Raw genomic sequence first — 144,179 nt, forward strand, 5'->3', positions numbered from 1 at the left:
AAGGCTGTGGGGTAACCAAAACCACCCTGATGGACTTTTAAGAGCTTTTTGAAATAGCAGCACACAAGCTTAGTAGAATCCTTCAGTAGCTTTTCCTTCCACACCTAAGATACTCCCCAGAAGAGAATCTCTCAGTAGTTTCCTGAAAAACCTCTATCTACTTCTGATGGGTTTTGTTTGTGGGGGGCTTGGTGGTGGTGGTGGTGATGGTGTGTTTTTTTCTTCCCAAGTGTTCCAAAACAACCTGGATGTCCCTAAGTACTGCTTACCGGCCCAGACCTTTAAAACAAACAGCCTAATACAGATGCACAAAAATAAACAGTGCTATAAGCTCAGCAGGATTCCTTATAGCCCAGCAATCACACAAACTTTAAAATAATAGTGAAAAACAGGGGTGAAGGCTGTTGTGCAAGTCCAGAAAGGCGAAAGAGGTGCCACTTACAACGATCAGGCTGTACTTTTATAAATGCAGATGGGCAGTAAACATTTAGTAACTTCGGCTGAAGAAATTTGAAACAGCTGTACATGGGAAGAGAATTCAGCCTGCAAAATTTTTGCTTGGTATAACATTACAAAACACTAATTAAAAACCAGCACAATCAAAAGAACTGACACTGTTTCCTAATGACTGAGTTCAATTAGTCCCAAACACTTCACTGTTCAATAGGCAGAGGGGAAAAAAAGTCCACTTTCTGACCAAAATTATATTGATCTGCAAGTTAACATAATTTTTTTCCAGTTTTAATATTAGAAAGTAGCTTGTAAGACCCTGAAAAGAGCATGTAGATTAAAAAAAACTGAACTGAAAAATGAAATTAACCCAAACCAAACATGCTGTGCATTGGAAAACTAGTCATTACTATTTAAAAACTACACATATCCTTACAAAAGATGGTCACTAAGAACAGCATATTTCACATATTCAACAAAAAAGTTTTGGAAGAAAAATTACCTTATAATTTTCTTCCCAAATATGGGATTAACTAGGGACATGACCAAAATCTTTCCATCAAGACTGGTTTTGTTGAAAATGTTAATGATGTAACTGTTTAGGGCGAAATCCTTCTTTTCCACACAAGCTTGAATGAGCAGATTTTGTGTGTGTGATCAAAGAAAAGAGAACGAACATCTGTCCCATCCTGCAGAGCAGCACTGCCTGTGCTCCCTGCCCTTCACTGCTTTGTTGTGCCCCACAAAAACAGGATGAGGACATCCTAAAGCAGCTCAGCTCCCAATTTCTGCCACTCGCATCCAAAAGCCAAGGACTCACAGCCTCAAACACTCACCCTCAAGTTCGTGCAGTCAACACTAAGCCACAAAAACAATTTTAATTGTTTTTTTTCAGAAGAATTCAACTTCTCCAGTGCTCTCCCATCAACTTTGGTGTCTTTTGAGGGAACTGCTGGAAAGTCAAAGGCTGCCAGTGAGCTGGAACTCTGCCAGTGCCCACCATCTTCCCCTCAGCCAACACCTCACTCTTGCTATTCTAGAATAAAGACAGATTTCATCAATTGCTTAGAAATCATTTCCAAACAAAAATAATCAACTAATATAATAATAATAACCATCAAAATGTAAAATTGGTGTAGAGAGAGCCTGATTCAAATCCCAGTAAAATAAAGGCAAAACTGGGGAACTTCAATGGGATTTGAAACAAAGAGCACCAAGATATCACAAAAGCACAAATGACTCTGGATTTCCAACTAGCTGGACACTGATAAGAGAGCAGACAAGACACAGGCAATAGGAGGCAGTTATGTTAATATTTTAATCTGTACATATACCATTTTCCAAACAGTTACATTTTATTTAAATTAATGTTTTCTTGCAAAATATTCATTTATGCTTTCAAAACTTTTTCATAAAGGCAAAAATAAATCATTATTTTGGCAAAAGGTTTTAAAGTTGATACTGGCAGTATTGAGGTAAAATAGATTGCATTAGCTAAATATATACTTTTAAGAATATTTCTGAGCATAGTGTTAATATATGATGATTTGTCTTAGAGTCTGAAACACAAAGGTCAATTCCAAGGGGGTTTTAGCTACTACTTGAATACAGGGAATAAACAAGTTAGTGGTTTCACAAAATACTGCAGAAGTATTTCTCAGTTATTCCTCATCCAGAGCTGAACTCAGCTACTAATTACATAACATTGGGAAGTTTTTGCATGTCTTGCATTCAATGCATACACAGGGTTTTCTAAAATATAGTTGCAGCAATACATTTAGTCATATTTTCTCCTTATTTTAACCAGCTCACCCTTTGCCCTATGTGTAAGAACAGCACAGAATTTCAAAGTTTGGCAAAGATAAGCACCAGGTGAACATATACAGGAAATTAGCAGGTGCCACATTCCATTAGTTTTGCTGTTTCTAGGATAAATACTAGTCAGAACATCATATTGTAATGTCTATTGAAAAAAATATAAGAAAAATATGTATTTACTAGCCAAATGACACATTGTCATTGTTTATTGCTTACTTCATATATTTTAATTAAAAATCAACTTCTTTCACATCTCAACTTGGAAAAAAAAATTTGTTAGCTGTTTGTTATAGAGGGGGCAGCACTACTTTCAAGGGCAACCTAAAAAACTGTGGATTGATACCAGCAAGTTAATCATCTGGGATCATAAAAACGGGAGTTAAAACTGGCTTTTGTTATGGCTTTCTTGGGAAATTAGTGGTTACTAATATTTAGAAATTCAAGCTAACAGTTCTTGCAATGGATTATTTAATGGGCAAAAGGGTGGATGATTAACTCTACAAAAATATTCAATCTTTCACCAAACCTGTCACCCATGTTAGCTCTATCCATACCCTATCAATGTGCTTCTAGGTTTGTTCAAATTTGCAGGGTTTTTTTCACAAAACTTTACGATGGGCATCTGAGCCTGAGGGGGAAGTAACAGCATCTTTTAGTATCTATGCAAGAAGTGTCTTTTAAAATGAATTCAGCCCTTGATTAAAAAAAAAAAAAAAACTAAAATACATCGTTCTAAAAATACATTGTCAGTATTTTACAGAGTTTATTAAAAGTGCCATTTATTTGTATAAAAGGTGTGAACTAAACTGAAGTAAATAAAAAATGATCTGCAGTTCTCTTCATTTTCATAGAAAATTCCCCTATCATTCTCTGCATGTCTTTCCGGAAGAAGGTGTCACCATCCAAGGAGAATCTCCACAGAAAGCTGGAAAAGAATCTCCTCTGTCCGCCGTGCGGTGTCACAAAGTGGGATTTGCCTCCAGTCTCACGTCAGTGTTCACTCACTGCTTTGGCTGGTGTGAAGGAAAATAAAACATGGTTAAATATTGAAGAGAATCACCCAATGCCAAGCAGTAGGAAATTGCAGGGAACATTTTTTTTTTAAGCCTTTAGCAGTTTGACAGATTCATACAATTCATACAGACACATTAAGCCAACAATTGTCTCATGATGCCACTGATGCTCAAGCTCCTGTGTGCCCAGCACATCACAACTACTTTCTTTCTCTGAAGAAAATGTAACTTTATATAAATATATATTGTAACTGTGTATCTGTGTGCATATACTTGTACAGACACGTGCTAGTCATGTTTTTAAGTCAGTCTGCAGTCACAGAATGGCTGAGGTAGGAAGGGATCTCTGAAGGTCAGCCCCAGCCCCCTGCTCGAGTCTCTGGCACTGTACAATTATTTGAGTTACTCAAGCAACCCCCCCTTTACTACTTCATCTCTGCTTTATCTTCTTGTTCAAATTTCAGGCAATGAAATTAAGCCAGAGAAAATCAGAAAACTAAGAATAATATAAAAGGAAAATATGGATGCATAGCTAGTGTCTTAACTAGGGGCACACTCAGCAGTTGCATACAACATTTACACCTTTTCCTACTTCCAATTTCAAACAGGGAAATCTCCTGAGAAGAGATACAAATACAGATGTTTCTTTGTAAGGACAACAAAATTACCACAATTTTAATACCTGAAGTGGCAAAATAACCTAACCAGAGACAAACCCAATCTTCTGTTAACACGATCCAATGAAAGGCATGATCAAAGTCAAACACAACATTGCAGAATTAGTCACAAAGGGCCAAATTTTCAGCTCACCTCAGCTAGGACTCCGATACCAGCTCATGTGTAGGACACCAACCCACAAAGGAAGCCCCTGCTTGTACAGGGGTGCACTTTGGAGTCTCTCTTTGCATGCCCTGAGCAGCCACCAGAGTACAGAGGGCTGCTGAAAACCTGGCCCCCTGTCACCCAGAGCACAGATGTCTCCTCCCTTCACCACAGCAGGACTGAGGAAGCACCTCACCCGCAGAGCAACTGCACTGAAGACTCCACCAGCCCACGTGTTAGCTCATTAGAAGCAATATTTACAAGGACAAAAGGTTCCTGAAAAAGTAGCTGCATGCTTTCATTCGGATGGAATCTTGGTTTAGTAAAGGAGTTAAAATTTAGCAAGCCACAGCACAGGCACGATGGGATCAGACATGCTGACAGCAGTTAGTTCTTACTTGGAAGGTGTTTAAACAAATGTGTAGTGAAATCCATTGCTTAAAGGGGAGTGAGGTGGCTGCGGTACAGAAGGTGAGGGTGCTTTGGGTGGATAGGTCAACTGCTGAGCTAGAAGTGATCACACACAGGAATTAGGCTGCACAATCAAACATTCACATCATAAACGGAGTCACCACCTGATGAGCAATGAATGAGGTGCTACACTATTGTAGTCACATGGAATACAAGGTAAACAGCATTTCTACCTGCTGCTTTTTTCCACTCCTTGCATAAATTAAATAAAGATCCCTATTTGCATGAGAATATGGACAACCAATCTTCAGATGAAATTTCACTGGAACATTATGAAGGGACACAACACTGACATACTCTCATCAGCCTTGCTTTTAAAGCTTCTGAAGCTCTGGACCAGCAGCTATATTTGCTAATTCAATTTCCAGACTTCACTGAGGCTGTACAGGTTTTCAGCATTTCCTTTGTTATAGGCCAGTGAGCAAAAACCAAAATAATATACATAAATATAATGTTTACAAAATTACACACATGTATAACATTTTGCTTAGTGCAGCACATGATAAAATAAACACATCTTCATATTTCAGCTTGAAAATACAGGATAAAGAATACAATGATTAAAACTATTCTTATTTATGAATCTGAGTAATGGTATAGTATTGAAGACAATAATGATAAAACTGAAGAAATTGAAACCTGATCTAAAATTCTACTTTTATGTTTTGGAGGGCCAAAGCACACAACATAGGAAATGACTTCTTAACACTCTTGTATTTGACTTTAATCTTCCAGATTCTTGGCATGATTTCTACTCAAAAGGTTGATTTCTTATTAGGAACAGAGTAAACTCTAAAATGCTACAGTTAGATAAATTTACAACTTATCTTAAAAGATTTATATTAGCATAGTATCCTAAGATAACTGCTCATCCCTGAAAAATGGGCAAAGTTAAGCTTCACAGTCTTTTTCATAAACAAATCTTTGTAAAACAATTTACATAATTAGTTTGGGATTTCAGATGTGGTCTGCTTCATCATCAAGGAGCAAATGATAAGCCATACTTAAAAAATCAAACTACAAAAAATAAGAATGTGAAGGAATCTGTAATATGAGACTAAATAAGAATGTAAAATCAGCTGTGCAAAGTGTCACTTTCCTTTTTAATCATCTTAGTTCATCAGAAAATAGGCCATAACTAAAACACCTGAACTCTTTTCTGGTTTGTAGATTTTCTATTAAAACCAAACCACTCTGGCTTTTTTTGGTTTGTGGTTTTTGTTTTTTTTTTTTTTTTTTTTTTAAGAATACCATGGAAGGTGTTTGCTTTTAAAGGAGTAAGAAACAACTGAAATCAAAGCAAGACATGTTTCAAGAAGTGAGTTTTTGAGGTACAAGGGTGGCAACAAAAGGCTGTACATAAATACAAAAGTTTGGAATTCCTTAAAAACTTTAGTCTTTGGCTACTGTGTTAGGGTTTCTTTAAGTGTCTGAAAGACAAAAGAGGCAGCTGCTATGCTTCACAAAGAAAATTAAACTAAAACTTATCTCACAACTGACTGCAAATTTTCTGAAGCAGCATTTAAACATTTCAATGCCAATACACACTTTAATTCCCTCTCTGAGGAAACTAAAGAATTAAGAAGATTTTTGTGGCTACATATATCTAGAAAAATTTGAGGGATCACACTTTTGAGATAATTAAATATTAAAAAATTAAAAAGTATAAATAAAAAGCCTATAGTAATGAAATGTATACTAAATTCACTACACAACATTTAAAAAAATCAAATCTATTTCAGCAGCGTAGAGTTGCTACAAGTTCAGGCACACCCAGAAGTAACTTAATTGGCCCAACAAAGACCTTTGAGTAGGGCAGGCACTCTGCTCTTGTACTGACACAGAAGAATAATTTCAGGTACTAGCTGTGTTCATCTGGCTTGATCTTAGCCCAGATGTGTGACCTTTTCCCAGCAGAAGCTGGAACTCAAGTGGCAAAATGCTCCACTGGCTCATACATTGTGAAAAAAATTCCCAATCCATAACCAAAAGATTGGAGTACCTGTTACAAGGCTCTGGTCACTGGAACTGGAACCAAAGCACCTGTGGAAAAGCCCTGTTGATACACCCATGGCCTGAAGAGCCATAAGGTTATTCCTGAACTGCTCCCATGATTTTACAGTTCTGTTTTTCTGTTTGTTTGGTTTAGCTTTATAATGTCTGACCTCCTCAGCAAATCATTCTCTCCCTGCCAGTCAGTTAAATTACCCACAGAAACTCTCTGAAGTCTCAAGATTCCTATCTTGGAAACATATTCCATCCCCTCAAAATGCCATTCCCCTCAGGTTCAGCTGGCACTGCACCCCTGAGTGTACAGCCACATTCAATCAACGCTGTTACTGCAGATGCACGTCACGCATCTCGATACTGCAATAATCTGTCTTTAATGGGAAGGTCTTAAGGGCTGCTGTGGCAAGAGCCATAAGTTTAAACTGACAACTTTGAATGAGAAATGTGCGTATTTTTTCTCCATCATAGTTGAAGTTTCCATTATTTCCATTCTCCACTGGAACAGTGAATGGTGCCAGTTATAAATGGCCAGTCAGACACTTGGGGAAATCGCTGCTGCATGGATTACTGTGTGATACAAATGTCTTGACATTTCTTACTTATTTCAACTATAAAGCAATCAAGAGTGAAATTATCACTTTTTAGCAACATACTGCAAAGGATCCATTAATTTCCAGGCATCCAAGGAGAATTCCTGCACAGCTGTCTTGCTCTGACCTCTCATCCTGGTCACCAGACAGAAACATGCCCATCCCCATTTTACAAGGTCTTTTTCAGCCTGTTCTCAATACAGCTCAAGCTGCAAATGATTCTAACCTCATCTCAATCACCAGACCAGGGAACTTTTCTCTTTAAAAAAATATTTTAAATCCTCTTTTCTTGATTGTTTTTTGAAGTCACAGATCCATTTACTTTCAAAAAATGAACATAGAAGTATTTGGTTTAATGTAATTATACAGGATTAAAATGCTATTTTTTTTAGCACTATTATTTAGAGCAAGTTTCCAAGTTCTGAACTTATTGATTGTAGTGTTTTCCCCCGCTTTATCCTGTCCACTGGAGGCCAAATACTCAATGTAAATCATTAGCCCCTCTCCATTTCTTACCTACACACTCTTTTCCCTATTTTGAATATGAATGACTAAAACTTTCTCTTATGCCAGGAGTTCAGCAACAACCCCACACAACTTGAGAAGCTGGTAAGGAATATCTGTTATTTTGTAAATAACTAAGCATTACCTGCTACCTCCTTGCTCCTCTGAGAGGCTTCAGAAGCCAGAGCATATGAAATGGTAATGATGCGCTCCTGCTCCTGCAGCTGTGAATCTAAATCAATCGAGTTGTGTTTGTCCTGGGCAACAGTAGGCTGCAGATTGTGCATACTGGGGGGAAAGTGAAAAACAACATTAACATTTGCAAACATAAAGAATCCACCATGCAGATAAGAACGAGCTTGGATTCAGACAGCAGTTTTCAGATCTCATCTATCAAGCTCCGTATTTTATTGCGCTTCTTTAAAACAGGGTTGATGTTGTATGCAAATGCCTACAGCACACAAGGAAAAATGACAGTCGCCACACGTTCAATCACAATTTCTGCATAGCCTTAAGAGCATCTGAAAGTCCTTTTTTAGAAATATCCTTAATGTGCTTAAATGAAAGCACTACAAAAGCGCTATTTATTTGAAGTTGTTAGTAAAATTCCTTGCTAGTGCTCAAGAGAAAAGGAAAAACCTGGTGGTCCTCAGGTTGTACCCCTTCCTAAGACAGAGCAGGTACCTGACAAATCAAATTCTGGAAATGGAATGTTTCAGCTGACTATGTTAGCTGTAAGTAGCCGAAAGTGTTGTTTCACAACTCCAGCTCTCTGGCCACAACAAACTTGCTCTCATGCTGACTTTTCTTCTGCTTTTGGCCAGCTTTGTGCCATTTCTTCCTCCTCACTCTCATCTAGAATTGTTTGGTAAGGACTTAGCACTGTTTTTGGACTCTCTAAACAAGAAAATGGACATATACAAAATTCATCAGTATGCCTTCTACCTTGTTTTAAACAGCAGCTCTAGGTATGCCACATAAATTCTGAGTGCATTTTCTCAAAGCTACAAGTTGCATTCAGGTAACAGAAATAAAGATTGTTGTACAATGTTAGTTCTCAATGTTCAACATGAGCCCCTGTGTAAGATTTGGAAAAAACCCCTAAAACCTAACCTGGATTTAGTAAGAATATTCTTTATCTTTTCTGCTTTACGCTGCCTTGCTGCCAGTTCTTCTGTAGAAAGAGGCTCCTCTGGCTCCAGTTCAACATAACGTTCTGGAATTACAACCTTCTCAGGTTTTGACAACTGTAGAAAGAAAGCAAGCATCGAGTTTTCAATAACAAAGACTTGAAAGAAATTGAGATAAATCCTCCTCAATGAGAGAACACAGTGAAAAGAATAAAGCATGGATTTTCACAGTCAGTACATGTACCTGACGTTTGACACTTCTTCTGGATATCTAGCTGATGCCCTTTCAACAGTGTTCCCCTCTGATTCTTTTTACTTCAGAAGATAGATTGAACAAACATTTAAAGGGATTACAGAAGAAGTCAGAATCAACAGAAAACCTTTCTTCAGCTCAGGCTTAGAGCCCAAAATAGGACACTGCCTAAAGCTCTTACAGCAGAAAGAAGCAACCACTCTGAAACTGACTGGACAACCTGAGATATCAGTGTCATGATAGTTGTGTCATGCCGGCCAGAACTTCCTACATCTGAAAGGAAATATCACTGAAAGTTTTAACCCAGGGTGTCATTCTTTTGAGACTGGATAATCTGTGAACAGCAGATTAAAAGGCAAACAGAAATACACTACACTGTGCAATTGTAAAAACACATTGCATAAATTCTGTAGACTGAAAATTTTAATATGACTGCACGAAAGCTAGAAACAATTTTTTACTAGGATAAATTACTTTGTGGGAACTTTTGACTCCTCCCAATGAAAATACAGTTTACAAACTTTGAAAATCAATTCTCATCATACAGAACAGACTGCTTTTGAAAACAAAAATAGAGGATGCATGAATAAATGGAAATCAAGCAAAGGAGAACTATTTTTTTCTTCTTCTTATCAGAATTTTGTTAAAACACTCATGAGGCAATGAGTTTTCAAAATTTGAAGTTTTCAATGAAAATAACCCTGAATTTTTTCACCACTGACCTTGGTTCACGCTAATTCAATGGATTATGTAAAGTGGCCTGACCTAACCCCCAGTGCTTAGGCTCAGTAATTCACAGGAAATCTCATGACAAGAGCACACACTGGCACACTCAACCATATTAAAAATCACAGCCTCAAGTTTTTAGACTTTCTTATCGGGAAACCCAAAGCCAATACTTCCAGAAAAATCCTCATTTTTCCAATACGCTTGCCTACTTTTGAATCCAACTCCTCTCTGAAGGTCTAGATATAAACATATATACACTTTTTTTTAAAATGTGTATCTCTATCTCCATACTGTATCAAACCTACATTAGCTCATCCCATCACCTTCAGAATAACAAACCCCTTAATCATTGCATGAGTTGATGGATTTTCTTAAAGACAGAACTGCGTGTGCTTCCTTCTGAGGCACAGAGGTACCTCAAACACAGAAGTGCCTGCCAGGTGAAGAGAAGGGCCACATGAAATGGAAAAGGACAACAAGGCCAGGTTGGATGGAGCTCTGGTGCAGTGGAAGGTGTCCCAGCCCATGGCAGGAGGCTGGAATTAGATAATCTTTAAAGTCCCTTCCAACACAAATGTATGATTCTAACCTGGGTAAACTGAGAAAGAAGCATTCCACTCAGAGCTTCAGACCTACTTCAGTTACTCTGAAGCAGGACAGAAATACCTATGAGCAAAAATGTCTCCCATTCAAGGCTCAAAGGAAGTACAAAGTGATACCCATAGCCCCAGAGGCCTTCTGGAAAAGAAAAATTAATACCAGAATGCAACAAGGAAAGGCAGAAGAACAGAAGTTATTTTCTGTTTCTGAAGTTGACAGAAGCACTGTATTTTCTGTAAAAATTATACAAAGATTAACTGAAAGATAAATTCATTCATAGAGTTCAACGACTCACAGAGTAAACCATTCACAAATATCTCCGTCTGTACAATGATACTCTGCCAACAGCTTTCAGAAGAGTACAGGTGCTTACCAGTCTAATTACCATTAATAGTTGTACTGGTTTGCCATCTCCCATGGCATTTAACACAGCACAAGGTAGCCCCTTCAGCCTTTCCTCTTGCTGTGTTCTCTCCTTCCCACCAGATGGCTCAATCGCATTTCAAACTGGCATTTCCTCCCTTACTGGAGCTGAGCAAAGACCTCTTGTTTGCCCAGAACATCGACCAAGTCATTCTAAAAGCTGACAGAAATATGTTTTCTGCTCAAACCCAAATAAAGCAGAGCTTCCTCTCTCTATCATCATTTGCCAGTCAACATGAAAAGTAGTGAGGTAACTCTGGGGAACTAACTCGTCCTTTCCTGCTTCTCATTATGTTGTCTTCTTGTCTATTTTTCCCAATTTACAGAACTTACCCTAACTTAATCGCTCTTCCCTTTAAAGCCTGAGATATATATTTAAAAGACTAGAGCCAACTTATCAATTTCTTCTTTCTACAAAAACACAACATGAACACAAACCTTACAAAGGTGCCAGGTCATACATTTTCAGTACCCAAAAGAGTCCTTTTAGTTCAAACTTCCAGCAAATTTTCGAAAGAAAAGATGAGAATTCGCTGCCTAAAACTTAGAAAAGTTAAGGTTTTGGGACAGAGGATAGGAGGCAAAAGATTGTGAGTGTTACCTCTCTGCTGATATCTAAATCATAGTCTTGAGGCTCCAGGTCTGTCTCTGTCACTGTTACTGGCTGAACTTTTAACCATTCATTTTCATCCTTGTCTTCTCCACGAATTGCCCTCTCAAGTAACTGCAAATCAAATTCTTGCTCTCGTTTCCACTGGTAATAGATACAAAACAATTAACAGCATTCAACCATACTGCCAAACTCACCATACAGCAATGCACAATACTACTGCAGCAAAAGCTACCCTGCTGAAAGAATCAGCAGGGCAAACCCCTGAAGTGACAACAGAAAGAAAATAAAACTGCATTTCTTGGTACATAAGGGTGGGAGTTTTGATCTCTAGCTGTGCTGTGAGGAATTCAGAGTATTGTTTAATTTTACATGTTCAGCAGTATTAGATTCTAAGAAATTTATTAATCTCAATTTTATACTTGCTGATTAACACAGGCACATGGAAAAACACCTTTGGAATCACAGGCGTCACTACCAGTGAGCCTACAGGCTGGCAGAGTAGTCCTTGGCATTGTAAAGAGGCAGTGCTGTGTGGTTCTGCATGATTACACAGAAAGGCTATTTACAGTGCTGGTTGAGAATCACAACTTGAAAATTTTATGTATCTTTTTTAGAATAATACCTACTGCTTAAAGCTGATAATATATTATGTATTACCAGTAACTTGTCTTGAATTTTAAAAAATTTACTTTTAAGCTCTTCAGACTTTACTAAAAGCAGAGTCTAGCTACCTGCAAAAGTCTTCCACACAGTCTTTAAAACGTAAATATTTAGCAATATAAATCAGAACTATTTAATATTTATTGATATTTAAATTTAGTATATTTAAACTAAGCTTTTAGGTACTCTAATATTATAGAGTACCTGAAAGCTCTGCATAGTAGTCCCTACACAGCTACACACAATACAGTTACATATAAACTCACACTTAAGGACACTACCAATAACTTTTTGTTCAAAAAATTAAGTTCAGTTGTAGCATCATTCCATCCGGTAGATCTGAGCAACTTTACCATACATGATATTAAAAGCAGTAGAAAAAAAGAAGGGACAAATCCAACAACAACAACAACATTATCTCCTCAAGGTTCTGAGGGAATCAACAGGAGAATGTGCCAATTTATGTTTCAGAAAAATACCTCCAGTATTTCTGGTACAAAACTTTGACTTGTTTTGGAAGAAGTTTGAACTCCACATGAAGTCCTTAGACTTCATTATGTCACTTGCATTAATAAATCTAATTGAAACCTATTCATGCACAAGCTCTCAGTATTCACTCAGAAGATAAGTATCTTCCATGTATATTAAAAAGTTAAGTAGGTAAGAGGCAATTATATCTCAAAAATTAATACATTACAGAATTCAACAGAGAAAAGATGATTTTTCTCATATGAGTACTCCAAACTCATCCTTCTACTCATATTAGAACCAGGCCTGATTGAGATAGTATATTTTAAATACACAGTATCATTTCCAAGTTGTTATATAACAGGTAAGAAAAACATCAAACCATTCTTATGAAGCAGTTCTTTTATTGGCTTTGATGTTGCAACTTTTACATTAAAAAGGCATTGTATATAACAAATGAATTCATGAACTGTGATCAATACTTAAAATGTCATCCTACACTTGAGAGCTGACCAATTAAAATTTAGAATTACACATACAATGTATGTTTAAAGCAAATGTTACACACTGAGCAGCACTTCAATTATACATTTAACTGTTTGCCATTGTGGCTGCTAAATAATTGTAATGCTGTAAGTAATTGTGCTATCAAACATGCTTTTGTGTATCAAAGCCCCATAGGTACAAGAGATGACCTCTACAAAACACTACTAGGGCTGAAAAACTCTATTTTAATTCTTTACAGCAAGAAAAAGACCAAGATGGCACCCAAATTTATAAATAAAGTGTTTGCCACAAATGTTAATAATAAGTGTTATGAAAGCGTTTCAATTCAACTTGTGCATGTTATGTGAGTCAGAAAACATAAGAAGTTCAGATTTATTTCTTCCAATTAAAGTATGAAAGTAACAGTGGTACTATAGTACTACAATTCCCAAACATTATGCACTGTCTTTAAAAAATTTGTGATTGCAAAACAGAAGACAAAACAGATGAATGTCTCCAAGCAGTGCAGTTGTATTTACTGGGGAAGTAAATACAAATAACTGGCTGCAAATTAGTGCTACAGAACAGTGGGAATGAAAAGCTGATTATAAAGTTTTTTCAATGCCAGCAATTGACACACATGTACTAAATGCAATTAAGCCTGGTAAAAATTGAGTAGTCCAGTTAGAAATTTTAAAGTAGCTACAAAATTCTGCAAATTAAAAACAAGCAAACAAAAAAAAAAAAAAGAGGCATTAGGTATGATGAGTGACAAATTTAAAAGCAAGAGATCTTGTGCAATGAATTAGGTAAAACAATATGATCATTCTAAAGCTCTAGTGGACCAAATAAAAAAATAAATTAAAAGACCACAGCATAAGTGCAATTACAGTACAATCCTGGTTTAGCACCAAGTGAGCAACTGGGTAACTTCACCAATCAGAATTGCTTTGGTTAGTATCCAAAATGTATCATTATAAACTTCTCATCTGCACAGCATTTACTCTCAGAAAGCAACAAAAATACTTTTCGTTAGCAGCCTAAATTTCAGCCTTATTATAGAATATTCTACATTTTGAGCTTTAAAGAAGAATTTGTATCAATTAGAATACATTAGCTCTCACATAAATTCCTAATCAGCACGATTAGGTTTTAAAACTGATTATCCATTTATCATCTTTTTTAAAAAGAACAGACAAACACCACCTTGGTCTGATATTACCACCAACTATCTTGCAGGATAATTTATGAATTAAAAGGAAAAACACCCATGGTGAGAAACAACATTCTAAAAGGCCCATTCCATTATGAAGCAGTTTTAAAACTGTACAAGCTTCTGTCACTTTCTAAATACAATTCCAAGGGAAAACAAAAATCATGGCCCTGAAATCAATACACTGGCATCTCCACTCATCACTAACCTCTGACCAACTTACCTGCTGAACCTGCTACATTTACCATAACTATGAGTAAAAAATATCATCTGTTCCTCACACTCTCGAACTCATTTGATACCACAGAACACTAATTTAATCGGACTAGAAGCATCACACACGCTCGCTCAAGTGAAAGTGCTTGCCAGGAGGGGAATCTGTATTAAGTGCTTTGTCAAAGGCTGATTGTCTGCAACACCACCATTAAAATGCACAAAATTTCTAAACTTCCACTGAATAATTAATTTTAAAAAAGTGATCTGGTGATTAAGATCATCTCGAGGAAACCCTACAAGAGAAAAGCTCCTATCCAGACAGTACTGTTAGGGATCAATTCCATAGATTCCTGGCTTACCACGGGTAGGCAATGTCTGGTATCCACTGTCAGGACTTATTAAAGCACTGGAAGGGTGGCTGAGGTCACCCCCTACCATTGCCAGTTCTGGTTCACTCATGTATGAGCGCAGCTCCACCTATACGGAAAAATACTCATCAGCTCAAGTGGAATCGCAGACAGCAAGTTTTAATAATCCTAAAGCTTTGTTTCTGGGTTGCTACATCTCTCTCTGCCATTATTATATAGCATGCATCATTAGTATTGTGATGCCATTATTATCTCCTTGCCATTCTATACCATGCTTACTTTATTAAAGGTCCATGTATTTTACAGACAAGAATAACATATTTTATTCAAGGTTCCCATATCTTTGAAGAGCAGGGGTAGAGGAGTGTGAGAGCTCACCCTGTAATCTCCATTTACATACTGGCCGAGCTCTCTGTCTCTCTTTCTCTCGTCTGACTGGCGCTTCAGGCCCCGCACCGAGGTGTGTCTGATGACAGTGGCTTCTCTGGGGAGGGGTGGGACAGCTGGTGGCTGATCCTCAGGGCTGTACAGCTGAGGGAGAGGAGGTCTGGGAGGTGCTTCATCTTCCTGGAACAGGAAAGCACAGGGATTTGGCAAAGAGCATGAAAACAGTCTGGCAGAAACTGCAAAATAAAGGTCAGCGCATTATATGAAGTATTTGTGACTGCTTCAGTGTGCTCTCCTCTGTCCACATCAGAAGCTTGAGGCTTTAAAGCCCAAGCAAGACCCAAGAAATCAACCACAAAGCATTTCCAAGGAAGGCTCTGAATATTAACAGGTTCTAGACCAGTCTATGGCCACTGCACAATAGGCTCCACATGTATTGTGCTGGAAGTGCTGCTGCTGAGCTCCAACACAAACACCACTGCTGTACCTCCACGGCGTGCACTTCCCACCCACGACACTCCCACTGCTCCTGACAGAAGGGAAATGGAAACACTGCTGAAGGAATCCCACAAGAGCAGTACTTCCAACCTTTGGCTTGAGCTTGACTGGTGACTGAAGAGGTGGCTCGATTTTTTTCAGCTGCTGTGCTTGGTGCTGTGTCCTGGTCTGGAAATAAGGCTGTGGGTACAGCCTGACCTCCAGAGGGGATTTCACCGGGCTGCGTGGAGGGCTCTGTGGGATGGACAGTTTGCTCTCCACAGCAGCAAGGGAAGCTGGTAAGGAAGGCACTGAAGACTGAGAAAATGAAGGCACTGTTTTTCTCTCTAGGGGAGAAATAGACAAAAACGTTTCTTGATGACGATCCAGCGAGTCTTTCAGGCCAAAAATGAAACCACACAGTTCGGTATCATCCCGTAAAATATTCCCGGTGGAGGGCAGTGGGAGCAAAGGAAGGAGAAGCCTGGGAGTTACATGAAATCAGTCCATAAACTGCATCTGGCCCCATGCCACAGATCCTTAAGTTGCCTACAGATCTAGACCATCTCAGAACTATTTTATCTCTGTATGTGAGAGGTGAGTTCTGCAGTAGGCGTTAACAGTCTCCTGCTACCCCACCACATCAGGTCCTGTCTTTGAAATGCAATAAAGCCACTGCAGCACAGACCACACACACTTTGCTTTCCTCCCTTCCAGAGCTGATGTTGCTCTGCCCACCAAACACCTGCCTGAACAGGGAGGGGAAAGGCAACTGCAGCAGGAGCAGCTGGGCTGCATCCAAGGGAAAAAAAACCCCAACAATAAACCCAGAGAACAAACAGAGAAAAGCTCCTGGACAGGATGCAGAACAGATACTACACTGGCAAGGGCCTGGCACCTGACAGAAACCCCTTCGCCAACTTGAAGAATGTAGCCCATTATGGTTATTGTTTTCCCTTCTTTTTATGGCTTGTTACATTTTAGAACCATTGGTATGTGAAACAAATCAGAAAAAACCTGTCACCTCAGACAAGAAACACCAAGTTTATGCACTCAATCAACAGAGATTTCTGACACATCCAGTAGCAGAATTAACTGGATTTTCTGCAGCAGAACAAACTCCCAGATTATTTGCACAGACCCAAAGACTCAGCTGCATTGGTATTTTTTTTTTCACTATATTCCCCTTACCTGGATTCTTTATAGAGTCTACTATGGTTTTGTAGTTTGCTTTATTTGCACTCAAGCCAGCTGTAACATCTTCAATTCTCCACAAGTCTTTTTGTATTTGTGTTTTCTCCTGTTGTTTGTAGTGAAAGAAAAAAAAAATCAATTATGCCTTGGTTTTAATTTATTATGGGCCTTTCCTTCTTTTGATGTCACCAAACTACAACTAAAGAACTTACAAGAAATCTTAGCAGTTTAGAAATTAGTTAAATAATTATTTTAAAATAAAAATTAATAAATACAAAGCACCAACAAACATATATTGCCCATAAAATTTATTAGAGCATTTTCTGACTCTTGGAAGACTTCCTATAGAAGACAGGGGAAAAGAGACAAGTTTTTATTTTTCTACAATATTGTTCAGACTACAAAAATATAGTTTAATGTTCTACCTAAAATGAGTTTCCAGAACCTTTTAATTTGAACTTTGTTCTTAAATCCTATACCTATCAAATTTAAGACTGCTAAAGCAACCATAAAAACATCTCAATACTTTTAGGGGAAATATCCAGTATTTAAAAAGCAGAAAATCAAACTCAGAATTGCTGACAATTTTAATTTCTGCTTATATTTGAGTTGTTAGGCCTACTGGCCATGATGTATTACAGGTTAAAACAATATACTGCTGCTGCTCCAGGACTTGGTCTCATCTTGCATCCTATTTGCTTTACCAAGGCTTTTTTTCCAGGAGGAAAGAAAGAAAGGGAAGCATTGTCTACAGACTGAACTGCATCACAGCCTGGCTCCTGAAGCCACCATTTCAGTCACTCCAATCATCTTAAATAGCTGCTGTCATCTAATTCATTAAAGCCTGGTAACACAGATTTCAAAAATTTGCATCAAGAATAAACTTAGTAAAACCAATACCATTAAAGAAAGTGAAGGCAGTGAAACACTTAAGAATTGCTCACAAACTGCTCAAGAACTCCAGAAATTCATCACTTGCCATGAGCTGCAAAATAGCTACTAATTAATCCTATAAGGCTGAGGGTGGAAAAAAACTTCAGTAAAAGCTGTTACACCTCATAGAGCTAAGGAAGGCATATAAATTGCTTTCCACTTTCTGTCTTAAATCAGGAAATATGTTCAGCCAGGTTACAGATCAGCAAACAGGGTGCCAAGAACACAAACATTTAAATGATGGAGAATGTTATTTGCCTGTAGTAAACTCACTCGATAGATAGGACATATTTTGAAAGATTGTCAGGACACAAACTATAAATTTGCACATTTCATTTCATTTTTCTGAGATTAATCATACTACAAGGAACCAAATGATGGATTTACAACAATCAAGCCTCAGAACTGGTGAAAAAACCCACTCTGTTGCACTGAAAATCCTGCTTCTGAAACCACTCAGAAAATGTTTGATTAGTCAATGTAAAAAAGCCAGATCTTTTAATATTATTTCTTCCCATTACTTAAATATTGATATGAAGAGAATATTTTAGATCTAAAATGGACCCAGGCTGAACGATAAGCAGATTAATTAATTTTAAAATTATGAAAGCCAAGATTGCTGTTTACAGAGGGGTATAAATAAACTGTATTGGCAAGCAGGAAGAGGTAACTTGGAGAGAAAATTTTATTTTTCTAACTTCCTTCAAACAGAAACATAATTTAGACTGACAAAGCCAGAGGATAAAGATGTACCAACTAAGAAGTTATCACTGAAAAAGTAACCCATCTCAGTTAAATTCAGCATGCCCAGATCCTCCCCCAACCCTTCAGCAAAAGACAATTGAAGCTGCATTCTAAAAAGCAAGATTTACTCTGACCAAGCTGCTTAAACATTTAGGTTTTAACCTCTTAATTAATGCTACACAGAAACAACATCAGCAGTCTCCTACAGCAATTTGAGCCTGCAAATTTACTGAATTTTTAATAATATTCCATGAAGACTGCATTTTTTTAAAATACAGTGTATATTAATTTAGTGCTATTGGAAAGTGCTAGATAAACAATCTTGAATCTACACGCCCTTGGGCAGAGATCAAAAAAATTCTAACTATTATGGGTACTTCAATTGAGACTTCTTTGAAGGAATATAGTTTTTTAGAATATTCAGTACTTTCTGAAAAAATCAGTTCCCCTTAGAATCTCCAAAATAGGTATTCAGAAACATTTTTTTTAAAACTTAGCCAAACATATCTGTGCATACTATATGTATGGATATATAAAAGTATAAACACATACAACTGATAATGTGCTTATGGCTGTGTGTGTATTTATAATTAATCACTTATGTGATATGAGATGATAATCAAACTGAATTAACATTTTTTTCTGTGCAAACCACACTCCCTTCCATATGTGTTGGTGAATCCCATGCCACACACCCAGTATTTTAAGCATGTTTAACACCTAACTGGAAATTTTATCTCAAAGTAGTCTTAAAAGGTGTATTTTGTTTAAAGGTGTAATTTGCCTCTGTTAAACTAAGTAATTTCATACAAGGACCACTTTATTCTACTATTCCCTTGGGATTTTTTTTAAAATATATTCTACAGCTGAGCTCAATTACATATTCTGACTCCAGAAACTGAATCACTTTCCCACATCCCAAAATGAAAAGTAAATTAAAATGTACTTTCAAGACTGATGCAATCAAAAAAGGTTTTACAACTCTTGCTTTGATACTAACATTCGTTCATTAAAAGTGAAAATAAACAGGCTTCAAATTATATCTGATCAGATACTTAATGCAAGCAAGCTAAAAAACTTAACTAGTGAGTTCTTTTGGTCCAGGATATTTGGAACAGTAGACTAAGAGTTGAGAAAAATGTATACATTAACAGTGTTCCTTGTGTTCAGCTCACACTAAGGAAAAATGATCCAGTATTCCCTGAGAATAAAGTCACCAGCTGTAAGCAGGTATGTAGAAATAATCTGGTATTCCACATCCATTTCAGCAAAGAAAATAACTGAGCTTCAAACAAAGCTTCTTTTTAAAATTTGAAACTGAATAATTGATTTAAAACTGGGATGCCTTTCAATTACTGATGGCTGTTAAACACTTATTCCACTTCACAAAACAATCTGCAGAGATAAATCTTCCATAACTAGAAGAACATGACAAAGAACAAGTAATGACAATAACAACCAGTGACTGATGCTCTTAAAAATGGATAAAGAAGCCAACAATGTCAGATCAAATAAATGGAAGGCTAAGAAGTCCTGCACAGTCTTATAAATTTAATAGGTTATCAATGTCAAGATGTCAGCATGTAATAAAAAAATAAAATAATGACAAATTTGCATAGACAACTTCTGGGAAACTGTGGCACTACTGCATGTGTGCTGCAAGACAATGCAGTGGTTTTCTCACTGCACAGCCATGCTGCCACACAGTGCCTGAACTCTGCAAACCAAATTACACGACAGCTGAACACACTGCAAAAACGGCAGAGAAAATTTCTCTTATGAAATGGTAACTTGAAGTTCAGACTAAACCATCCCCTAAGTGTTTACAGTGTCTGGAAATGGACTCACCTGAGATAACAATGAACTGTTCATCTGCTCCTGTAAGGCTTTTTTCAGCTGGCTCACATCCTTCTCTAATTTCAGATACTCATTCCAGGCATTTTCCATCTCCTGTTAACAGAAGGAATACTCTAACACTGTGCTAACTTCAAAACCACTTTCTCCATCCTCTAATTGAGCACCAAAGAGTTTTGAAGTTACTGTTCTATTATAAAAAGAAGTAAAGAATCCATTTTAGTCTACATTGTTGCTTAGACTTGATTATACACCTGAAAACCCCTCATAGCTTGCACAATCAAGTCAAGAACCTGTAGTTAAAAACCTCTGGCCAGCTTCCTGACACAACACCAAACTGGCATGTAACACAATCTCTGCACCAGCACAACCCTTTTTCCAGTGACTTCCTATTTATGCCCACAAATACATTTTACATGCTGAGTGTGGAAGTCACACATTTTCTACAGACACAAACTGACTAGATACATTTAAATAATACTGTCATTTTAGTGATCACACCTTACTACAGGGAAGGTGTTCATGCAATTCTGGAAACAGTCTTACAAAGAGCTAGTCTCATATCCATGAAAAGGCAGTAATAACAGAGTGAAACCAACACTAAATTACATTTGAATTTATTAAGTTATAATATGAACGGTAAATTTTTACTGAAATATCAACAGATTTTCCCAACTCCTTTTTACCTGGAAAAACATCCTGGAATCACATTTGTATTTCCAAAGGACTAGCTGAAAGACTTGCAATTTAAGACCCCTTAATATATAAAGACATTGGAAAGGTTAGGGGTTTTTTTTTGGGGGCATGGGAGGCAGGCATTGAAAAAGAGAGCTGGAGAGATTGTTTAATTTTTTTGGTCTGCTTTAGTATCCTGTACCTTAACCAAAACTGTTTAGAACAGGTCTTAATTTACCTATCCAATGATCAACACAGTTTTAGTCTAACTGGGATTTTAATTCTGGTTTTCTGGAAGCAACCAAACACACGTACCGTTGAGACTTTGGATATTTCAGCCCGAATATGTATAAGGTCCTCTTGCAAAAGTCTCTGCTGGTAAGATATTTTTTCTGCATGTTGTGGTTGGTCTTTGTACTGATCCATCTGCCTGTGCAAAACCTCCAGAACAGACTCCAGCTGATCCTAACAAAGAAGACAGCAGTAAGTTTACAACATTAACATGGAAATTTATGCATCTACTGGCAGGAATATGAAAGGTGTTTTCCATGCCCCAAGTCTTCCCTACAAACCAACAGAGGTTAGGATTGGCCTCCTGTTTTGGAGGCTCACACGCAAACAAAAACTGCAAGAGCCTTAATTACCTATTGTATCCAAAATTATCTGATATTTTCTATTAAATCTTCCCGTTAAGCAGCCAAAACCGTTGAAAACACAAAGCAGTGAGAGGGGAATTTTTCTGTTTACCCTCTGTACGAAAGTGTAATTTACAGTTTCAGAAGAATTCCCTTAAGCAGTAAGAACTGTGACAGCCCTACCACAGCCCAGCATGAGCTGTTTGTTTAAGGCAGGTTCTCCTTCACTGCTGTGGCTCAAAAAGTCATGTGAGGGTTTAAAATATTGTCTAAAACATGAAACAGACCCAATTCATTTAGTCAGGAGTAAATAATATGCAATTAATTTTGCACAGTAGCTCTTCCACAGGATCCACCTGAACAGTACTTTCATTTTAGGATATATACATTTTTTAAATTATTATTTTTATAATCACCTCAGTCTATTGACAGCTATAGCTCATAGGAAGTGAAGTAGATGAGTTTAAAATATTCCCTTTCAAAAACATGTTTTCTCAGAATGGGTACTCAATCCTGAAATAAAACCCAATTTTTGTTATCATAGAAGTATATACACAATACACTGCAATCAGCATCCATTAATTCAATTTATTGTTTATAATTTCCTATTTTATACTTCATGATTAGACAAAAGTTTCTGTTTTGTTTTACTAACCCTTTTTAACCTACTTACTTTATTTTCCTTAAGGGCTCTTATTTTGTCCTCCAAGTCCTGCAGAATTCTGTCCTGCTCACACAAAACACTCAGTTTCACCTGGAAATGAAATCACACACATGCGTATGGTTAGATTCTAAAAGCCAAGCAGAAAAGTATCCCCTTGTAATATTTCACCCCAATGAGCATAATAATGACCACGTGACTGTACAAAAGAAAAAGACAGATCAGTGCAAGAGGTGCTGCAGTGGTGTTTGATACTTACATCAATATCACTTTCTGCAACCTTGACAGGCTTTGCACTTCTTTCTTTCAACGTGTCACGTCCCGTCATCTAAGAGGAACAGATTTTCAAAATGTAAGAAATTCGTAGCAAACTAAGACCTAATGATGCTTCAGCAGTGAAAAGAAAACTTTTGTTAAATATTCACTTTTATTAAGGAAAAAAAATTGGATACAAGTACTTTCAAAACTGGCTTTAGTTTTTGAGAAGTTCAACAAAAGGGATTACGAGTTACATTAGGCTATTTAGTAACTCTTCCAGCAGCTTGGAATTCTGTACAAAACAGCATAATCCCACCTGTCTCTGGTTACAAAAGTCCTTTTCCTGCAAGATCTAGTAGTTTTAACTGTTCTGCTCTAATAGATTTCTTGAAGACAAAGGAATGGAATTGTTCATTTAAATGCATGGTTGCAACAATAGCAGCATTCACGAATGACTAAAAATACAACTTTTGGCAAGTGTTTCACCCTACAAAGGACAGTATCTTCCTCAGCACAGGGTGGATTTTACTAAAGACAGACTGCTATAAAAATGCTATAGTGGAATTAAATGTAATTAATCTATTTTGATGTGGCTGCCAGGTACCAAATCTCTCATTCCATAAATCACTGGTTTCATATTCTGTTTCTGGTGAGATTATCTTCTCACATAACACAGTTTTAGAATCAGTCCAAAACAATACTCAATTGTACTTCCAACCTTCACATAAACATTAAGAATTAAGGCATGTCTGTATCTGTAGAAATGTTTATTTCCACTGCCTACACGGGACCCTCTTTGTGAATAAATGAGGCAAAGAAAAGAGCAATAAAATAAAGCTCATAATAATACATTTCTTAAAAGCCTTAAAATCTAATTATTTAATATCACCTCTTTGGAACACTTTTAAAGATTCATTAGAGCAAATATTATCTTACCACAGGACCACTTGGTGATTAGTAGTATTCATATACAGCATATGCTTTTTCATATACAGGCAAAAGTCTATGAAGAAAAATTCAGCTCAATATTGTCTTCAGTAATAAAGCAGGAGAGATTTTGATACAAAAGCTGAAGTTGTTTGCTTTTTTTAGTGAGGTAAGAGGGGTATAAACAGGCAGGGTTTTTTTACCAACTGGCAATCTCCAGACTTGAAGCTACATATTTTACTTATTAACCTCAGAGTCACATACAGCATCATGTTAGCTTTTTAAAAGTAATTAAATTTTACCCACAGTGAGGTAAATATCATCATATCTTCTCTCCTCCAGTGGTAGGCTCCATTTAAAGACTTCTCATGTACTTTTGAGTGGTGAAATAGTACTTCTGCACCACCAAAATCAATAGTATTTATTGCTTCTAGAACTTTTCAATTTTTTTTTCAACAATTACATACTATATAGAAGAAAAAATTGTCTTTCAAAATTATGAATGAAATTATTTAAATGCTAAATCCTATAGATAATTTTAACAATTAATTAAATATAAACATAAAATACCAGCATATCAAAAGTAATAATTCTGCATATTTAATTACCTGCAAGCTAAGACAATGAAAAAGCCTTTTTCAAAGCAATGGAATTAACACAAAAACAAGCCTACAGAATTTGGGGATACTTTAAATTACATAATCAGAACTGTAAGGAATTTGTCAACTATCAAGCAGTGAACATGACAACATAATGAGGATTAAGCATGCTTTCACATTTTCCAAATTCCACACAGGAGTCACTACTTGACACATTCATTTTCAAAACATGATAAAATGAAACCAAACACTGAGGGGTCAGCCATAATTTTGCATACAGACTCCAAAAGAGGGGGAAAAAAAAGGGAATTAAAAATAAAATCTTACAGAAAGCACTACTGTGCACCAAAAGACACCTGTAAAAGCCAGAACACTGACTGCTACTTGAAAAAGCGATGGGATGAGCACATTTCAATGCAAGCAGTCTTACATGTATACTGGATAGTAACCCTTGTGCTGAGTTCTTTAGCACTTTGTAAATCATGTTGATCAGAGGTCCATTATTTTCTATCTGTTTCAAACAAAAGTTTAGTCATAGCTTGTTACAGACGTCAAGATTTAAACCCCCAAACCTCACAACTCAAAACTCCGCGAGCAGCAGCGATCACACACTCCCAGGGCACACCTAAGCACTCTGCAGTTAATTGCTCAGTCACAATTCCACACTGAAAAGTTCTATTTTGAAACCTCTAAGCAAGATCTATGCAGAAATAATGGATTTAGTGAAAAGAAAAAAGTAGAACTCCAATTCCAAAATGTCCTAATTGGAGTTGTTTAATCAGGGTGGGCCTAATTCAAAGCCCAGTGTAGTCAAAAGAGATACTGAAACTAATTGGCTTTTTTTAAGTGTCTTAAATGGAAGATTACATACATGACCTGGGAATTTGCTGTTACTAAAATCTGTATCATTTGCTTCCTTTCATGCAGCGTACTCTTCTTTTTCCTTGTATCACAAATCAAAGCATTGCTACATTTAGTGGCACAGCACAAACGTAACCAATACAGGGACACCTTCTCCAGTTTCACATGAGCTCCTTAATCTCCCAGCAACCCGACTTGAAATTTTACATTTCTGGACCATGACTGAAAGAAGGTGATTAAGAAATGCCCATTTTGAAAATTTACATTTCATTCCTTTGGAAATACATTTGACATTTTGAGTGTCAAGTTTTTCAAAAGGGAACCAGCTGGCATTAAGCTTCTTTACACAGAAGTACCAGGCGCCCCCGTACATTTCTCTTTCTGGCTGCTTTTGTTAGGTGCTACAGGTAGTAGGAAGGCACAAGGGGAGCTCTAAGAGACCAAATATCTCCTCGTGCTCCAGACTGCAACAAATTAATCTGGACAGAATCCACCAAAAAGTTAAGAAACTCCTCTCCCCCTTCCCCCAAGAATTTTGCTAAGTATATCACATTTTCAGAAGCTTGACCTGTGGTGACTTCAACTGTGAAAATTGTGTTTTATAATGAAAAAAAATTCAGATTATTAATAATTTCTCACCTAGTAGGACTTTTTAAATTGTATTTTGTTGTAAAATTGACCTGATGGCTTGGGCTGCAGTCACATTTGGCAAAGCCATAAATAAAAAGGACAAGGCTTAAAATGACATGTGTCCAACCAATTTTAAATTTCTATATTAATGATTCCAACAGTTTACATATTTGATCATTCAGACTACACACATGTCACCTGTATTATATGCTAAATACATATATGGTTCTATAGCAATATTTTCCATTTATATATTTGGTCATATATTCAGGAATTCAAAGATCAGATAGAATTGAAATACACATCGCCACAGGTGCAATCAGCTCACAGGCAACACCCCATGGCATCAGTGAGCTCTGTACATGCAACACAGACAGACAACAAGGTGTCAAAGTTCCCTTCACCTTGACTTTCAGGAACATCACGTGATTTATACATGGCGAGGCATCCTACATCCCACAGAAAGTGGCAAACTACTTTGCTAAGCAGAGCAATTATATCTTTCTACTGGATTTTTTTTCCTTCAAAACCTGATATTAAGAACTCTAGATTTGCTTACAATTATATCTTTCTACTGGTTTTTTTTTTTCCTTCAAAACCTGATATTAAGAACTCTAGATTTGCTTTCAAATTGCCAACCATCAAGTGTACCAGACACAGAAATCATTTAGACAGATGATAGGACCCTCAGTGTCATATTTAATTCTTTTTTTAAAAGAACTACCTCCTAACATTACTTGATCAGATTCTCTCTACCGATGGATGGATGAATGGGTGCATTTGAAATCTTTTAACCGTAATAACATGAAAACAATGACAGTGCTAATTAATCACATTTCCACAAGAACATATGGCACATTATACAAATAATGGAAAAGTCAGTCTAAGAAGATTTAAAGGGGAAAAGCTAGATTAAAAGAACACAAGTTTTAACTCAGAGGTGTTGACTTCATATTGCTACTAATGCTACAGCAGAGAAATATTTTCCATCTGTTTGTTATCTGATTTCCCTATACCCCATATATCATCCATCTCAGTACCAGTAACACAAATTGTTCTTAAAAACTAAAGCAACCATATTTTCTGAGTTTTCACTTTAATTGAAAGTAGTAGTTTTCACTACTAAGCAGATACTCAATATTCTAAGCACAACACAGGCAAAAGACAGTTTCCATCTCAGACTAGAAAGGTATTTTAAAATTTTCAGGTACAAACATGATACAAAAAAGACAACTGTGTTGAAAAAAAAAAAAAAAAAAAAGAAGTAGACTTATCTAAAATCTTACCTTTAGATCCAAATACTCCAGATCCTTTTTCAACTGGATGTAAGTGTCATCCGCCTTCAGGCAGGTACATAGGGAAAAAACAGTGCAATATATTTGAATGTTTGGAACCATTTCAGAATAGTTGAATTTGCTATATACAAGAAAACATGGAAGAGAGACCAAAATAACACAGTAGGAGCACATAAAAAAACCACATTTGCTCCACCAGCATCTTGGTATTTACAGCTAAAAAATGGGCAAAATACTACCCAAGAGTATTACTGCCTCATTACCCCCTGCTCCAAACACCTAGATTTTTGTTTCCACCCCTAATAGGACACAGAATTACCTGAAAAAATACATGTCCAAAACTATTTTTTCCAAGATCAATTTCCACTGACTAGCCCTCCACTGAAAAAGTTACAGTGGTGTGACTGAATGTCAGAACTAGAAGACATCATATAATATATCACTAGAATGCTTTTCATCACAATTCATATGCATTTTAAGATATTAATTCCTTTACTTAGGGAAACTATGAAATAAGTGTTGGGAATAAGATTCTGAAGAAGATCTCACTTATATGATTAGACAATCCATTTTGTCTTTTAAGTAACAGCATTCAAGTTGATTCTTATTTTTCATTGCCTCACCTGTAATTGCTATCAGCTTAATTTTATAGTTACACTCATCTAGCAACATCTTTATTACAGTCCCTTCAAGGAAAACATGCACAGAAGTCATAACAAAGTTATTTCTCCCCTCTTGAAAGGGGATATTTGCAATACAAAATAAAGTTTAACTGTTGCAAATGTGCTACTTGTAGTTAGCCAAAATGCCCAGAACTTCCTAGAATTTTAACTGCTATTTTGTCAGCATTTCATATCCTGGGTGCAATTAACTTCAGAATAAAAGAAAAACACAACTATACCTTTTCTCAAGTTTTGAGCCAATGAGAATGTGTAGTTAGAAAAAGAAAAGAAAAACCCTTTATGCCATAAAATCAATAGATCACACTTGCATTTCTTTAGAGGTGTTCACTTACAATTCTTGTCAGATCAGCTTGTAAGACTGGCTGGGGACTTGACCAGAAAGTCTGCCCATTTTTGGCGAAATCCCTGTTATTAACACCCATCTTAGTGCAATTGTTCTGTAGGTGAGGTACTCGGGAAATGAAACTTTTTCAATTCAAAAAAATCACTTTGGTTTTGGGCCAAAGCCTTCACCAATTCCAAGAAGAGTCACCAGATTTTATTCCCAGGTGGCTCCATTTTTTGATGCTCTAATACGAACCGGAGAGCTCTGTGAGTACATTTCTGTTTGATTTCACATTTACAAGTTTCATAACACCTGTGCAATCACGAGCACCACAGATGATCCAAGACACTCCTGAGCTTTTATGAACCAAAGTTCACCTGCAGAACTGACACAGTTACAAGCTCATATGAATGTACAGACTGGCTGATGCATTTCAATTTGCAGGTGATGCAGCACGTGGCACAGGGAGCCAACCCCACCATGAAAGCAGCACAAAGACATGGTTTTGCTTTAGAATGAACTTATACAGTATTTTAACCCACATTTCTGAAGATGCAGCATTTTCAGAAATAGTATAAATACACAGTATAAAAAGGAAGTAGGCACTTTGAAACAGATGCACTGGCGCCCTGTAACTTAAAAATGCTCATCTTTTATAGCAAATACAGTAAGCAAAGAAAAAACGCAAACAACCTGGGCACTGTAGAATACCAAAGAATGGGCAAGGAAGCACAGACCCAAGCATGCCATAATGAAGCATTTGCAGAGTCACAAAATGTCACAGATGAGCCACGCAGCAGCTGACCTGATAGGTGGAATTAGTTGGCAAGTGCTGCAGTAACTGAGCGATTGTGTAATTTCTTATACTAGCCAACTTAGCCTGATGTCTCCTTAATCGAATGAGAAGCAATGTTAGCTCTTCAGGCTGCAGGTATTTAGACACATTGTAAAGAGGAAATTAGCAGTCTTCAGGGAGAGGAACTGTAATTACATTTTTCACCTCAGTGCCCAGAAAGCAGTTACTTGACATGATTAAGCAATTATTTAATTAACTCTGCATTTGGTCAAACAAACACAATAAAACTTGAGTCCTGTAATAACAGAAAGCTCACCCCTGCTCACGCTGCAGATAAAGGCAAAAGTCCTATAGGCTTTACTGGGTTAAGATTAAGTTCTCATTCGAGTTATTTATGCTTCAACTAATAGAGTTACGATTAAAGACTATGGATTTTAAAACCTGGCTGCTCTAGTGGGAGGACCCAAGAGGAGCCGTGCTCTGCACTTACCGACTTGCCGTGCAAGCTGGGCGCGCTCACCGTGTGTGTCATGTAGCCCATGGCAGGCATGGAGCGGCGATCCAGGTGCGTGGAGCTCTGCAAGAAGCCACAGCCACAGGGTAAGGACTGTGTCAAGTGCCAGCTGTGCTGCATTCCATGGCAAATTCAGTCTGCAGCTCTGCCACAGATTTTCTATTGGAATTCGTGACGTGCTTAGATCAAGGTAACACTCACTGAGCAGACCAATCCTTTGATGATTAAAAATTTATGAATGAACAAACACAAATTCAGCACCTGTGATGCTGGGCAGAGCAGTGGATTGTGGCAGCATGAGATGCTTCAGCAGAATGCACAAGGTAGCTTCCAGCAAATTTTTAAAAAGTTCATGAAGTTACCCCCCCCCCCCCCAACATCTCCCAGAAAAAGGTTTGGTTGGATGAAGCCTTCCCACAGCAGGCTTGTACTGCACATAGTAACAACCATGAATGCTCTTTTAGCCAGGGAACACAAAGCTACTGACATGACTGACACCTTGTGGCAATGGCTTCCATCAATACCAAGGGGTTTTTTTAATAACCATCCTTGATCTGCCCCTTTCTGCTTACCATAAGAAAGCCTATTGCACACTCATTCTTCCATCTTTCTCTTAAAGCCAAAGTTCTATGGGTTCTTCAAGGCAGACTAAATGTCTCGGTTATTTTTATTCCTGTCTCTGAACTTCACTGAATTTGCCTCGCCTGCCTTGTTTTTTTGTTTTTTTTAGTGCAACTGGTTGGAATTTAATAAAGCGGTACAGGGAGAATGGAGTATCATGGATTTATGCAGACACATTTAAATGTAGAATGACACTGTGAGCTTACATAAAAAAACATGAGCATTTTTCTCTACAAACTTTCACAGAAGTTCCACAGAGAAGTTTTCATGATGAGGAACTGTGTTTCCCAATATTAGTAAAGCCAAGATGCCATAAAAAGAGCTTAAAATTTCTGCAGTTCCACGGCACAGGAAAAGAAAAGACTGTTGTACATGCCTTTTTAAAGATGTAATGGTCCTTCAACTTACATGTGGAGAAACCACTGTGTGGTACAATATAATCAGGAGTTACAAATATTAGTTTCCAGTTCTGCAAATCACTAGACTATTTCACCCTCTGACAGAATATGATAAATCTATAAATGCTGAAAGACATACAACAGCTACACCACATATACACTAGGAAAAAAATCTAAACTGTGCATGAGCTGAAGCCTAAAGTCATGGTCCATGATCCACACTGGGTATCTGGATTTACAAGTCTCTCTCTTTGCAAATACTTTTCTTATCAGAGTCCATGGCTGAGGTCAAAGAATTAAGTGAATAATAGCAATATCAATTATTCCAGATCTACCACGACAAGTCAATCCTCCATTGATTCAACACAAATTTCCCCAAATTCCTTAAGCAAGGAGAGCATTTAGAGTACTGAATAGGGAAACCTCTGTCACCTCTGGATAAAAGGGTACAAAAGTCCCTACAAAACAATCCCATACTGAAACTATTCAGAAAGTTGAAGCTTCAGACCAACACGACTTGAATTTGGCTAGCCTAATGTTAAAGGCTCTGCAATGGACCTAAAATATTAATATATGTATTAATATATGTAATAATAATAATAATATTGGCTTTGCCATAACTAAAACCAGAATCAGCTGTATGACTAACTACAACAGCAAAACATATAGAGAAAGCAGGCACTGCTTTGAAACACAAAGCTACAAGCAAAAAATAAATAATCAAGAAAGATTCCATCCTGCTGAGTTTTATATTCTTGCCTTCATACTCTCTACATTAAAAAAACTACCATCTGTATATTTCACACATGTAAGATATGCCTTCCTGTTTTTTATTAGAAGTATTCCACACCTATGTGATGTGCCACTGATTTTCCTTTCCCAACCAACAAAAGTTAATAAATCTGATAAGAATGGCAAGAGCTTGAGGAGAAAATTATTCCTTGTATTAGCTTTTACAACTTACATGATCTTTCCTACACGAGGAAGGATGCAATGAACCACACCTAAGTAAACCCCCCATGTGTGACACCACATGCAGAATGGTCGGTAATCAGTTAAACGGACACCAACCTTTACAGCACGATTCCGAATCTTCCTGGGAGATCCAGCAAGAGGAACATCCACAGTCTGTCTCTCATCAGTTGGTTTAACCGTGAGCCTTTCTGCAGGAGTATGTGGTCTCCGTGGGAGAAAGTTTTTTGGAGGTCCAGGTGGAGGAATATCAGATGGAGAGGGCGGAACAGATATCGATCGCGGAACATCTAATGAGCTTTTTGACTTAGCACGATCAATGAAGTCTGAAGAACCTACATAAAGGGGGGCCGTGGGGCTGCCATGCTTGAACTGCTGTCTCTGCTGCCACTCATACAGCTGCCAAACAGTTCCATCCTTATTTGCTTTCCTCTCCTCCTGGGACATCTTCAAGTGGCTGACACGATCTTGTGCATATTTGTAGTCACTCGGCAAATTGCGGTTTGGTGGTGGTGAGCTCCCTGAAGGCTGCCTGGTATTCTTTGGCAAAGTGTGATAGTTTTCAGGAAAAGGAGGATTGGGACCCTGACGTGTAAGAGTCTGATCAGAAGTGAGGCTGTAAAAAAAAAAGGGAAGAAAATTTTAGCACACACTGATGAGTGGGTGTGACTAATAAAAAACACCTCTAATGACATAAGCAGAGGAGCTACAAGACATGTAACAGACATTTTAACAGAATTTACAGCAATATTAACAAAGCAATATTAATGACATCTATCCTGCACACAAATACTACACTGTATAAATACAGGATTTTAATTTAGTGTTTAACCTAGGATGAACTACTAGAAACAAACTTAAGGAACGGCAGCATTACATACTCAAAGAAAAAAGAAAGTCAAGAACATGAAGAACGGGATTATCGTCATGTTTATCAAGTGAGTCTGTAAATTTAAAATACTCCTTTTCACAGAAAGCGTGCTCACCACTAGGTGGTGCAGTTTACGAAAACAAACGCATGTTCAATATAAATATCTTTAAAAGCAAGAAGAAATCTCACCAATCCCAGAACATCTCAGATAGTTTTTGTTCATATGAATGAAGCAAAAAGAAAGAAAATGGTAAGAAACTGCTCAAAGTCCGCAGGTCTGTATGATTTATTTCCACCTAATGCTACTGGTTCTACTGATTCGAGCAACATGAGACTTTTTACAACAAAGGTCATTGACAAATTAGAATATAAAAAGAACTATTATGTCCTGGCTTTAATACTGCACCCATAAAACACTTAAGCTGTAAAAACCAGATATTTTAGTAGGTAGTGTTAAGACAGAATTGGTAAAAGTTTTCACTAAGTCTAGTTAGCTCCCTCTCCTGCTTTGAAGACAGAATCTTTCAGTAGCCTCATGCATAAGAGCCTGCCTGTCTAATTTCTGATTCTTCAGTCAAATATCTGCGAGTTTTGTACTTGCAGTCATTTGCCCATTGATTCAGAATCTCCAAAGAGAAAACCATTCTGCCAGGCTTGCTACAAAGCATCAACAAAAAAACCCCCCAAAATTAAAAAAACCAACCCAGCACAAAACCACATAAACAAAGCAACTCCAAGCATGTTTTCATCACTTCACTCAACAAGTTCCACTCTGTGTGAGAGAGAGACCTCATGGTTTGGAAAATGCAGGAATTCCACACGAAAAGGCCAGGATGGAAAAGAACACCTTTGTTCAGCATCCAAGAATAACTTGATCAAGGAGGAAAGAATTGCTACCAGCAACTGTTGCTCAGTAGATGCAACCAACCCTTTTTAGTTGCAGGATTTGACAGTTGGACTGCCTTGAAATATGGATACTCTCAAGAGGATACAAAATTCCTCATGCCAGCAAGTAGAATAACTGCCCTGCACTGCCTGGAGGGTTACAAACCTGTAAAGGCTCTGATCCCTCATACCACAAAATCTTGATGTTACCTCGAATTTCTGAATGAAGGTTAAGGCAGGGAGATAGTACGAATACAGGCAACACAAAGATCAGCATACAGCGGTCGTGGATCCTCTTTTAATTCTTTAATTCATTGCATTATGTGCACTTTTAATGTCCTGTACTTGGCTGCCAATTTTTTCCACAGGAAAATATGTGGTAGAAAGTTGGTAGAAATGTATTTCCTCTAGACAGCAATAAGAACCAAGAATGCTGGAAGCAGATAATGCTTCAAAAGGGCATCTGAGTCAGGCATGAAGCTAAAACAGATTCCTTTGGTGATTTCTCTGTGGAAAAACAGGGAAGGGAGACGTGACCACTCCTATACCCCAATTTTGTGGAGACCTCATGAAGGCATAAGCAAACTATCAGATGTTGCAAACCACCTGTGTGTGATTATTTTCTAACTGGACATTAAAAGGCAGAATATTGAGACCAGCTGGAATTGATGGCAGTCAATGAAGCCACCAGGGCTGGCAGCTTTAGGAGCAAAATGAACCTGAAAACAAAGACAACATGAGTTTTGTTGGGGGCAAGGGGCATCATGCCTTCCTTCTAGAAAAGGATGAGTTTTTCTGAGAAGAACTAAAAACTGTTATTTTAAAAGCAGTACATGGAACAGCTGATATGAGCCAGTTTCATGGAATACTTCAACCTGCTATAAAAAGAGAACAAAGTTGAATGTGGATAACATTGCACAGGGAAAGTCACATTCAGAGCTGAACTTCGGAGGCAACTGCCTACATATAGGCACACACTATGTTTTCTCAGTATCTGAAGTAGGGAAAAAGCTCAAGCTGAGATGACAGGCTTTAAGCTGGTGGCACCTCTACCACACAAGGTTTGAGATGCTTAGAGATAATCTGCATCATATAAAAATAGGCTGTGAGATGCCACACGAACTTCTAGGTAAAGAACCATGTCCCAAATGGCTCAAATTAGTCCACAATGGACTATTGCTTTCTTGGACGTTAAGAGCAGAAGTGAGCAAAAGAAGCTGTTCTTGAGAATCTCCCTCATTTGAATGCTGAGGCATAAAGGACATAAAAAAGAAGACAGACATTAAAGAGTGCATAAATGGCCTGATGTCATACTGTATGACCATTGGCCATGAAAACCTTCAGGGTCTGCAGTGGGAAGCAATCACACAGAAGATATTGTAAGAAGAGAAGATAGATGTTCAAAAGACAACAAGTACTATTATTAGAAACACTGTGGCCATTCATGGGAAGGCACAGAAGCTAACAAAGACAAGTAATGTTTTTTTCCTTAAGCAAATCAGGAAGGAACAGAAAGTTCTGCATAACAAGAAAGGTTATAACACCATTTGCAAGGAAGGAAGTATCTCAACATGACTGCATCTAGTGAGGAAATATTAAGCTTAATTGGATTTATATATTTCTAAAATGCAAGTAAAGTGTTAGAAATAGCAAATTCTTCATAATTATGCACTAAGTTTATACAGGCACTGGAACCAAATCAAAACCTAACAATTTCTGAAAAGCTGCTATTTGATGGTCCCGACCTTGACCTTTAGTTACTAAAACCCAAAAGTTTTAATTACTAAAACTCCTGAAAGCCTCCTTTCAAACTTTCTTCCAGTTCTTGAGATCTCTCTGAAAGGCTGACATGAATCTTACCAAAGCAGATATTCCCATCTGCTGAGAACAGAGAGGGATTAGATGGCTAGCCTGGATGTCACTGGAGTGCAGCTGAGAGGTCACTAAGAGAGGTGGATCTCCAAAGTGACAGCTAACATTTACAACTCAGCAGTGGGAGTGCTTCATTAAAAAGGGAAGTAAACCATCTATTTGAAAGGTCTGAAGATCTATATAAAAGGTGCCATCCCTACAAGCAGTCATATGAACAACTTCAGTATTTGTGTGAACCCTTTAGCTGAAAGAGTTCTTTCTTGTCATAATCAACTTGCTGGCAGGCACTGCATCTGTACACACCTGAGCCAGGAAACAAATAAAAACTGTACTCATTCTGTGTTCAAGAATTATCCAGCTTTCTGAATCCTCAGAGGTTCTCTATTTGTGACATTTCAGCTGGAATATCCATCAACATGGAGCTTTAACAAATTAAGTGGTCTACTACTACTTAGTAAAATCAAAACAGAATGTCAATCAAATTACCATCTCTAGCTTAAATTTCTACACCGTGCAACCAGGAAGATATTTGACAAGTAACATTCCACTTCTATCCATCCTTTAACAACACTGCAGCAACCTCAGCAGGCTCAGAGAAGGTGCCATTTAAAAGATGACTCTGTTAATCTTAGGGAAGGTAACACGCAATTTATTCTGAGTGCAGAGATTATAATGGCAAAGAAAACAAGGTCAACTGAGCCAAAATAGACATTTTTAGAGATATGTATATGCAGATATAGAGCTATATCTAGAAATAGCTACACATAGACATACACATATATATATCTGTCTTTATTTTCACTGAATACTTAGCAGCTCCAGCTGAGGAAGCTGGTTTCTTCTAGAACAAAGCCTGTCACCTGCAACAACACTGTCTTAACACTGCACCTGATACACGCCCCTAAAGTCAATTTACTGGGAAGAGTAATTTGGAAGAAAACCATACTTATTTAGCTATCAGTCAATCCTGTCACTGCCAGGACTTCTGATGAAAAAAACATCAACAGAAGCTTTTCAAGCATTAGCTCATTCCTTCAATCAGTTTCTGTATTATTTCAGGCAAATCAATGTGTGCAATAAGAACTAACTCACCAACTACTTTTTTTCATTGAACTCATATTCTTTTGGGAAGTCCTGGTTCATATCCAAGCAAAAAAGATGGAAGTTAATTGACTCTAGCAGTCTAAAAGAATATTAAATAATATGAAAAAGTACAAAAGCTTCTTCAAGGGTAATCACAAAAATAAAAGAGCAGAAGAATGGACTTCCACACAAAATTAGAAAGACTTAAATGTCTTACTGGCTCCGAATTGACCAACATTAGCTTTAGAAAGAATTTTTAAAATTCACAAAATGTTTTCTCCATCCTAAAAACCACATGCCAATGTCTCTTGTTTGTTTATACTATAATTAGATTTGAGCAGATTTATAAAACACTAATTCAGTAGAATAAGCATATTTTAAAAATCCTCACAAGTAGCATCAAGCCCAACTGTTTTTCCTACCACTTGACACAAGGTGACATTCTGAACAGACACACATATTCATCACTTCATTTCTCCAACTGGTACTTAATCTGACTTTGAAAGCAAAACAATTATGAGATTTTCAAACTACAAAGGCATTCCAGTCTGCATTTCACCTCTTGGTGCTATTAATGTACCATTAGGGACTGAAAATGGAAAAGAGAATCCCAGAGACCATCCTAGGATGTCTTCATTAACTAAATGAATATGTGGAGACTTTCAGTAAGTGATACACACACTGTGACTCTGAGTGCAGTGAACTGATATAGAGGAGTGAAAGGACGTTTGGAACAGGAATAGAAGAAAGAAGGAAAGTAATGAGCATTCTTTACTTTTTGAAGTGAACAACAATTACCTGTAACTTATATTGTGTAATTGTTTATGAATAAGAGGTAACTGGGGGTTGCACTTCACTTTCTGGCTCTTCCAAATTTAAGCAAATTTTAAGAAGTTTTAAGCATCCGCAGTGATTAAAAGAAGGAAAATAAAATGGCATGCTAATGTCACTTATTCTGTTTGCAACACTGCGACAACATGAAAGAGATTTGATTAGCCAATCCCATATTGGCTTTCCCAGGAGATAAATCTCTGAAAAATACCATTCTGCACTGAAGGAAAAAGTAAGTCTTCTTACATTTTCCTTCACACGTTTTCCCTTAATTTAAGAAAATGCCACTTGGCCATCTAGTTAAAGACGGGCCTATTACTAACCTTTTTGTGTCTCCTTTCTGGACTTTTACCCAGTGCTCCACTTGAGCCATGTTACTTTTCCTTTGAAACTGCTTATCTGGATTTGTTCTGGGAACAAACCCTCTTTTATATGAGCCAGTACCATTCTGCTCCACCAGGCCAGCACTCATACTTAATGAACTAGGAAGTGTTCCATTCTTCTCAGCTGGCTGAGGCTGAGCTACTTGGGACCACGATGCATTCCTCAAGTCTGGAAATAATGAATCAGCTTCTGTCAATGCGTGCTTAGCCTTTCCCTTTTTGGTTTCCAGAGTTTCTCTTCTGTGGATGTAACGCTCCTCCTCCTCCTTTTCTCTTCTTATCTCTTCACGCTTATCGTATCCAAGCATTTCAGCTGATTTCTGGTAACTTTCTTTTGTGTCTGTAATCTCTGCCTTCACACACTCTTTGCAGGCATCCACATGATTGACCTGGGGAACAGCTTGCTGATCCACTTTTTCAGTTTCCCTGAAAACAAAATGGGTGTCAGTAATGTGCACTGTTTAATTGTGGAAAGTTGGTGTGGTCGTGTTGCTCTTTTACAATGGATAACCACAAAATCACTGTCTGCAGACTGATAAATTTTACATGTTACAATAAATATGCTCAGCAAAACTCAGTTGCTCTCCCAGTCAGACAAAAGTTACCTTTATCGCGCTGTCAAGGAAGCGGAAATTACTTACACACATCTGTAAAAATGACTAATAATATTAGTATTGTATGAGAGAAGTGTTCGGCATTACATTATGTACAAAAAAGCTGTAAATAAAAAAAATCTTCCCATCCTAGGAAGCCGAAAAACCAAAAAATTTTTCAGATCTTTGTAGATGCCTCAGGGACTAGTCACTTCTGGCCAAGAGGACAGATCAGTATCTACATTTAAGGCAGTACTACTGCCCAGGGAAATTCTATTGGGGAGCTACTCCTGAAGAAAAAAATGCTCCATGCTGCAGTGCACACTAGTTTACTTATTTACCTTATTGTCAAAATAATACCAGTAATAATATTCAATAATATTCAAGTTGAACACACTATAAAATATCTGAGGATTCTGAAAGTTTCATGTTGTTTTTGACATGCAACATACTTCATTTGCAATTTTCTTCATCTCCTTATAACAATAAGCTTCTCAACAACTTTTGTGCTCACACAATGTAATGGGTTCTCACTGATGTCAGAGTAGCACCCCATCTCTGAAACTAAGTTCAGCTTCTTTAAAGCTTTACGAAAAGTAAATTCATAAAGTAAAAAATGCCATGATGAAATTGTTTTCATTTCAGTCTAATTAGAAAAGAATAGTCTACTTAGGAGCAAAGACATTAGATGAATACTTCTAATGTGCCAGACTTCCCCAATTTTTCTTTCAATTATTCCCGTCCTTACAAAGAAGATAAAGGTACCAGGTTGTTTCTTGAAACTTAAATTAAATCTACAAAGTCTTAACACAATATCATATAGAATGTAAAGCTCTGGAAGAGGTGCTGATCCCTTGCTTATATTTGAGTGGCCAGAAGAAATGAGTGTGAGACACTCAGAGAAACTGCACCACAACATTTCAATCCTCACAGTGGCCAAAGCAGGGCTGTCTCACAGAGCAGTGTATTCCTTCACGTGGAGGAGTAGGGAAACAATCACATTCCAAAGCCAAAACATCAATAAGGCTACATCAATTTACAGAAAATGAAAAAATCTGGAAGCACATTTTGGCACAGCTGAGTTTATTCGTTATCAGTTTCATACCTGCATAAATTAGTTGATGTCCATTAATCCATTATGCACTTACGATTTACCAGTTTTTAGCACTCTTATTTCCCTTTAACAGCACTTCAATCCTAGTTCTAAACACTCATTTGAAACAACTCAATAAACTTCTGTTCTTTCTCTTCTACTTCTCTCTCCCAAAGGCTGCCAACTGGCTGTGGCAGGTGTATGAATCTGCCCACAGAAACTGGAACTTTTTACCTGAAATTCCCTAAAATATTATATATAGAGAAATTAATCCTGGTCACTAGATGTGGGCACAAAACTTGCATGCATACTCAAATACTGAACACCAGGTTTTCTTAATTAATACCAGTTAACTATTTTGCAACAGAATTAAAAATAATTAAAGAGAAATTAAATTAAAAATAAAGGAAATAAATTAAAAATAATTTAAAAGAATTCTTTCTTTAAAATATGAAAGAGTTTTATGTACATATCTACAAACAGCAGTGTCAGATACCACCATGGGTGCGATATATTTAAGATATTAAATTTTTGTAAGATAGTAAGCGTTTTTTCATGTAAGATATTAATTTTTTTTTTTAAAGCTTTTGAGTAGAACTTGCCTCTTCAGTGAGGAGCGTGTCTGCATGAGAGCAGCCTGGTTCATAGCCCGGATCCAGGCGTTCATATCCTCCTGGGTGTCAGCACTGAAGTAGTACGTCCTCATCCCTGTGTGCTCTGCCTGAGAGCCAATGACAGAATTCTTGTTATAAATATATGCCCTCATACCTGTGTGAACAGCCTGGAAGAAAAAAGAAGAAATAAAAGTCAGACAGCTCTTTCACCGTTTCCACCCAAAAATTAACTTTAAAACAACTTTTCCTGGACTGCTTATTGAGTTTGGGGTGAATTATCACGCTGCCACAATGGGCTGTAAAGGCAGTAAACTCAAAAGGCACACCAAGTTTTACTGAAATTCTTCTGCCTCTTTCTAGAAGCTGAAAATCCAGAGCTTCTGATTTTCACAGTGGGAAATTTCAGCTTTTTCTTTTAATTGATACATTTCATTTGCCACAAATACTATACTAATCAATTTGAAGAAATTCCTATACTGAACAAATTTAAGGAATTCTCAATGAGATGTGCATCAGCAAGTCAATCTTCCCAGCTCATTTAATAAAGAAATTTATTCAAACAAAACACAGCCAAAAATCTTACCTTTTAAGCAATTAAACTGCTAATTCAAGAATTGTTTATAATGCATGTTAACATCTTTTGGTTAAAGCATGCACTTGAACTTGAACATGTATTAGCTGCAAAGTCACAAGACGTACTGATAAAAGTTAGTAATACTGATGGAATTATCACAGCACATCAAATACTGACAATTATCTCTGCACACTAAAATACACCATGAAATTCCACTGCAAACCAAAGGTACTGGGCAATTTCTCCACAAATATATTCAATATTCAAATTGATTCAATATGGAATACCTTGCTAACTCTAGGCTAGTTGAATTTAATCAAATCTCATCCATATTTGTATTAGCAACAGTATAAATATTACCAAATCATCTAAACGCTTCAGTTTAGCAGGAAGAGATTCCTCTCCTTACTTTCCAAAAAAACTGAATACAGTATATTCTGCTTGAAAGCTCTTGTAATGATATTAAAATAATAATATTAAAATAAGTAATTTAAACTTATTTTTATAAAACTAAGCCTGCTATCACACTCAAAAACTAATAGCATTAAATACTGATGACATGGGGTTTTTTAAAAAGAAAAATCATTATACCAAAATTTTAATTTGGCTACTTCTGTTTTTAAAGGGTAAATGTATTCTGTAAATCCTGCCTAAATTATTGGTCTTTTTATATTGATGAAATCCTCTCCCCATTGTTAGCCTAAATCAAATTTTTAAAAAATCATTGTAGAGGCAATCATAGACGGCTTCAGAAATAAAAGTTTTGAGAAAACCCAGGCTATTTAATCCAGTGCAGCCCTTCCTAAACATTCTAACTTCAGTTGTTTACCCAGAATTTCCCAAATTACCATGACCTCAGAGACTTGTATCAACAACTCCAAAGAGCAAAATATGTGCTTGCTATTACAGTGCTTTTAAGTAAGTTCTGTGCAAAATTTCCTCCCTTCCCATGGCAGGCTGTTCCCCTGAATGTGTGAAACGTGGCCTTTCCCTTCTGTGCCTCAAGCAAGGAAGGCTGAGCTTGTTTTGAAAACTGGAGACTGAAGTAGAACAGCCAGCTAGAAAAAGGAGGAGGAGGAGAAGGAAGAGAAGGAAAAGGTTACATAAAGAAGTCAAGACTCTCTCCTGCTCAGAAGAGTCTCCACTTCCCAACAGCATTGGCCAAAAAGGGAATACAAGGTGGTTTCTTCTCAATTCCCACCATTAGTTGACCACCTGAACACAGGAAAACAGGACTTACACATATTAAACAACAGCTCTGATCAATCACATATTTAGAAATCAAAGGACTTTATTCATGTTTGCCTCGCTGAGTTCTTTGGTTTTTCTTTGTTGTTATTGGGGGTTCTCTTTTTTTTCTCCATTTTCAGAACACGAGAATGCTCAACGCAAATATGATTTAGAAGCATTAATTCATTATAATTTACAGTTACCATCCAGTGTATGAAGAGACCAAAACCTGGCAGCTCCAGATATAAGGGAAAATGGTGACTTTGATGTGAGACCTTATGACTACAGAGTCCCTCCACAGAGCAGGTTGATCCCACAGAAGGTGTTAAAATTCAGAAGTGAATCAATTCCTGCAGCAAAGCAGACTATGCATGTCCCACTGCAGATGATGCAGTAGGACCCAACCATTCACTGGTTTTATACTTGCTTTAAAAACCCAGACTTTTAGGGAACTATCTGCAGAGACTGCATACCACACCAAGAAATTGATTTAACAGCTGGTTTAATTGACCTGTACGCCCTGATCAACATAACCCACTTGTGTTTTAGGTTTCTCTTTGAACACAGCTGCAAGCACTGCAGGTGAAAACAGTATCAAAATGCAAACTGTGCTGCACCACTCTCTCTTGAGAGATTGAAGCTCTCACAGCCACAAACATGCCCAGCTTCAGAAGGGATAGTGGAGATAGTGTGTGGTTATCAACAAACACTATATCCTGAAGTTCACCATATATAACACTGGTTAAGGGAAAATTCAAACTTATTTCAGTTATTTATTAGTAGTGTGTTTTAAATGCAAGAAAGCCACTTTGTGCCAGCATCCTGTAGCTGTCCCTGCTGGCAGAGAGAAGCTAGTAGGCCTTTTGGGTTTGGGATTTTTTTTAAAGCCAAAGCTATTAGGATGGCTACAGCATACTAAAAAGCCTAGAACACAGCACATGCTCACAGGTACACCATACACACAACAGGGAAAAAATAATATTGGTACCTATTCATGCATTCAGATGCCTTAATGTGGATAGATTGAGAAGAAAAGCAGTCTCTCTCCCATAGTGCACAGTAGGAGAAATGGACAGTAAACCCCAAGAGCATATCAACAGGACAAGACAAGGACAAAAAATTAAACAAGTTAAAATCATTAAAATATTCATATTTTTAAAAGAAAAACAAAACCCAAACCCCAAAATCCACTTAACAAAAGAGTGCACTAAAAGTAACTAATGCCTACAGGTGTTATGTTCATCTCCACTTGTTCAAAATACCTAAGACAGAAAAGCCACCATTCACAGAACAAAGGGATAACTAAGGGAACAGTTTTCTAATAATTGCAATATTTCTGAGTTAGTTCTGTCAATAAGCTATAATATACAGAAAAATCTTCCTTCTTCTGAATTTTGATATTTATGAACCTTTCTGAGCAAAAACTGAAATAATACTCTGAGCCTTCACTACAAACTCAACAACATCCCACTACAATCCAACTCATCTTTCACCCTTAAATAAAATAGAGCTTTTTGAGGATTTCTAGAAGCTTCAACCCTCCCCTCTTCCAAATTTGAAAACAGCACCTCTCAAATTTACAACCCTTGGCATTTCTTCACCTGACTCCCCAGACCCAGAGCAATATGGGAGCCTAAGGAAGCAACACTGACTCAGAGAACATAAAGGAACAAACTATGTCACTTTTTTTTTTTTTTTTTGAAAACCAGTGAGATCAAAAACAGATAGGAAGTTTGTCCTGGTCTCAGTGGTCTAAGCAATGAACAAATACTTCCATTAGTAAGACCAATTAAAAATAATTTTCCTTATTTGAGGATAACAAGGCTTCTAAAGAGACTGTGAGGACATGAACCGCCACAAACTGATACTATTCTTGTCCAAAACTACTGTATTACTGCAAAGTACAGTCATTTCTCTGTTAATGACAGGAAGTATTTCCAGCTATATATGAATGCTTTGCTAGCCTTTTCACATTAAACACTGAATTTGTGCTCACTCATATTGGTACCAACAAAATAAAAAATCTTTAAAATGCAGCTATTAGGTTAACTAAATATCTTTAGGATGAGTTCTAGGCTCACACACAGCTTAGTGACAGTGGCTTGCAGCTAGTCACAGCACTTTGCTTGGCACAAATAGAGGAAGTGAAAAAATTGTCAAGACTCAAAAATTGTATCAAGATAGAGACCTAAAAGCACAGTTTCTAAACAACCAAAAAAAAAAATATAACATACGGATATAGTTCAAAGTATGGGTTTGATAGCATTTCAAAAGCCTGTAGGCTGTTCTGCAGGTCTGTAATTGTTAAACATCCAAAGAGACACAAAACCTTAGGCTGGACCTCAGGAGGTGAAGAAAGGAAAAGGATTTTGAGAACTCCTACAGTACATGCTTTAACATTTTGCAGGGTTTGACACGACTCTAGTGAGCATGTATTTTACAAGCCTCCTTCTAACCAAATCATATGCAAAAAGCATCCATGTATTTGCTTAGCAAATTTCCTTCCTCTAGTTTTGCAAACAAAAGAGTTGAATTTTTTTCCAGTTTTGCTGTTTCCCTAGCTTCCAAACTCACTGCTGCTTCAGATGGGAGTCAATTCTTCTGTTGTAACAGAAGATTTACAACAACCTCAACAAAGAACAGGCCAAATGTAAAAAGCACCATGGCACATTCTCCCACTCATTCAGGTCTTCAATGCAAAAAAAGTCTTATCATTATTTTGGGCTTAATCTGCTTGTGTGTTCTATTTCTGGCTGTGCTACGCTGTGAGACAGAATGTCCAACTAGGCTCTGGGTCTGGAGGTGCTCTGAAGAGAGCAGATAAAGGCAATGGCTGCTGAGTGATGGATGCCAGCACGGGGTGCTCCTGTTGGGGGGTGCCCACAGCCAACTCTGTGACCACAGAACATCAGAGCTGGACAGGAACCACACAAAATCCTCCTGCTGCCCTTGGGGTTGGGTCTGAATAAAATCAAACTGCAGCATCCAGCCTGCAGTCAATCATCAAACACCTAAAGCAGAGTTACAACTGGCCCGACTAACTGATACATGAAATGCTGATTTTTTTTACAGGGTTTTCTAGCATAAACTTTCTTTTGCTATCAACACCCTATTTCTACCTGTATCAATAGATACAGATAGACCCTGAGTGGAAAGTCTCATGATATTTCCAGAAAAATACTCAGACTAAATACCTGGCAGAGCTCATACAGGTATGATATCCTTAAAGGAACAGGGGAAGCCTGCATTTGCTTCTGGAAAGGTTTAACCATGACCAAACCATGGATTCCACTCCACTTGGCCAGTGGTGACTTAAGAGCATGTGTGAACACCATTTGAATTAAAAAAAAAAAAAAAAAAAAAAAAAAAAAAAAAAAAAAAAAAAAAAAAAAAAAAAAAAAAAAACCAGGGAACCCTAGAAGAGCACATTGAGTTCTCCTCTTTCAGTACATGCTTCCTCCTAGGAAAAGGCTCTAGAAAAGGAGGGCTTTATGAATCACACTCAGTAAATACTGGAGGTGGAATGTTTTTCTTAAACAAAGACTTCTTTGTAGCTTTATCCTGATAACTCATGCTCGATGCATTTGAAAAAGTACAGTAAACATTTCCACAAAGTGCACCAGGTCTTTTTTAAACCCATTTCCCAAGTTAATATTTGCTTAATAAATTTCAAACCACTATCCACTTGAACATAGAACTGAAAGTAAAAAAGGCAGCCTCAATTTTAAAAACACCTCAAAAAAATAAAATGCAAGAGAAAGTCACGTGTTCTTCATAATTTCAGCACAGAAAATATTTAAAGAGAGATTCCTTCTAGATCTCCTGAAGTATGCCTGATCAAAACCTGATTTGTAAATTACTTTACGTAGCTGATTTGCTTGACAGAGAAACAAGTTCTGCTCTGACTTTAAATCTGCCACAAGCATGGATGTTTATGAACTTTGCCTAAGTGGTTCTGACAATCATTTGGAGTCAGGTTTCGGCACTATCAAGAAGTATATGTTTTATTTCATATCTGTGGGCTTTTATAATGAAGACCAGAATTGTAAATTGTACAATTAGATTTATTTTTAGAGAGAAAAAAACCCACAAAACCCATAAACTATATCAAACAAGAGTACTTTTTCCTTTTAAAAAGTCCATACCACTTAGGATGACTAAGTGCTGTCATTTTCTACCTGTGAGAGCTGAGTCGATTCTTTTCTTTTTAAAAAAACCACAACAGAACCAAACAGACATCAGCCCATTATGAGATCAAGTGCTCTATTACAAAGTAAATAAGACAACTTTTCTTCCAATTTGTACACAGTACTGGAACAACTTGTCAATACTCATTTCTGATTTTAGAAACAGGCTCTTTACTCAGAGACACTTCATTAAGCTCTAAGGACACTTAAAAAGTAACAGACATGAATGTCAATTCATAAGCAAAAAAATAAAAGTGCTATGTCACATTTGAACAGGCAGTTAATAAACCTCTCTGCTTTTAAAAGCTAATAACAAGTAAAATAGGAAAACAGATGGTGCTCTTGTTTACAACAGCAGCTTTTCTAATGCAAATAAACTATGATTAGCTGATCAGCTTTGCAAATGTACCTTAAAAGAAAATTTGCGATTTATACGATCTTCAGGTCCAACTGGAGATATGACATAACTAGGCAATGGGATGCTCCCCAGAACAGACTCTTCTCTGCTGTCTGTGGAATAAAAAAATAGAATTTAATTCCCTGCACTGTTCAGTGGGCTAACAATATACTCTTCTTTATGGACACAGAAAAAACAGGCATTAAGCAGAAACAACAGTGGTTCAGACTGAACATAAGAAAAAGCATTTTCCCAAGGACAGAGCAGCAGGGGCACAGGCCAAGTAAGAAGCTGTGCCATCTCCACCCTTGGAGCTTTTCAATGCCTGACTTGATTAAACCCTGAGCAACCTGGGCTGACTCCTTTCCTGACCCTGCTTTCACCCAGCACTGGGATGGGACACTTCCTGAAGTCCCTTCTGACACAAATTCACTTGTGACTCAACACCAATAATATGTGCAGAAAAATATTTTAGTTTCAAAGAAAAAAGATTGGAGTTTGTTTTCTTAATCAGACTGGGGTCTTATTGAGGTTTTTTCTCTTTTTTGGGGGGTTGGGGTTGGATGCTACTTTTTACCTTCAGCCAGAAGAACACACTTCAATAATAAAGCTTATTGTGCCAAATGAGCAGTGACAGGCTGTAAAACATGATGGACCTTCCATTTAGCACTGTTCATCTAGGCTAATGGCTATAATTAGGAAACCTCTCTTACTGCTGGCTCCAAGTGACTGACAGCAGAAATGCAGCATCTAGAAATATGAACACCAAGTCTGATATTCTGTGATGCTTTCCAAAAATTGTAGCATATGAAGTATTCAAAACTTGAAAATAACCTTATGCACTACCTAGTTTGGTCTAAGACCAAATTTAACCTTTTTTTTTGTCCCTTGGATTAAAACTAAACCAATGCGCTGATCTGGCTACTGCACTTTCTCAAAAAACTCGGATGTCCAAGTGCAAGCAAGTAAGTACCAGAACAGATACCAGAGATGGGATGAATATTATTTATTCCAGTCAGATGTTCTGCAACATAAACCATGGCATGTATCAAACACAAATTATGTGAAAAAATATCATACGGCATCCTTTGCTTCCTCTACTCTGGGCTAGAATTTGCTGTGCATTCAAGATGTCTGGCCAAGTAGTTGTTTCACTGTTCATCTCAGAACAACTAACTTTTTCTGAAGAGTACAGTTAGTTCATGCATTCACCATGATTTGTACAGGTAAACAGTTCAGACCAGCTCAAAACAGCTAACATTTACTCACCTTTGTAGTAAAACAAACAAAAATCAGCAAGCACAAACCATCGTCTCTTCCATAACCGCATTCCAGAGCTATCCTGAAATGCAAGAAATGTGGTACACTTCTCATTTAAGCAAAATAAACAGACAGCGTTGATCCAGTGAGTAGTTTACCAGAAGTCTACCTAAACATGATAGCTAAGTGTAAAACAAATGGTTTATATCTTAGCAAAATATTGTGTACTAAGCAAGATAAGAGGCAAAACATGCAGCTACAAAATAATGAAGGCAGAAGAGACAAACTGCTAATTTTCATTAAGTAATTAAACCCTCATCCCAAACAGCATTCAGATTAACCTTGTACACAACCAATGCTTATTTTATCTGCTCAGATTTATTTGCAATAAGGAAACAAAGTGATTTTCTGGATAGCACAAACTCCAACAAAGACTGCCTGCAGACCAAAATGAAAATCACTACACAGCTGTGAAGTATGACCTCACATTTCAGGCAATGATATCCTATAATTCAATCACCATATGTTACCCATGCCTGAAATGTAATTTAATCAAATATTCCTTAGGAAATAAAACAGGATGCATAATGTGGAAATTTTAATGAACGATAATATAATATGCCTGTGGAGATATATAAAGATATAGATATATATAACCTTGTCAAAATAAGTATTATTTGCATTGAAATTAATTTCTGAAGCTTTTAAAATTGCCAGACCTAGGCAAGTACAACTTCTTCAGCTTGGGTAGGCTTTGATGAGACCAGCAGGATAAAAAGCACCTTCAGGTTTTAAGGGTTTACGAGCAAAGGTTAGGGGACAGAAGGAAATAGGCGACACAACATTGCCCTAGCTATTTCCCCCCTCCTTTCTGCAATCAAATTAAGTATGGAAGGACTTTCCTCCCCTCCCATTTTCATGCTACAAGGCTGGCAACACATATTGTGTCTGAGTTCTGATTCTGTCCTGAGAACTTATGGACTCGGGTAGTGGATGTCAACAGAGCTGAGATTGGAACACAGCAGAGTTACATCTCTCCACCCAGGAGGAAGCAGACAGCTGTCAGCTATTTCACTTTCCTGTGCATGTAAAACCATAATTGTAAGCCTTAGATTTCAGCCTTCCCCTGCCCACCCCGAAATCTAGCTGCTGGATCTCTGGTCATCATCTGGTAGACATAGGCTGCCAAATGAGAAGCAGGGGAATTATTCTCATATAACAAACAGCTTTATTTACTTATTACACTTAAAGATGTATTTCTGTCAGCTTAAGAGTTCAAGACACAGCAGCTGTAGAACTCTGTTTATTGGATGAAATTCTACAATCCAGTCTTTGCTGGCTACTGCTCTTGGTGAGAGCAATGTGTGGTGGATGTGTCCCCATTTCCCATAATTTTCTCCTTCCTGCTTCTGGAGAACAAAAAGGCATAGGGGCTAGAATTAAGCCTTTGATCAGGGTAGAAGGGCATAACCAAGTAGATAGAATAAGGCCTTCACAGCCAGCCTCAGGCTGACTGTGTTCTGAGGGAGTCAAAGATCAGCCTGGCAATAGGCCAGCAGGATAAACCAGGGAAAATAACCAGATTTAGATAACAAAGTTATAGCTTCAACATTGAGCTGTGATGCTGATGTGTATTTATCAGTTTCCTCTTCTGAATCAAAGCCATTTGTAAACCTTGGTTTTCACTTTCTAAGAACAAATTCCTCATTATGGAAGTCTGTGGAAGTACCCAGCACTGCCCTGTACCACCAACACTGGAGCTTCTGCTTTCTCAGTTCCTTGGAAGCACTGGCTGCCCCCAATGATTGCATTGAAGTACATGAACAGAAACAGGTGATGAGATCCATACCTGCTTGTGCAGCCAGCCTCTTACTATCACAGGAACATTGGGGTTCCTCCTGATGGCTTGTTCCCTCTTTCCAAAGCTGTGAACTTTGTTTCCAGTCTTCACAACCTGTGAAGTATAATGGAGCAGTGGCTTCTAAACCATACTGAGACTCATTTCACATTACAAATACTCTCACTGCAATAACTTATACTTCATTACACAGCAACAAAGTACTCATGGCATTTTCAAGGGCAAGTAAACAGGCAATGATATTTACAACAGAGCAAAGTCAATCTTCCACCTCCATCAGGATGGTGTGCCAGCTCCTGCTGAAGAGCAGCAGCACTGGTGTGTCAAGTCAGAAGGCGGAACTGTGGAAGTTTTAGTGTGCCTGGGAAGAATTTTTGAGAGTTGCATGCAAGTCTCTGTGGAAAATATTGCACAAGTCTCTTAGAAGCACAGGACTTTGAGCAGATGAATCTTACTCTTGCTCTTCTTTGTTTGGCTTTAGCAGGGGTTTTGACGGGGTTTTTTTGGTGGATTTTCATTTTTCTTTCCTGTTTAAATTCAAACAACACTGATAGCTTAATAAAATGCTTGGACTCTGGCCCTGCAAACAAAAGGAGAAGACAGTGACGCTACCAGGGAAGAGACCTACAGGGCAGCCAGTGGAAATCACAAGCACTAGGTAATGATCTGTGTCTCACTGAAACCTCAGTTTTGACCCACATGGACAAAACTATTTCAAAAACAAACAAGCAAGGCCCATCCATGTGTGAAAAAGCACGAATCACTCTATGAGTAATTTGCCTGTTCTTTTCCAGCCTCAGCCCAGTTTGATCCTCCAATTGCCTCCGGACAGACTACCCTTACATTTGCTGCCAACTTCTCCAAGAAAAGAGCTGTCCAAATTCTTTACTACAGTGTCTCTCTTTTTAATCTCTGAGCTTGTCAGGGTACAGATGCTCTGTGGGTTGCAGGCACACAGCAGCACTGGAAACAAGTATATTCATCACACACAAGGGATAACATCAGAAAAATATCTCAGTGTACTGCTCCTGCCAGTCAGGCAACATCTGGACAGCATATAGTGTAAATAATTCTAGCAAATATTATAACTTTAAATGGATTCTGTTGATTGATTGATGAAGACTTTGTTGTTGTTGATTGATGAAGATTTTACCAATCTGCACGAAATTTCCTGTCTTTATGAAGGGTTAAGATCATAGCTAAAACCAGTATGAAAAAAATGCACTTCTTTTTTGGTGCTACAGCATAGAAAGCAGCAAGGTAGATTTAACAGGAGTGAGGAGCAGGATTTCCCCAGCAGTGCCACCTCCCCAGAGAGCTCAGTGAGAGCCCGCACAAGACCCAGGGCACCACAGGTCATCACCTGAGGAAAAAGCCTTTCCTTGTCCACCTGTCCAGGGCTGTTGGCACAAACCCAGCAGAGCAGGTGGTAAAACAGGTTTCTGAGGAGGTGCCCCTGCCCAGCTGGCAAAAGCAGCAGAAGTCAGGTCAGGATGGTATCACCAAATCTCCCAGGCTATGTCTCTGCCAGACCTGTGCTAAGGCACTCAGGCTGCAGAGCACTGGCTTCGGGCAAACACAGCCATATACAGGCTTTTTTAAAGAAAAATGAGAAGTCAACAATACAGTTGAGTTTTTAAAAATTCCTGCCGAATGTTAAGATGCAACAGCTACATTAAAAAGGTGATGAAAAATAATGAAGCCCAAATTTGTTAAAGCTCTGAAAGTCAACCTATTTTTATTTTGTTTTTACTTTATTTATACTTTGCAGCTGAACGTAAATCAATTTACAAAATGTACAGAATTTAGTTTCCTAATCATTCTGTCATATAGATCTTTGGAAGGGTGAAGGAACCAAGGTGCAGTTGAAGCGCAGCTGATCTAGCCTTACAGCAGCATTTAAATTTGATTTTTTTTAATCAGATCTTCCAATCAGGCACTTTCTCTGATCTTAATAATTTAAAAATGCAGACCACAATGTAGAAAAATCATCCTTGGACTTGGTCAAAAGACCAAATAATTTCCATGGCATAGCAGTAGGAAAATTTTTCCATAGGCTGTGTATTATATGTCTATCCAATACCTATAATGGGAAAAAAATTATCTTTTTATGGTACTTTATGTAATTAAAATTCTCATATAATCTTCAGTATGATCATCTCATTCTGCTCTGGAACAAAACAAAGCATAGCAGATACTGCAAAGCATAACAGATAATTAGTCATGCCTTGTTTCCACTGGCTAGACCAAGAAATTGGTCTAAAAGAAAAGGTATATTTTTAAACTATTTCTCTGCATTGCAGTGGTCTTTTCCTAACTTGAATTCTTCTGATATCCTTGTCAGGATTTAAAAATGCAGGTCAGCACAGCTGTCTGTATCACTGAAGACACAAAAGTCACTTTTGACTTCAGTGCATTTGTTATGCTGACTTGCTTGTGAATGACTGCTAAGTTTTTGCAACAAAACTCAAAAATGTCAAAAGCCAAAATTTTCAAATCCCTTTCCATCACTGCCTCATCTTTCTTACAGTAGCTTGTAGCTGAGGAGGAAAGTTGCTAACTTATTATGTAGCTTTTTTCTTTCTTTTAAACAGGACTAACAAAAAAAAGTATAGACTGACTTTTTTTGGAACAGATTTTTAAAATAGTAAGCAGGAAGACTGTATTTTGGTCAAAATATGCAAATACATATGCATGATAAAACATGGAACTTTCAACCTAGAAGGCATTTTAAAAAATCAACCCATAAAAAGCCACCTGTTTAAGTCATAAACTCTTTAAGTCAAAAAATCTAAGTGTTTCAGTTAGAAATGAACTTATGAATCCTTCCAGTATCTCTAAGGAAATGATACAAAATCCTTATTTTTCAGATAGAAAAACCTGAAACTCTTGAAAAATCTCCAAATTTTGAGCATTCACATACAGTGGCTGTGAACTAGACCCTGTGCTGCGCTCCAGCTCCAGACAGTCCCAGAGCTGGCACATCACATTCCTGTCACATCACATTCCTGTCACCACTGCTTGTTCCAGCTGCTAGACACATTCTTTACTTGCATTCCTCAGCAGTTTACCTCAGAGAAATACCAGCAACTACCAGTGTCATCAACCATTCAATGACTTCTGTTATGCAGAACCCATCCAAAGCATGCTCTCAAAATGTAGCAAACACATTCCCTACTGTCCTTTCATTTTTGACCTGGCCAAAGTCCTGTGTGGCATAGTAACATTTACAAACTACCCTTCACACCACCAGACATTTCAACAGACTAAATTCCAAATGTACCTTACTGTCAAACTGAAACAGATCCTTATTCCTCCATAACCTTAATTATTAATCAATATAAATGGCTTTTAATATGGCTAATGGTGTAATCGAATTGGCTATGACCAAGATCTTTGGGACAGAGAATAACTGCAGTTTATCAAAATGCCCTTTTGCTTTTCATTCCCTCAACCCCATACCCCTCAAATGTCAAAGAGCAGGATAGACTGCATTGGTCTAAAGTCTTTAGATTACTTACTCAGACAGTTCCTGCATCAAAATACTGGCGCCAAATGTGCACAGCTCTATAGGAAAAAAGTCTGAATTTGGCCATGATTCCAACACTATGGATACACCATTCTGTGATGGCATTTGCAAGGCAAATTATAGAAGTATTTAATAAAAAATAATAATAATTAGCCATGGCTAAGTAGATAACATGAACATGTCTTTGGCTTCATGATTGTGCTTCATGTCTGCATCTGAGAACCAGCTCTTTGAAAGAATGATTATGGAATTCAGGGAAGAAAACACTCAGGAATAGATGGAAAGACCTTAAAAGCTATTCTCAACCTGCCAAAAGTCAACCTCAAAGTGGAGGACGCAGGTTACTTTACAGCCTTTTTTCTCACTGCTAGCTCACTTAAAATAATTTTTGTGTTAGACTGACAAGGAATTCAACAGATCTGACTCTATGAAACAAGAGAAGTGATTTCAAGCCTGTTAACACATGCAACGATGAAACACAGCATATGTAGCAAAGATGTTGGTTCATCTTAATTAAGGACCCAAAGTAGAATGGATCTTATAAAGACAAACTTGATAGATAAGCAAAGTACTGGCAAAGCCTCTCTGAGAGCTTTATTCTAAGTCTAAAGCAGCCATGTGTTAAAAATCTACACCTGGGAGCCTGCCAGAAGCATGCACAGCCACCCTTACAGTGGACTGCAATCAGAATAGAAAGAGAGACCAAAACCATTCCAACCAAAGCCTTGGGAGGTGATTCTGGACATTCTCTAAGCTTTACCATTCTGTTCAGCTGCGTGATTCTGACGTGCCCTGTGAATTAGCCCCCAGCATGTGGGTGGCCTAGGAGTGGAATCCAGTCCCCATTTTTGGTCTCTGACTGGATCACTGCAAGCAGGTGACAGAGGGAAGCAGCAAGAGCCCGGGTCAGAGGATGCACACTTTTTGGCAGAAGTGTGATCCTGGCCAAGTTAAAGCCAACTGTGTCACTGGAGAACTCCCCAGCTCACAGCACCCTATCAGGACCCCAATAAGTTTTTGCTGGTTTAAAAAGGGGAAAAATGAGCTTTCTGCCTCTAATGCAGGCTTTAAAAAAAATCAGAGTAAGGAGGCTAAATATGGTAAAAACAAATGCCGACATACTTTGGTAAATTCAACTCTTCAAATATCAAAAAGAAGTGTTTCAACTAATTCAAGTAACGAACTAAGCTTACTGTTGGCAGTGATAATTTCATCCAGCACTTTAAAGATAAATGTAATCTTGAGATATGATACATTATAATCTTTGTGTTGGTCCAATAACTAATACACTTAAGGTTTCAAAAAATAATTTTAAAACAAATAATTTTTAGCTTCTTATGAAATTGTATAATCTCCTGTACTCAAGCACATCAAAACATTATTAAAAGATTTTAAGTATTCCAACTAAACAAAATATCTTCACAATCAATTTGGTGAAGTCCTTTCTTAAACTCAGCTACATAAAGGGCTGCCCTCTTTTGCATTTAGAAGAAAACCAACTGAGAAGTTTAAGTACTGCTGTCAAAGTTAAGAAAATGATCTCGGCTAATTCTTTCAATATTGCTCTATCCATTTCATCCACCCACTACCATTGTCACTGCTCTGTAATTTATTGTAAGGTCAAAGAAGTATTAAAATAGATGGTGACACTTCAAGTACAGCACTTTATTTTATTCTGTTCAATAATGGACACAGGTCCTTTGTCAATGACAAGGAATGGACTTTTCTATTATTAAACATTATGTGTGTGAACTTGGTGCCTACACTGCTTGTGCAATGCAGTGAGGGCAGAAAGGGATTTACTTGTTACTTGGATGAGGAGAGGCAGTAAGATTTCATGAAAAAGAACTGCAAATTCCCGTTATCATACATCACTTTTTGCCACATACAACGGACCACCAAAACACTTGCTGAAATACTAATATTCCATATATTTACTTCCATTTTTAAGACCCAAACTTTCTACATCCCAATAATCACAATGTAAGAAGTTACCATTCAATGCTGTCATGTAGGCATGACAAAAGGTTGCTGACAAAAGGTTTGTGGCTGGGTAGAAGATATTGCCTCTTCTCTGAGACTTCCAGCTAAATCCCCAACCCTACTGAAATCAGCATGAGAATACTGGATTTAAAATGAGTGAAGTTGTGATCAACAAGCTGAAAAAAATAGCTTTTTCCTTTACCTTAGAGCCAGGTTTTGTATCAACAGCAGACGTAGTTACTGCAGTGGACGTTTCACTGACCATGCTTGAAGGCCTTTGGTTTATTTGTTGGTTGGACATAGATGAATTCTGTCTAGAAAGCAAACAAAACCAGATAATCTAAAGCACATTGTTTCAAACATTCAGTTTGGCTTTTTATATTTAAAATTCACAGTGTGCAAATGAACAACAAGTTAGTCAAATATCTCCCGTGTGTCTGCAAGTTCCTTTGCACCACTCCTGTTATTCTGATTTCAGGTTTTTCTCAAGCAGTGACATCTGATGATTGGTATTTGTCTACGCATCAGGAGGCAGAAACCTGCCAAACTGTCTGCAAATCCAAGAGAGAATCAAGATCTAACAAGGAGTGCAGGAAGAGAGAAGATAAGGCCTGTGCAGTGAAACCAAGCTGTGCCCAATTTAGAGAATTGGCCACAAACCTGTGAAAGAGCCAGTACTGGGGAGAAAAGGACAGGAATCAGCACTTGGCAACAACAGGCTTTTTATTTAAAATCAAACTGAGTCTAGACTGCTGTTAGATCTTTCACTAACTTAATGCCATATCTTTGAATCTGCCCAGAACACGATTCATAGCAATATGAATTATTAAAATACCTTTTAAGCAAAATGGTGCAATTCAGGGCAGATAGTTGTTAGAAATGTGTAATTTCTGAGTCATCCTAAGATTCCAGAAATCCTGATAACTAGCTCAGATATCCATTTAAAGCATAAGTGAGGTCAATCCTACCAGAAGAACCTGTTCAACAAGTAAGAATTCAGTACAGCCACCCAGATGAAGAACTGAGTGAATAAATGGAAGGGCAAAATAAAATCTCTGTGAAGAGAAGCTTCAGCAGCCGAACTCGACACCAGCATTGAATGAAATTAAAACCACAGGTGGCATTTTGAAAAATCATTAACAACATAATTTAGCAAATAACAAGTAGCAATACAGTCACATCAGAAAAGAACACACAACAAAACAAACAATTAACAACACCTGATTTTCCTTTTCCCAGTTACCAAAGCCTTTTATTAGAAAAACCAAAAATGATATACAAGGTACACCAACCATGGTTGCTACTACCACTGAAATCCCAGATCTGAACACAACAGAGTACAGAATAATTCTGAGGAGTCAGCCCAGTTATCATGAGACAGAAAAGTCTGTGATTTTAGTAGCTCAACACAAGGCTTAACAGAGGACAAAGTATTTTCCACCACTGCTCTGCCTCAGTTACAACCTGAACTTAATCTGTCCAAAAGCTTGTATAGGTGGTTTTTCCATATTTTTCCATTTGTGACCAGGGTTTCAACGAAGGTTGCAAGTAAGTAACAGAACTTAGGTCCCATTTTATTTATACCTTGCATATCTGGCATAAATTACTCCTTTCCAGATTTTACATATAACCTCAGGTCCAAGACATAAGAACAACCTACAGCAAGCCCCTAAAATTCCTCGCCATCCTTTAAAGCAAGAGAACTTTATCATGTCAGTTTGAGTCAATTTGCCTCACCTCTTATGGGCCAGGTACCCTACTTCAGCATTTAACCACCTTTTAATCCAGTCTCTGCAAAATGCAGATTAAGAAACTTCCCATGTATGACACTGACTAAGCTATTTCTGTTGAGGAAAATGAAAAATACAATTTAAGTTTTGACAAATTAGAATTAATTTTTCCAATAAAAAATTAATGAAGAAGGAATAACCCCAGAGGAATGGCTTTGACTTAAAATTTGTACTCTGATTTAACAGATTTTCCCTATTCTCAAAAATGCTGTTTCACAGCAGGTTAAACATACTGCACTTTCAAAAAAAATAGAAGAATTCCAGAGCAAAATAAGCTATATGTTTAACAAGACCATCACAAGAAAATCATAATACAATACAGAATGATAAAAATGTAATTTCTAAGCATTTATTATGTGATCATACTGTGATTGCTCTTCCACTTGCTATACAAGTGATCACTGCCAAGAAACCAGGCTTTCCTTTTCTGGTAGCATCAAATTAATGATGAACTCTAAATTCACAAGAAAAATGCTCTTTAAAAAAAGTGAGTTTGTTGCCATGGAAGAATTCAGATAACAAGTAAAAGACACATTAAGTCCATTGAAAGAGAAAATACATTATTATTCTCCAATAAAAAGACTTCAGTAGCAAACCTGGTGATGCAAGCTTGCTGCACCCAACATTTAACAGAAAACACAAAACAACACTGCAAATTTATTTCAGTATTTGTATATAGTATTTCAAGGCTACAATAGGATTTTTGCCTGAAGTCAGAACATAAAACTCAGGCATCCAAGTCTTTTAACAGCTAATCAATATCCTCAGTGTTTTTAAAAGCAAATAAAAACAGGCAGAATATGCAGAATTACCTGAAACATCCTGGCCTGTTAAGGGAATTAACAACGTCCTAATAATATTTACAGATTCAACTTCAAAAATAAGTGATTACAGCATTAACTCTGCATTCAGAAACATTAGTTCAAAGTTACTATTACCAAAGATGTTTGATAATATCTGTTATCCAAGATACCCCATTTTGTCTTCATAGTGATGGTGTTTTACTATTTTCAGGCTAGTTTTCTTACTGCCTCCCACAAGTGTGTGAATACACACACAGAATTGCAGTGTGTCCATTTGGAGCTCCAATACTGTGTAAATATTTTTAAGTACTTGAAAATAACACTCTATATAATATCTCCTGTCAAGCAACTCCCTGCTCTACTTAAACATTGCTAGTATGTCTCCAGAAACCATATTTACCAGCTGAAAAAATTACATAGCCAACATCTGGGTTATTAAAAATCCTGACGCTGGAGAAGAACAATAAAAAAAAAAAAAGACTACACCAGTAGCCCACATTGGAAATGCAATACTCACAAGAGACCATAAAGATCAGTCGACTTGGAAGATCCACATCCATACCAGCAACTTAAAAAGTTTATTTGTTGAAATCAGACATGTTGCAATAACATTGTGTCAATGTAGTTTTATTACTAATAAATTTCCTAATCAGCTAGATTAAAAAAAAAAAAAAAAACACTCCCCTAGTGTTTCTGTACACGTTAACAAGGTAGATATTTATTTTAGGGTTGTTTGGGTCTCCTCTTTCCTCTCCACCTGATATTTTTGCTGCTATAGTAACCAAATGCGATAGATAAAATAAGATGGCTCTCTCCCCAGAGGTGATACACAGGTTTTATCAGGCACACAGAAACAGGCAAGAAAGAGGATAGAACTCATTGGATTAAGCACACTATACTTCCCCCCCCACCTTATGTCTACATTTATGTTCTTGTTTCTCTTTTAAAGTACTACCTTCTCATTGCAAACACACTGCTATGACAAATGTTATACAGCTCCTAATACACAACTAGTGATATTTAACATTCTTTACATGGCTGCATGTACCTGATTCTTCCTTTCTGCCCACAATTACTTAAAGAACTGTTATTTAAAAAAAGATATGAGAGAAGAAATCTAAACACAATATACAGCTATCCTCAGTAATTCTATCATAATTGTTTTCAGAGAAATGCACATGTAACAATGTAGCTAACTAAAAACCAAACACCTGTCTAGCAGACTTATAATTAATTCTCACTTTTCCATCAGTTGTTTTAGAAAGATCCCTTCATGGATTAAGGGTTCATTAAAAACATGAAAGCAAAGCACAGAAATCAAGGGGCAGTTGTGAAATGGAGGGGCTTCCCATACAGCAAGATACTCAGACTATTTCAATGTGATCCTAAAAACTGTGATGTGAACAAGTCAAAAGAAAATAAAATTATTCTAGACAAAAACTGAAATGCTGGCAGAAACAGATAGAAAAATAAACTTCAAATACAAACAACCATGATGCCAAACTGAATTCAATGCCAACAACAGAAAATTAATTCAAAGGAGGAAGAAATAAACACCTCTGCAGCTTTTAAATATCGGCTCAATGAGTAACAGCAGCCAAAGAACGTTAAGAATTATTAGTAAAGGAATAGAGAAGGAAAAGTACAATTAAATTATTATAACAAACAATGAGCTCATAGGCTGAATCTTGCAGTCACCTATGATCAACCGTTCCATGAGAAAAAAAGAAACCTAAAAGTGTAATGGAGAAAAGCTGGCTCTCAAGCAGAGCTAGTGAAAGATAGAGGACACACACCCCCACACATCAAGTGACCAAAGCTGCTAAGCTTGGAAAGAGTACAAGGTAGGGATTTCATAGTGGTCCCAGCTAAGAATGTTTTAGAAATAAGGAATTACTAATTCACTATTGAAAATAAAAAAGAAATGTAAATTAGTACACCTTTAGGAAGAAGGAATACTGTAAGGATCAAAAGATAATGTAATTCAAAAGTCACGGGTTCCGGCTACAATGGAGTTGAGAAAATCAGATTTCAGCTTGAAAAGCAAAATTGATGTGATATTGTTTAAACACCTTGGGGAAATACTAGTGAAATACAGTCCCAGCCTTCTACTGAAAGTGTCCAGTTCTCATTTGATCAAGTGAACCAAGGGCATTTGGTTCACAACTGAGTCATAATCAAGCTAGGATTACATCACTCCTTGGTGTCATTTTCCAAAACTTGTTTCCAAATCTTCTTGGCCAGAACACTGGATGAGGAATGGCCAGAGCAGTCCCCACATTCATCATTTCTACACAACTGTAGATTACTTTTCTGATGTAAAATGTGTCCTTTTTCCTAATAGATATGTGTGTTGCAGCCCAAACAAGTTTGTGATCACTTCTCCCCAGTAGCTCCCAGTCGACATCTGTTGACAACCCCTTGGCCCTAATCTTAAATTAAAATCAACCAGTCAGTAATAAATCACAGCACAACAGTACAAAAGAACAAACCAGCTTTTATGAAACCCTTAAGAATCCTACTGCTTCAGACAGGGTTCTCCAGCCACAGGAAAAAGCAGTCTTGGTCCAAGGATGCCACGATGGAAAGTTTCCAGAGACCATGCCAATCCAGAGACTGCCTCTGTGACCTGAGTCCTTCTGGTGGAAATCCTTTCATCACAGGACAGGGATCTACAACACTGATTCCAAACACACCACCAACACCACTGATTCCAAGAAATCCCTGATGCCTGAGGGAAAAGGACTGAAAACAAGGCACAGCTCCATCACAGTTCCTAGGCCTGAGGACAGGGAGGTGCCAAGAGCTCCTCTGATTTCACCAGACACATCCACAGATGCCAACATCATCACCTGGCAGGAACTCAGGTGAAGAGTTCAGGTCTTCACAGGACCATGGTGAAGAGCCACTGTGTAAACCCCCACTGCTGCGCAGAAGTGGTACAAAACTAAGGAAACCAGAGCATCCCACACACGTGAAAAAGACATTTTTAAAGCAATTTTAACTGAGAGATTAAAAACATCTGATTTTAAAGACGCTGTACATTCTTCAGGCCAATAATAAAGCTTAGAGAAACATTCTTGCAGAGACTGTTTCCTGAGCAGTGACTAGAAACATTTACTATTCTCTCTATCCCTCCAGCCATTCCCTCCTCTTTTAGAATTAAAACCACCTCTCTCCACTAATTCTACTACAGTGTGAGATTTGTCCTGCTTTTGATACCATCTCAGTGTAACTAAATCTACATGTTCATCAGACTCCTCTCCAAAAAAGCACTTCCATTTCTCTTCCACAAAAGTTCCTAACATACATTAAAGATCACTAAAACCATGTACCACCAACAAATACTTTTTTTCAATTCTGTTTTTAATAATTTATCTTGTAGCTGCCATGACTACAAAACAAAAAACAGCCTAGGCAATTGTGACTAATCCAGGCAGGCACTCCTGCCAAATCCAAAACCAACTACGTACCTATTTTCCAGTACATATGCTTAAATTCATATTAAATTTGACTGAACCCTGACGACAGATAAATTAAAAACCAATTAATGGACGGAAGCTGGAACGCGTGCTCAGTGACTCTGTCCATACTTTCTGTGACACTTGCTGTTTTGCTGTTTCTCCTCACTAGGACAGCGAGGTGGAGCAGCTTGTTTCATACCTGTACATGAGCAGCAAAGCACCTGCATGCCATGGGACAGCTGGGGTGACCTCCAGCTCAGCAGCCACCCCACAGCCTTCATACCAATCACAGCCCTCTCCTACAATGTTATACTTCATGTTAGCTCCCATCGGGGATCTTGACATAGGATTTGGTCTTGGCTTTGCTTTGCCTTGGGGGAGAGCAGCTGTTTAGCCAGTGGTTTTTTAGGGGTTTTGCTGCTGTTGTTGGTTTTGGTTGGTTGGTTTGGCTTTTAAACTATCTGAGAAGCTCTCCTCAGGGCTGTAGCAGAACCTCTGAGCTCTACAGCCACGTTCTACTTCTCCAAGTCACAGGAGAAGACACGGAAGAGGCTCAGTCTCCTGGGAATGTTGAACAGCCTTCCTCTAGGCCTCATTTTTCTTGATGCTGTAACTGCTTTTAATAGCAGTCCTACCACAATGTAGAGCAAATTCAATGTCACAAAATTTGAAATGTAAAGAGCTCAGAATTGTGCAGGCAGCCACACCAACCTCACATCCAGGCCATCACAGCAGGATGCCCAGACTCTGTGAGAGAGGCTGCCTGAACAGTGCTGGAAAACTGGCCTGGAAAAGAAAAACTGCCTGGTGCTGTGCCATTCTTCTTGCCCTTTGGCTTTAGAAGTGATGTAGAGTTTTGTCCAGGACTCTGTTTTCTGTCTGGGGAAGATACCCTGTCATTCCAGCAGAGAAGGATGGCAGCAGCCGTCTAGCAGGCAGCCAGGAAGGAGTTGAAGCCTACAAAAGGAGGAGTTGAAGCCTACAAAGAAATGGTGCATGACCTAATCCAACACCAACCCAAAGGTGACCAAATTCACCAGACCAAACACATACGTTTCTTACTTTTGTTTGTTTTTTTTAATGATCAGACAATCAAGATAAAATATGCTGGACACAAATATATTCTACACCATTTCTTTAGAACAAAGAAAATCTGCCGATGAATGTAGACCATCTTAATCATAAGAAAACCAAGGAAATACAATTGAAACTAGTAGTATTATATGTATTTCAATTTCAGTACAAACCTTCCAATATGCACTTTACATTTATGTTCTATTTACCTGATATTTATATAAGATTAAAGCATTATTGTTTAAGTATATTTTGTAATTTTTTTGTCTGTTTATTTTTAGGTTTGTCTGGGTTTTTTTGCAGATTTTATAGATTTTCCCTCAAGTCCTAGCTTGGAATCAAAAACTATCACAATGATAGTTTTTGATTCCAAGCTAGGGCTTGGAAGTAGTCACTATCACAATGAGAAGCAAAATTTTAAGCACAAATGTCAATTTCATTTTCCTACAATATTGGAAGAACTGTCAATAAATTAAGGTACTAATCTGCTGTAGGCAAATGTGTTACTGTTTTAGATCTCTTGACATGGGTATAAAACTACTTACTCTTCTCGCAAAATAAATTCAATATTTTCTGGAGAAACCTGTCCTGTCACAGGATGTCTAAATGACGTGGTCTGCTGATTATGGCTGAAAGGAAAAAAAAGGAAAAAGAAAATTAATATCGCTATACTCAGTAGAATATGATCTCTAAAAAGCAGAACTTGTTATATTGATGTTTTGCTGCTCTATTCCAGAAATTACACATATTTCTGAGGTACTTTTCAAGTCTGAAATGTTTTCAGCTCCTTCCTATGTTCTTGCCAACTTTGCCAAGAGCACACTGTGGCATTTAATGATTAAGCAGGTTAATGTTTTGAAAGTAAACTAGTTCCAATCTTTAGTTAGTGAGGCACAGTTGAATTTATGATTATTTCCACCTTGCTGTTACCAGATTATTTAGATATAGCATAGAAATTACACAAGATACATTTCTGATTTGTGTTTCCATAAATTTCACAGAATAGAACCAGTAATTTGAAATGCAACATTTTACACAATTTTTATTATTTAATGAGGTCACAGAAATTATGTGGAAGCCATTTCTTGCATGTTTCTTTTTCCTTTAACATAGTATTTCTCCAATGATTTCTCTTTACATCTTCATGCAGAGGTGTAACATACAACCTTAGCTGTGTGGCTGCACAGTCTATAGAAAACAACATTATTTAGTATTTCATCATAACTGAATTAAAATTGAGGGTTTCTATACGCTTTCCCCTCAGAACACTATCTAGACATTTTGCTATCCTCTGTGAAACATTTCTTTTCATTAGGGAGAAGTATCTTACCTATCTGTGAACCAAGTGCTCATTTATTTAAGACTCTAAATTTTTCTGGGTTTAGTTAACTGTTCTTAGGTGAACAACATCCAAAACCAGAACTCCCATCAAATGTAACAAAATCTCAGGGTATTCAGAAAGTAAAAATAACAAGGCTTTTCAAAGAATTGTACCTCAAATAGGCAAAAACGAAAACTTGATGTGTTTTCTTGTTTAAAGAGTTGGAGTTATTCCTCTTGTAAAGCCTGTTTGGTTTCAAGCATTACAGATTTGACCTTGTTGTCCAGCATACCAGGATGTTCCCCAGCCCAGAATAAGGCATAAAGAAATACTTTGAGATCTCAGAGCAATGAGTTCCTAAGAGATAACACTCAGCTGACTAAAGGACAGCTAACAATCAAACAGCTCATGCAGCCATAACATGCCCATGTCAATAGCTCAGGACATGTCTTGATTTAAAAAACACACCAAAACCAAGCAAACCAAAACCAACCAACCCCCAACAACAACAAAAACCCCACCAACTGCTCATGTTAAGTCCCACTCAGGCCATAAACACAGAGGATGTTTGGTGTGTTATAAACTTTTCACCCTTTTCCAACACACCTTGCTCCAGCAAGTCAGATATAAGGCACCCACATCATGAACATTTCCAATGATAAGCTGACAGCTGTAACAACTTATGCAACACCAGAAGGACTTTTTCCAGCCTCACCTGTTATAAAAATCCTCACCCTAGAGCCATTGGAAACTGTGAACAAGACACGGGCTATCAATTACTCCACTGCACCAGGGATGGCCCTCGCTCCCTAGGCTGCTGAACTGACCTGTCCTACAGCTGTGGGTTAATAAAGTTTAATAAAGGTTAATAAAGTTTCTAACTCTACAGTTTTCCCATGAAATCAGAGATCCAGAGAAAGTATCTTCAGTAAGCACACAATGCTAAACATCTACAAAGCAACCAGGATCTATTTCCTCACAAAACCACTGAGGAGTATTGTTTCCAAAAAAAGCATTTCTATGTGAGATTTAATTTTGTGTCTACATACAAAGAGTGGGATAGGAACATGAGATGTTTTCAAAGAAAATAATAAATAAATCAATGATAACCCTAACAACTGAACTCCACGTTTGTCACACAGTGGAGTTTTAAGTTGAAAGGCTTTCCTTTCAAAGCAGGCCTGATGCAGCCTGTTTAACCTGAGATGCTTAGGTTAGGACTGCTATCAAAAAAAAGTGCAGATAGCCTGTTAGCTTAAAAAAATTGAAATCACCTTGCCAGCTATATTCTCCAGGGGCAGAGGAACTGCCAGCAAGCCCTTGTCTGCAGGTGTCAATCATTAATAACTCACTCTTCAATTAAGACTAAGAAAAAGAACTGTATTCCAGAAGTGCTCTAGGGTTATTCAGGAAGGGAGGTTTCCCATTATACCATACTACATCTACATTCTATCTCAGGAAAAAAATTCACCAGAAGAGGAATTAGTCCTTTTAGTTGCAAATAAAGAGCAAGTACATTACTAACAAGACTAAATATTACTTACTAATAGTAAAGATTTCAGCTGGAAAGTAAACACTTTTTAAATATCTGAGCAATGCATTTCAGGACAAGTTTTGCATGTCAAGCAAATACTATGAGCCGAGAAACAGAAGGATGGCTCTGTTGCTGCAGAAAATGCAGATGGTAATTTCACAGACAAGGAGAGGGCACATAAACCCAAAACTGCCCGCAAATGTGCAGCTTCAATAGTAGGACTTCACTGGGAAGAAAGAAATGAAACCCCCACCATCAACAATTAGTTCTGCAGAACACAGTGGTTTATTTGAATTTGAAAAGTGAGAGTTTAAGTGTTTTGCCTCCCAGGACTCATTAAGACTAAGCGATACTATTCAAAACAACCTATACAACAGATGGCTAATGCCTTGCAACAAGGAATTAGATAGCAGGGAGATTTTCCTTCACAATGAGAGCAGTCAAACATTGGAAGAGGTTGCCTAGCAAGGCTGTGGAATCTCCTTCCTTGGAAACATCCAAAATGTGGCCAGATAAGGCTCCAAGCCACCACATCAAACTTTGTAAGTTGGTTCCAACTTTGGAGCTGGCCTGGCTGGATGTGATGGGGTACAGAGCTTCCTTCCAACATAAATTATTCTGTTGTCATTCTCTGCTGCTCTCTCTATCCTTTCTCTGCAAATACAATTAAATTCTTATAATAAAGCTTCTTTGAAGCTTTCCCAGTATTTAAATGGATTTATTCCAAGACTATTAGCAGTAGCTTATTTTTATCAGGATGAGAGAAATTGAACAGCTAGATTTTTAGATGATGATTTTTTGTTGTCGTTTTCATGTCTTTTAAACATTTGCTTAACAGTGATATCGGTTTACACAACACTGATAACAATATCATCACCAGTCAGAGTGCTCTAAACTTGTTGCAGTGCAAGTTTTCCTTCTTTTCCAAGCACAGACCAAGAAAAGACCTGGCACAGCTGTTCTCTGGACACATCAGCTGCCCAAGAAGGAGTTAATCACCTGTATTTCCTCCAAATGGCAACTACTGAATGTGTTCCTATTGTCCAGAAATATATCATGTAAACAGGCACAATAAACGTGCCTTAATAAAAGGAAATAAGTTGTTCTACTCTCCATGCCCCTTTTATTCCTTTTTTTTTTTTTTTTCATTAGAGAAAGAGGTAATAGCTTCAACAAAACTGGGAAAGGCTTATGATGCTTCATTGTGTGAACTCTGAATGCCTTGGAGCATGCATTAGTACACCACCACACACTCAAAATGCCAAGCTAAGTTTTCTAGCAACACTACAAATTTTCTGTGTGATCAATCATGGCATTTTTTCCTAGCAACCACCGTTTAATTTTAATAATTTTATATTTTTCTGATTTTTGTACAGATACTGGTAATCAGTGTCATGTAAGCAAAGCAAGTACAAAAACATGAAAAATCCACAAAAAATTACATTGATTACTATCTACCACTACCAGCTTTATTAAATCACACTACAGACTGTTAGAAATTATTCTGAATTTCAAAGTTACAGAACACCACTTTCCAAGGCTAGTAATACTTAAGACTCAAATTCTTCATAAAAGAACCACAGTCCAAAACCCATTTCTTTGTAATTAGATCCCTCACCACAAATTCCATGATTTCACAGCATGTATACACAACTTTTACCAACATAAGAACTGAGTCACCCACTGTCTTAAAACAGATGCAAACCAGGCTCTAACCTTGTAGAATAATGGAGCCAGGCAGGCACTTTTGCTTGTATGGATCCTTTTGCAGAACTCATAATTAATATGACTTCAATTAATTTTGTATTTGAATCAAAGCCAAGTCCTAATTATTAATTTTTGGACATGACTGATGCTGATGACCTTTCATTTGAAGTCAAGCAAGTGCATAGATTGTCTCTGGAGTAATTTAAATGCACAGGCAGCTGAAACTTGAAATGTGTGAATCAACTATTAATGAAGTCTACATCACGTTAACAGCAAATTTATAAGTTGTGAGAAAAATCCACGTTGTCATTGGACAGATACCCTGAGAATTATTACAAGCCATTTCTACAGCATTTATTTTCCAGGCAGGCTGACTCCTTTACACTTACCTATAAGAATGGATAAGCATAAACACCTTTATGTTGAATATCCCAAATGGTGATGACAGCTACATGTGGGCACCCACCCACACCTCTGTGGGTGATTTTGGTGTGGGTGCAGCTGACAGAAGAACTTGTGCAGTGAAGAACTGTTCAGCCAGTGAGCTGTTACTCCAAACAGGAGGAAGTTCTTGTATCTAATCAGGCAAACAGCCAGGAATAGTTTTCTTTATTTCATAACATATTTCTGAAATGCATCAACGGCTTCAAAATAGTTTCAGCGCTGCCTTCTGAGTATTATTTTGGATATTAGCTTTAAGAATTGGTTACAACAAGTACCAACAAATAGTCCAAGAAAAACAGTGCCCTCAAAGTTCTGCAGGCCAGAAGAAAAATGCAGTGTAATATAGATATAATGTGGAAGGATTAGGAACAATACCAACTCATTGCATTACACAAGCAAAAGCATCCACAACAAGCTGCACGTACACAAAACTCCATCTTTGAGACACTGAACGTGATCCACTACTCTAAAATAGTAATGTCTCTTCAGAGCAGCAGTAAAATCCTTGCCCCCACTGTAATCAGTGTCCAGGAGATTTTCATAAGATCAAAATTTCACACAGACACACACACACACCCCCACTCAGTTTAATTAGCATCTTCACCTAGAAACTACTGCATAAGAAATATTGATTCCCTCAAATCTTACATCCTACTCAGATGAGAATTCCTAAGTGTTTAGCTGTTCAGTCCAAACACAATCCTGTAACTATCTTGAGCTGCTGTGTCTGTGACTAGCAGCAGTCAGCCTAAGAGTCTGGGCTTATAAAGACAGATTAAAGGGAACAAGATGGCCTGACATAAAATTTCATCAGATTTTCACTTCTGGTAGAAGCTTGCAGATAAGAGGAGTTTGAAACGAACAGTAAACTGACAGTCATGCTCTCATGTAGTGTCATCCTTCTACCCAGCTCACTGATGAGGGGTGAAATGGGAACTGCAGGTTTCCTTGGAAATGAAAAATCCTTTCTTCCTGTCTTAATGAACTACCAAAGATAAGTTATGCTATCCAGTAGTAGTATCAGCAGGAAAGATTTTGTTAACATGCTTTTAAAAACAGAGCTAATAAAACAACAGTAAGCTAATATGGAAAATGCCACAGAATCGCTGCAAGTATTTTCAGTCATTAAAAGCAGAGATAAGAGGATGAATACACTATCATCACAGGATCAACACAGATTTCCATGAGTAATACAGGCTGAAGTCATCTGCTGATTCACAAATCCTTTTGATGCATATCATGAGAAACCATCACTCACAAAAACAAAATGCATTCAGGGAACTTGAAATTAAAGGGGAAAAGCATGTTAGTCTTGCAGACAAGGAAATATTGACAAAAGAAATGTTTAGAATAGAATCTTTAGAAAAGAGGAATTTGATTCTATTTTATTACTTTTGCAGTTTTAGAAGAATTGTAGTCCCTGCCTTCAAAATCAAAAATTAAATTAAAAATCTCTCTGATAACACAGATACACAAACTAAACAATTAATTCATTCTCTAATAAAAAAGAAAGTAGTGATATCTTTAAGAAATATTATTTAAAAATCCTCGGTAAAAGCAGCCTACTCTTATATTCCAATATCAACCACAATGTAAAGAGTTTAGCGAGGAAGCTGCCCAACGAGCAGTGCCACATAAAGATACTATTTTGGAAAAAGTATTTAAGGGAAGATTTACACCAAAATATCACAGATCTCAGGTTTTAATCAGTAACAAAACTGGTTAAAACAAAATAGGTGTTCACATGCATAGCATCTAAATTTCCCAAAGGAGACTGAAAAGCCACTCTAGTGCTATTTGAACCTATTAAACTTTGATGCAAAGACATGATACATATGATAACAGACAACAAAATCCACTTTGTTCTAAATATCAAAGCAAATACAAGTTTTCCAGCATCCAGTTTTCATCTAAGTAGCAAACCATACAGTGTAGAAAGTTGAAATAATTTAACACAACAGCTATAAGAACTGAGTACAACAGATTTTGAAAACTTGTTCTGCTGCCACACAAGGTATATAACCTCAAACCATTTTATCTTCATTGACTTTTTAATGCCAAAGAGAGATTTTAACTTAAATGCACTTCTGATTTACTATTTATTGAATATAATCCATAATACGAAATAAGTGATTATCAGAGGACAACACTGCAGACTGAGACCTTGCTGTGTGTGCCTTCAGACAATGTGGAAACTCACTGCCCTTTTCACCTCTCCATGAAATGGAAATGCTTTTTCTCCCACTTATACCATGGGAATGGTGTTTTAATCAAATACAACATCACAAGAGACCAGGACGGAATGAAGGAATTACAGCTGGCATCCATCACAGTGTCCCAGGGCTACAGTCTGGAATACTGAATCCAATTTTGGACTTCCTCATACAGGAAAGGCAGCAACAAACTGAAGTGATTGCAGCAGAGAGGCACTAAAGTGGTCCTGAGCCCCTGTGGTGAGGCGAGTGAGGGCTGAAGCCCTGCTCAGCTTCAGAGTGCCCTGCCAGGACCAAAGAAGGCTCTTCCCTGGGGCACCTCATGGCAGCAGGCATAAAATGAAACAAGGAACCTCCAGACTGCTTGGAGGAGAAGCTTTCTCCTCTCCAGGACACAGCTGTGTACAGCAGGGATGACAAAGCATTAGAAGAGGCTGCCCAGAGAGGTTGGGCAGTTCCCATCCTTGAAGGTTTCCAACACCAGAGTGGAGGGAGAAGTGAGAAACCCGGTCTGAGCTCGCCGCTGAGCACGCTCTGGGCAGAGGGGTACACAGAAGACCTGAGGCCTCACCCAATCCAAGTTGCCCAACTATCATAAAGCTAGGTACAACTCCTATTTCTATCACAGAAGGCAAACAAAACCCAAGCAAACAAGCAAGTTTCACGTAATAGATTCTGCTAAGGGAAAAATGTAAAAACTCCACATCATTTAGGAAGAAAAGCTCCAAAGAGCATTAAAACATGGTTTCTTCCTTCAGTCTTTAATGACACCATTAATTAACTCCTTCAGCAACTAAATAAATCCAAAGTCCATTTACATTCTACTAATAAATATTCCATTAAAGCAGAGAATTTATGCGGGCTGGGTTCCTGTGCTTTTTATCTGCTAGGACAGAACTTCCAACCAAAGTCTTTCCTAGCAAAGGTCATTCAGAACACCCAGGGGTCTGTCTCAGTCCCTCTGCAGCCCTAACCACGTCCTCCACAGCTTCACAGGGTTATTAAGGTACTGACCACAATCCTACACACCTCCTGCCCTTCAGACAGCAGGCTGAAGAATAAACAAGGATATCAGCATTGTATTAACTGAATTAATGTTTAGCATGAAGAAACCACAATTCCCACAGAGCACACCTAGTCTTGTGGGTTGGCTGATAATGTTTACTGGCATATATATTAATAAAAGTTCCTTCAGTAGTAACAAACTGTTCCAGCCTATGGAAGGCTTGTGGTTAATTCTGGAACACTTCAAACTCTATATTCATCTGCAGCTTAGGCAAAGAAAAATGGAAAACATTACAGCAATAAAGTTATTTCTTTTGGCTTGCGTGATTCTTGACTGTTTTAAAGGAGTTCTTCCTTGCCCTATTTCACTCAATTCACTGTGTTGGATAAAATGCAATGCATCTCCTCCAAAGTTAAGTGCATTTGTAAAATGCTTTTTCTTATCAAATCCTAAGTACTAAATGGACTACAGTACTCCTGAGAGGCACATAATACCAAGATTTTGCTTGAGAGAAGATTAGCAATGCAAGATCATCTTGCCTAGAGCAACAGGTTTGAATTAATGGAGCTTTTCAGGCTGACTCTTCAGGGCTGTGAATTATACACCTCGTTGTTACTTTCCTTTCCAAAGAAGCCCAGCACCTACAGCACTGAAATACTGACATGCTCTAAAGCCATGGCATCAGCATCTGCTCACAGAAAGCTACTGCAAATCACACACAGAGCCAAGATTATTAGTGTTTTAGGATTGGAACTGTCAAACAGATACGGAAGAGTCTCTTTTTAAATTACGCACAGTTTATAAAGTACACAAAAATATCTTTGCAATTCAACAAAAAGCTCAGCATTACAGAAAAAAGGGGGCATTCATAGCCACACAACTATAAAGATATAAAGCTACCTCAAGTTGACTATTTCAGTATAACTTGCCCAAAGAAATAACCTAGAGCCAACTTGTCCTTACAGAGATGCAGAGGCCATACTCTGTGGCCCCAAGTCAGACAAGCACAGAAACCCCTCAGACATTTCCAAACACTCACAGAAATAGTGCTGTAGTGTTAAAGTATTTTCTTTGGCATTTATAGAATGGAAAATATGCTAAAATATACACAACACTACCAGACAACATTTATACAAAGAAGAAAAAAATACAATCATTAACACATTAACCATTTCAACATTGTACTAAATAATTCCAACCTCTAAAACATTTCTGGTTTAATTTTCATTAATTTGCTCAATGCAGAAAGCCAAAAAAACTTTTGGAAATTAACTACTCTAGTGTGTGTAACTCGAGAATTTTCTCTGCTAAACACAAACCACTTAACTAATTCTCCAGAAACACCACTATTTTCAGTCATCCAGTGTCACCACCACAACCCCCAACTCCCTACTATGCAATCAAAGCATGCCAGGTCACAATATAATCTATAGCATTTGGTTAATAACAATTTACATTACTGGCATAAGTTATGCTGAGTTTAGTGTACTGGATGTCTGTGAGCCAAACATAAATGAAACTGAAGAAAACTCTCATATAATAATATTCTGTGCTACATTTCTTGAGTCAACACATTGCACTGTCAGAAGGTGAAAATTTGAGAATAAAATAATATCATAAAATATAATGACAAGAGTGGCACTGAAAACAACCCAGCCACAGAAGAAACATTTGCATTTTGTTAATGTCACTAAGAAGACACATTAACAGTGTCCAAACAACCAGTTCAGAATAAGAGCAGTGTATACACAACTGATGACAGTATGTAGATCTAGTGGCACAAGCAATGTATCAAGAAGCACGCTTTCACTCTCTCTGTGCTTAAGTTAGCAAACACACTTGTAAAACAACATTGTTGGCTTTTTGTGAAGTGATTCAGAGGTTTCATTTCAATTAGCAAACATCAATATGCTTTATTAGATAGGATGCAGTCTTCTGGGGACTGCATGAGGCTTCAAAATCAGTTCTGAATGACATGGCATGAAACCACATTATTCCATTGGAGAAGATGAAAATCCCTCCCTTAAGCATGGAGGCTGCTATTATTTTTTCAAGTAACTGGAAAGATGAAGCAACTACTACCTTTCACAAAGTGACTGGAAGTGAACAACTACACAGGACGGCCAAAACACCAACAGCCAACACCGACAAAATCAGGCTCCAGGGAGCAAAACTGCAGCTCAGCCCAGCCAAAAGCCAGCTCTTAGCACATCACTATATATAGGGGAGCTATCAGCTGCATTCCTGGGCCACTTGTGCAGGGTGTCGTGGCCTCTTGGCCTGGCTCTTGTCCTGTAGCTCCATGGCACCGTGGCGCCAGCAGAGCCCTCCCTTGTCACTGGAGCGAACCTGGTGCAGAAAACTCCTCCAAGGGTACAACAGCACTGCTCCTGCTGCTGCTTTATCCCAGGGGATGCACAGCTACATCCACTAGACAGCTGAGCATCAGACATGCCCTTAAAGCAGAGCCCAGCAGGGCACCTGCAGCAACACCCCTCCTCTCTCACCTTGGCAGCACAAGGATGCGTTCCCTGCCATGTCCCCAAGCTGCGAGGACAGTGCCATGCGGGCTCACCTCCTGACCCCAAGGCATGCCCCCGTTTGCTGCTGTCACACAGCAGGTCCAGGGCAGGGCACAGGCTCTGCACGTCTCTGCTGGGCTGGGCTCCCGGCAGCCGAGGCACAGGCAAGGGCAGCGCCGGAGCAAGAGAAGCTGCCAGCGGGAGAGCTCTCACACTGCTGACAATGCCTGGGGTGAGAACGGGATTAGAGACTCAAAGAAATTCCAGACAACTTCTTCAGATCCTGCATTAAGTCCTTTCAATGCCAAGAAAGCCTCTATCAAGCATGTGACTGAAACTTGGCAGCTAAGGGGGTGAAGTAACTTCACACGAAATAATATTTGTTCTTTAGGTAATTATTTAACAGAACATACGATGATAGAATGCCTTTGAAAAATGTGGATATTTTAGCATACAGAAAACTTCATCATCTCTTGGAAATACAGATATTAAATAGTTCTTCACCATTCAGGGAGTTCATTTTTTCCCTTTTAGATACAGCAAGAGCAGAAATAAAGTTCTCTAAAGCATATGACCGAACAGAGCCAGACTAAGAGCTAGACATTCTCGGCAAATTCAGTGCAACATATAGTAAGAAGGGTTTTATTAAATGCTAATATTGAAAGAGCAAACACTCCAAATGCACCATGACAAGTATCATATGCATTAATATTTAATCAAGAGGATTACAAGCAACACAATACCTTTCCATGCTTTCAGCAGATCCATTACATTTTAATTTACAAACTGCAGAAATGTCACAAACAGTCTCCCTTAATATGTGCTGTCGCTGAAATAAAACTTAGTAGACTACAATTAGAGTCTACTTTAAAACAAATAAGAAATTTGAAAATAGCACTGAATAAAGAAATCTGATGACTGATTTCTGCTGAATAAGTCTTCACTTACAAAGTGATTCTGCTTTGAAGTTATATTCAACAGTTCAGCATTATAAAGTTAAAAAAAACTGAATTCATGGAGTGATGAATTTCAATTATTTTGGAAACTGGGCTGGGACTTGGAAATGTGTCTTTACAGAGAAATTAAGCTCTCCCACAAGAAAAGTGAAAGAAGTGTCTAGATTTGCAATACCTGAAGTTCTTCTGCATCATTAACAGATTAACGAAGTTAATGGTTTTGGCACTACTACATTGGGATTTGGGAGATCAGGATTCAGATTCAAGCTCTGAAGCAGATTTCCTGTACAGTCTTCCCTTTTTTATGAAATCATCATTTTATTAACATTGAAGACCTTCAAAAGAGAGAAAAGGTGTCCACCAATTTAGACTCAACTTCATTTGCAGCTTTCAGGATGCTACTGCAGTACACACAAGCAAAAACATTCATTGTTTTTCAACAGCAGAAACCTTCAACCTTTTCTAAGAATTCCAGCAAAGCTGGGAAGCGAGAACAGGGTGAAATTCCTCAGTCTAGATGAACAAGATACACTGCAGCATTGCAGATTAACTGTTTAGGGATTCACAGAAAATCTCTCCCAGTGCCTAGAACTTCGTTTTTTAAAAAAATTTTCATTGAATATAAAATCATCTTTATTCTGCAAATAACATTTTGGCAACATCAGTGCTCTTTTTCCTTCAAGAACTAATTGTATGGATGTGGGAAGAAGGTGGTTGCCTTTCTTCCTCCGGTGCTCTTTCAGAGCTGTGAGGTAACACACTGTAAAATAGGATACGACTGTACAAGCATAATGAATCCTAAAGCGTTGCAACACCCACAAAGCAAATTCAGCAAAATTATTTGGCAAGATTAAATTGTCAGTGCACTTCTACAAAGCTGAGCCAATTAATACCACCTGAAAACTTGGATCTCCAAATAGAAGTCTCCAAAACTAAGCTCACTCTGAGATGAACTTTCCTACACTACTTCAAATCTTCCTGCTCAGTTACTTTCTAGTCCCTCTCAACTTAATTCATCCAGGTACAACTTTTAAGTAACTGCACTGAAACATCAAGTTCAGCCTAGCATGACCCAGAAAATGCTTGCTTCAGTAGTATCCTATGTTGTCATTTTATTACTGTTCTTTGGAAACCTCTAAGAATCCAAATCTAAGCCAGTGGTGTTAATACACCAGATTAAACTCCAGAAGTGATGAGTGGCAATATTCATTCATCTCAAAGTACAACACTAGAAAGACACAGCAACATTGTAATGCAAATTGCTGTCAAATCAAAGTGAAAAGAGGGAAAAGATCCCATTTCTGAATACAAAGACACTCTCTAGGAAAAATTAAAAATAAATTCACTATTCTTAAATTGTATAACACAAACTTTGTTTTTGATCCAATATTCTGGAGTCCTCATGTTATATGCCATGATTTCAAGCTTTAAAGCTCCTGAATTTAACTACCATCAGAGCTCAAAAATCCTGCAAAGACCACATGAATATTTTACATTCCTTGGATGTGGAAAGGTTTGCAAAATAAGACATTGTATTCTAAAGACAAAGAAAGAGCGGCTTGAACTTTTTGGCACCTCGAGATGTACGGTTCTAGATTCCTTACACACATTTTCATTCCCAAATACTTCTACTGACATAAATGTAAGCATGAGAATTACAAAATAGACACAAAAGCTATTTTGTTGATGCCTTAGAAAATTACAAGTGAGATTTACAATGGGAAGGAAAAAACCCACTAAAGCTCTACTTGGAAATAGACAGTATTTTGGAAATAGACCGAGTTTTGTTTTAAGCAACAGGATCTAAAGAAAATAAACAATGTAACAGATTGCAGCTCCAACAGGAATGTTTGTGACTATTCAGCATGCCCTGTAGGGAAGCACAACAAAAGAAAGAAATCAGCCAGGTACTTTGCTATGAATTGTGTGTAAGCCCATCTCCCTGCATCTCCTATTGAAAACCTGCTGGAAGTAAGAAAGAGCCTTGACAGCAGGACCAAGAATCACGATGTTTCCTAATATTGTTCCCCAGAAGTTTACCTGAAGGAAGAAAAGGGACAGATGTACTCTTTTTATTAAGCGATCTTACCCTACCCGTAAAATCCCAAATGCAAGGATGGTGGTTCAATTTTGAAGGCATTTTCTGCTATAGCCAAGAGCAAATTCTTACAAGAACAGAAATAATCCATATCTATGACAAGTAACACCAACTATTTTTGGAAGCAAGGAACATTCATCTAATGCCAAGTGGCACATATCAAAGACACATACAACATGCCAAATTTCTAACTGATGGATAAAAAAAAATCATTAATACATCAGGCAACAAATACAAGGGAATAATTAAACTTTTTCAAGGACTGTCTTATAATTTTCATTAGTAGTTTGTACAACCTCACCTCCATTACGTGCTTGTAGAATTGATATGTCTGTGTAAGTGGTAGAAGAGGTAAAGAGGTCACTTAAGATACTCGAAATAGGTATTAGCTCTATTGTTACCTTAGATAACTGCTAAAAAGCTAGGGTACCTTTCAGCTGGATCCTATTAAAACAGCACTCAGTTCAAGTAATGGGATGCTTCTCTAGGAAGCCAAGTCATCCCAGTGCAATTATCACAGAATCAGAAGGGTTTGCACTGCAAGGGACCCTAGAGATCATTTAGTTCCAGCCCCCTGCCATGGGCAGAACACCTCCCACTGGAACAGGTGGGGCAAAGCCCCATCCAGTCTGTTCTTGAACACTTCCAAGGATGAGGCATCCAGCACTGCTCTGGGCAACCTGTTCCAGTGTCTCACTACCCTCACAGTAAAGAATTTCCTCCCAGTGTTTAATCTAAACCTGCCCTCTTTAAGCTGAAAGCCATTGCCTCACATCCTATCACCTCACTCCAATAATGAAACTATCCCCACCTACAAGCTCCCTCTAAATACTCAAAAGCCACAACAAGGAATCTTCTCCAGAGTGAACAATCCCAACTCTCTCAGCCTTTTCTCATGCAGAAGGTGCTCCAGCCCTCTGCTCATCTTCACAGCCTCCCTCTGGACCCACCTGAGCTGGAAAATATCATTAGACCTCAGAAACCAACTGCTGCTACCTAAAACCACCATGAGTGGCTGGACCAGCAAAAAAAATTGCATGTCCTTCATTAGGCACATGGTATTGCACACACACAGCTCAGGTCACAGGACTTTCCCTTAGGCAAACAAAATTCCAGTAACCAAAGAAAGTCACAGAAACACTGCAGGGATTTTCCTCACTTCCTAATCCTTCACAACTGAGATGTTCTCTTCTGTTCCTTGAACTCCCAACTGTTCCCTGGGGCTCGAAGTTCAGGTAGTTCCAGTTCTTCACGGAATTATCCTGTCCTCTTCCTCACACAGCAATTAATGTACAACAATATTATAATCAAATTATAAACATATAGGTTATATTAATGTATAATTAAACAACATTTACAATCAAGATCACTATATACTCATAAAATCACAAATCAAAGCCAAAGCGTTAACTGACCTATGAGGTTCCAAATTAAGCAGACTTGTTAAAATGCAGAAAATTTAGAATGCAGAATGTGGGACATTAGCAGCAGCAGTTCTATCTAGGAATTAAATCTCAGTGGTATCAATTAGCAGATTTCTCAGGAAATAATTAAAATGGGATTCTCAATTCAGTCTTCACAACACCACTTTAACTGCAACCTCCACAACACTATAGAGTCCTGGAAAACTTTTCATTTCAAATCTTCTCAGGGCCTGTATTTACAGTATTATTTTGTAAATATGTTTCAGACATTCCTACGTCCAAATATCATAGCAACACCATGCATGTAATGCTTCAGGCTCTTCCACCCCCAATCTCTCTAAACTCTTCACCCTCCAGCAGGATTTCCCCTATGCAGTACTTGTAATCCAAACAGTCTGTCATAACACTGTGGTCACTATAGAAATCCTGAACTAGGAGCACAGACAGCAGAGACACATTTCATCTTCCAAAAGCCAGCTAAATTACAGACACACCCATCTCAAACTCTCTCAAGAATATTTGCCACTAACTTTTCACACTCCTCATTCACGGAGAACTATCAGCATCTGCAACAATCTGGCACCAAAATATAAAGAGAAAATTAGAATCTAAGCCCTTGAGTTACCAAATAACATTGCTCTGGCACACTTTCTCCTCCTTACTGTATTTTTTTCATCTCTCTCAGGAATACCATTTTACTCACTGAGATGTTTCCATTCACAATCACTTTCTTGTTACTGAAAAGTCAGAATGACCAAAGAGAGAAAACTGCACTACAGCATCTCCGCATTTCCATTGTGGAGTTTCTAAGAACAAATTTTAACAGCTAAGACTTCTAAAAAGCATGAATAACACTTACTGCAACTAAAACCATATAATTTACTTAAACATCCACAAAACCCTAGCAGCTAATCTATAGCAGCTAACACTTCCTAATCATAAATTAAGAATTACTACAAAGCAGGTAAAGAAGTACAGATTAAGGTAGAACTTGAAAAATGCCAATTTTTTTGTGGCTTGCACATGCTTTTGTCCATCAAATATTTTTGTAGTTAAAAGTCTAATCACATTATTTTAGCTGGCAAGAAGCAGAGTTCCTGCAGAGGACTAAGGAATGAAGCACAAATTATAGCCCCTTATCATTATTTTCCTGTGTGAAATATGGTTATTTTACACAAAAGGCAGAGATCACACTTTTTGCTTACTGGATCACAAAACAGTTTTGCCTCATATTGCCTATTTTTCATCACATTAAAAAAAACTATTTTGAAAGTCTTCCATTTATTTTTCTTTAAATGACAAACTTCTCTCTGCATTCTTTCCTCATGTACAAGAACAGAATCAGCTATTGCATTTTTTGAACCAGTACTCTCTATGTTATTTGAATGAAAATGCCTAGAAATTACTCATCACACTAAAAACTCCCTTAATGGAAAGTAATTATAATGGTCAATATAACTGTAATATCGGAGGTTTTTACTATTAAGAAAAAAAAACACACTACAGTTTAAAAGAGAAAGCAGTTTAAAACAAACAAACTAAATACTGTTTAGATAATTAACCAGAAAATGCATTCTCTTCATTAGGAAGGGGAAAGTTTCTGCAGGGACAGAAGCCACAATTTCCAAAGAACAGCAAAACTTTTACAATAGTGCAATAATAATACGACCTTTTGCATAGCTGAGACATATTAATAGTATCACCCAGAAGTCTAAATTACAGGCTTGGTAATATTTAAATTACTTCATAGACCAAAATAAATCCATATAAATGGAACCTGAAAAAACTGAGATGGCATTTACCTACTACAATGGAAAAACTGATTGCAGTTGCGATCTGTGATTTACTTACACCAATGTAAAGACATGCTCAGTTCAAACACTTCAAATGGGACAACTCACATTTCTCAATGCTTGGAGAATTAAGATCAATGAACACCAAACAGGACACCAAACAGTGCCAGTCTGTGAACAATTCTTATGTGCCGTTTTTTGCAAAAACAGTTTAAAAATCATTACCCCCCAGGAAGAGTTAAAACAGAGAGTGGTAATCTTGTGAAGTGTAAGTCTACTGAGAGAATATATAGAAAACAATGATACCTAACACTTGTATGCAGTAAAAAAATACACTTGAGTGCTCTTAATGTAATGTATTTAACTTCATGTTTCAACAGTGCTTTTCATGTAAGAACATGTTCTGAATCACTGAGCTCGTCAAGTCGTGAATCAGAAGCAAACAGAAAAAAGGCTTTGAACATCCTCAGTTCACTTACTCCTTAGCAAATGAAACCAAATCCTGTCAGGGTTTACCAAGCACAGAATGACAGTTCAGATCTAAGATGTTTTATCACCTCTGAGAAAAATTTGACAAATTTGGTCAAATGCCCAATTATGGAGAAGATTTCATTGCATAGGTTCAATGGAATTTCCCTCCACAAACACAGCAGTCCTTCAGCTCATCAACTATTTCAGTTACAGTCTGCACAAAACAAGTTTTTCTGAACTTCTATGAGGCCCAACCCAAAAATTAAAATTCCCCCCCCCCCAAATATGTTTACAGGTACATTTTCTTGTACTTTTGTAGATACATATGCAAAAAGAAGCATACACGTAAGATATGCATGTGTATGAACACATGTGCATACCTGAGGTTTTCACCTTGAGATGTTTCTGAAGTCACACAGATTTCCTAAAGATTAAAGTTCTCAAAATGCACAAAGTTGATCTTTTACACATGTAGTAGCAGCATGTAGGTTTTGATTAAATGTCCTCTAAGCAATAAAGATATTAAAGATTTTAAATTGCACCAGCTGAAATCCAAGAGAAACCTTCAACTCAGCTGATTATCAGAAAGCTGATAGATCAGTAAGCTACTATAAATTAATTCATGTTTACTAGCAGCAAGAAAAATATGAACTCAGGCAGCCAGGTGAATGCATAACAATGACTTTTGGGAATTAAAATATTTTCCCTAAAACAACTCTCAGAACTTAAAGGAAGTGTGTTATATTTGAAGACAACCAGGTATGTGGCAACGAGGATGTGTGGGACTGGATTACTGTTGAATACGGAGTTTTGAGACAAACACAAACTTCAGTGCTGCAGTACCTGATGTAATCACAACTTACAAAAACTGTACCTTGCAAATCTCACTTCCCTCATCACCTTTAAAATCATGGAATTTATAGGGGTAAAGGCACTGTGGAGAGTGTAAAATCAAGAGTGCAGAATTTCACCTGCTGAGTCTATGTCCACCATATGTGTTTTGAAAACCTGGTAAAGAAATCCTAGTTTTCCCTGAAATCCTTTCTGAAATACTGCAAATATTCATAATGGAACTCTCAGTAGCAATTACTCACTTTCAACTTGTCACTCAACTGTCACCATGACAACAACAAAAACCTTTTCACTCCAGGAGAAGATAATAGGAATTTTAATTACTGAAATTCATTCTGTTGACAGTTAGAGTGGAACTAAATTCTACTTTCTAAAATAAAAAATTAAACTACCAATTTAAAATGGCAAGAATTATATGATTTTTTTCTCCCTTGAACATTCTGCTCTTTGTATTTATTTCCTCACGTTCAGATTTCACACTTGCTATTTATCAAATACTTTGATAAATATGATTTTTAGGATGGCTGGCAGAATATTTTTCATGTCAATGCAGACTAAGCTTTGTAATTCACCTCAGCAGGAAATCTCAAATGTTTATCAGGGACTGATTGCTCAAGCCAATATCCCCACAGATTGGTTGGTTACCTGCAAAGGAGTGGAGGTAAAGCTGAGGGCAAGACATCTCATCTTTTGTAGTCTTGCAGGGGAAAAAAAAAACAATTATAAATGCCGCTGTGAGCTTTTAAAAATATAATGGGTTAGATACTGTTTAAAAAAATTAATTAAAAGCCATCATGTTTTGAATCCTGCAGATTCTTAAACATAATTCTCTACCTTGACAGGGCTATTCATTGCTCACAGCATGCAGAAACAATGCTGGGGATTAGAAAATATTTTCAGTTCCCTGCTAAAAATACACAAGGGGATAAAAAGCAGAACACTTGGTGTTAATTCTTCTCCAAGCTACTACAAGGTACGAACTACAGCAGTTATTTATACAACCACATAGCCATGTTTTTCTCCAACACACTCGCAGATGGGTACACCTTGGTAATCTCATAATTTGCTGTTATTTGTAGCTGTCCCACAGCCTATCATCAGACAATAATATTTAAAGCAAATTCTGAACATCAATCAAGTAGCAAAGGACAAGACTATTCTCAGGAGGTATGTATTTTTCTACCAAAAGAGCATCTTTGTGTGAAGAGTTAGTATTGGATTACTGAGATCAGGTTAGATCACACAACAAATTAAAAATTTGACTCTTTGGTCTATATCCACCATGACATGTCCTCTCAGGAAACATAAAAAAAAGAAAATCCTATGATACAAGAAAATATAAATTAAGGTAAAGATGCAAAATTATGGGGAAACTAGTATTTATAGATGTTTCAGAGACTGTCAATTAATTGGGAATGTAGATAGATTGCATGGAAAACAAAAATTTCAATTTATTTTGATGTTAAGGACATTTGTTCACACCACAGGGGGAAAAAAAAAAAAGCAAACAAAAACTGGACCATTAAGCATTCAGTTTTGATTATGCAAACAGATTCATACAGATTCAGAATCACAGATGCAATGAGAAATTCAAACAGACCTCTGAGATCATCGAGTCCACCCCATGAGCCCCACCATGCCCACGGCACGGAGTGCCAAGTCCAGTCTTTCCTTAAACACCTCCTAAGGAAGTGCCTCCACCGCCTCCCTGGGCAGCCCATTCCAATGCTCAATCATTCTTTCAGTGAAGAAATTGCTCCTGATATCCAACCTAAGCCTCCCCCCCCTTAAGACACACCTTAAGACTGTCATCTCATCTTGTTGCTGGGAGGAGAGACCCGGTCACAGTCTCCTTTCAGGCAGCTGTAGTGAGTGAGTGATAAAAATCCCCCTGAGCCTCCTTTTCCGCAGGCTAAATACCCCCAATATGAAGAACAAAACAAATCAACAGAAGAAAAGCACATGGGAACAAAGCAAATATTCTGATACTACAGCACATCCTTACAAACTATGGATTCAACGTAGGAAAGATCTTCTAATGAAAGATTTCCAAAAGAAACATTCAAGAAGAACACTTGGAAAGCATAAATTCCAACAAGTTTCAGGTTCAATAGGGAGAACAAAAACGTGTTCCATAAAGTCAGAAAGAGTAACTTTTTATTGATCAGTAAGATCCTGACATGACTGAGAAGGCAGTGTTACATGGAGAATCATAATTTCACTACTGATCTCTTGAAAACAAACGACATTGCAGGAAACTTGAAATCTTGGGAGGATGCATAAGAAGGAGTATCTGAGGAATTCATGTCTGAACCAAACAGCTTCACTAATACCACAAATAGTACCGACAGCACGGAACTGAAGCCAAGTACTTCACAAACATTGCAAAAGCCTCCAAAATGTCTAGAAATAACTTTTTCACAGGAAGTGATTTAAACCATGAAGTCATTAAAAAGAACACAGATGGCAAAAAAGGAACAGTACATGTTAAAAAGTACATGGCTGTTAGATGCAGTACATAAAACACTTCTCATCTTACTATTTAACTTCCAATGTAGCTCAATGATTTGGTTCATTACCTTTTCCAAGTCAAGGGCATCATTTTTATTATCATCTAGAACTCATCAAGGCACTAAATGAAGCAGAAAAGCACAAAAAGTGGGCTATTCTTAGAAAATACATGAATATTTTTCTACCAAAATGAAGTGGCCTTCTATGAAAAGTTAGTGTTGAATTGCTTATTATTCCAAGAGCAAGAAGTGGTAAGGAGTCAAAGCCCTTTATTTCTGCATATTGGTCCAAACCATGATCAAGCAAGACTGATGACTGCCTTTCTAAAATGCACCATCTAACAACAGCAGGCTTATTCACACAATCCAGCAAGTTCTACAAGCAGACTGCTCTAAATCAGCACCCCAAAAAATTCTGGCATGTGTACTGATTAGAAAGATGAACAAAATAAAAATCCATATCCTTAATAACCTGTATTTGCTATCATACTACAGAAGTTAATAATTAAAATCAGTAGAGGCTTCATAACCAACACTGATTTTAGTCAAATTTCCTACAGGAACCAACAACTCAGGGGGACTCCTGGAATTATTTACATCAATACCTTTAATTCAGACTGGGTTGGACTAAGACAGTAAACCACTAACACAGTGCTTGAATAGAGGTTCTTATGAAATATTAAGGTATTCAGCCCTTTTCACAAAAGCCTCAATTGATAGCAATTGCCAGTATCAATTGAAAAATCCAAGCCTTTTTAGGATGTCTCAGATCCAGCTATTTGTCTTACAGCTGATCACTCATAGCTGAGCTTATTAGGAGGAAACACAGATGTGCAAGTTATTTGTGCTACAATATATCTCATCTGCTAAGATGCAGTGGATTTCACTTCAACAATGGATAAGATTTTCTAGTGCAGCAAAGAAAAAAAAAGATCAGAACTCAAGATGAACAATCCACAGTGTGACAGTGGCCTTAGAGTAATACCTTTAGAAACAATCACTAAAACAATAAAAATAACAGGCTTTAAACACACACACTCATTTTGTACTTTCCTTTACACAATAAAATTTGATCCTATGTTAAAGCTTAACCAGTATCACAAGTGGGGAGAGAAAGGAGCCATCTTAGCTCCTTAGTAATTTACTGTAGCCTGAAGATGAAGCATCCCTGAAAGTCAAATCTAAAATAAAAGAATAAACTTGCATCCTGCCAACTACCCAATTATTACCTTAAATCACTCCAAACATTTTTTCATGGCTATGTTTAGCACTCTGACTTGCACCTCCATCATATCCCATCAACATAATACAAAAAAGGGAAAAGAAGAACCCTTCTGTTACTGCAGTCTTTGGCTTTCCTCTGTTCTGGGAAAGAGACTTCATCTATTAGCAATAGCTAATTACATTTCTGTTCTACAACACTCTTATGTTGGTTTCCTTATATTTTAAAATTTATAGTTAAAATTATGAAGTGATGGAAGCCAGTATCAACTACCAACATGAACTCATTAAACTAAAACAAGAGGAGCCAATAAGCCAATCCCAATTTTATTTGTTGGATTATAAAGAACTCATATTTGGCAATTTCTCAAATACTGTGAATGTTTCAGTTTGTTCTATGCACAGAAGCATTTAACTCTAGTGCTTTTCATTCTGATCCACAGTTTTACTAGCAGAAAGGAGAAGCTACAGATTCCAGACACCTATAGCATTAATCATATTAATCAAGCTACTGGAATTATTTCTATCATTAGCTCATTTTCCTGAAGGATCTTAAAGAACTTCCAAAAACACAAACATCAGGGTACATATCATAAAAGGCAAGTGACATTTTAGTAGCAATTATGAACATTACTTTTTTTTTTTAAGGATACAAAATTTCAGCATATCGTTTAACTTTAGGGAAAGCAAGTTCCAAGTTAAAACTATAACCACCTCTTCCGAAGTAGCAAATAGAAAAAAATGCACATTTTATACTCTGCTGTATACTTAGAAATTTTAATATTTAGAGAAAAAGTTCTCCTTTGTTTACACCACAAAATTATTTGCCTCAAAACTGTACCCAGACACACCAGCTGTCATGTAAGTGTCCTTTCGCACTACAATCAGAGTTAAAAATCTTTTGCTCTTCACTAAGCAAAGAACAAAAAGAAATCCTCAAGGAATTAATCCAGAGATACTCTTAGAAGAGCATTCCTAGTGATTACTCAGTGACCATACATGCATCAGATTAGATTCCTGTGTAACTTCATGCAAGCACCAAAACACAGTGGTCCAAACAGACAACACATTTTTTGAAACACACTGCAGGGCACTGTTATTTTGTAAAACACAAGTGTGTTGTACATTACAAAAGTAAGCTAAATTATTACCATTTTCATTTAAAAACAAACAAACACCCGTCAAAACAAACAGGATAAATCAAAGAAGGGCAGGAGAAGACCAAGCTAGACGGGAAGCATGATGGTAGGTATAGTCAGAACACAGGGAAACAATCTTCCTCTCTTCAAGCACCATTTGTGTGACTGCTGCTGATCTCATTACTTTGGCAGCATTTTTCCAGAAGAATGCAAGACATCTGCTTAGGCAATCACCAAATTAGCAATCACATCTGACCAAGGTAGTAGAACTATAGGGGGTTTTGTGAAAATGTTAATTGATGTGCATGCAGCAGCTTTGCCCTTGTCTGATAAGAATATGGATTAGTCACCTCTGTCCTAAGGGTATCTTCTGCTTTCTGTCCTGGCTATCATTAAAGAAAACTTCCTCAGTTTCTGTGTGAGAACTCTCCACAGAACACAGCAACATGTGCAAATAAGCACATCATGACCCAAGCCCTACCATGACAATTCTGAATCCAGAATAAATCAGCAGCTGTAAGAAAGCCAGGGATGCCATTTGGAAACCAATGATGTTTTGAGCTCAAAAGGATGGCCTTACTACTGAGTACCATGGTGGTTGGCATGGCTCTGACTTAGAAGCTTTAAAGTTAAATAAATATTGTCATGGGTAAGAAAGCTGACAGCAGCATAGCAGCCCAGTCAAAGTAACTCTTACATTGCAACCAGTTCCTGCAGATTCTCACAGGCCAATTCATGCCATTTGAGTTTACCAATCTGCTCTACAGCAGTTTTTTCCTTCCACTGTCCAGAAAAGGTTTCTTTCTTTGAAAGAACTGATTCAACCATCTGAACTACACTTTTAAACCTGAACCACAATTGCTTGCACAACACAAGGTGCCGCCGGCTGGGCTCCAGTCAAGGCTGTCAGTATTTCATCAGAGCTCTGTGAAGTAAACACACATGCACAGCTTTGATCCAAGACACATGTCCCAACACTTATACACCTCCACTTCCAAATCAGTGCACTTCACAGTGATCAGCAGATTAACAATGATCACTCTACCAAAAAAGTTCTGGCTAGCATTCAAGCAGGGCTTGCTATGTTATATGTGATGCAAGGAGAAGCTGAATAAATAGTCAAGACAAATGTGCAGCATGAGGATATTCACAACTGGAAAAGCAACCAAGAAATAGGCAAGAGTTTAAAAATAACAGCAGAGAATAGATTCATGTATTGGGACACAATTAACAGAACTAATTAGGCACCAGCATTGCTTCAAAGAACTTCAGTCCAAACTCCTGTTGCAGTTCCTGACACATCCTGTACTCAGGTAGGAAAGAACAAGTGCTGCCAGTGACTCCATCTGTAATGCTTTCAACTTCCAAAAATTCATTCATAATACAAAAAACAGTGGTCATGGGAGTACAAACCACACAGTAAACTCAAGTTTAAACTGAAACCAGAAAGAGTAGAGAATATTTTAGAATACTATTTTAATATACATTAATACTGATAAAGTATACAGCAAGTTTCTTTTAAATCACTGCAGTAAGTAAACTATGCAGACTTCAAAAGTACAAACATTCAATGCCTTGATTGTTAGGAAAATTTAGGTTTTAAAACATGCAAAATTATGACATTTAAGCAATTGAGGTTTTCAGAACAGCTGGTACTTAGAAATAAGGGGCTTATCTTCAGGAGCTTTTAGCATCTGAAATACAGCACATCATGACCCAGCAGGGTGAGAGTGGGCAGAAAGGAATACAGAGAGCAAATACAATGGAGTGAAATCAAGACCCATGGTGCAAAGCAATAGAAAAGTTTACATTACCAAATCCACTGCACATTTGCCTAATGTTTTCAGCACATGGAAACAAAGTAAGCCCAGCAGACAGCAGCAATAAATCCATAAAAGAAAATCACTTCTGCCAGGGAACATGAAAGACTCTTAGTAGGCATTAATAGATCCATGCTGCTTTTCTTTAACAATTCTGAATTGTGAACTGAGATTTTAGTATAACAAGTTGACACAGGCCACATTCTGCATTTTATCCGTCTATGGTAATACAGTGCAGGGAGAAAACAAACCTGCCTTGAAGGTTTCCACATGAAAAGCCAAAATCAGAATGAAAAATTTACTGTATCTTTCCCCATCCAAAAGCTATACCAACGCTTCCTAATGTTCTTCAGGAATACAGAACAGCTCAGAAAAGCTGGAGTTAAAATAACAGAAATAGCTGGTGGACACACATGAAAATCATTCTAAGTAAAATCCAGTTGATTTGCAACACAAATACATATTTCTAATCAATACACACATGCTGACTTTTCATTAGTGGGAACAAGCCACAGCATAGAAACTCTTGTGAACAGTATTTCTGGACCTGTGAAGTCGCCTCAAACCTCACCCTCTCCAAAAGAAGATAAAGGCACAACTAAAAGACTTCACAATTATGGGTAATGCTCTAAGTTTTTCTTTTACTTCCCTTCAGGCAACCTTTTTTGGTTTTTAAGAGCAATGGAAAAGACACAGCAGCTGTAGGAAAATGAAGGGCAACTCTCTAGCTTTTACCTGAAAGGGGACAGAAAGAAGGAATGGAAAACAGTAAAAGCCAAAAGAAGCTGGGAAAGACCAGACAATTACATTTTTCAGAACAGTAAAAAATGAATAACCAACAGTTATGAATTCTATAAACCAGGATGTATTTCAAATCCAGAAACCTTACCTGGTAAACAGCACACAAGCATAAAGCAAGTAATTTTTATTACATCCACTTCTGAATAGGCTTAAGCAGAGGGAGTAACCTGTAAAAAACCAGAGTGGGGACAGAGCTAATGACATGTCTTAAAGCAGGAAAGACAAGCTTGAACTTGATGCAGTTTAACAGGAGAGCCAAGAAACGGATTTTTCAAATGGATGATGTAGTTAAAGCAGCAGGTAAAATGTGGATTATTTAGATAGGAACAGGGAAGAGGAGGGAAAGTGCTACGGAGCTCCAGGAATACTGCAGCAGCCCAGCACAGAGACAAGGCCTCTAACAGGAGGCTCTACAGAGCCAAAGGGAAAATGGGCAGGTCTGCAACACTTTAGGGATAGGGGCAGCAAAGCGCAGGCAGAGTTGAAATTCGAAAAGTGAAAGAACAGAGCAGAGATGCTGTCCCACTGCAGGAGACGGCAGGAGCCACAGGGAACAGAGAACTGTTAAGCCAGCAATGCCACAGCAAGCGAACTTAAGGGCACAACACCCAGGAGTTTCCAAGGAAAGAGAATAGCATGTAACAATGTCTGAAAATGACACAGGTCTTAATTTCTGAGGAAGTGCAGAATGGGATCAGATTTTTCACTTGGGGCAGGTCATAGCCCAGACAGACATACCAGCATCCTCGTGCAGCGTCCTGGCACCCTCCCCACACGAGCTCATAATCTCAACCATTACAGCCCTCTCTGCTGTAATTGTCTGTTCCAGCAGACAGATTATTCCAGATTATTCCGCACCCAAAGCCACGAGTGAATGAAACCTCTTGCAGGAGCTGAAAACCTGATGTAAATTCTGAAAAGGCAAGCACCATCAGCATTATCTGCATTGCAGTCATCTCAGCAGCACAGAGGCATTTCCACGTCAACAGGACCAACCGTCTGCTTGAGAGTCTTAAATAAGATGGCTCTCCTCAGCATGTGAAAAAAACATAGTCTGGTTTTCTGCTAAAGCTCTAAAAATGGAATATATAAGCATCCATTTACTAAGTGCTCAAATTGATTCTCCTTTTCTGCAGGAAGGTGTCCTTCAAGTGAATTGCAGGACTCATGAAACTGGATTAGCAATGTCATAAATCACACACCTGCCAAAATAACAGCATGAAAAGTGAGACTAAATATAACCTACATCTGATTTGAATAGATACAATCTATATTTAACAATTTGTTATAACTCAAATATTAGCAGACACTTATTCAAATATCAACATAAATCACAGCACTAGTTTTAATTTTCCTATAGTTAATTGTTTTAAAAACAACTTTTAAGCTTTTGCAATGCCCTCATTTATGATTTAATAAGTTTTGAATTTGCATAAACAAGAAACTTGCAAATTTATGCTTCACAAATTTTCTGCCAGTACTCCAATTTTCTTCCTCCAATCCAAACTGTAACAAATTCCTAGTTTACATTTCTCAGATTATCAATGAAATGGTTCACAAACCAGGACCACTTCTAGGACCATCATTTAAACTGCATGATTTAATATAAACCAAAATTTCCTTCATGTATACTGGAGAGAAAAGTATTTCTCTATAGGCTCAATTTCTAAGACTCAAGTTTCCATATTTAATTTCAAAACCACTCTTTTAAGAGCATAAACTCACAGTGCTACAGGGTGATTCTGTGACCTATGTTTTATTGCTTCATCTGGACTCTCTCAACACTCCAAGTAAATCTCAGAAAACCTCCACACACATCCCTGTAAGGATTTTTTTTGGGACTAAACAGAGTGAGGAAAAAGGGGGGACCGGCAGGAAAGCGAGAGGTAAGAGATCAGGAGGAGCAAAGAGATTTGCCGTATCAGAGGCATTCTGCATGAGATGCATTCCTAGCAGCTCCACCTTTCCAAGGAAGAACTGGGGGAAGCCGTGCAGTGCCACGAGGAGCCGCAACAGCGGCGCGCACCTGGATCAACACCTCTGACCACCTCGTGCTTTTCTTCTGGACAAAAGTTACAGATGATGACCTCGCAACCTGCCTCATCTTTAACAGTTTTCCTATCGTTTTGTCTTCTCAAAGAGCACCTCGTGCTTAAGATCTATTCCCTGCAAGCTGAACTCTTTTTTCAAGTCCAATCTTGCTTAACGAGTTACTTTTTATGATGGGAAGCTTTTTTATGCGTTGTTTGTTCTGTCAAGCCCAAATAACTGCTGACATTCTAATCATGAGGCCCCTTAGAAAAAAAAGAAAAAGGTCTTTTGCTTAAAAGCAATCTTTTCATTTGCCTATAAAGGAATTTTATATATATATATATATATAATGTTTAAATCATTTTAATATAAAAATAGCCTGCCCACATTTTAAATATTGCAGAGGATAAAATACATAAAACTGTCCTCTTCAGATTTTAATCATTCCCTCTCTTACCTAAAAATCAACTTAATACATTCCTACAGCACCAGCTTTCTTTAGTAGTTCTTTCCAAGCCCTGAAGAAGGAATTATCTTTCTAAAAACCAGAAAGCAATGTCCCTCTCCTAACATGGAAGCTGCATTTTGTTGTAGCCATATATAAAAACCAAATTCTATGGGGAAGCAGGTTCTAAGGCCAGCGTGAATTTAGCACACCATGTTCTTGCATATATTTTGTCCATTTAGTCAAAAACTCTGCCCTCCCTTTTCTCCTCCTCTTCTCCCTACAGAGCAAAGGCAACAGCTCTGAACTAGCAAAGAACATAAAATACAGGAAGTTTTGCTCAACTGATTTAGTTATTCCAAGAAAAATGCAACTGTAAATCCCTGTCATACACACGCCTGCTGCTGAATATTCAGAACAGCAATATTAAATCACTGCCCAGGACTTTCCTTAACACTAACAAACAAATGTTGTAATATAATTTTTGTTATTCTTAATTACCATTTGCCTGGGCACATTAGTTCTCAAGAGATTTTAATTTAGGTAAACTTACCAAATTATGCTACAAAGAAAACTGATTAAATTTGTTTCTTTACAAGCGTTTGCTGTCTTCTAACACTGCACAACATGCAAGCAATCGAGATTTATTCCTCTGTCTAAAATACAGCAACTATCTTTTTTTAATTTAAGAAATGGATTCTAATACAAGGCAACATTTGAAGTGGGCAGTGGCTCCCTCTTTAAAAGAAAAGCAGTGGCTTAATGCTGCAACCTCTCTTCCCTTTCCACAGATAAGCCCTGCCCGTTTGTTGCTTAGTTTCAGCTGTAGTAACTTCAGCTATTGCTGTGACTGGATGGAATTTGCATTAACTGCATTCAGAATCGACTGAATGGTGCAATTGACTCCCCTTGAATTCACAATACAAGTTTTCACTATCAACAACTGCATAGCTCTGTTTTCCCCCTTTTCTTTATTAGCACAGAAGAGGTACAACAAGCATGTGCGATTCCGAGACTTCTGCTGTGAACGTGGTTTCCACTGGCCGTGCTGGAAGCAGGAATTCCACTGTTACACAGGCATGCAGATGGTTCTGATTTTGGTTAGGACAAAGGGGAATCTTCTTATGAAGGGTATCACCAGCAACACTCCAACTACATCACAAAAACACCAGTAACTGCTCCATAGCTGAGACACAGTTGGGTTTTGTGTTAGCTCACATCTCCATGTGAGGAAGGAGATGTAACTTCTATTCAAAACTGCATCTGAACGCGTGTCTGTGAGGCAAACAAAACCAACAACTGTTTTCTAAAATGGCTACAATCTGCTGATACCCCAGTGGAGCTTACAGCTCTGGCTTCCCCCATAAAACACGTCAGATGTCTTCTCTTTGCCAAAGAAATACTCACAAGACTACACTCTTCTTGTCTAGCAGCCTAAAGCAATGAGAGACAGCAAATGTTCTTACAGTAAGCAGCTCTTGCCATACCAGGGCAACTGGGAGAAAGACATGAGTGCAGCCTTTGTTCTTAATCTCTACTGATTAAGTTTATGAAAATCAAACATGGTAAGACTATTTTGAAAGACTTTTGAACAGACTTCCTTCTACACCATATGATATACAAAGAAAACCCAACATTATATGATGAAGCAGGTGAAAAAATGCAAGCTCTGTGGCTCATGCCATACTAGCCAGAGTAATGACAGGTTTAGTTGCAGGCTTATTTTGGCTAAATTTAACATTTAAATTGTAACAACAAATTCTACATTTGCAGCTACCTGTCTTGAAGTAGATGAATTACAGATGGCCATATTTCCTCTGAATTTCTATATCAAATATCAAATCTGTAGTAGAACAAAGACGATAAATTATTTCAAGTGTTTTTCAATCACATAGGGCCTTTTCTGCAACTAATATCTAGATTAGTTCTCTTTAATTGTGCCCTTATAAAATAAAAAATGAGGCGTTTTTATCACACTTGAACTAAATTATATTAATCTCTAAATTTTGTTCAAATATGGAAAACCATAAAAACACCAATTCTGCATTACATGGATACCAAAACTTAATTGCAATAAAAAACACAAAAAATCCCCACAGTCCCCAAGCTGAACTCCTGTTTATGCAATGCCATAATCCACAGCCAACCAGGACACCATGCTACCCTGAGTGACCCAGTTTTGGAGACACATCTTGGTCATCTCCAAGACAAACAATGCCCTGAGCAATCTTAGAAAACCACAAACAAAACACTGACTGTGCATTCCTCCAGAACAGGCTACCAGCAATACTCCATCCACATTTCTACAAAAATATTATTCCTAAACTATAATTCTTTATGGGTAACAGAAAGCACAATCCATCCTGAACACTAAGCAATCCCAATGACAACTTTGATCTGTGGAAAATTAGTTTTGTTTACCAAAAAAAAAAAAAAAAAAAAAAAAAAAAAAAAAGGCAAAAAGCTTCCTGAAGAGAGAGCTTTTCCAGAACTCTGTTAATGCCATCTCAATAGCAAGCCACAGTAGATTGAATGCCTCTGTCAATAGAGCATAGTCAAGTCTAGCATAATGTCAATAGAGCATAGTCAAAGTCTAGCAGAATGTACACTAACCTTTCCACTACAGATCACAAACTAATTATGACAAACAGCAGTCCCACTGCCTATTTATTTATTGGGAAAAGTTCACTCATCAGAATGTGACAACTAGAGTAGAGACTCTAATTTAGCCCCTTCTCTGTAAGATACATTACTCCCCAAAACTACAAACAAAAATTGCAAGCAAAAAGGGATGTGTGTTACTATTCTGAAAGAAAAATTCTGCAGTGAGGATGAGCTCTAAAAAGACTGCAGGAGTGCTAATTTCACATTGTACAGTTATCAGTGGTTGTAGACAATGTAAGGGATTTTTCTTCTTATGTACTGAAACAGAGTTGCAAAGTCAGAATGACTTAGTCATTAAAGGAAGTAAGTCCACCCAATTTTACATACATAAACCAGGATCTTAATAAGCTCAGTTGCATATAACAGAAACTAATTATCTTATCTGAAAAGCATTAAACACAGACTTCATTGAAAGGCTGAATAACTATTTAAAACCATGTAAGAAACAGAAAGAGAGAATTAAAACCAAAATGCAGATAAGCAACAAGGATCCAAAAGTTCAGGAACTTTAATCTCTCTCTTTTCACAACAGAGGATTTGGAACCCACTCGTGAGACTTCATTCTTGTCCAGAAAGTCACTGTGGAAACTTGGGAGTTGGGTGGTGGCTCTGGACATTCTGATCTTAAGGAGCAGGAGTGAAAAGCTGTGACTTTGACTAAGCACCCAACACACGGGTGGGAAGAGAAGGTTTTCACATCAGCTGCCATTTACCGAATTTCTCTTGTCTAATTTCCAGCTTATTCATGCCTTTTATCACAAAAAAATGTCCAGACAAAAAAAGAGAAAGGTTACTAGACTTCAGCATTCACTGAAGTCAGGCCAAAGGACAACGAGCTATGAGGAGTCACTGTCATTGACCTCTCAAGGGCTAACTCTGGTACCCTTGAGCAGACAGCCCCAGTAGTGCTATAGAGGTACAAATATGTGAATTTATTTCAAGAAACATATTAAAAAGTGTTTAAATCAACTCCATGCAGAATCACTCTTGTTTCTACTCACAAGTGACCATCACTGCAGCCTTACCAAACTAACCACCATCCATGCTGCAGTTTATGGAGATTGTCAGATTCATTCTCTAGTTCTGAGTGTGCTAATAACTGACTTATTCTCTTATCCTTCTCTTCATATGTCTTACTGAAAGATGAGTAATAGCACAAAACTCCTGTCCTAACTCCCATTTTCCCCTCCCTCTGTTATTGTTGCAGGGACTTCAGATTTAGACACAATAAAGAGAGATTATATTCCTGTATTAAGGCGTGCCAGAAACCTGAGCTCTTTGAGCCACAGAAGCACTGTAACACATTCCCTCTAATTATTATGCAATATTACAGTCTTCTACAGCAGGAAGAGTAATTTCATGGTTAGGATTCAGCCCATTCACTACAAAACTGTTATAAGGCACTTTCAGAAGGAAGGATTACTAATAAAACAGGACTATTGAGTCAAAAAGATAAAATAAGAAGCTTTTACAATTTAGCTTTACCACAACACTGGTATTTATAACCTTTTCACACGTGCACATTTCGTGTGAATTGTCTTAGAAGCAAAACCTCAGAAAGTATTTCTGTTTATTTACCTTATACATGAAAAGACTAAAAATCATTCATGTTTTAGAAATCTATATAATGTCCTTTTCTCAACACCATAGATGTCTGGCTCCCAATAAATGACAGAAATATCTGAATACATAACTCACTTTAAAAAAATCTCCAAGGTTACAACTTCATTTTTCCAGTTAGAAAAAACTCTGAAAATATTTAGCATGCTTAGAAATAAAAATATTTGCTTTAAATAAAGTGAACTTAACTATAAGGTCAGCCATATAGCATTCTAAAATAGTATTTATGGTATTCAGCTTAACTCTCCAATTCAATAATTTTTTTCTGAGAACAAAGAAATGGGGAAAAAAAAAATCAGTTAACACACTCATCATGCTACGGCTCTATATGCAACTGCATTAAAAGGTAAAACTTAAAACACGATATACCTGCATGACACCTGGTAGAATGGATATCCTGGTAGAGGAAGAGAGTTTGAAAATCCAGACTGGCTCGACATTGCCTTCAGGTATTGCATCCACTTGAATCTCTTCTATATTCCATATGTTAATTCCTCACTAAAAAAATACGTACGTACGCGTCCATCTGTACCTCTGCTCAGAGCTAACTAAAAAGAAACCAAGTGCACATTCGAAGGTCTGGAGGATTCTGCCTGCATCTCAAACTGCTTCCTCAGTAGTGAAATTCCTAAAAGCCAACACCCTCATGACATCACATACTACCAAATCATAAACACGCAATTGTGTCAGCGAGGCAAGGACAGCCCGTGGGTTTGGGCTCGGCAGAGAGCCCTGCACTGCATTCCTCCTGCGAGCAGCACGGTGCCTTTCAGGCAGGGACCTGCTGCCTGGAACAGCAGCCCAGCTCTGGCAGGCAGCCAGCAGCCAGCAGAACTTATTGCCAATGCCGCAAATCCCCGCGACGGGCGAGCCGCGCTGCAGGTGGAACATCCTTACAGCCCCCGGCAGGAATCGCCTTCCCAAGGCACGGGAGCCGTGACCTTGGACCTGGGGACAAAAGCGTCGTCTAAACATGACACTGCACACTGCTGTTTTATAGGCAAAGAGCAGATTGCGCTGCACGCCACGGCAGCACGAAAAATCAGACTGAGCTTCCCCTGCTGAAGAAGGATCCTCCAATGCTACACCCCCAACTATGGGAAAAGCAGAAAGATGGAATCTTAAACCACAGTATTCAAGCTACTGAATATAGATATAAAATTATGTGCATGCCTCCCTGCAGTATTTTACTACTGCTTAAATCAAAAGAAATATCAAAAGCAACGTTTCTTTTGATATACAGTACAATGGTAAGTTACATTCAAGTTACTTGGGCATGCCTTCCTACAGAGAGAAAAAGGAAGACATGTGAGTAGTCACAGTATTGCCCAGTGGCATGACTAATGTCAAATAGACTTAAATGATTATCTACCTACACTACTCTTAAGGAGATTGTACAATGCCCTCACACACAGATTTCCTTAATTTAAGCAAAATTTTAAATAAAAGAGATTTTTAAATTATTTCATTATCTATGCTAGCTGCACTGGAAAACATTAAAAAGTTGAGATTAATATCTCTACCCCATGACATACTATTTACTTTCATATTATTTTGCCTCAGTTTTGGAAAAATAATCATTTTCACCTGGTTTATCCCATGTTTAAAATCAACATTTCCATCATAAGAAAAATGGTACAAAACTTGGTCACTATCCTAGCTACCTTTTAAAGTCTGATTTCTAAGACCCAAGTCACTGCATAGGTTTCCAATTCCTTAAATCCTATAAAAGTGTCAGGGAAACAAAGAGAGTACAATCTGCCCAAAAAAAGCTTTTCTGGGTTTTTTTTCTCAATTGATATGTCTGGAAAAACAAAGAAGATTCTGGGTACATCATTTTGCATAATTTTTTATCTGTCTCCTGGCTGTAAAGAGCAAGCTTGAAAAGGCAATTCAAGCACAAATAATGTTGTGGTATCAGCTGAAATTTTATATACAGACTTGAAAAAGCATCATCTCTCTCACTTTTAGTATGGAGCACTCAGTGCAAAAACTCATGACTCTCAAAAACTACTTGGGGAACACCAAAAAAAAGTCGTGTGCATTGAGAGGAAAACTCTACTAAACCTGCCCAAGTCCACTTTTCCTAATCAGGCATGTTGGGATAAATATGGAGAACCTCCATCCCCAAGGCCACAGCTGCTGAGGGACTCGCTGGCCCTGAGGAGTCTCCTTGTGTGCACACCCCTGGAACACTTGCATTTTTATTCTGGGTATTTACTCATCTTCTATTTGGTGTCTTCTCAACACTGATAATGGCAGCATTAGCATATTTATGCAGTAATTCCCATCTCAGAATGACTCCTTCTAGTCCCAACCAGGATTTAGGATGTTTCCATTGGATTTGCCAGCTGAAAAAGAATGTTAGTGTCAAATCAGCAGATTACAGGCTTATAAATTAGGAGCCTTAGAGGTTGCCAGTAGCTTGCCATGACATTTTGCAAAAATCACATAGTCCCTTAAAGCCTAGCTTATCCACATAATAAGGAAAATACTTCCTGACAGCAAAGGAATGATGTGAGGTTAATTTTTTTTGTAATTAAGTATTGAAATTCTCTGATTAAAGATTTATGAAGGGATAAAACAGCTGTAGCATTTGAGGGAAAAGATGTGTGGGAATATTCAGAATACAGCTTTTTTTTTTTTTTGTCTCCTGCTCCTAGCTCTAACACAAGAGAAGCATTATTGCTCTGAAATTTCAATTTAAATACAAAAGCCATTTAAATTTTAAAATATGGTGGAAAGTGCAGTTCATAAATGGATGGACAGCATTCCACAGCATTTAAAGATAAGTAAGAGATGACAATAGGCAAGCAAAAATTGTATTCAGGATGATCTTCACAGAAGCAGAACCCTTCATTGGTAGGCATCATACCACTTCAGTCATTTGGAAACAGAAAGGGAAAGTGTGGCTTAAAATGGAGAAAAGAGAAGAGAAAATCTGGTTAGGACCGAAGAGAAAGCCTCCCTACAATGAAACCCAGCATTTAACAAGTGCCCCTTTTAATTAGTTCCACAAGCAGGCTGGATTGCAGAACACAACTGCTTTTGGGATCCAGACCTAACCTGCCAAACACCCCCTCCACTGAAAGAGACAAGTGGGTTTCATTCCAGCTGCAGCCACATCTTTTGGAAATTTACTTCCGTGTTTCCGAGCCAAGGAGCTCTCTTAAAAATAACCACCTTAGTATTGTTTGGCACAGCATGCCACGTAACACTCATTACTCTGCTGGAACAAAATTAAACCAAGAAAATAAGTTTGAAACAGAAATACTGTGTGCTCCAGAATTTACAGTGACCTCAATACTGAAGGAAGTGACCTGTTAGAGCATTTAATGCTGCTACTTGAAAAGGTATGAAATACTTAACTGAGATCTGACTGCCATTCAAAAACAAGGACAGGCTGTAAAAGAACAAATTCATTACCATTTTCAGCTATTTCAAACAAGCAGCATCCTTGGTAAACTAATAGAAAATTTGTTTAAAGCCAAGTCAGGCTGAAGAAGAAACAGAAACTAACCTCATAACTAACAATCAATTCCATCAAGTCTGGAACTGAGAGCATTCTGTAGACAACTATGTGATTGTATATCAAAAATGCATATAAAATGTTCAGTATTCATAAAAATAGAATGAAGTGTCACACAAAAGTTATTGTAACATCAATACCATAAATCAGTAATTTACTCCCATCTAAAGTGTTATATTTGATATTTTCGCTGCCTGCTGTATTAGTGTCTAACAAATTAGACAGTGAATTAGAACAAAAACAAGGCACATAAAATAAAATTAGATGCAGTTGGAAAATAACAGTATTCACAAAGAAAATATTGCAAAGATATTCAATATAATTAGTAGCACTTAGATGGCATAATGGAAAGTCTTTCCTTCCTTTCTGTACAAAATACAATATATTCAACAATTCTAAAGAATAATGGCAAATTTGCAAATGAAGAAGGACACCATCACTGGAAATTCAAAACTCACCCAGAGTTAAAGACTAACTGGATATTTATATAGGGAAAAACAAACAAATACAATTCCCAAAACCCAAACAACCCTGAAGTGGTGGCTGGAAGGAAAGAGGACTTAAAAACAACATCGGTATTTTGGAGAAAAATAAACATGTGAGAAAGCATCTAACCTCACTGCGGATGGATGTCTCTCTTACTCTTCCCTGAGACAGACTAGTGAGTTCACTAAATATTCTTTATTTTGCTAATAAGTGTTAATAACCAGTGGAGTTCAAATCTTGCATGTGGATACCAAGGAAAAAGTTGGTATTTTTTTCTTTCCTTTTTTTTTTTTTAATTTCCCTAGTACTTTTTCATCTGACCTACCCAGCTAACACGGAGCCCAACTGCAAATTTAGAATTCCTCCAAAAGGAGATTTCACATGGAATGTCTTGGATTGGAAGGGACCTTAACGAAAGATCAACCTCCTGCCATGGACAGGGACACATTCCACTAGATCAGGTTTCCCACAGCCCCATCCAGCCTGGTTCTTGAGCACTGCCAGGGATGGGGCATTGACAGCTTCTTTTGGCAACCTGTGCCTGTCTCACTGCCCTCACAGCGAAGAGAGGAAAGGCAGAGATGAAGACATCCTTTGCAAGGTAAAATGCCAACTCACTCCTCCTTGCAATCACACAGGCTGACAAGACTGATGGAACTCCATAAAGTAGAAATAGTAAGAGCCTTGAAGTATAAAGTATCTGAAATTTAAGGAATTTATTTCCATTAAGGATTTGTCCTTCAAGGAATAGTGAAGTAAAAGCTTCAGGGAAGACATAGCAGCAGGTCATCTTTTAGGTACAGACACACTTCTGCATCCAGAAGCTTTATTTTAAGGTCACAGAATCATTAAGGTTGGAGAATCATAGAATCATTAAGGCTGAAGAAGGCCTCCAAGACCAGCGAGCCCACCCTGTGACCAAACATCACCTTGTCAACTAAACCATGACACTCAGTGCCACACCCAGCTGTTTCTTAAACACCCCAGGGACAGTGACTCTACCACTTCCCTGGGCACTCTATTTCAATGCCTGACAACCCTTTCAGTGAAAAAACCTTCCCTGAAATCCCACCTGAACCGCCGCCAATGCAGCTTGAGGACATTTCCTCTTGTTCTGTCACTGGCTTCTGGGGAGAAGAGATCAATCCCCACCTGGCCACAGCCTCCTTTGAGGAAGCTTTAGAGACCAATAATTCCTATATCTGAAAACAGAGTCTAGAATTTAATCTAAATATCTGAGAAGTCATAGTGGAGTTGCTAGACTTACATGTATACTTGCTACCTTTGTCCTTCCAGACATTCTTATTGGCTTAAGAAATCGTATTCTTAATGTTCCTTTTTTTTATTTTTCTGATGTGGAACAAGAGGGAAGGAATTATTAAAGTCTTACCTAAACAAGATTTATTTTTAGCCCAATCATAAAACTGCTCTTAGCTGCTTTACTAGAAAGGCTGTAAAGATGTTCAGAGTCCAACACCATCACCCTGGCTTGCAAGGCCACCTAACCAGCATTGCCCAAAAGCTACCAGGAGTTGTGGGACTGCCTGCACAGCCTCCACTGACCTGACACATTCCAGTAACACATCAAAAAGTCAAAAGTCACCGTTCAAGCACTGTTCACACATTGCCATGTAATACTCAAAGCACACCAGCCCAGCCTTTGTGCCCAAACCAGAGGTGACACGTCTCCCTCTCTTTCCTTGTTCACTCTTCCTGCAAGTTGGCACTCCACATTTATACACAGCTGAAGGCTCCATTCCTTTCACTCTCCTCTGGGTGCTCAAGAGACAGCATCCTTCTTCAGGCTTGGCACATTAATACAGCCCTCATCAGTGACTTCAGTTACTCCACAGCTTAGGTAACTTTTACCAGCAGATGTTTCAGCAGTCAGCCATGAATTCTCAAAATTCTCAATGGCTCTCACACATATTGTGTGATATCAAACAAGGGTAAAAATCACGCACTAGAACTGAGATTAATAAACTGCAATCTGGATCTAGATGTCAGATAGCCAGTGCATGTTTCTTTACTGTTCAGCAAGTGCTCAGGCAGAAGCTAAACAGCTCTTCATTGTGGCCAAAGGTTCTCAATGGATTCATGAGTAACTGAGCTCGGCTGGCAGCCTGCCTGGCAGGGAGATAACCCTGTCCTGTTGAACCAGAGCAGTGACCCCTCCTGCCTGCACACCCAAAGCCACAGAGGGGTTGCGGTGTAACCAGGGGCTGTGCTCTCAACCAGGCCATTCCACCCTGCAGCTGCCTGAACCAGCCTGGAACAATCTGCAGGAGGAACAAGAAACATTCTCGTCAGCAGTAAAACATCAGGATGTCTTCTGGGGCAGGGAAGAATGCCTGAGCTGTAAATTAACCTCCTGCAAGTCATGAAACAACACAGATATAAAGCCATTGACCATGACCGAGACAAGAAGGGTGAAGGACCCTGCTTACAGCCTTGCCCTCCTCTCCAGCTGCAATTCCAGCTGAAACGATTAGCCTCAAGTAACCTGCAACTGGAAACTCACTTCCAGGATTCTCCTGATCACCGGGGACAGTCTGAGGCACACAGACGTCAGTTACTCTGTACCTGTGCACATGAAACACTGCACATCCTTAAATTCTAACCTAGGTGAACTTAGGGGGTGATTTCACCTTGAACCCTAGAAGGAAATGTTACCCTCAACCACCACATTCCCTCTTTACCATCCCCGTGACCTTTACCCAGGAAACAGAGCAAACAGCACCTGGCCACACAGGCGCTACCAGCAAGGGGGAAACTGCTCTTCCAGGAAAACAGGAGGTTCACTCTACAGAGCAAAGGTTTTTATGGCCTGTACAGAGATCATTTCAGAGCGACAGTTCTATTTTCTGCTTACTGCATGTGTAAATAGAAGAGTGTAAATCTTGTGCGCTGTAGAATCGGCAGGTATTACACATTTCAGCTCAAAGATAATGTGAGAATCAAATTACAATCTCTCACTATATGTATGAAATAACTACATAGGCTTAAATCTGAAATGACTTTTATAAAAACCAGAAAAATAGCGTTCATGTAGACATTCCACTATTATATATAGAGAGAAGAAAAAATAAATACACAGAGCCAGAAATGGGATTAAGCTACTTTATCCTACTTAAATATGAATTATACTGGATGGAGACAAATAATTCCTGTCAAGTGACATGAAAATATTCAACAGAAAACTAATTAAAATGATTGAATTTGGGGAAAAAAAGGGGAAAAAAATACCAAATACCACACACCAAAACCCTGAGACAGCCAAATAAATGTTAAAGGAACTAACTTTTGCTAAAAACAAACAGGAAATCTAGTACTGCATCATTACTAAGCATGCATGCAAGTAAATTGGACTGAAGTGACTTAATTGGAACAGACACCTTAAACAAATGTAGAAGTCAGAATACTGATATTATAAGCAATTTTTTCAATTACTTTGAACTTAGAAAGCAAGGTTACTTTCTATCATGACACAAATATTAACTTGTGCGAGCTACCAGAACGTAGCAAATTTCTCTCTCCGCAGACACAGTTTATTAATACAAATTAAAGAGATGCCTATTCAATGGCACTCCGCTTGCTGAAGCTCCAGAATAAACAATATACTTCTTGTAGGATTGCAAATCCAGACAGGAGTCTATTGCTGAGGTTCAGGATAACTCAAAGTCTCCTGCACAAGAGGGCACACACAGTGTGCTTTTTAATCAAGATGTATTTTAAGTTACCAGCCGTGATAAATTCTAATCTGTAATAATAACCTATTCAAAATTCAAGCTAGCAAATAAACTGCAACCACAACGCTTTGCAAATGGTGCCAATCACCTATCAGGTGACAGAAAAGTGTCACAAGTAGGGGCAAGTGTAGCACTGTCACCTCGCTTCTAAGCTGGCATTTTGTGTAACTCAACATGCCTCCAAAGAACAAAAGTAAAAAGAGACTGAGGGGTGTACAAACTCCTGGGGTCAGGGTGATAAATGAAACCACTTCCCCAGTAAGCTTTCCTAATTAAGGCTTCTAAACCAGAGCTGGCTTGCATTCAGTTATTACCACTGTAACAAGTAATCTGAAATATTCTTGATAAAATATTTTTAGCATCGACACCAGCGTATTAAAACCAGTTGAAGGTCATAAGGATGAAACAAATAAAAGTTCACACTCAGGAAAATATCAAATTCATTCCTAAAACAACACAGAACTGTTGTGGAAACTCCCTACTTTAATCAGTTCAAGATTTTTTTATAGATGTCAACTTCATGTATTATAATCTGTGCATTAAAAAAATGAAACAACAGATCCCTCCATTCTTGGATTGCATCTATGGGATTTTACTTATTCGTCCCCACAGGCACACCTGGACTCCTAAAAAGGGTGAGTTTTCTTTTGTTAAAAGACAGAAACATTGCATACATAGTTTTAATCAAATTTATGTCTTCCCTGCCTCCCTGAAGAAATATTTAATTTGCTTAATTAGACAGATGTCACTTTTTATTAAACTTGTATTTGCACTGAATAAATTTAATTTGCATAGCAAAATTTTTATTTTCTAGATCAATTCACGTGCCAGTAAATGACAATTCAGGACTACAAACTAAAGTATTATTAAATCTATTCTCTGAAATATAAATATTTCATACAAGTATTTTTAAGCAGTTAACCACTGAAACTCTTCATTCTGTGTTGGTGTACAAACTTTATTTACTTTTGGCATTTTCTTCTATACTATTCTACACTGATCTCAGAAAAAAAATTCTTAAGAATTCTTTATGTCCCTTACACAGGAATCTGTTCCATGCTTATTATTGCCATATTATACCCAATCTTGAAGTGGAAAAAATTAAACTTAACCATGACATTATACAATGCACATGTGACCCACACTGTTAAGAACTGAACAGACTGCACAGAATTCCAAAAGAACAATGATATTTGAAAAAAAAAAAAAACAAAAAAAAAAAAAAAAAAAAAAAACCCAAAAACAAAAAAGAGAACTATCTAAAAGCACCAGGAATGGCAACACACAAGGTAGCAGGGGCCATGTGTTTTCAAGGGCAGAAGATGCAGCTCTATGCAAACCAGAGCAGACAAACAGGACATCGCTTACAATGTACACTGGCTCACACACACACCAAAATCACTAATTACATCTCAATTAATCTTCTGAATCCTGTGAAATGATTCATGTTTACAACATCTGACCACCTAACCTCAGGTGCTTTGTCAGAGGGAAGGGATTTTCTTTTTCCTCCCCCTGAGAACAACAGGGATAACAAAGTGAAGGATAGAGACTCAAACTTGGACAAGGAAACCTATGACTCAGCATCGTAAGAAAAAGCCAAGGTAAGGCATGATTTGATTTGCAACTAAGCTCTGGGTTGCTACAGCAACTTCATTATTTCAGATGATATTAGAAATACTTTCATTCTTTCTTTCTCTCTCATAATAAAATCTGTTTAAATGCTTTGGAAATCATTCAAATACTTATTTTCTTTGGTAAGAATTAATCATCAGTTTAAAGGCTAAGTCTACAAAGGCCAAGAAGCAACCAGGATTTTTCAAAAATCTGGAACGTAACTACTGAGGGAAAGGCAGCAACATCTGACATTCACTGCCCTAATGATTGAAGATAACAGCATTCAACTTTCAGACAGGTATTCTAATCACAAAGCAAACTTTGCAAAACACGTCATTAAGTAAGCAGTGCACACTTAGAGGTCCAGGATGGAAAACTCAACAGGGTTAGCAAGCCACCAGTATAAAATCCTCATATTACCTCAGGCATTTAGCACACAGGAAAAAATACAGCTTCAAATGAAACATTACAAGCCTTTTTTTTTTCTTTTTGGCAAGGACTGAGCACTGATACATACCTAAGATAGTAATTTTCATAACACTGTTTGCAGACCCGTCAGCTCCAGTCAGCCTTCAAGAGTTCTCATCATTAAGCCTGAAGCATTCATAAGCATTCAAAAGTGAAGCACAGCCATTGAAAAGGACCATGCTTGTGCTCTCCCTATTAGCTGGGAAAAAATTCATTAATGCCTTCTCTCCTGTCTTTCTGCCCAGGGAAAGAAAGGGGAGGGAAGATCAGAGCAGAACACCGCCTACACTGCCATCATTTCCTCCCAACAGGCCAGCCACAGAGAGGAAAAGGACCAAAACTGGTGCCCACATTGGCTTCAGTGCTTCAGACTGGCTTAAGAGAAACAGACCAGAATTAACTTCATTTATCTAATTGATCTGACTTACATGTGACCCTAGCATGACCACATCCACTCAGTGCCATCATTCTCTCACGTGTTTAGCGATAAAGGCAATAAATTTAAATCAAGACATATCAAGAAACCGCAATTATGATATTATATCCCAGGTAATTCCTAAAACCAGAACACAGGTGTTTAAATGATGCATTATTTTAATTAGCTCTCAGCATTTGTCCCTGGCCACACAACTCCTGTGGTGGAGACCACAGCAGCTTTGCAGAGCTAAGTTTACAGACAACCATGTTCTGGGTTTCCTCCCATCTAGAACAAGTTCATCAGCTTGTTCCAAAATAAAATATATCCTTTCAGGAAAATATCCCTACTCGGATTAATTACTTGAAGCAAAGCACAAACAGTTATGGCATGCATGATTTTAATGGAAATGCTTGTAAAATTGGAGCAACTTTATGGATGGGGGATTAAACCCCATGTTTAATTGGGGTAAATTTCTCCTCAGATGTATGAATTAAAAATCTCAGTGCATTAGTGAGATATGAAATTTATTAGAAGAGCATTGACATGTTCCATGACTCCTACTTCAAAGCAACTAAATTATCAGGAATTATTATGTTTTATTTTAAAACTACCTTGAAAATACAAAATTACTTCTGGTCTAAGTGCTTCAGTAAGTTTAATACTTTCCTGTTACCAGCTTCCATACAAGCCAGTCAGAAAACTCACTGTTAGTGCTCTTGGTAACTAAATTGTGTCTCAACAATACACTGTGTTCAAACAATTACCTCGTGTGTTATGCTAATATAAGTAGGTCACATTGTTTCAATTAGATTTGCCTTAAAGCTCTTCCTAATAAATCTACCTTCAAGAGACGCCCTTGCTGTAATTTCTCTAAAAAGTTGTTAATTTGAAACTAAATATTAGGCAACCCAACGCCACTTACATCACAGCATATGTATTTTGTATGATTTTGTTTTGCTGCAAATACACAGAGAAGCCTTTGTCAAAATCCCATCAGTTAAAATGCGTGACTGAAATTCTTCCTGTATTTGGGAGCAGAAGGGGGCTGAGGGGGGTGTCATTTATCACCAAGTTGCTGTGACTTTACTCTCATTGCTGAATGCAACACAAACAATAAAAGGGAAAACTACCACACTCGTTTTACTAAGGGATTTAATTCTAAAAATAAGATAAGATAAATTAAAAATCTGTGGCCCTGCAAGCCTTGTTTCCTTCCCTGTTCACCAAATATACATGTGAGAAATTAAACCTTTACCTCAGCTTATGTTTTCCTCATCACCACAGGATCAAAAACTTCAAAAGTTTGGAAATAATCCAATTACTCCCTACTTACCTTATAAATGAGATATGAAAATGCATGCAAAGAAGTGGTTCTAGGAGTAAATGCTATACAAGTACCTCCATTAGAATATACGAAGAGGTGAGATCTAGCAAGTAAGTGACAATCTATCCTAACTCAACATTTGTTTTCGATTAATTTACATTTAATTGCAGGTGCTCACAAAGTTTAAAAAAGATAACATTGATCTCTTCTCCCTGCAGAACATTTTAATCTGGAATCATAATGTTAGACAGTCACTTAGACAGTAAGTTACTTTTGCTTTGAAATATTATTTACATAATGGTGCACCAGCAAACAGATGCCAGACAGCTTTTCCTAGGGGTGCATGAGACCAGAAAAAAGCAACATCAGGAAGAAGCTGTTGCCTCTCAACTGAGCTGACAAACTTTCACTCTTCAACTTTATACAAATGTAGCAGTAATTACTCACTCAGCCTGACACCAATTCCCACATTGTTCATTCCCACAGCCTACCTGGGGCAGAAGGGAATGAATGTCTTCCTGCAGTGCAATTTCAGGGAATTGCTGAAATCCCAATGTCCCTCCCAACCTTCCAACAGCTTCTCAGAACCAGCCAAAAATGCCTTTTCCACACTGAGCCACCAGTAAAATCAATGCTTAAAATCCATGGCTGAAAAGGGGTTTTGCCTGTAGGGTTGTTTAAAAAACATTACTTAACAGCTGAGTTGATTAGACTGTTCAATCCAATTATTTTGGATGTTTAACCAACCACTTCTCAGATTCCCCCAGTTGTCCCTAACACCACTTCACCATGTTGGTGACTCACTCTTTTTCTCTTCCATTTTCCAAGACTCCTATTGCATCCCCTGTCCCTAACACCTTTTGAATTTAGGAACTGTCTGTAGTATGAAAACTTGTGGTTATACCCAGGCATCTACAAACCAGATTTTTTTTCATAGAAGACTAAGATATTCTGGCCATTCCTAGTGGAATTATTACTTCTTAACCTGTTTTTAATTCTATTTTGGCTTTGTGGAAAATACTGTTTCCTATTTTCACCAGCCCTTGAAAACCAGAACTGTCTTATTACCAGAAAGTACACAACTACTTGCATGCTAATTTTAAATTATAAAAGGGAATAGTTGATGAATATCCTAAAAAAAAAAAAAAAAAGAAATCCAATGAAACAAGACCACCACTTTTCCCACAGCATTTAGATTAAAAAAGCTAAAGACCACCTTATTTCATGGTCACTTTAGCGCACCTTTAAGTTTTCTCACAAACATACAAGGGGAGACAGATTAGTCTTTAATGATGAAAAAGGAAGTATTAAGTATAAAATGAGACACAATTTTTTAACTTCCAAAGGATCACTATACTAAGTTAACATATGGGAACACTAAACTAAGGGATCTGTGTTACTGATGGCCTTTGAAGAGAAGAGAACAGGATTGCACGTAAGATGCCCAATGATTTGTGGACCTGTCTTCCAGCTCTGGGACACCAACTAAAATGGAATAGACACAGGATGTATCAATATGCTAAACAGCTTTTCTGCACAGAGAAACACTCTGAAGCCCTTTGAAGCTCTCTGAACAGTTTTCATTAGGTCTAAGCTCTAAGCTTTTGGCATAGAAAACATAATTCTGTAAGAAGCTCCAATTAGAATCATAATGGCTCTACAAAAAAAAAAAAAAAAAAAACAAACCTTCAAAGGATTTCTCTAAACCAAGAAAACATATCCCCTCAAGCATGACATGTTTGGTACTATAAAAAAATTAGAGCTGGAATACCAAAGACTGTGAAACTACTACCCTCTAACACTAGACTTTAGATACCTCAAATTCTGATTTATTCCCATCTAACATCCTAAAATGTCAAAGCCATTCCCAGGTTACTTGTGTTCCAACAGATTAGTTTTGCCATTTAAGACAGAGAAAAGCACTGCAATTCTACTACAGAAGCTTCCAAGTGTTTGTTCAGCCTAAAGACACACCATAAACCTCACATCATAAGTGATGTGTTATTATAGAAGACTTTTCCTTCTGCATTGCAGGCTAAAAACAGCATAATAATGACCTAGAAGACTACAGAAGATGTTCTCTGGGTTTTAATTCAAAATGTCAGAAGTACACTGCAGGCTTGACCAGATTTCTTTTTAAAAAATTAATTATCAAAAGCATAAGAAACACCAGATCTCCCCAGATTCACTTTTATACCTCATCATATTTCCAAATGCTTGAGCTTGAAAGACTTCTAAATATTTTTTTAACCAATTTAATTACCTAAAGTATGCTATTAATTCTGTAAGGATGCCAAAAAACATTTCAAAGGTGCTTCAATAATCTTAACTGGGATTTGTTTAAATGACGAACAAGTACCACACTGCAGGAACAGCTACTTGTAATAAAATTTCCTCATGATGGCAGCATAAACCATTCTGATGAAGTGCTAAACGACCATGCACGTTCCTACTCATACAAAAGTGAGACCTCAGCTGCTCCAGAAATTGTGTTCACTACCTTTTTTCCCCCTCTTCACACTGCCATTTTTACACTACTTTACAGTCTTCAGATTTAGTCTCCAGAACTCCACAGGAGTATCATTCTACTTCACACATGCAATTTATGAAGAAAGATAAGGTGCTACCCTACGGAGTATTTTGACAAGGGATAGTTTTATGCAGCTTCCCCATACATTCCACTGGATTTTGTACCATTTGTATATTCTGCTTTGGAAAGTCTATGACAACTGCACAGTCTGCACATCTGTGTGAAGCACTAAGTTAATGCTTCAATCACGATCTAGGAGTTCTTCTGAAGAATGACCTTCCATCCAGATCTGTTTGCTTTTAGTGTTTCTACACTACAAAAAGGACAATATCATGACTTGCAAGATGCCATTGCCAGAAGGATTCCGAAAATCTGGCACTTTGTCTTACTGACCCTCCACAGTGCACAACTCACTAAGATTACAGGCAGCTGTATGCTTTTATAAGGCATGAAATTCACTGAGTTAAAAATCTGCATAGATTTCAGCTTATGAACAAATTGCAACAATTAAGCATAGGTTTGAGATTAAAAAGATCATCACCATGCTTGGAAAGACTTTGTTTAAAAGCTATTACTAGTGCAAATCACTCTTTTCAGACTGCGCTGCAAGCGTGGCTTTGCTGATGCTCCAACTTCCAAAATCTCATTGCTTCCCACTTGAAAAGGTCAGCCCCCCTTAGATCAGCCACCACAAGCTGTTCCTCAACTGAGTTCTATGAAAATAATCTGACTTTTTCAAACCATACCGTAGAGTATAAAGGAACCCAGATCCCTGAGACAGCAGCTGATGAAGAGTCAATATAGACAGTTATGTTTAGCTGATCCAAGGGAACAGTAAGCCCCTGGAGGAGAAAAGACTGGCCAGTAAGAATGAGTGATGTCCCCAGTCTCCTGCTCAGTTACAAGTTTCATATCTGTCTACAGCCTTTAAAAGTGCCCTAAGCCCTCACTCATTTCTTAGAATGCCTACATGGAGTTTAAAGACCAGAAGTGTATCTTGATTTCTTTCACCTTCACCTTACTGACTACCTCTGATTAAATATACCTAAAAACCTTACCAATTTCCATCTGCTTAAAGGGAGCAGTCTGGAGACTCCATGAAAATGAAGATAAATTGCCACTCACCTTACTTCTCAACAAACACTGAAAGAATCCATAAGGAGAGCAAAAATGCAAAGAAAATGAAGATAAACTGCCACTCACTTCTGAATCTCAACAAACACTGAAAGAATCCATAAGGAGAGCAAAAATGCAAAAACTGTGAGCCTGGTTTAGACAGAACAGAAGCTAGGAGAAACACAAATAAAACATGTTTCAAACCCATGAGATACAGGATAGATATACTTGTTCTGGCTTGGCATTCCTGGACAGAGCAAACATTGCTGTAACACCCAAGAGCAGCAGCAAAGGTTTTTGGCTGTAGTTAAGCTTTCCCTACCTCTTTTCCTGTCTTGGCAGTTTTATCTGCACTATGGTAAGAAGGGTGGTTAACACTAATTTTCTCAAATCTGACTCAGATTACACTGATTGAAAAGACTGGCCGTATCTTAATTTGAGGGTTTACAATAAGAAGATTAAAACAAACCAGAAGCATCTTTGTTTTTAAGCACTACACTCACTGAGCAGTAAACAAGTACCACATCAGAGAAGAAGTAGCTGTCATTACACCCCATTTCCCAAACATTTATGGTTTCTAAGAGAATTATCATTCCTCCAGAAACCTCCCATTTTCTTCTCCATACACCTTTACAGTACAGCTATTTTGGCCAAGACAGCAGCAGGGCTTTATCACATTTCCTCTGCTTAACAGGATTTTTCAAATGAGCAGCAAAGCCTGGGAACAGCTGGAGCTTCAGAGGAGGATTGCCTCATTATCAGCAGCAAGAAGAAGAATAGATGAAGCAGAGCAAAAAGCCAAATTCTCCATCTGAAGGGACAGTCACTAGGTTTAAAAATCACAGCCTAAAATTAAGACTGTCGCTGGTATATACATCTCTGTGCATTACTATATAAAACCAACATTATAATAGGAGTCCTGTATGAATTTACAGCTTTTTGTTCCTTTATGTAACATTAGTTTAGTTTGAGAAACATGATGGCAATTGAGTTATGTGAAAACTACCTAGATGCAATTAGAAACCACCACTTCTACCAGTTTCAGCAAGGCACTTCAAAAATATAATGAAATATTCATGGCCATATTGTGACATAAGAGCCTACAACCAGCTTAAAAGAGGCAAGAGGAATTGCACAACAGCCTGTCAATTAAAAAAAGAAAAAAAATAATGAAAAGTCGTATTTGGCAAGACAAACTCTCCCTCCCAAATTGTTTTTACTTTAGTCTTGTCTCTCATTGCTAGAAACTAATCAGAAAACACTAATTTTTACACAGATGTAACATGTGATAAATACTGCATGAACAATTTTTTTTTCAATTATCAGACAGAACTTTTCATATGCAGGAGATAATTAGTTGAACACAAATTTAAGGAAGAAAAAGCCTGAAGGTTTAAAAATCAAGAGAAACAGAACATTCTAAATTAGATCCAAAGCACAACCTAACAATTGAAAGCAGAGAAATGCAGAGATAATGCATAATGAATGCCTGACAGTAAACTGATCAGTAAGCAGGAGATACCCAGCATAAGCCACCTCTGTAACATGGCAGTGAAAAAGACAAAATTCAATGCCAGGATACACTATGACAGGTATTTCCAGAAGAGACAAGGAAATATTTTAAGCAGCCTTCAGCTGTGTTTCAGTAGGTCTTTATTAAGAGAATCATGCTACATTCTAGATGATCCACACTTAGAAACCACCGAATAGGTGAGTGTAAAAAGGGCTTTGTGTACCTGAGGAAGAGATCAGGACACATCAAGCACTCTGTCATTTGAACAAGCCAGGGCTCATGGATTGGGTGAAACACAGGAGCTGAAGCAAAGCCAAGCTGGTGTCTGAGGCAGAGCAACTGCAGATGGGACACTGACATCTGATAGCCCTCTGCTCTGTGGGGTGTAGGGCTGCTCTGCTTAAAAACAAACCAGCCAACCAGGAATACAAATACCAGAAAATACACCTTCATTACCTTCCTCAAAAAACAGGAATAGCAGGAGACCAACAGATACCAGACTGCCAATAGTTAGTGCAAGTCAGAATCTTAAGTTGCCTACATTTATTTCTAACACAATCTAGTATGCACAGGAAAAAGAAAAAAGCCCTCAAACAAACAAACAAAAAAAACCCCGCCCAGATGCAATTAATCAGTCCATGAGGTAACGTGGTGAAAATCAGAAGACACAACTGAGTCAATACCTGCTTGCAGACATTAGAAACAAAAGGCAATTCACCAGTATTTCATAACACTGACGTGCAAAGGACTTGTTGCTGTTTGTAAATATCAATAAATATTTTGGGTTCTGCTACATCTCTAAAACCACGAAACTTCTCCAATTGTGCAAACACCTACTTGTTTCAAACTTCAAAACTTCTGAATCAAGAATTCTCAATAGAAATCTTTCATCTGTAACATATTAGAAGATAATCTGTTATGAGTTTACCCTGCTAAGCTACTGTGCAAAGTAGATTTAACTCTTCTTTTCTTGTGTCCTTAAACTGCCTTGGTTCCAGCAACAGTACTGCAATCTCCTTCTTACTCCCCCACCAACCAAATTAATGACAAGGGCATTTTCTTCTTGCTGGGAAAGTAGGAGCTGAATTATCATTCAAAATTTCATTAGGAATAGACCTTCTTCTGATATGATGCTAAGTCCATCATGTCAGGAATCCCAGCCTGCTCTGGATTCATTGGATTGTCCCAGAATGATAAACCTACTTTGTTGCTGTTCAACCTGTGCAGCCAGGATGTCCAACCTACTGAGGCACAGATGTTAAAAGCACCAAATGATCTAACTAAATCTAGAGAAAAGATATTCCTGCTTCATCCATAAAAGGAGAAACAGCAATACCCAAAAATCTTGCCCCAAATTAAGGAAGAAAGTACGTTTGGAGTGTAAGCCTCACCCTTCCCCAGTGAAGAATCACAGGGAAACAGAAAAGCCTAGAAAAGAAGAGGTTTCAGGCAATCATCTGGCCCAATCTTTTACTGAAAATGAGACTTTAGATGATCCAGAGTCATCCAAACTGAATCTTGAATACTTCCGGCAAGGGAAATTCCACCCCTCCTCTCATCAACCTCCTTCAATATTTAACTCTTCCCAAAATGAAGCATCACCTTACCTGACTGATCAGGGATGACAGTGAAGGATTGGAATGCTACGTTGGATGGAAGAGTGGAGTGTTTTTACAGCCCCTTCAAGCCCCAAAGAATTTAAGCACAATCCTTGTCACACAGCTTTTCTTTTTCAAAAGTGTTGGGGGGAGGGGGAAAAGAGGATGGATTTGCTAAGCTCTTACTTATGCTAGAAATAAATATTATGTTAAATGAAACATTCATGTATTTTTAATCAATACACCATAAGTACCAGACTTGGCCATGGAACAGCTGAGAAGAACAACCACACTGGAATAAATTTGGCTAAGAGGAACCTGCTCGTTAGTGCTTCAGCAAGAAGAGTCACGCAGAGGGGCATTAGTCAGGGAAATGCACATTTCCAAGACTCTGAGCCAGCCTGGCCTTCAAGCCAACAAAAAGCTTCTGGCAGGCAGCTAAGAGCTGCCATTTGGAAACAGAGGTGGTATTTGGCATCTTTACTCAGACCCCAGCTCCTGGAATCATGTAATGACTTGAGAATGCATGCGTTCATCTTATAAGAATGGTCCTAATACTCACATTTTAAGAGGAAAAAAATAAGCCCTGAATAGGCTCAGGAAGAAAAAAAAAAAGAAAAGAGATAAATATGTGGGTATAAATAAGGAGTAAGAGGCCAGTAAATCTAGAAAATGTTAAGCAATTCTAAAGAAGTAGAGATTCCAGACATTCTATTGCACTCCACAGATGAATTATAATCAGGTGCACAATCATGCTGTTCATCTCATTTTACTCAGAAGTTGCTCCTAACTTCTAAACCCTAACCATTTCCCTTGTATGTTCTTTTCCCTTTCCCCTAAAAAAAAAAAAAAAAAAAAAAACACCACAAAACCAGAACTTGACCTTGTAGAGAGAGTAGCTCAAAATCTCAAAATGAATTTAAATAAAGCAAAACCAAGTACAATTCTTCGGCTTTACTATTTCTCAGCTGACCCATCTACCTCCCATTTCTACATACCCTTTTAAAACTAAACAAGCCATATAAACTATTGTCATAAGTGGCCCCCCAAAAAAGTTCCATTCAAGTAAATTCCACAAAGAAGCAAAGGCAATTTGGTGATTTTCTCATAAAGCTGTTGTAGTCCCTCACAACAAAGATCCAAGTAACATACACAGAAAAGTAATCATTTGAGCCAAGCACAGCAGAGTTTTACAGAACAATTAGGCAAGGCAATTTCAGATGCCTGCACTGACATTTTTAAGTTGACTGTAACTGGCTTGAAGTTTTGCTATAGCATCACTGACAATAACAGAGTTCTTCAGTAGCAGTGGTTTGATTGAAAACAAAAAAAAGGTTTTTAAAAACAAATATTTACTTGCAAATATTTTAGCTCATACACTGAAAATCACAATAAACAATGAAGATCTGAACAAACAACTCTCTTACAAAGCTCTCTACCATTCTTTGAAAAAACATCCAATACAACAAGCATTCCTTTTCTGGGTTTGCCAAATTTATGAAGTTTCATAGCTGTATTATGTTACTGAAGCCAACTAAGCCAGAATAGATAAGCTCTTTGTGTGCTCATAAGATGCTAAAACAAGATGCTAAAATTCAGGCTTGCCTTTAAAGGTGCTTTGACATATAAAGCCACTCTTCACAGCACAGAGCTAAAAAGGAAAGCAATGCAAAATTCAACCAAAATCCAAGCTTAATAAAACTTTTAAATTTACTAAGACAGTTTCAAACAACACTAGACTAAAGGCTATGTAGAGCTGCCATTTGGAGGGTGAAGAAATGCTCTGTCTTTGGAGTACTATAGGTTCTTTGACAAACGCAGGCTCATGGGATGGAATAAGCCCGTGCAGCAAAGGTTGGAGACCAACTGGCTACAAAACAGCTTTTTACAAAGGGCTCCTGTGGGTCTTTGTGAAGAAGTTGAATACAATTTATTTATTTATGACACTATTTTCCTTCCACATCCTGACCTCTTCACTATATTAGAGCAGGGAAATGCAGAAAACAAACAACAAAAGAATCTATACCAAGGGAGTATTACACACCTGCAGGTTTCCCAGAACAAGCAGTACCAGGAAGGCAGGGTCAGGAGCAGATAGTCCCTGCAAAACCTAGAACTAGCATATCACAAAAAGCTGGTTCTCTAATGAGGACTGACAGGCTCCTGCAGAAAAGTACAGGCTGACAAAAAGAATTATGGAAGCCTCGACATACTTTGCCAACTGCAAGTTCCTTGTCCCCATCACCTGGAAACGGATCTGACAAAAATCAGTTTCAACAAAATTCAAAAAAGACCCTCCTCACACACAGAGCTCCTTTGGTCCTCTGGGTGCACTCTTCAGAAGACTAGAACACTTCCATTATTTTCATGGAGCTGAATGTTCCCACTCTGAATAAAGATGAAGCATAAACAAAGAGAGAAATGGAAAATTACACCACTGATGCTCATTGTCCACCTCAGAGAGATACAAACACTGAGATGTTTGAAATAAGAAGTACAACTTATTTTTATTTTAAACATAGATGACATTCCCATAACACAGATTTTGATGAGAATGTTTTCAAATTACATTTTATTCCAGTATTTCTTTTTTCCCACTGTCTCAGGAATATTCAGATATGTAGCTAAAATCATACACCATTGGCTTAAACCTGTCTTGGCTCAAAACCTTTCCCACTGTCTCAGGAATATTCAGATATGTAGCTAAAATCATACACCATTGTATTCTTGGCTTAAACCTGTCTTGGCTCAAACCTATCTTCTTTAAAGTGTACATTTAAACATAAAATTTTATACTCTTCCTGCCTGCCAATTCAGAAGGAAGATTTTGTCTAAATCTGACCAATTTGTTTCCTTCTGCAATCTCACTCAATTCTTTCTGAACTATTTTTATAATTCTGAAAACTGTAGCCCCTCATCAAAATAGAGACACCTAAAATAATTGCCATCTTGCATTAACTGCAATCTGGTATTGCCTGTGAAGAAGAAATGTAGAGAATCAAACGTGTGACAAGCACATTTTAAAGAAAATGCCTCATTCCTGCAATTCTTCTTTCTTTTTACATTTAGCAGTATTCTGTTATTTAGAAATCCTCATAACCGACACACTGGAGCTTAATTTTGGAATTATTTCTCACTGAATATTTGCCATAATCACCACTACATTCTACCAATCTAATTTCTTTTTGTAGATAAAAAGTTATTGTTCCCAACTCTCCCCCACCCAAAAGCACAGAAATAGCCACACTTGCTCTAATAAAACTCTTAGGGTTTAAGAAATAGTCTAGTAAGCTTTGTTACAAAACAAAACAGCAAAAGAAAACACCAAAACCCAACTCACAATTGCTATGCTCTTTGCTGGATTTCATTATGAAGTAGATGTAGGACAACATTCCATTTCACCACCTCAAGTTAAAAATATGAGTTTGATTTACCATCTGTGGAAACTATTTTGCAGGCAGTCAATACCACAAAGATCAATAAACCCTAAAATGGATTTCCTTCCCAAACCCTTGCAAAATAACTCCATATTAGCATAAAAAGCAGACAGCAGATGATTGCAGATTAGCTGCAGTTTCCAACATGACTACATAAACATCTGAAGAACAATAAACAATTTATCCTATTTAGTCAAACGAATCACTTCAATTTGCTCACCAGGAACTATATGTGATCAGGTAATCCTTCTGCTTTCTGGGACACACAGGAGTGTGCCTCCTGTAATTTGGCTTAATCCACAAATGCTCCAAGAACGCTGTCCAGCAGCAGAGTCCCATCCCCTACACTGGCAATAAATGCCTGCTGCAGGAGCCTAGGGAAGGCATGCCATCTTGCAGGGAAGGCTCCCATTGCATTCATCTTTACAGTTTAGCTGCCCTTTCTTGAAGCTCTTAAGAAACACATTTTGCTAAATGCCACACCAAGAGCATTCCATGGGATGGAATGTACCACGGTGTCCCCGCAGAAAGCACATCCTCCCACCACTGCTGTAGATTTGAATGATTCTTTGTATTCCTTGTTTTTAAAAAAAAAGGACAAAAATATCAAGTTTTTTACAGCAGTAACTCTCCATGTACCAAAACAATAGCTTGGTATTTCCCAAAGCTCTTGAAAAGGAAATGTCTCCCCATCTCAAAAAGTAGCAAAACAAATTTCCCATTGCCAGGAAATTCTACAAACCTAAAGAAGATATCAGAACATATCAGTGATCTAATCTGAGTGTCTGCATATCCTAATATTCAGTTTCCATAAATAGTACATTAAAACCTAAATTATGTTAAAAGAACTCATGTCTGTATTCTGAACTTGACAAGACATTCATTGTCTATAAGTATTGGTAAAGTGTCCATTTATTAAAACAAAAGTTTAATGCTCTTCCAATAAAACTTTAACAAAGGCATTGTTTAGCAAATTGCTACTTTTTCCTATCTCTGTCAAAGGATTTTTAGCATAGTAAATTCATTTTAAAGCTCACATGAAATCCAAGGTAAGCTTTCATAAGTAAAACTATTTAGTTTTAGTTATCCATTGTTTTTATTTAACTGGAGCTATTTTAGTTCTGCTCAGGGAAGTGACAGGCATAAAAAGCAAAGAGGGATCTAAAAAGATTAATGCAATAAAAAGTAAAATAAAATTACTGCAGATAGGAAGCATATAAACCAAACTTCAAGGACAACTGCCAAATCTCAAGAAACGTCTGCTCTCCTGGGAGGTGAAAATCTCTAAGATGTGCTCTACTTAATTCTCATCTGCCATGCAGCTCCACTGAACGTATCATTTTCCAAAAAGCTAAAAAGTCCAACAAAGATCCCTCTACTGCTGAAAGGAACAGTCCCACCTCCTGCCTTCCCAGTGCTTCCTCTGCAGCATCTGTACATCCCAGCAGCAGAGCAAAGGGCAAGGGATTCAGCTGAAAGCAGTTTCCCATGGGATATGTTTCTAGCTGGAGCATCAGGATGCCAAACAAGTGTTCCAAGAGTGGTCAGGAAAGGGCTGCAAAGGAAAGATATCATGGAAATGTCGGCATCCCCTTCACTGACAGCTCACTCTTGGATTAATTGAAGCCCCACTGAAATTTATTAGCCAGCCAATTTGTGGTGTGCTCATCCACAGCCATCAGGAAAGGACTTTACACCTTTCCATTCGAATGAAATGGAAGTTGCTGAATTAATTTGCCTCTAACTCAGCCATGCAGTAATCCAAAACTCACTGAAAATCAGCAAGCTTCAGATTAGACCTTTAATGACCTAGAGTGGTGGAAGCACACAATTTGCTTTCCTTGTCCTTTGTTTCCCAGAAATGCCCAGAAACAGGCACATGTTAATTCCTTTGCCTCTCCCACTCCCACACAACAGCTGTAAGCAGCCCTCTGTCTGGTGGCAAAAGCTACTTGAACCAAGCACATAACAATCCCCTAACCAAAACAGCAACCCAAGAAAGAAATTCCAAGTCCTAGGAAGCAACAACAAACCTTCCAGGGCACCATTTAAAGCCTCTCAGAATGCACAAGGCATATGGCTATGATGGAGTGAGGGGACTTGAGAAGCGGTGCCGCACAGAAAACAGAAGTACAAAACTACCCAAAGTCATTTGTTTTTAAAGAAAGTCTTGGCTCTTCTCCCCACACATTTTATAACCTAAAAAAGGTGAATATCTAATGAAATGAAGGGGAAAAAGAATACTTTTTAAAATCATATAACCTTCAAAACAGGTACTGCAGTACCCTTAATGATTTATTCATGGATTTTCTGACTTAGACAACTCTAGTTCTTTGTCTTTCTCTTAGATACTCCTGCTGACAGTATTTTGTTAGCTGTTAGAAATTTGAAAGCTCACAACAGCTATTGTAACAAATGAGAAGCAAAACTATGTCTTTGTTGAACAGCTTAATTATAGGCAGGCAGAAGACATTTGAGGGCCAAACTGAACACGGAAAAATAGCAAGATATCCGAGTCTGTATTCAGACTCTAGTTAAAATAAAAACTTTGTTTAATCCCAGAGTATCTAGGCTAAATAAGAAAAACTCATGAAATGTTACACCACATAATCTATTCTGAAATAATAATATGAGTTTCAAGGAAGACAGCATTACTGTTTTCTTTTATAAATAGTTGTTATTCCATCAGTCCCAGAGCTAGTAGAAAGCTGAAAATACTGCATTGCAAGGAGAGAGCTCTCCGGACCCAAATCAACAAGGACAGCAGTTAACATGTAGGTATTCATTTCAGGATCTTTATTGAAAGCATTGAAGGAAAGTAAGGAGAGAGCTCTCCGGACCCAAATCAACAAGGACAGCAGTTAACATGTAACATTGAAAGCATTGAAGGAAAGCTCCTTACCCAAGTAAGTGACTTTTCTGGCCCTCTTCCAAAAGACCCAGCATCAACCAGGTACCAGCTGCACAGTGAATTGGTAGAAAGCAGCTGCACATTCAGCTTCCACAGAAGACACATTCTTCTATCTCTAAGTATCAATTGCTGAGCCAGTCACTGCATTGCAGTTCCCTGCATTTCACAGTGCAAAGGAAGGAAATTTGGGGGAACAAGTCATCTGATCTATTTTGGATGTCAAGATCTGTGAAGTAGCCCTGGAAATGACATTTGAACCCAAAAGTGACTTTCTCAGCTCTCTGTTACCTACAAGACAAGAAGTAAATCTGTGTATGATTTCTAGCTGATGGCTTCAAAGAAGAGCCATGGGTGAGCACCACACTTGACAGCTGGGCAACCACAAAATAGCCAAGTCCTCACAAGACTAAGGTTTGACAAGGGCACAGATTTTAGAACACTTTGTTTTCCACACCTATCCTTTGGCAGCTAACACCCCACAGTCATATCAGGACACAAGGCTCCCAGACACCCCCAGTGCCATCCCTCTTTCCCCTCTAATGGGGTAAGAAAAACCTGTAATTCTGCTAAAAACAGGATTTCAGCATTCTTAGTGAAGACGATTCGAGAAAATAACCCACATAAAAATGTCTTTAAACATAATATTAGTGAAAAAAACAGCACAAGGAATGACAGCTGCTAAAAGGCAGAACCCAAACAATACTTCTACTGAAGTAACAGTCAACAATGTAAAAGCACACTTTAAACTAATCCCACTTAATTCTTTATGAATACTTTGCTTCTTGACATTAAATAAAATACAGGGCAATTTAAAAACATTTAAATTATTTGCACCTGTATTTAGGAACACTACTATAAAAATGTATCTAAATGTAAAACTTTTTAATGGACAGGACAGAAAATAATTTTGGAATCAATTGCAGAGATTTACATTTTTAAATATAACTGTACCATATGGTTTTATATACAAGCAGACACATATACTTGTATTTATATACATATTACATATTTTTATATAAAGTATTCTGCCAATACTTCTGTTCATTCTAAGACTGTACTGAAAAGATTTATAAGCTAAAATATTAACTACCAAAGTAATTTATTAAATTAATGGCTATTGTTCTTCAGCCAAGAGCAGCATACTGCTGAATACCCTCAAGCCACACAGTATTGTATTTGTTTTTTTGTATTTACACATACAATTGTGCAACTTTTACTGAATACCTGGAAGTTTCTCTCTCATAAAACCTGCATATATAATACAAAAAAATTAAAATTAAATATATATTTTAAATGCTGTTCAGCAAGTGCTATCACAGCATTCTTCGCAAACACAGTTGTGCCAGGAAAGAAGTTTGTAGAAATAGTAATTCAGAGATACTGAAAAGAGTAACTTTTAGATTGGAGCCTTCAGGATCAGATTTCATTAGGAATATCCAAGAACATAAAGGAGGTGAACAGCGTTAGAAGCAATCTACGCCAAAGCTGAAAGCACATTGAAATTAATGAATTGGTATCACAAGAAAGTCTGGCCAAGGAGCCTTTATCCACTTTCTAAGGCAGGACTGCAGCTTGTCCTGGATCAGCAGGGAGCTCAGGAATCATGTGCAGCAGGACTCCAATTTGGAAATGATTTTTAAAAGGAAGGCACTGCACACTGTGTAACTTCCAAATACCCATGGGGAGAGTACACTGAATTATAATTTGGACATTGGATTCTGACTATAACAAAGTCGCCCAGAGTACTTAGTGGAATTAATTCAAGCTTTAAAGTTCGGGGGAAAAAAAAAACCAACAAAAAAACCCCAACTCACAACATTTAGTCATCACACTGAAGGAAAAGATGACTAAATGTAACCAGTTTGGAATGACATTGTTTAAAACACTATTAATCAAAAAATCTGGGTGAGAAGCAGACAAGGAATCTGAAGGTAGTGAGATGGGGAATAAGCCAACCAGAAACAGAACAGGGGAAAAAAAAATAAAGAAACAAATTAGAGAGTAACAAATGCTCTACTTGATAAATAAATCTAATCCTGTATACTTCTCACTTTCACTTCATTTTTCAAACAGAGATGCATATAAACATATGAATGAAAGAATGAAAACTGCCCAAAGCTTAGTTAAAAACAGCAAAATACTGCTTTTAAGACACTTTTTTACCTTTCTGTCCCTTTTTCCACTTCCAGAACTATACCAGTAACCACAGCCTTTGCTATAATTTCTACACAGCCTGAAAGCCTATCTCTTTATCAAAACGTCTGGCTATGCCAAAGTACAGTATTTTCCATACAGACAGAAATTATGTTTCTTTAATCAAAGTACCCTGTTTTAAAATGCAGAACTCTGACAGCCCAGCTTTCTCAGTTTCAATACATTCCCTAGCATACTTCAGAAAAAGTTAAACTGCAGGACAGGAGAAATGCATGTCAGGAATGTAACAGCATGCAAAAATGATCTGTGACAAGCCTGGGGTTTATGAGATTGTAACTACATTCATTTTCAAGACATTTAGATTTTCCTTAAACTTATTCGAGCGACCCATTATTTAACATTCCTGATTTTCCATCCATTACAATTTCACTTATGAGTACTTCTCACACCTGTCAGCACACTCAGCTTACTTGAAAGGCTATTGTTAAAAGCTCATATAAAAGGAAACAATAAAGACAGTGTGAATTTACCTCAGAGAACAGAAAGTTTCTGGAAAAAGTCAAGGCATGAGATTTAAAGCTGACAGAATCAAGCCTTGTATTATTTATCAACCAGCAAATCTTCTAAGTAGGCTAAGCTAATAGTGTGCAAGTACCATCTATCCTTCAGCGTTATCCTCTATTTCACACACAATTTTTGCCTCCTATCTTTTCATATATTTGCGAATACTCACTATTTGTGGGTACTTTGGTAGAAAACCCATCAGTAAGGATGATGATCGTTCTGGCAAGACGCCACACGGCAAGGAGGACTTGCTGGAGGTGAGGGTCATGACATCTCAGAAGCGTGGTTCCAAATTCAGGAGCTTGGCTACTGAATACAGCACAGTACTGAATACAGCAAGCTGTGAGGCTCTCAAAATGCCAGCTTGAACTTCTAGCTCAGCAGGAGAACACCAATCATTTTAGGAGAGCAACGGGCACATCCACAGCTGAGGAAAAAATGCCCCACACCATCCCACTCCTTTACCCCATGACACGTCCTGTGTCTCTCACCCTGTGTGTAATTTCAGCCCAGGCTGTTCTGACTGACTGATACTCGTTCTGTCCTTGCTGGCCTCTCACTCCCTTGTCCTGAAGTGCCACTCCACTCTGGCCCCCGAGGTCCAGCCCTCCCCAGCACAAACCACACCACTGTTTACACATTCCTACATTTCTTCTGCCTGGCTGGTGAGCACAGGACCTCCACCACTTCTTCAGCTGATGACAACTCAGATAACTGAATGGAACTTATGAGGCGCACATAATGAGAGTTAATTACGTTCACATGATGCAACTGAATTTATGGTCACACAAAACCTCAGCCACTCTGACAATTACACAGACCTAGCAAATCCTCATGCTCGAGGCAACAAGTACACTGCACTGACTTCAGAAGAGGTAAGACAGGACAAACATGCCTGTGGAAACCCAGGGCATCAGGAATATCCCTCTGTCTGCTCTGGGGTGTCCTGACCCCCAGGGGAGCACTGACTTACCCTCATTCATGGAGAAAGTTTCCTAGACTTCAGGATAGACTAGAATCTACTGAAGTGTGACATCGATTATAGAGAGTAGTGTAGGTGTATCACTTAGGTGGGAAATTTAGGTTTTGGTATTTTTAGTGTGTTGTGGATGGAAGCAAGATGGAGGGCACAGGGTGTCATCCTGGGTTTCTTCTTCATGGGTTTGGGTGGCATTCTGGAAGGAAGAAGGCTTCTTCTTCTTCATGGGTTTGGGTGACATTTTGTAATTGGCTGGGAAAATCCGCATTGTGGGCTCTTTGGGATCAGTTATTGGGTTAAAAGGGAAAATAATCTAGGTGTCAGTTCTTAATTGGATAGTTTAGTCTTAAAAGACCTTGCAACAGGAGACTGTTAGCCATTTTGTGCCTTCTAATGAAAAGCTGCCGAACTCACAGTAGTGAGACCGTTTTACTGATAAGGAAAAATAAACACTTGAGTCCAAACATGAACTACTGTCTCAAGGGCCTTCAATCCAGACATGCAGAAACCAATACATGCCCAGGTGTACTAACCCAAAACACAGCAGGATGGTTTGCCTAAATCTTCCTCACAAAATTAAATGCATGTATACCTACAAAGTTTTAGGCTAGAATTTAACCACCTAAGAAACACATTTGGTTATTAGATAGTTGCTGCTGTTTATTAATTAACAATTTTCTTACTTTGGGTATTTTAGCTACATAATTTTGATCTTTTTAAGTACTGACAGAAGACCAGCTCTATTAAGATTTGAAACTGTGAACACATAATCTAACATCTAATTTCATCATGCAGATTAAAAACAAAAGCCCTCAACAGATGCCTCAGAATGGGTGACAAGTTTGAACATTAACTGCTGAAGAAATTTCATTTTCTAAAAGGGCAATCTTCAAGGTCACTAGCTGAATCATCACTAAATAACTTTTACATTCATTAACCAAGTCAGACATCATTTGTTATGTTTCAAGATTCCCCCTCTCATAAAAACCATGAGTGAAACAAGCAGTAAATGCATCTGCCCACACCTATAACAATGTATATAACAAGCACAGAGACAGTACAGACACCTGATTTCATACCAATTATAATAAGTGATGCAGAGATGAAGTAGAAAAAAACCAATTGCATGTGCTGAGTGATAGGAAAAACAACTCCTATTTGTTTTAATAACTTCATTATTCTCCTATTTATTAAATTGTTGTAGGAGAGACTTTATAAACAGGCAAAGCTTTAATATGTGTTGTGCTGTTGTTCTGGTTTTGTTCTAGTACTTTATGCACAGAAATTGCAAACCATTCATACATTTAAGGAATACACCCACAGATACTCAGTTCCAGTCAAACACATTCTCTCCAGCTTAACTGAAAGTGTTCTCCCCCTTTCTTTGTCCTTTTAAAACTCCTGGAATGTCACACACAGAGCATTTTACAAAAGTACAGATGCCTATGCCGAGGTACTGTATTCTCTACACCAAAAAATTTTGTCTGCAATAGAATGGCAGCACGTGACATATTGAAAAGCACTGCAAGTATGCACATGTGCATCCTGGCCAAATTAACATTCCCAGGATTTGGCCCTGGCTTTAAACCACCAAGCAGACATGCTCTAGTTATATCTCGTAATGATACACTGTTTGTTTTCATAACTACTGTATTTTCTCCACACGAAGTAATTCAGCAATCACAGCAGTGGGGACTTAATTTCCTCATTTACTGACCAGTAAACTGAGTAATCTTCTAACCACTCTTGGAAAAGCTCATGTCCAAACATTTTATATATATATATGTAGCTGCTCACATTCTGTACACATCCCTCCACTAATTCTCTGCCTCTCCTGCTATGAACTGAAAAAAGAAAAAATTTCTTAGGCAGCACATAAATGTGACCTTAATTGTTCTAATGTTTGTTTTGTTTGTTCAAAACCAAACAAAGCATTTATGGTTTAAAATATTTCAAACAAGTATTTTTGTATTCTAGTGTATAAATAGAAAACTACTATGAAAAATATCCAGCCTATTTAATAACCACCCATTTTAAACGAAGATACTATTTACCAAAACTTCTGAAGGCACCAGAAGTCATAAAGAAGTTGAAAGCTGCCATTTACATCATATGTATGAACAAAAGCAATTGTTGTTGTATTTGAATAAGGCTGACTACAAATACTTTACACTACAACATGCCCTTTATTGTAGGATCCAAGAACTTTAACAATTTAAAGTAACAATGACGTTTTACTGGAACTTGCCTGGAATCTACTCCTTGATTTGCTGGATAGCTCTCCACTAGAATATTTACTATACCAGCAGCATCTCTGTAAAACCTTCCCATCCAAAGCACGCCCTCTGACAAGACATTTAATGCTTATTTTCCACAAATCCAGTATGATTTTTACCTCACTTCCGTAAGAACAGAAGTTCTGCAGTTCTGTGCTGATGCAAATGTTAAGTCCTGTCATTTCCACACATGAATGTGTGGGAAGAGGGAGGGTATGTTTGTTTTTAAATACAGCTAGCATAACTTGTCATACTCCCCAGACTCTAGATGATAAGAAAAAGGTTTTTGAAAGGTATTTTATTGGCAGTGTGTATGGGTTTCAAGTCATGTATGTATCTGCAGACAAGCACATTTGTTGCACGGGGGTCTACCTTTGGACTTCTACCAGTTTCCCCTGCAGTTCAACACCAATTTATAGCAGAATTTATAGAGGAAAACAACAAGGATTCCATGAGTAATCCATGCCAAGCCCCAATTAAGACTTTCAAAACAATAATTACTTGGTGTCAATTATGCCAGCACTTCTTCTATGAGCAGGCTTTAAGAATCCAAGCAGGGCTAGCCAAAGACTGCAAACACTTTATTAGTCTTTATTCATTCAACAGAATCTCTCTAAAAGCATCTATAAACCCAAATCTCCAGCAGCTGTCTACATTTTTTATTGTAACCCTCAGCACTGTGCAAAGAATAGGCCTTTAGTTTGGAACTAGTTATTTTTGCATTTCTATACAGAAACATTCTAAAAAAGACTTTAAAAGAGACATACGTTAGAGGTTTTTAATTGCCATTCTACTCTTAATAAACTCTTTTTAATGACTGAAACACTGTTCCTTAAGAGTAAACAATAGGAGTTACCAACACATGCACCTTCTCATTGCAAAAATGCTCAAATGCTGTAACAGCCTCAAAATGAAGTTGTTAGAAGACACAGGAGCACTACAGAACGCAGCTGGCTGGGGTTTTTTAAATGCAATATTGCCCTTTCTGTCAGCACATATTTAGTTTGCCACCTCCTCATTCAAAGCACACGCATTACAAGAAGGTTTTCACAAACTTTTTTTTTTAAAGCATAAAAGTCGATTTTCTTTTAAAGGAGAAAAAAACTCCAAAACAAATAAAACTGAGCAACGGAGTAATCCAATTATTAGCAAGCAAGCCACAAAAACAGGCACATCATATACAAAAGCAGGAAACATATACAGGACAATTTTTTTAATCTTCCATAGAAGACCACATCAACAGAATAATTCCTGGTTTTCATAATCAGCCACGTCAAATCTAAGTGGATAGCATTATTACAAGTAAGTCATTTAACTGATGTTTGGAAATCACAGGTGCCAACATACCCCTCCACAGTAAGGCTTCAGACACCCTCCAAATAATCATGCAGAGATGCTGCAGAACCAAATGACAAAAGCACAGCTGTCTGTTTTCCTGAGGCAGAGCACACCACTCACTAACTTTTAAAGGCACAATTTCAGTACAAATTTGATTTATGAACTGGAGAAAAAAAAATACCAAGTGACTGAAGTAAATAAAGCTAAAGGTCTTTCCCTAACTTCAGCTTTTATGGACAGATATTGTATTACAAGATATTATCTTTAAATTTAATAATGCACAGGTTGGTTATTTTAAAAAATTAAGGATTTTTTCTATTCTAAATGTGAATTTGGTGGAGTGACAAAAGAAAAAAAAATCACATTAAAGCTATCCAGCCAATTTTTGCTGCAGACAGAAATTTTGTGTCAACTTTCCAAGCCCTCAATGCTGTTCTTTCAGTATTTCCTAATGTCTCCACATCCCAAGTTTGGCCCACCAACCAAGAGCACAGAGCACAAGCGATGTTTTGCAAAGCTCAAATCCCCATATTTTAAAAAACAAACCAACAAAGTCCTACCACAATCATGTTTTGATTTCAGCGAGATCGGAAAGCCCCTGAAGATCAGTCGAGCTGGCAGAACAACCCAAACCTGCCAGAACAATTCTTCTGGCTTAGATGCTCTTCCTTGCAGCCATGCTTCCCAAGGAATGCTCAAAACCAGAAGTATTTCAGCTTGGACTTTTTGAAATACAAAAACTTGTATTTCAACATGCACACACGCCCCAGGCACACCATGGAGCAATCCCAGCAGATACCTCCGTGCACAAGGAGCAGCAACAGCCCCAACTCTTCCAGAAAAAAGCAGTGGCTCATCCCACTGCAGAGGGTTAAGTGCCAGCTGAAGGGTTTTTCTGCCACTTACAATAGTGCTGATCTTTGGTGATTAAATGCAAACTCTGTGAAATGTTTGCACAATGATATCTTGCAATATTCAAAGTACTGTATGTTGTGTTTATAGTGCACTGCCCCTGTTTTTACTGGCCTCATATGCCATATAAGCAGAAAAGAAGGATACACTGTTCTTATTATCACTATCTTCCACACCAAGCCACATTATTTTAAGTTACTGGTCCTAAAAGGAAAAACAGTTCTGGCATCATTTTCTTCAATGTCCAACTTAATTTCTTGTAATCAATACTAGACGGATCATTTAAATAAACTTCACCTGACAGAAAACACCAAACGTACCACAATTCCACTCTGAATTCTTATTCTGTAATTATGTAATTACAGAAATCATACAAAAATCCCACGTTATCTAGGAAAACAAAGATCTAAAGCTGCTCTTAAGTATGAAACTAAGGAGCTTAGAGAAAAGATGCATCACTTCAACTGCTTTTCAAGACTAATTAATCCAAAGTGAGACTTTTAAAAAGTAGATTTATTCCTTAACAGTTGCAAAAAGTTGGCCCAAAAAATGCCCTCTTGTGGCACAGCGGAACCCTGCAGAGCCTGCCCTCGGGTCTTCCAGCTCAGCTTTTAGAGCAAGAATGTATGACTCAGGGCTTGTTTTGAAACTCAGATGAGATAAAGAAAGCAGGTAATAAAGTAAACTAAAACTGCAGGTATCATTCAGAGCTTGAATGAATGTCTGAACCCAGTTTCTCTATGTGGCTCTTTTTTTTTTTTTTTTTTTCTGAGTGTTAATCCAAGTAGTGAGTACATCTGGCTCTCCTATAAATCTGAGCATAATCCAATTCCTGGGGAAAGCTGCTCCTGCACTGTCACTTTAGCAGATTCCTGAAAGGGGAGGTTTTGTCCTGCTTGAACTCTTTATTAAGGAATACGTGTAAAAACAATTTCCACACTTTCAACAATAGGCAACAACTTCCAAGACTGCCTCACTTTCTCCCACGTCAGACCATTAATTCTCAGATGTACCACTGATTGTGAGGGGAACAACTGATAGACCACTACAACGAACAGATTTTTCTCTCCTGGAGCAAAGGCAGCACAGTACACATTTTTCTGTTAATAGAAATGTGGCTGCAACAGCTTCAACTCCCTTACTTGGAAGCAGCATCTTTCACACAGGTATTATTTTTGCTGCTCCTCTAGCTCTCAGCCTGCCAAAATGATATTAAAAATAGTGGTTCATTTGCAAACAAACAAAAAAAAAAGGAAAAAAAGCCATATAAGAAACCCTTTAAACTAAAACCCTGATGCCCAGCCATGAGGTGGGGCCTCTCCCATCCTGAGCCCACAGCACAGAGCACATTCTTTAACACATCACTCTCTTGGCTGCATCTGCTCAACCAATGGCAGTTTTGGCAGCCTCCCAAATTATTCCCTTTATTCCTGAGGGCAGTCCCCACCAGCTTGGGTGCCTCACGCTGCTCCTCTCTGAGCAGTCTGCAGCGAGAGGTGTTGGTCTCTTTTTCCCAAAGCACAGCTCAAGCAGAAGCAGCTGTGTGGAGGCACAGGAATAGGAATGTCTTATGGCAGCTGCCAGCTCACCTGCAGCAGCCCCCAGGAAGGTGACACACACCAAGGGGAGCTCCTTCCAAGTGCTCACATGGAGCTGGCAGCAGCACCCACAGCACAGAGGATGGGCAGGTTTGAAAGTGTTATGTCTGAGACAGAAAAAAAGCATTTTGTTTTTTTTGTCTCAGTGCAATAATTAAATTTTAAAAAACCCAAGGAAAAAACCTACCACAAAACCGTTTTACAGTCTATTACAAAACCATATTTACAATCTATTACAAACACTCAATCAAGCAAAAAAATTTAGTTAAACTATTAAGACAACTTTAGAACACAAGGTATTTTAATTATTTGAGTATCTGACACTTTTTAGACAAAAGCCATCCATATTTGGCTTTTACAAAGGCATTTTCCAAGTTTTCAGTTGAAGTTCCAAGAACTTTTTTTAAATACTTGCTATAAAACCAAATCATTTTTAAATGAAGTTACTGTTTAATACTCAGTGAAATTGCTAGGTAATTTCACCTGTAAGAGCACAGGTGTTAACTCAAAAGAGTTAAACCTCTTTTGACAGGAGTCAGTGAGCTTTTTCTCAAAACTTGGCTTGCATGTAGCTGAGATGGAAGTCTCCCCATGAAGAGCAGGATGCACACAGTGTATTTGTCATGGTCTGGGCCCCCCAGACAACAGAACACCTACAAAATGGTCATGGAAACACACCCATGGCTGGCAACGAACACCAGAGCAGATTCCTCCGCGACAGGAGTCAGTGAGCTTTTTCTCAAAGCTGGCAACGAACACCAGAGCAGACTCCTCCGGACAAAGCCCTGCCAGCCACGCTGCAAAGTTACTCAGGCAGTTCAGAAACCACACAGGATTATGGTGACAGAGTTTAGCAACACGACAACAGAGGGAACCAGCAGGACTGAGATATTTTTCAACATTTTGCTCACCCAGCGCTTGCAGTAAAGATTCTCAAATCAAAAGTCATTAGGCTGCATTCTTCCAGGTGAAACAGTTCAACAGCTCTTTTCTTCTTAAACACAACTGAGCTTTTCATCACTTTTGAAACCAATAAATCAATATTTCCTTCCAGAGTTATCTTCCTTTTGTGTCTATTTTCTACATCCTGGTCTTGCTAAGGTTTACTATCGGCCACTGAACAAAACCAAGCCATAGGAAGATCTACAAACCACTTATCTGGTCAAGATCCCAGCCTATTAAAAGCTGCCACTTTTCCCACAGCTGTATGTAGTTCTCCTGCAGCGCTTACAGAATGTAAGTAATAGACACATGTGTGTGCACACCCACATAAAAGGAGTGAGATGGGTTGGGGAAGGAGAGAAAAAGCAATCAGAAGTGTCCTTATTACCTTAGAATGGTTGTTAAGCCACACCTAAGACTGGAAGGGATTAAGTCCCCAATCAGTACTAGGCTTCCTACTCAACCAGCCTTCCTCAGGCATATCATAACAAAAAAGTCCTCTCTCCATAATTCATCCCAGATCACTAACCTGAGTGTTGTCCTAGGATGTCTGCAGCTCTCTTAGTCCCTCTTTCCTGATCCTGGAAGGAAATTGGGTACAATCTCTGTACCCACCCATCTTGACTCAGCAGGTCTCCTCTCCTACCCATTGAGGTAGAGAGCGCACAATTTCCCAACCCCTGCAGGAAATAACTCCTCATAATCCTTGAGCTCGCTAGGAAGGTCTGTCATTTACAACATCACTTAGTGTATGCATGTTTCAACAAATGGTATCGATTGCACAGGTCACAGGTATTTCACTTTTCTTGAAACAAGGAGCACGTCCCCATCAGCCACAAGGCAAGAATGCAGGTGACAAGTGCAGGTCCCTCAGTTTACAGCTACTCCGAGTAGTTAAGGTAACAAATGACACAGGATATCCTTATACCAGGCAACTTTAAAAAGGCAGCTGTGACATTTAAGATAAGCTTCTTTAGCAGGCAATCTAAGAAGCCTATATAAAAAACCCCCACATTATTATCAAGAACACACTAAGCAGCAGCCCATTTGGGTGGGCTGGTGTTCCTTTCTTCCAAGTATCCAAATTACTGCTTTTCAAAACTCATAATCTCTAAAAACTGTTGTCGTTTTAGTATTTCTAAAGTTTATCTCCAGAGAAACATTACATAAATAAAAACCTGCTTTTCATGCCCTGCAGAAACTGTTTTCAACGCTGATGGGGGAGGGGGATATCAACCTAAGAGCTGGAAAGCTTTGAAGGGCATTCCTCTCCTGCTGCATTTCAGATTTAGTACAAACTCCTTCCTCTGCCTGTCAGACCTGTTGACAAGCAAGTAGTTCTCCTCACAATTAACCACTTTTAAAAATAATATCAAAAAAACATTAAAAACTTCACAGAGTTATTTGACAAGCAAGTAGTTCTCCTCACAATTAACCACTTTTAAAAAATAATATTAAAAACTTCACAGAGTTACCATGGTCTACCTGAAAATTGAGTTAGTGAAAGGAGCCTTTATGCCAAACAATGGGAAAGATCCACATATTGAAACTGAAGGAAAATGAACATAAAAACATCTATAAACTGAAAGTTTACTGCAAATTTTTGGCTGACCCAACTGAAACAGCATGAACTCCAGGAGAGACTTAGGACAGAATAGCTCCTACCATTTTATAAAGCTTTTGAAAGAGATGTAACTATTCTTCCCTAGCACAAAAAAATACCCAATATAAATTGCTTTGAGGAAATATTTCTGTATCAGTAACTGTAGTATTTATCATGTTTTTATGAAGATGGCACGTGCTCACCTGTCCGAAGATTTATTTATCCAGCATCAGATACCAAAAAATCTTCCACTAGATGGTCTTGGACCTGCTTGAGTTTCAGGAATACTCACTGCAGGGGGAGGGGAGAAGCTGCTAGCTATGTAATTATAAATGTATTTTAACATAAACACACTTTGACACAAACTGATTAGGAAGAGGGAATACTTCACTGTCAAAATCTTCCAGGATTAGAGTTTTGCAACTTCCTTAAAGAATGGAAGCCGCTACAAAAGCAATTGTTACCTTAGGTGGATTGACACACAGAAAAAAATTCCTTTTTTTTTTTTTTTCCATACAGCATTCAAAAGTCCAGAGGAGTGTGTTTGGTTTTTCCCAGTAGATGAAGTCTAAAGGCTTCTTTTTAAGACCTTGATGTCAAATCATCTCAGGAGCTTTTCAAAATGCATGCACACATAATTATTTCTACACAAAATACTACAAAAGCTTTTCCCATCATATTTTTGGAAACTCTATACTTCAACATCATCCTTGTTAATTTAATTTGCCCATAACATAAGGTGGTAAAGTAATTAATGTACTTCTTAACTACTTCCAAAATTTTGTTTAATGCTTTAGCTTCTGGGCAAGTACAGAGAAAATATTTCCTTTTCTCGTTCAGTAAATTCACTTAACAAGTATGTCAGAAGTGAAGAAAAACTACCAGGAACACCCTTAAACCACTTTTTCTTCTTACAATTTTTATGACCCACTAAGAATGGGAGAGCAAATTTACATGGCTTTAGATTAAAACCAGCTTGAACAGAAAAGGAAATCATTATTTACTATTCAAAATTATCTGAAGCACTCAAGAAAACAGTACTGTAAGATTTTAAAAATCCATTTGTATCACAGACTATTAAAACATTTTATTTTAACTCACTTCAGAAGTGCAATTCCAGCGGGACCCATGTATTAACTATCACAATTTAAATTCTTTTGTGACTTCTACTCCAAATCACCAAACATTCACTTCTGCAAACACATGGTGCAGCATGAAATACCCACTGAAAGATGTCATACACCAAATTCAGAACAGTCCAAAACATTACAAAAAACCTACAAGTAAGCAAAAGTATTTAAATGGTTAAGCAGGGTACAGTTCACAATTAGAAGCAATTTTTGCTCATGAAGACAGCAGTTCAACTGCTGACAACTGTAATTTCTGTGATTGTTACAGAGAAATTATTCTGTCTACCTCACAAACAGTTAAAAGCTTCCAGAAGGTTGGGTTTTCTTAAAATAATCCATTCCTAAGTGGCAGGTTCAGCTGTACCCTAAACTTCTTAACTAAAGCTCAACGTAAAGAAAACCACAATCAGCTGTGAGAGAAGCACACTCCCTTTAAATCAGCAGGCTGTCTAATTCTTCACATGGGCAATCCTCCCAAACCATAGCACTCTCAGTTCATACCTTCTCCATACTTCTACTCACCTCCCTGGCAGAGAATTCTTACACTGGCAATTTAACATTTCCATTGCAAACATCAGGAGCCAAAATAAATGGAATGTCAAGTTAATTGGCATGGAAGAGCTGCTGAGCCAAATTAAGTACAAAAATAAAGAATGCACTAGAATTTTTAATATATTTGCAGAGGTCAACAATCTCTCTATTTCTGTGTTACTGCAGAACCAAGAAACCCTGTGATAGAATGCTTAAGAACTCTATTAAGTCAATCAAACATATAATCATGCTTAATTTGTATTTTCACCTACAACATTTAGAGACACCAAAATTCACCAAGAACAGCATTTCCAGTGCATTCCTCTCACTCAGTTGCACCCAAAACTGCTATACAGACCCAATAACAAGTAAACCATGCTCATTATCATTCATGGCATTGCTGAAAAATTAGATGAAAGGAACAAAAAGCCAATATATCATTAACATTCTGGAAAAACAGAATTCTTGATGCTGAATGTTACTTTTAAACTGATTCCATTTGCATTAGTTCTTTTGGAATTATCACAGTTTATCCTGTGCATTAACAGAATTTCTTATTCTGCTACTAATCACAGAAATCTTAAAAACCCATGAGAAAGAAAATTCCACATTGTTTTTTCCAAAGAAAATAGATACGATTCACTAGCAGCCCACTACATAAAAATTAAGGGTTTTTTTCTATACTCCCCCTCCCCAGAAAGAAAAAGCAACTGGGCTGATTACAATGTATCTCATCCTAAGTGACAGAAACCACTCAGGAAACAGCTGTGTAACAGTCTACACACAAATTTACAAGTGTTTTCATTTCCACACACAAACAAGGCTCTTCTGCTCATCAATAATTCAAAGACTACTCACATTACTTAAAAACAGTTTACAACTTTACTTCCTTTTACGATTTCAGGCAACACTTCATCTGATTTCCACAAACCACAGTCTCCTGGAGCTCCTGCTGTCTGCCGGGCACAGCGACACCAGAACAGCACGCTGGCAATCAGAGGCACTCCCCAAATTGCTGATCGTAATTCCTCTATTGCACCTACTGAGGAAGATGAGCTGGATAAAAACTGGGCTTCTGTAGCTCCCCTCTCTCTGACTGCTGCTTTTCTGGGGAGGGAAAGGTCACATCATCCATACACAGGAACTTTGTTTTTCCTCCTGGATTTCTGTCTTTAGCCCATGTTATTTATCAGTACCATTTAACAGTTTATTTGCTGACTGCTGCATCTGATCAATGGAAAAAATAAAACCCTGGGACCCTCCTTTATAGGCAATGCTGATGCAGCAAATGGTGCAGAAAGAGAACATTGATGGGGAGAAGGGGGGCAGAAATTGCATTTGAAACCATGCATATTATCCAACATAAATGCTACTTCTGGCCTTTTCAAGCCCACACAGTAAGCTACTGTCCAAAATGCTTCATCTCTTTTTTAATTTCTGAGCACACAACACATCCATAAGTCCACACTGAAAGGTTTTCAGTTCACTGCTTACCTACATTTCCAGAAGTACTTCACATCCTTCCTCCTCTTTTGCTAACTTTGGTTCTCTTCTTTACACAAAATCAGTTTAAACAGCATTTTCACAAACTTCCAATATTTGGGACACGTAACTACCATTATTACTTAGAACTGAACCATCAGTTCAGGCACTGCCACCACAGCTCAGCTGCCCTCTGACCCTGCAGCCACCCCACAGGAATATCACAGCTCAGATCCCACCTTCCCCATTTAAAGAAGTGCACACAGCTGGGGAAGGTCTGCAGCACAAGTCTTACGAGGAGCAGCTGAGGGAGCTGGGGGTGTTTATCCTGGAAAAAAGGAGGCTTGGGGGACACCTTACTGCTCTCTTTAACCCCCTGAAAGGAAGCTGTAGCCAGGTGAGGGTTGGCCTCTTCTCCCAGAAACAGGCACCAGGACAAGAGGAAATGGCCTCAAGCTGAACCAGGGGACATTTAGATTGGATATTAGAAGAAATTACTTCACCAAAAGGGTCATCCAGCACTGGAACAGGCTGCTCAGGGAAGCAGTTCAGTCACCATTCCTGGGCATATTTAAATTCACTGGCACTTGGGACACGGTTTCATGATGGACTTGGCAGCGCCAGCACAATGGATGGGCTTGATGATCTGAAGGTTTGTTTCCTATCTAAATGGTTCCTTGCTGTAGTCACTAAAAGGAGTAGATGTTTCCTTGTAGTGCAGAAATGTTTTCGAAGCTCTCCAGCAAAGACAAGCACACATTGTGCAATGTCACCACCCTTTTTTCTTGCAGTGCTAGGAGAAAACATGCAATTGTACGGTCTCATATTTCAACGGGACACTTCGAAAAAAAGATCCCTTGATAACAGAGTTTTCAGATGTTTTCCTTGTGCAGAAATCCACCCAAGAGTTATTTAAAACTTCAACCTCATGCAAAATTTGAAGACATTTCTCCTAAAATCCTCTGGATCACCTGGAAAAACAGCACTGTTGTTGCAACACTCCAAATTGCTCAGTGAGAAACTACCTATCAGGCTTTAAAAATCCATATTATTTGTAAATCTCTTAGCAAGGACTACTCTGCATCAGTACAGCAGCTCCTGCTCAGCAAATACTGGGTATTATGTTTAAATGCCTTAATCAGGTATTTTAATAACTTGTGTTTAACCTTGACACCGGATGCTCTGAGTCAGTAACGTTAGCTGAGACTTCTGCTTCTACCTGAAATAGTTTTTAATCCTTCAGCTCCAAGGAGAATGCAGAAGCAAAACCTGAATTCATGCCCAACAATCACATGCCACACCAAGGAAACACGCCTAAAGCCATAAAAGTGAATGCTGTTTTACTTCTTTCCCAGAGGACACTGTCATAGACAGACCTCAGTAATTTCAATTTCCCTTCCACCATTCTGGTGTCTCAGTATTTCCTTAGACAATTCAATATTCTCCAGGGAATACTGAAATTGACAATTGAATTGACAATTCAACAATCTCCAGGGAAGGCAGGGAAATGCAACTCTCAAGAAAGACTCTCGATCCAGAGATTTAGCTGGCCACCTTCTTAGGCAAGTTAGCAATAAGGGGAGAAAAACCAGACACTGGGAAATGTCTGTTACACTGACACACTCCACTGAGGTAAAGATTTATCATTCCACATTTCAACTGAAAGGACTAAACATCCTGTGAAATGAGTATATCAAAGCCCGACTTTTACCTGTAATCTCTTCATTTGAAGAATTTCATGTAATGACTTCACATGAGAAATAAGTCATTGACTTCTATTTTTTTTTTAATGAGTTCAAACTGCACCTCCCTACAAAGCCAACTGGAAGAGCAAAAGCAAAGTGGTTAGGCTATTTAAAATTGAATACTGGGAATAATAAAATGCAGTGTTGAAGGAATAAATCTCATCACTAAGTGAAATAGTTTTAGGCAATCAAGCATTTCTGTGCTAAAAAAGTAAAGCACAAAAGTAGCATTTAAAGAACAGCATTAATCTATGCTTTTCAAAGAAGGAAATAAAAATATCTGCTCAAAAGCCTCTTGACAATATAATTGTCTTAATTGGAAAGCAAGCAAAGACTTTAAAAAATTGCATGTTCATGAATTCCACTCTTTAAGTAAAAGAATTAAATTAGGGCTAATATTCTGAGATGGCAACAATAAATATCAAGTGTTTGATAACTGTCATCTATGAAAAATGGATTTCATCATCTTGCAGCTAACTTTTATTAATTTAATTTTAATTTTGTCCAGAAGATTCAACATGGCTTTGAATCACCCTGTCCTCTGTGGAACAACTGTCTGCCTCTAGATTTTGTCAGTGGTATCTCACCCTGCAAACAGCTAATGTTATAATTCCTGATCTTCAGTAAAAGGTACAGAAAATAGGACTGTTTTACTAGCCAGTGAAAATTACATAAAATGAATCAGCCCATTAGCACAGGTCTGTCTTCAGATGTGTTTAAAGATTTTGCTGAAAAAGATCAAACAGATCCATTATTCCAGGTGTTAGGATAAGGCCCAGTTATTTTCTTTGATTCAAAGCAGGCACTGAACTCAAGCACTCAGAGGTTAACATGCAGAGTACACATTTAAAACATCCAAAAATTAGCTTAAGAAGACACACATTTTAAAAAATAATTGGCCTTTGGCCTCTGATTAATGCTGCTTGATAGACAAACACTGCCTTCATCTTCTCATTGCTCTCCTTTATATAGGTATCAATTTCCTAAGTTAATCAAAGCAAATCTTCCTTCTCCCTAGAAAAAGAACAAAAAAAGTAACTGCAAAAAGTAAAGAACAATAAATGTGAAAGTTGCTGCTCAAGCATTTTGTCACTTTGAAGATGAATGTGAAACTACGACATTTTGAAGCAAATATGCAACTTGCAAAAGGCAATAACTACATTTTTTCAGATTAAGATTAACAGCAGCTTTCCTGCTTACTCATATTTTACAGAGTCTATACAGAGATCCTCAAAAAAGTCACCTGCATGTTGCAGAATGAATGTGTGTTTTCAAATGCTTCAGTCAGCTCTTATTTCAGGATATTTGGTCTCTGGTAAGTAAATAAAAATATAATAAAAGTCCTCACTTCACAAAGAACTGTAAATAAAATCCAGTATTACTCAAACACTTCATTTCAGCAGTGCATCCCAATCTCATTTTAAAAGTTTTGGTGGTTTCAGCTGTACTTTTTATTAAACTAAAGATAAAATCTTTAAAGGTACAGATAAGCAATAAGGAAAACAAGGGTTTAAATACAAAACTTCAGGCAGAAAAGCACATACCTACTATGTATTGGTAACAAAATTTTGTACCTGTCTAGACAAGTCAGTGACATTCTTGCCAAGTACCCCATGGCAGACAATCAAAAAGAGAAGGGTTGCATGCTTAACCAGATTCTTCTTGGATTTTAACATCTTTAATTACAAATCTGCTTTTAAATTAAAAGTTCTGCTTCAAAGGACATAGAGCAGACCTTGTAAAACAGTCTAATAATGCTGTAGGAAAAGACAATTAAGCTATAAATAAAATGCCCCATCTATCACCGTTATCCAAATCGAAGCCATAATAAAAAAAAAAAAACTTAAAAAGTTTAAAAAGCACATCTCGGAGGCAAAGATGAAACAAATTAGATTTAGAAGCAAATTAGAGTCTACAGTCATACTGGCTAGAATTGGATGTGATATTAAATAAATGCGATACCACATTTATTCAAGTCAGTCTTTGCAGAGATCCAGCACTGCAATACTGGAGCAGTACAGTTAATCTGTAGCAAAGAAATGTAAATATTTGAGAAGACAGCAAACTTGGATCAGTAGTGAGGATAAAACTAATTTTAGTATAATCCATCTGCAGCAAGAGGAATGATGGGAAAATGCAGGATACAGAACACACGTATTTCACAGCACACACTTCTCCTTTCTCTGAAGCACTTGCTAAGATTGTTCAGGATTGCCTGACCTGGGAAAAGGTACCTTTTTGTTTCCTCCATTATAAAACACAAGACAACATCTTGCACAATGTATTTGCTTGCAGATAGGCAATCCTTTTAACTAGGTCCAGTAGCTAGAGATTACCACTGACAGAATGAAGAAGCAACCTTCTTCAAACAGAACACAAAGCATTAATATCAATATTCTGCTGTCCCAAATATTTGAGATTCTCTCTTTTCTGGCAGATAATGGACAATTAATAAAATAAAATTAAAAGTGTTGAATAAATTGTTTTCTCATCTGATGTGACAGGCATATTGCACAGTTGTAAAAGCAGTCTGAAACGTAACTCAAGGTTATGAAAACTACTTTTAAGCCACACTTTTAAACACAGCTGTATGACTGTACTTATGCTTAATCTTCAGAAATATTGAAACCCTCACTGCCATATACATCTTCTTTAAAAAGGCACAGACATTCTCCTGCACAGATGCAAGGAATGCAGAAGTGGACAGTGCATTAGGAAAGAGGCTGAATGAATGAAGTTTTTCTTACACATTAATAATGTTCAAAAAGCTGGAATGTGTAGTAAACAAAATGTGGAGGCTGGCAGCTTTGAATAACCAGTTCATGCCTTTGTTTCTGAGCTACAACACAAGGAAGCCACATAACCCCAACCAGAACAAAAGAATGTTGTTCCGTTTCCCAGAAAACTTGGGATTTCCAGAAGCACTCAACACCTAAAAAAGCATCTCACTCTAAGCGTATATTATCCTTGCTGGCCTCTTCAGGTAGTCAAAATTCACTTTTCCAACATGTGTGTATCTTGGAATAAAGGCAAACACAGATTAATGGACCAAGGTAATAAACCAAGCAAGTGGTGCAGCCTTGCTTTAAAAACAAACTCCAGCACCTTCGCTTAGTGCTCCTCCCTCCCCTAAGGAATGCACACAACATCCCTCTTCATTCACATGCCTTGCTGAACCAAACCACACGCGGCATTTTCCTCAGGCACAGTTCCAAGCTTGCCCTTCCAGAGGGCACTCTGAAATTCAGGCACCATGCACAAAGTACCCTTTTCCCACTTTCTGGGAGCTGAACTACAAAACACTCCCTTTGCTCTCTGCAATTGCCAGCCACCCCTGCCCCAGCCCAAATCCAGCAGCATTTACTGCACTCGTTAATGAGCGATCTCCCATTTGAACTGCCATCAAAAAGGACAACGATTTGTTTCCCCAGCTGGAATGAAACACAGCTACTGTATCCAACTAGCAGATCCAATATTCCCAGCTCAATTCTGCCCAAAATCCAACAAAATGTTTTAAACAGGCTGTCTGAGCAAACCCAACGCGGGAGAGCAAGGGACAGGAAAGAGAGACACAGAGAAACCCCTACAAGCAGTGAGATTTACCGTGTGTAGTTCTGCTTTCCCACAGCCCAAAAGGAACACTTTCTTCCAGGAAAATTTAAAATGGGAAGAGGAAGAAGCAAGGAAGAGAGTTTCACCCAGCCTGGCAGCTTTCCTCCTGCTGCCAGGAGCCAGTAGAGGCCGCTGAAGACCATGGATCGCTCCCGCAGAACTGCGGGATGGGACAGCAGCTTCCCGCCACAACAGCCACTTCTGGCATTCTTCTTCCACTTCTCCATTCCACACCCGCTTTTCCAGCCGTACAAATGACCTCCGTGAAGTGTAGTCCCCCTCAAGGGCAGCTCCTGCCCGCAGGCTCTCACTGGTGGCCAGAATGCACACTGCTGCACTTGGCGCTCTCAAGCTTACCCAAACTAGGGCTTCTGCCCCTTCCTGAGGAACAACTCCAGGTTTCTTTGCCTAAAAGTTTCCCCACGACACTCCATAGCACACAAAACCCATTAATTTCACCGGAGACTATCCTCACACTTTCTGGAGATGGTGTGAACATATCACTTTAGGGAAATTCTCACATGGTTCCAGCTACCCAATTTTTATTCCACTCCAGGAACTCTCCCCAGCTCAAACTGGCCGTGCACAGCAGTGACACAGTGAAGTGAACCCAGCCTCACAGGTGGGTTTCATGTCAGTTCATGTACTTACTCATACACTACCTTTTATTTAAGCACAGGGTGAAGAACCACAAAGGACATCATCCACACAGACAAGGTTCTCATTGTGAGGGTCACCACCATTCCTTACAGTAGCTAAGTGCTCCAGTATCTTTTACTTCTACAGCAATAACCATCATGAAGAACAGAGCAAGAAAAAATAATTTGTTTACAGCAGGTCAAGAAACATCTACGGTAAATAGTGTTTTAGCCCACCTAAACAGCCACAAAAAAATTATTCAGTTTTCAACATCTTACTAGGAATTTCTGCAGGGCAGAAGAAACCTGTTGATTAAATTTATTAATGAGATTATAAAACAATCTTCTCAGATAATCAAAAGGACTGAACCCAGTAATCCAGATGGTCTCTTCCCCTTTGGGCTTTTGTGATTAAATAATCATTAAGTGGGTGGGTATCATCTGTAGCCCACTGTGGGTGAATCTGAGCTCCTGTTTGGTTTTCAGTGAATGTACATGCTTGGCACAGCAGAACCAAAGTTAAAAAGGCAGACTTCTGTTTAGTGTGCTTTGCTCTTTTGCTATTTCCAAACACTTGAAACACATACCATGCATATTTCCTACACACGGTACAGGCTAAATACAAGAATTAAAGAATAACAGTTGCAAACAGTTACTGACTATTGCTTTGCCAATTTCATGGGTTTGTTTCTTGTACATCCACTTTGTTGCCCAAAGAAGAGGCCAAGTTGAACTGGAAACTGACTTCAGAAACAAATAAAATGTTAACTTAAGATATTTAAGTGCTGATTTCTACTTTTTTGTTCCTAATTCTAGGGTACAATTTGAAAGCATGATTACCTTTCAGATGTGCAATACCATGGCAGCTTTCAAAAAGAACCTCTGCAGCACCAGTACACATTTTTAACATGTTTACATACAAGCCAGTTAGGTATCTAACACTGCAGAACAGACCCTTTCACACCAACAGCCACCTCAATCTTTGAAAGCTGTAAGAAGGTAGTAAAAAAGCATTCCACACTTTCCAAGCTTTCCAACTTCCCCAAGTTTTTTGGATGATCACTAAAAGAGAAGCAAATGGAAAGAAAAACCTGCACTGTAATGCATACATGCACTGCTCTACCATCACCACTGCCTTCCCTGCATGTCCCATCTCTTTTCCCACAAAGAGTTTGCCAACCACAATTAACATTGCACATCAGCAACCCAACCACCAGAAACAAACCAGAGCCAGTGCTGTCCAGTCTTCATTCAGCTCCACATATGTTCAGCAACAACCTTTCTGCGGGGACCCTCCCATAAAGCATTTGCCCCACAAACACAAGGTATTTGAAAAACATCAGTAAACAAACAAAAACAGAGATGGAAAAGTGAGGTGCAAGCTGTATTCAGCACTCAAAAATGTGGCAACCATGATACTTTCAAAGACTACTACATGGAGATATGGAAGAATCAGTTTATACATCACTTATTCAATGGTTTATTTACTGGTTTTAGGATAAGAGACAGCACTGCCCTAACAGGGTCTGCCACTATCAAGAAAACCTGACGAATATTTGGAACAGAGAAAATAATTTGCAAAGATATGGATTAGCATAAATAGGAAGAACTGGAATGTAGCTTCCTAAACTACACTTCTTAAAATTTAAAGCAGTAAAGAAAAAGAAGCCGCATGTTTCAGTCAATTGGCAGCATTCGCATGTGCTGTCAGTGTGGGCGTCTTCCCTAAATAGGCAAACAACCTAAAATGCAGAAAACTGAGAAATTCTTGAAGCCAAGAAAACGCTTTTGTTGCTTGAGAGCCTCACAAAAGCTCACTCCAGCAGAGGACTCTGTTTACTCACACGCAACAAAGATGACTTCATGTTGCAAGAGGTGCAGAGAAGAACTACAGGAGAATCAAATAGATGGAGTCCTTCTCAAAGGGCTGCACAAAGAACTTGGCTTGCTTAGCTGAGCAAAACAAGGCTAAGAGGGAATGTGATTTCAGACAAGCATCTCATGTAAATAACCAAAGGGAAAACAGCACCCATTCAACTACAGGACAGCTGCCCAACCACAGAGCAGCAAAAAACATTCTGAACCACAGCATGTTCATTTGGAAAGCTTCTATCCAACAGAAGTGGAGTTTTGGAAACTTTCAAACTCTTGTTAGGTGGAAAGGGGAGAAAAAGTTACCTGGTTTTGTTATGAAGCTTGACCACCTTATAGACCTTTGTTTCACTTTATGATGTTTCAAACCTTTGTTTTACAATATGATGTTTCAAGTTTGTCCACAATATTGAAAGAAGCAATAAACACATGGAAATAAATGGACCTAAGATTTCATAAGGCTTTTTACATCAGACACCTCACATCCAATGTTTTATCTAATATTTCCATGACCTCTCTACCAGAAATCAATTGTGTAAGTGGAGTTAGCCTGTATATATTTGTATAAAATGTTCAATTGAAGTTATTTGAAACCACAATAATACTTAATAAAACTTTTAATTTCATTAGAGAAATAATAAGATTTACAAGACCCATTAAGTGTCCAATGTGGCAAACCTACAATAGGCTGTATTAATTGTGGAAATTATCACAAGGGGGAAGGGTTACTTGGAACGTTCCTTCTGACACCCTTCAATAAAATAGTATCCAAGGAGTAACAAGGCACTTGTGAAATTTCTGTAGACGACACCAGACTGGAAATGTCACCAGTACAAAGAGGACTGGGTAGTTATCCAGGAATGTTGATGGGTTTTGAGAGCTGGAATGCCAGAAAATGGAATTTAATAGTACAACATGTGAAATCATGCGTTTAGGGACCGGTAACCTTCTCTGTAAGCTGAGAACTCATCACGTGGAAGCAACACAGCAGGAATGAACAGAGCAGTGAGGTATGGAAATCATCATCTAAGGATACTGATGTTTACATGAGCCCAACAAGAGCTCAGTATGCTCATGGAAGAAAAAATGAGAAATTCCACTAGGCTCAGGAAGCCTCTGAGCTGAAATTAGAGAGGTTAGAGCAGTGCTGGGGGAAGTATCACTGCTGAAGAGTTAAATACTGTATTCCATATCAGGAGGATCTTTGGTTTCAAGCAGTCCAACTGAACAGATTTATGTTAAAACACTGCTTTGTCTCCTCACAAAACTTTGCTTGGCTAAAGATGACTGAGTTTATTAAACTGCTCAGTAAAATACACACGCCATTCGTTATTTCATTTCCTGCAGCAGTTCCAGCCCAAGGTAAAGAGCATTATTAGCACAAGTTATGAACTGCACAGAACTCTAATTCATTGGATCAGAAATTAAAACTTTTGCAACTGCCTGACAAACAAGACAAGAGGTGGTCTTCCAAACAGAGCAGGTGGGAAGAGGAATTTAAGCTGTTCTAAAATCACACTAGTAAGTTTCTGGAAAAGTCAGAAAAACAAATTCCTACACCTAGAAGTATTCCTACACCTAGAAGTTTATGTACCCATGTAAAGGATCTGTTTACAGTACATTTGCAGACTGGACACTTTAGAGTACCATCTCTGGCCTGTGCAACCAGCAGAACTTTTAGTCCTTCCTTTCAACACACTGGCCATAGATAAAGAGTGGCAGCTCCAAGTGTTATTGAGCTGCTCTCCAGTGCTTTGCTGCTGCCTCCTCAAGAGTCAAGGGCTAAACTATCTGCCCAGCCCAGCACTGTCAGGAATTCTCTGGCTCAGACAAATGAAGATTGAATGCCTTTTTTCTCCTCTGTG

At 38.0% G+C, this 144,179-nt stretch overlaps 1 protein-coding gene and 1 long non-coding RNA gene across 2 annotated transcripts; one reads left to right on the forward strand and one right to left on the reverse strand.

Moving 5' to 3' along the window:
• Positions 1 to 4,478: 4,478 nt before the first annotated feature.
• Positions 4,479 to 116,405, reverse strand: PLEKHA7 (pleckstrin homology domain containing A7). The gene is made up of 23 exons (XM_041481109.1): positions 116,248 to 116,405; positions 62,196 to 62,279; positions 54,722 to 54,833; positions 48,999 to 49,103; positions 47,159 to 47,231; positions 45,902 to 46,002; positions 39,490 to 39,608; positions 37,142 to 37,627; positions 31,376 to 31,892; positions 29,262 to 29,348; positions 26,959 to 27,012; positions 22,657 to 22,725; positions 22,410 to 22,490; positions 21,417 to 21,566; positions 20,421 to 20,522; positions 16,893 to 17,001; positions 15,810 to 16,048; positions 15,216 to 15,404; positions 14,829 to 14,946; positions 11,415 to 11,581; positions 8,792 to 8,925; positions 7,824 to 7,966; positions 4,479 to 4,610 (listed from the first exon to the last, which is right to left on the reverse strand). The coding sequence occupies exons 1-23, from the start codon at positions 116,364 to 116,366 to the stop codon at positions 4,513 to 4,515; spliced, it is 3,456 nt and encodes a 1,151-aa protein (XP_041337043.1). The 5' UTR covers positions 116,367 to 116,405; the 3' UTR covers positions 4,479 to 4,512.
• On the forward strand, positions 102,429 to 104,953 carry LOC121360988. Its single transcript, XR_005956277.1, has 3 exons — positions 102,429 to 102,641; positions 103,483 to 103,610; positions 104,337 to 104,953. It is a non-coding gene; the product is annotated as an uncharacterized LOC121360988 (long non-coding RNA).
• Positions 116,406 to 144,179: the final 27,774 nt, after the last annotated feature.

This window comes from Pyrgilauda ruficollis, unplaced genomic scaffold (genome assembly GCF_017590135.1).
Source record: "Pyrgilauda ruficollis isolate IOZ18807 unplaced genomic scaffold, ASM1759013v1 scaffold55, whole genome shotgun sequence".
NCBI classification, from domain to species: domain Eukaryota; kingdom Metazoa; phylum Chordata; class Aves; order Passeriformes; family Passeridae; genus Pyrgilauda; species Pyrgilauda ruficollis.

What these genes read in the sequence shown, in the direction of transcription:
- PLEKHA7 (XM_041481109.1), bottom strand. Translation starts at nt 116,366, where the DNA reads ATGGGACTCTGCTGCTGGACAGCGTTCTTGGAGCATTTGTGGATTAAG. An exon ending in CCAGCTTGCACGGCAAGTCG is followed by an intron (nt 27,013 to 29,261) that starts GTAAGTGCAGAG and finishes ACCTGCCTGAAG; the next exon opens with GCGGATGACACTTACATCCA. An exon ending in GAGCCCTTAAGGAAAATAAA is followed by an intron (nt 21,567 to 22,409) that starts GTAAGTAGGTTA and finishes CTTCTTTGTTAG; the next exon opens with GATCAGCTGGAGTCTGTTCT.